The sequence below is a fragment of the Peromyscus maniculatus genome, chromosome 13 (genome assembly GCF_049852395.1).
Source record: "Peromyscus maniculatus bairdii isolate BWxNUB_F1_BW_parent chromosome 13, HU_Pman_BW_mat_3.1, whole genome shotgun sequence".
Lineage (NCBI taxonomy): Eukaryota > Metazoa > Chordata > Mammalia > Rodentia > Cricetidae > Peromyscus > Peromyscus maniculatus.
In genome coordinates, this window is record NC_134864.1 from 55,570,535 (window position 1) to 55,691,262 (window position 120,728).

Sequence of the window (120,728 nt, forward strand, 5' to 3'; positions counted from 1 at the left end):
AGTCATAGAGTTATTTGGGAAGTTTTATATATGTCGGGCTGTTTAACTTCTGGTACAGTAGTAAATAAAATTCATGGCGCTTCCTATAGGAATGAAAATTACTTTAAGGGTCTGGAGAGATGGCTCAGCAGATAAGAGCATTGACTTTATTTGCACAGGACCGGTTCCCTTCCCATTGTCTACACAGTGGCCTACAACTATCCTTACCCAGTTCCAGATGTTCCAGTGCCCTGTTAGTACTCTAGTACTGCCCTCACATAATTAATTGTACATACACACATGCAGACAGAACACTTATAAAATAAATCATTAAAATTATAAAAAAGATTATTTTAACATTAAACAGAATATTTTCTAGCTGAACAAGGAGCTGGTCGAGTCCAATAAGTTTAGGATCGTTTATCAGTACACCAGGTTGCTCCCTAGCTGCAATTGTTTTTATAAATCATGTTAAAAGTTTTGAAATATTTTCTGGATAGTAGTGATGCAGGCTTTTAATCCCAGCACTTGTGAGGCAGAGGCAGGTGGATATCTGTGAGTTCAAGGCCAGCCTGGTTCACCAAGTAAGTTCCAGGACAGCCAGGGCTGTTACACAAAGAAACCTTGTCTTGAAAAAAAAAAAAAAAAAAAAAAAAAAAGAATTTGAATAATAGAGCTATATATGGGGAAAACCTTAAGAATGCCAATCTTTTCCTTATACATTTTTGTTTATTTAAAACATTGCCTTATGTAGTGACCTTGAACTCCTGACCTTTCAGCCTCCATTTCCTTCATTATAAACTTGTTTGTATTGGAAAAGATTGATATTGTACCATTTATCTGTGTTATGGTAAAGGAATATTCTGTGTGTGCTACAGATTAGTCTTTATTACTTTAGAATTTCTGAGAAGTTAGGCTTGACTGAATTCTACTGTAGAAAACATTTAAGTACTATAAATTGGTTCAGTGTCACAGAATTCAGTTCTGAGCTTATATGTTCCAAATGACTTTTGACTTAGAAAATTGAGTCAAGAGTTAAATCGTATACAAGCCTAGCCAGGCAGTGGTGGCACATGCCTTTAATCCTAGCTCTAGGGAGGCAGAGAGAGGTGGATCTGAGGCCAGTCTGGACCTCAGAGTGAGTTCCAGGACAGCCAGGGATACACAGACAAACCCTGTCTTGGGGGATGGGAGGGAGGGATCCCATTCAGTCCCTTTCTTTAGCTACATAACAAATTCTTGGGCCAGCAAGAGGCTTAGATAGGTAAACCAGTGTGCTGAGAAACCCTTAAAATGTGAGTTCAGGGGTTGGGGATTTAGCTCACTATTGGTGAAATTATTAAGGCCACTCCACGTAGTTAAAAGGAAGATTTATTTAGTGGGTAACTTACAAATTAAGGGATAGGTAGGTCGCGGGGTCTGGGGAAGGTGTATCACAGTCCAGCGGTGTCCTCTGGAGCTCTGCTAAGTCCACCTCCACCATTCAGGGTCCCGGAACCGAGCAAGCACTCGCCAATCCAGCTCTTGGGTCTCCAGGCGCCTCCCCTGGCCCCGCCTCATAGGCGTGACAGTTGACAGTTGCCAGAGTCTCAATGGAGGTTGGAACTTCCAGATCCAAGCTGGAATGGCTACCCACTACAGCTCAGTGGTAGAGCACTTGCCTAGCAAGCACAAAGCCCTGGGTTCATTCCTCAGCTCCAGGAAAAAACAGAAAACAAAATAAATGTGAGTTCCTCGGCTCCAGGGAAAAAAAACAAAAAACAAAATACAAAAAACAAAAAAAAAACAAAAAAGTGAGTTCAATCTCCGAAACTCAAAACTACAAAGCTATGCAGGAAAGCTCTTGTAGAAGTCCTGTGGCAGAAATAATGCAGTGGGAGAAAAGAACTGAGTTCCCAGAAGTTGTCTTCTGACCCCCACAAACATGTTGTGAGATATATATACATGCACACCAAACTTGTTTTGTTTGTTTGTTTTGTTTTGTTTCTTGAGACAGGGTTTCTCTGTGTAGCTCTGGCTGTCCTGGATCTCACTCTGTAGACCAGGCTGGCCTCCAACTCACAGAGATCCACCAGCCTCTGCCTCCCAAGTGCACCAAAGGATTAAAGGAGTGCGTCACCTCCACCACCACCATCACCACCACCTCCACCACCACCACCACCCAGCACAAAACAATTTTTAAAAAGAAAAATAAGTTTCCATAATTTTAACTACTTATAACATCATACATTTATTATTTTATAATTTTTATGAGACAGGAATGTGTGGTTCTGGCCTTGAAGAAACTCCCTATGTAGACTAGACTAGTCTCCAACTCACTAAGATCTGCCTACCTCTGCCTCCTGAGTGCTGGAATTAAAGGCATGTGCTACCTACCACACCTGGCATCTTAGAGGTTTTTTAAGACTCTAAAAAGACATAAGGAACTGTATTCTTACAAGACTTTTTGTCAGAATTCTGTTCCTATAGTTATAGGATTATAGGTTTCTTTATCTAGTTGGCTGTCTGCTGGAGACCACCCTTACTTTCATGCCGCTTGGGCAGCTTATGACATCATAGCTTGCTTCTTCAAAGCCAGAGTAAATTGAGAGTCTCCAGTATGACCTGTTACTTTTGGAATAGTTATGCACATAATGTACAAATAGTGTACACATAGTGTGGCATCCTTTCACCTGCTACATTGTGTTGGATAGTCACATGTTCCGCCCTTAGTGGGTAAAGGAGACATATCATAAATACCGGAAAGGAAAGTTCATAGGGATCAGGAATCTGTCTTTGAGGAATGCTCAGGTTCACATGCTGTTCTGATTATAACAAAACTCACTAGTTTGAGTAATTGGCAGAATTCTAATCTAAATTTCCAGAACTTTGAGTTTACAGATTATCTTAAAATTTAGTATATTATTTTATCCCACTTACAATGTTAGTGGTAAAACGAGGTTCTTTTCTCTAATGTAGATTCTGCGTCCCCTGAAGAACTTTTTTTTTTTTTTAATTTATTTTTTGGTTTTTCGAGACAGGATTTCTCTGTATAGTTTTGGAGCCTGTCCTGGAACTCGATCTGTAGACCTGGCTCCTGGCTGGCCTTGAACTCAGAGATCCACCTGCCTCTTCCTCCCAAGTGCTAGGATTAAAGGTGTGCGCCATACCCCAGCCTCCCCTGGAGAACCTTTAAAAACTTTGTTCTGAACTTTGTACTTGTTTTTAATTGATACTCAAGTTTTTTCATCTTTCTTAGTAGTTACAAGTGATTATTTCTAGTGTGTAACTATTGATATGATAAAATCATTGGGTTATTTTAAACATAAAATATATATACCATAGTAATTTGATACCTATTATTGTCCGTCAGGGAATACATGGGCAAGCTTCACCCTTAATAGTCTGGTTTTTGTTTTAGTGATAAACTTCTTTATAGGTGAGGCTGTACTCACATTTGTTGTGTGGCCAAGGCTGGCTTCCTTTCTGTTTCTTGAGTGCTAGGATTAGAGGCATGTGCCAATAACAGTGTAATGCTATTTTCAACTTGTAGTACTTTTATTACTTCATTATAGTCTATATATGTATATAATTTTTAGTTGAGACTATAATAAGGCACTAAAATTTTTCTTCTGAACTTACTATTATAATTAACCTAAAATGATATTAATGTTATAACTCTATAACTATATATTAAGGTACAGCTTTTGGAAGCATCTCAGTGAAACAAAAGCAGTTGTTTATGGTATTTTGATCAATAGTGGCTTCAATGGCCTTTGTTGTCACTGCCTACAGAGGTGATAGCATATTCTGTTTGGTGTCATGGCCACTCTTACACCTCTTGTGCATCCTAAGATCTCCCAAAGAGGACCCAGAAGTTCATTTGGCATCAGACTGCTGTGTTAAAATTAAATATAATTGACAAGAACACACTGATATATAAGCAGCGTGCAGATAAGATTCAAAGACAAGCTTGGTTATAGGAAGAACAATCCCAGTCTTTAATCCCACACTCGAATGACAGAGGCTGGAGAGCTCAGGCCACCCAGGGTTACATAGTGAGACCCTGTCTCCAAAGGAAAGAAAGAGAGAAAATAAAGTTCATGCTGCCCAGCAGCTACCGGAAGTCCTTGGTCTGCAGTGCCGAGGAGCAGAGGTGCTGCTGGTGTGTGGACCGCAGATCTTGCTCTTTGAGATTGCCCATGGTGGTTCCGTTATGGAAGGATAATGCTATGAGAGCCTCCTGCTATGAGAGCCGCCAATCCCAGTGCCGACTACACAGCAGAGAAAACGAGGAGACCCTAATTGTGCACATCGGATTCTGCTTACGGAAAACGTCAGATAGATCATTGTGGCCTTATGAACAACAGTATTTTGCAATGTCTGTTTTAAAATTTATGTACTGTCTAATAATTCCCCACTACAATTTAAGATGGATAAAAGCTATGTATTTATATGTTTGAGAGAGAGAAAGAAACAAAAGGATGTCTGTGAAAGAGGTTGTTAGCTAGTTGGGGAAACTTGTGACTGTTTATGTAGTCCACTAGAAGACATGTTTTCTGAATAAAGGTGTGCTTTAAAAAAAATTAAGCCGGGCGGTGGTGGTGCATGCCTTTAATCCCAGCACTCGGGAGGCAGAGGCAGGCAGATAGATCTCTACAAGTTCAAGGCCAGCCTGGGCTACAGAGTGAGTTCCAGGAAAGGCAGAAAGCTATACAGAGAAACCCTGTCTTGAAAAACAAAAAACAGCCGGGCGTTGGTGGCGCACGCCTTTAATCCCAGCACTCGGGAGGCAGAGGCAGGCGGATCTCTGTGAGTTCGAGGCCAGCCTGGGCTACCAAGTGAGCTCCAGGAAAGGCGCAAAGCTACACAGAGAAACCCTGTCTCGAAAAACCAAAAAAAAAAAAGAAAAACAAAAAACAAAATTAAAAACGAAACATCTATCTGCTCATGACTGGCTTTTAGCAGGCATCAGTAGCTGAGGGATGGATGACTCATTAAATGTATGATTAGCCAGTCAGGAAGTCACACATTAACTACTGTGTTTTCCTAGGGTTTGTGTGAGTGGGTTTCCGAGGCAACATGAGAAACAGTGGAAAGAAATCTGTGGTCGAATAGTATTAGATCCTGAATTTATGGTGCAACTTCTCACAGGAGTTTACTATGCCATGTAAGTAGGAAGGAGATGAAGTCTTCTGCATGTGGGAACATTTTATATTTCTATTTCTTCTTTATCATAGAATCTTTTGTTCCATGATAAACCTGTTACCTGGTTTTCCTACTATAGTATCTAGTCAGTACTTTTCAAATAGCAGTTAATAACATGACTAGTCATAAAATTAGGTTTTTCTGTACGGAAGCTGTATTGTTTCTATGTAGTTCACTGTCATGATTATCACGAATACTTTAAATAACTTTGGATATCAACACATGATAAAAACCAATTTGTATAAAGAAAAATCTGTAAACTATGTTAAACAGAGCCTTGTAATCTTCATTTTGTTGTTATAACCAAAGCAAGGATAATTCAGCAGTGAAATAATAAATTGGAAGTGTAAGTTTTGCTTTACAGCTAAAGTAGTAGAACTTTTCTTTTCAAGTGCTGAAGACCAGAGACCTCTATTAAAAGTACTAAATAATCCACCCCCAGGTATAATGGACAGTGGGACCTTGGCCAGGAAGTACTTGATGACATCATCTATAGAGCTCAGCTAGAACTCTTTTCTCAGCCACTCTTGGTAAGTTACTTTTTTATACTTTTTTTCCCTGAAGAGTAGAGGTTTATTTAGGTCCTAGTTCTGGATGTGTGTTGATTCTTCTTAAAGCATATATGTGGTCAAAATGTTACCATGGGGCAGAGGACAGGGGAAGTATTGAGATAAATTGAAAAATGAAATGTTTTGAAATCTTTAAGAAACGAGAAAATCGAGCCGGGCAATGGTGGCGCACGCCATTAATCCCAGCACTCGGGAGGCAGAGCCAGGCGGATCTCTGTGAGTTTGAGGCCAGCCTGGTCTACAGAGCGAGTTCCAGGAAAGGCGCAAAGCTACACAGAGAAACCCTGTCTTGAAAAACCAAAAAAGAAAGAAAGAAAGAAACGGGAAAACAAGTTGAGCATAGTAGTTTACACTGGTAATCCCAGTACATGGAGCCAAGGGGTTGATTGCCACAGGGAAGAGGCGGTCCTCAGCTATCCTGTAAGTTCCTGGCTGCTCTATGTAGTAGAGCTCTGTTAAAGAGAGGACAGCCTCGTAAGTTTTATTCAGCTGTATAGAAAAAGAAAGGCTGTTTAAGCTTATGTGAAATCACTTTGTTATTATAATAAAAAACTAAAGCAGTTTAGAAATGAAGCAGTCACTGAAGGAGACTATTTTTTTCCACATAAACATGTAAATTCTAAATTAGTACCTTTATATAAAAAAAGCTATAGAGCTGGGTGGTGATGGCTCATGCCTTTAATTCCAGCACTCAGTAGGCAGAGGCAGGTGGATCTCTGAGTTCTAGGCCAGCCTGGGCTATACACAGAGAAACCCTGTCTCAAAAAAAAAAAAAAAAAAAAAGATCTGTGATGATTGATGTCCATGGCCTGTGAGGCCACAGGGGGTCATCGATAGGAACAGTGGACATTGAGATCCGTGGGCCATGCTGAGCAGCCCCTCTGTCACTGGCCTTGGGCTAGCTGGCCTTGTCCCTTGCTTTCCACTGCAGCGGGAGAGCTGCTGCCCCCTGAAAGTGGGAGAGATGACCTCGCCTCTCACCATGGGCACGGGAGAGCTCACTCTGCCCCTTGCCGGGGTGGGACCATCCCAGTGGCCCAGACTGACCAGCTCATCTACCACCTAGACCCATATCCTGAGCCTTAGATTGGCCCACCCTAACCTTTACCGCATCTGTGACCTGCTGGAGTTCATGAAAGGACTGGTCCTAAGGAACGAGAGCAGGTCATCTGAGAGGAGTTTCAGTGAGCGTCCAGTGACGACGGTGTGCCAGAGGCCTTGAACACACCAGTGATTCATTGCAGTGAACATTCTGTGGGTGGGGCCAGTTGGACAAAAGTGTGTGCCGTATGACACACCGCAGCATCCAGTGCCACTAGGAGGTGTTGGAAAGACAGAGGAATAAAGGTTTTTGTTTGTTTATTTTGTTTTTAATTGATTTTTTTCGGGGATGCTGTAGGGGTCAGGGGAGGACATGGAGGAACTGTGAGATGAGTGGAGTTGAGGTGCATGATGGGAAATTCCCAAAGAATCAGGAAAGAATTATGTTATAAAAAACAGAAGCCGGGCGGTGGTGGCGCACGCCTCTAATCCCAGCACTTGGGAGGCAGAGCCAGGTGGATCTTTGTGAGTTCGAGGCCAGCCTGGTCTACAGAGTGAGTTCCAGGAAAGGCGCAAAAGCTACACAGATAAACCCTGTCTCGAAAAACCAAAAAAAAAAAAAAAAAAAACGGAGGCCGGAGAGATGGCTCAATGGTTAAGAGCACTGGCTGATCTTCCAGAGGACCCGGGTTCAATTTCCAAGAAACCACATGGTGGCTCCCAACCATCTGTAATGAGATCTGGCGCCCTCTTCTGGCCTGCAGGCATACATGCGGACAGAATACTATGTACATAATAAATAAATCTTGAAAAAAAAAAAAAGAATAAAATTAATATGCAATACACAAAAGAAGAATATTCTCTGTTGGCATAAGAAACCCCCTATTATAGTCTTACTCTGTTTTAATGATTCCATGAAGTTCGAGGCCCATCTGGTCTACAGAGCGAGATCCAGGACAGGCACCAAAGCTACACAGAGAAACCCTGTCTTGAGAAAAAAAAAAAAAAGATCCCATGCCTCCCAGTGTGTAGGGACTTGTGAGATGACTCCAGATAAAGGCACCTGTTGCCAAGCCTGACAGCCTGAGTTCAATCCCAGAATCCACTTGGAAGGAGGAGAGAACTGACTCCCACAGGTTGTCCTATGATCTCCAGGCTCATGCCATGGTACAGTCACACACACACACACACACACACACACACACACACACACACACACACGTATGCTGACAAAACACCCATACATATAAATTCAAATTGAAAGTACTAGAAACGCAACATTACAGTTACTTTTATTGTTTTATTTTTGGGTTTTTGAATTTTTGAGACAGGGTTTTTCTGTCTAACAGCCCTGACTGTTCTGGAACTTGCTCTGTAGACCAAGTTGACCTTGAATACAGAGAACTACCTGCTTCTGCCTCCTGAGTGCTGGGATTAAAGGCATTTGCTGCTGCCACCACCTAGCCTACAGTGTTAATTGTAAAGAAATAAAAGTAGTCTAAGTATTCCCATAACAGAGAACAATTGAAGTTTGTATTTCCTTGATGAAATTGTATATTTGAGAACTTATGTTAAAGAAAAGATAGTAACAGGTTAAATGGGAAAGTATGTATGTATTTTAAATCTACACGGGAAAGAGGAAACAAAATACTAGTAGTTGTAGGTAATTTGACTGTCCATGGCCTCTGTCTTCTTCCTTCTTCCCTTCTCTTCCTCCCTTCCTCCCTTCCTGTGTGTGGCAGTCTGGCTTTGAATGTAGAATTCTGTCTTGGTCTTCCAAGTGCTGGGATTACAGGACCACCATGCCTGACTTGCTTGCTTTGATTTTTTTTTTTTTTTTTTTTTACCAGTTATTAAGCTTTCTAGGTGGTTTCGTGATACTTAAAATGTTTATGCATTTTCTACTTGGGATAGTTTTTAAAGCTATTTTATTTACTTATACCATTTTTAATTTTAAGCTCAAATTCACTGATGCGTAGCATTTTTCTCATATCTAAAGCTGTATGTAAAAACAAAATGGAGAAACAAGCGTCCTCTATATTGCTAATAAAGACTTAGTTTAGAGACTTAACTTTATATACATCAAGCCTCAAAACAGCTTCCTTCTCTAGGTCTGTGTGGGTAGATGAGATCTACTTTCTCAGGGTACTGGTCCCACGTGTGCTTGTCCATGTGTGGAAGGAAAGCAAGACAGTCCTCTAGCTCAAGGTCTTTGCTGCCTTACTACTTACCTGTTAAGAGACACAGCAGTCAGATGGCAGTTGCTTAGTAACCAGGTTTCCCAGTCTCTTTCTTGAAGCAGAAATACTAGGAGACAATGCCAACCTGTATTCAGGGAAAATCTGTCCACACAGGAGTACAGAAAAGTGTTACTGTTTTGTCACAGATTAAGTTTTCTATTACTTACCATATGAAAAAGCAGGAACTTATTCTAACTTGTTTTATATCTTGGTACGAATATTAAACACTTTTCTTTGGAATGTTCTTTTCTTTTCAAACTCAACAACTTCAAGAATCTAGTGTGGTGGGCTGGAGAGATAGCTCAGCGGTTAAGAGCACTGACTGCTCTTCCAGAGGACCTGGGTTCAATTCCTAGTACCCACATGACAGCTCACAACTGTCTGGAACTCCCGTTCCAGGGAACCCGACACCCATAGCAAAAATACCAATGCACATAAAATAAAAATTTAAAAATTAAAAAGAAAAAAGAGAATCCAGTGTGGTATATGGCTCACATTTTAATAATAAATTTTCATTTGAAAAGCCTGCCGAAAAGAATATATAATATGGAAAATAAATACTTCTGACACATTCGTGCTTTTATATTATATAACTTTATATGTTACAAAGTGTACATGTTCAAAAATATGGAAACATGCATTATAGAAGCGGTAAAAATTCTATGCTGGTTGTAAATTTGTAAGACTTACATTATCACTTTAGGTTGCCAATGCCATGAAAAACTCGTTACCATTTGATGCACCTGATTCTTCACAAGAAGGCCAGAAAGTGCTTAAAGTGGAAGTCACTCCAACAGTGCCGAGGATCTCTCGGACTGCAATTACAACAGCTTCAATCCGTCGTCACAGATGGAGACGAGAAGGTCAGTACAGAATCCCATGTTTACTCACGGACTCAAGTAACTTATCACTGTACAGAAAGTACTAATGCTCGATAGTAATTAATGTTCTCTGTATTCAAGTAAAATATTGTCACCTTAAAGATGGTACTAGAAGTGTGATAATGCTTAGTTATTTTGATGTAAAAATATGTGTTTATAAAGTAGGGATTTGTTAGACTGTTCTGATAATGTTAAAACATAAAATAAGACCTAGTTAAATTTTGTTTTTTGTTTTGTTTTTTGAACTAGTAATAAAAATAGGGGAAAATGTTGTTTTAAGCCTATTAACTGGAACAGAGGTACATGAATGAGCACTGTGGGAGAAAACTATATGACCTGTCAAACTAACAGTGTAATACAAGCTAGCCATAAAAGAATTGCTTCTAATTTTTGCATTTTTATATCTGCTTTTCCTTTTTTTTTCTAAGAACTGAACCCAGCAATATTTTATAGATGCATTACTTAATAGTCAAGCTGTCTTGCTTAAGAGACATTGTCATTTTTAATGATCCCTATTTTTCCGTCCTATTCATTTGCAAACCTCACATTGTTCATCTGCTGCCTTATGTGTGTGCAAGCTGTGCACACACATGTAACTATAGAGATAGTGTTTGTGTTAATATCATATCCATATATACATTCTCTTATCTGCCTGGGCCAGAATGCTCAGACAGGAGCAGAGCAGCACAGAAGTACTAAAATTTTATATGTTGAATCCCAGATGGCTTTGACTTCTCAAACGAGGCTGACTCGAGTATTCCTGGCTCCCCGATCCAACACGGCTCCACTGACCTAGGGATCAAACGTGTCCAAGAGGGGGAGGTGCGCAGGACCCCTGAGCATGGCTCGCCGGAGCCCACCTCGGCAGCAGCCACAACAGAGGGTAGGACAGAGATGAGGAGGCAGAAGTCAGTGAGGCAGTTGCTGGAGAAGGACCCTGGCTCTCTGTCCCCGAGCAGAACACCTTTCCGTTCTAGTGTGTGTCTCCAGCACCCCTGGGTCTGCTAGCTCCTCCTTGCAAAGCACCCTCCTCCCCATATGCCTAGCACCAGGTTAGGTACAATCTTGAGTTCCCTTTGTGCTGGCCTGGAGTCTGCATCCCTGTGTCCCCAAACGGCAGCTTGGCATGGCTACTAACAAGGCAGGGACCTGGGTGAAAAGATCCGCAGATGCTTGGGATTTGTCATTACTGAGCATGTTTGTTCTAACACTAGGGGAAAAAGGCACCCGATGATCATGAGCCTCATTCGTCCGTATTGATGTGTGCACATGACGATTGATTCTGTAGAAGTCTGTGAAGAGAATTTTAAAAGACAAGTCCACTTAAGAAACTGAAGTGGACCTGGCATTTCCCTGTTTCCCAGGGCGTCCTCTTAACAAGCATTTCCCGTCTCTGACAGAATGCTGGTATTAACTGGCTTCTCAACACCTGGATTAAGTTGCCTAACTAATTACTGACATCTTTTCTCCATAAATGTGCTATCCCGAAGCATTCTACACTTCAAAGTTTTTTTATAAATAGTGGCCACAGCTCCCAGATGGAAGTGAAATGTCTTGTTTGCAGGTCATATACAGAGAAGATCCTTGTTTCTACAATGTAGGTATTTGCAAATAAGAACCCTGTGCCCCAGCACTACGTGTAAAAGAATACTTCTCTCTGACAGGAAAATATTTGCCCGCTGCTGTGTATGAAATGGCATATGAGTTAGCTTCATGGAAGAGAGAACTGGAGCCAATGGTTTCATTATCATAAAACCTTTTACTAAAAAACTGATAAGTAGTCTTTAAAGAGATCAGCTATTTACCTAACACACATAAAATATTTACCTTCTACCCTAAGGAAGTATCTTTTCCGTGTATTAGAAATTTGAGCATGCTCAGTAAGAATCTAAATGTACCCTCAGTTCCTAACCCATTTGCCTAAATTGTCTTTACTTCATTTAACAGTATTGCATGTGCATGACCTAATGACCCCAAAGTTGGTCCTGTTTTAGAGATCCCTCTTGACATGGCTGTGGAAGGTGTGGCCCTCCTTTTTTATCTTACCCCAGCAATTAGGTATATCTTCTCTAAATGCCAAAAAAAAAAAAAAAAAAAAAAATTTTTTTTTTTTTTTGAGAAAACAAGTGGATTTGGAACCTAAAGTGGATCCAAACTAAACAGCAATCTATTTCTCATTGTTGATGACTAAATAAACCATTTTCTATTTGTGTATAACTTTTGTTAGGATGTTGAGAGTACTTGTGCTAAAAATAATGTCATATTAGCAGTTGATGAAATTCTTGCAAGTCTGACACTAGGCTGAAGTATTACTTCTAATTCATCAGGGGTATACTTTGAAAAAGGAACCAAAATAGTAATTCCCCCTTTTTTTTTTTTCTGGAGCTGAGGACCGAACCCAAGGCCTTGTGCTTGCTAGGCAAGCGCTCTACCACTGAGCTAAATCTCCAACCCCAGTAATTCCTTTTTAATATCTTTTTAACTCTACTAAGTCCCCTGCTAGTGTTAATCTTTTAGTTTGGGGTAGTTTGCAGGGATGAACGGCCCGAGGAAAGTGAATACATTTCTCTAACGTGTTTGAAGCTGGTTGGTTTGGTGGTGCACACCTTTGATCCTGCCACTCCAGAAACAGTCAGTCCTTGTGAGCTCAAGACCAGCCCACACCACACAGAGAGACCTTGTCTCCGAAAAGGAGAGAGATAATTTTATCTCCTAACCTAGATTAATTGTGGTTTTAAATAAGTCTTCGTAGATGCAGAATGTATGAGAAACGCGCCATGAACAAAAAGGTCAGTGAAACCCTTTTCAGTAGGGTCTTCTTGGAGCCGTGGATGTTGTCACCTACAGAAAATCTACACAGGGAAAGATGTTTTGAGACTCAATTGCATTTTTTTATCGCCTGGGAGTTTTCTGTTGGTGATGGTTTTGGTTTTTGGAGACAGGGTTTCTCTGTGTAGCTCTGGCTGTCCTGGCACTCACTCTGCAGATTAGGCTGGCCTTCTCAGAGATCCATCTGCCACCACCTCCTGAGTGCTGGGATTAAAGGTGTGCACCACCATACCTGACTTCCTTTGAGGGTTTTTAAGACAGAGAGAAAAGGAAATTGATTAAAATTTAGGAGAATTTTAGTAATTCCCTAGAATGCTGAAGCCTTTGTATTACATATATAACATCCTTTAAAATAAAACATGTTTGTAGGCCGGGCCGTGGTGGCGCACGCCTTTAATCCCAGCACTCGGGAGGCAGAGGCAGGCGGATCTCTGTGAGTTCGAGGCCAGCCTGGGCTACCAAGTGAGTCCCAGGAAAGGCGCAAAGCTACACAGAGAAACCCTGTCTTGAAAAACCAAAAAAAAAAAAAAAAAAAAAAACATGTTTGTAGACACGATGTTTTTATAATAAAAATGTGTTTATTAGGACAGGCACAATTAAAGGTGCTTGCCCTGCAAGCCTGGGAATCTGAGTGTAATCTGTAGAGCCCATGTGAAGGTGAAGGGAGAAAACCAGTTCCACAGAATTGTCCTCTGACCGCCACACACACAGAGTAATGCTAAGACATTTTTAAATTAATTTATTGAATGTTTCAATAAAAGGTTTTAAGATAGTGCCTGTGATTTATGGATAATCAATGTTCCATCAAATTGAAATAACATGTCTAGTGTATAAATTAGCAGTAGATTCTCTTGCATGGTGGCTTTTTATGTTATCACCCCTCTTCTAGCATACTGCTTGGGCATCAGATCTGCATGAGCAAGACTCAGAGCCAACACTAAGTCTCTCAGTCTCCTGTCCGAACTGTTAGATAAACCAATCCAGTTTTATATTCGTAGTTTTGAATATATGGAATTTATACTACTTGTAAGTCAATTATTAAGAAAGGTAATGTGAATCGGATCTAAATATTTCATTTTTGAGGTATATGACTCCCAGTTCTTTTGAAGGGATTGAGAGAAGTAGTGTCAGTTGCTTTTTTTAGTAAATGTTTTTCCACATGGCTTTGCATGGTGATTAAACATCAAATTGCTGTAGATATTTATATTTATACTTATATACATATGTGTAACAAGTTGCCTTTTGCTTTAAGGATCGCCTAATTTGATTCTTTTTTAGAAGTAAAATAACTAATCCATCTGAAGAAATGCAGCTAAAAATATTTTTATTTTTCCAGGTACTATGTTAAGTAAAAGATTATGTTTGAATATGTACATTTTGCTTAGGTAACCTGTATCTGAAATTAGTGTTTAGATTGTTCCCTAACATTTTGCCTTAACTATCATGTTAATATCAGTTTTACAGATTCATACTTTCTTTCAGTCTGGGAAATATATGTTCAGTTTTTGAAAGAAGAAAACATTAATTTTGAGACTGTTTGATCACACTTTTCAGTAAAAGAATTGGGCTATCTGGAAACTACAACCTCATTATGTTCTATATGACTCTCCTGTCCCAAAAGTCGAGATGAAGATGAATTCTTTCCCTAAGTGCAGTGACTTGGGAGATGTGATGCAGCATTGCAGTGCTCTGTGAACCTGACAGCGCTCACTCTCCTGTCGAGAATGTAAACTGTGCCGGGCGGTGGTGGCGCACACCTTTAGTCCCAGCACTCGGGAGGCAGAGGCAGGTGGATATCTGTGAGTTCGAGGCCAGCCTGGGCTACAGAGTGGGTTCCAGGACAGCCAAGGCCGTTAAACAGTGAAACCCTGCCTTGAAAAAAAACGAAAGAAGGAAAAAGAATGTAAACTGCTAAGGAATACATAAGACAGACAGTAGAAATGTCCCTGCGAGTTCCCTTTGCCAGCTCACAATCAGTGTACTCTTTACTGATTGGCCAAGGAAATATGGAAATCCATTTGCAGGGTGTGTCCATAAGACAACATGTGAGTGTGAAGTTACTACAGCAATGTAATTTTTTTAGTTGAGTTGGCAAATTTAGTAGATAATAAAAAGAAATATATTAAGAAGCTATATAAATGCAGTTAGCTGCCAAATAGAGAATACATTTTTATTTTAATTTAAAGAGTTTGGCCTATAGGCCTAAATGACTTGGTACAATTCTGGGTAACTGAAATTAGAAGAGAATTCCTTTTGTACAGCACGTGTTATATGATGGGTTAAGGAAAAATGAAGAAAGAGTTTTGTTTTCAGACATGTAGGTACAGTGACTTCAAATGGTTGGCAGTGTGTTTTTAAAGGGTTAGAGTTTAGTTTTCTATGTCTAGGTGTTGATAGTTTACTGGTTGATGTTTGTGGATAGTTTTACAAAATCAGGACAGCTGAAGCCAGATGGAAACACTGAGTAGTGTGTTAAACCCCTGTGTAGAGGTTTAGTCCCCGAAATGAACGTGCTAAGGCCATTACAAACCTGTAACAAACATTCATGAGATTAGGTCAGTGTCATTCACAGCTGCTTTTTACTTAATTTAGCTGTTGCTGAGTCTGTCTGATTTCCTTTTTAGGTGCCGAGGGTCTAAATGGAGAAGAGTCTTTAAACATGAACGATGCAGACGAAGGATTTTCGTCAGGGGCTTCTCTCAGCAGCCAGCCACCTGGGACCAAGCCGTCCTCTTCTCAGAGGGGAAGTCTACGGAAAGCAGCGACTGGGCGGTCCGCCAAAGATAAAGAGACAGCTTCTGCCATCAAAGCCAGCGAGAGCCCGCGAGATTCGGTAGTGCGCAAGCAGTTTGGACAACCAGCCGATCTTAGCCTAGATTCAGTGGAGCTGACGCCCATGAAGAAACACCTGAGCCTGCCTGCTGGCCAGGTGGTGCCAAAAACCAATAGTTTAAGTCTCATCCGGACAGCCAGTGCTTCCTCCAGCAAGTCATTTGACTATGTGAATGGCAGCCAAGCAAGTACCAGCATCGGGGTTGGCACGGAGGGAGTCACTAATCTAGCAGCTGCAAATGCTAATCGATATTCAACGATCAGTCTACAAGAAGACCGGCTAGGTCATGCTGGTGAAGGGAAAGAGCTCCTCAGCCCAGGAGCCCCCCTAACCAAGCAGTCCCGATCCCCGAGTTTCAATATGCAGCTAATATCCCAGGTGTAGTTTTGATGTCCCCTCGTTCTCCTTACCTTTTAGACTGAACATTTCATTGTGCAAGACACTTCATCCCACGTTGTGAAAAGATGTCACTGTAATCAGATCTGGTTTAGCTTAGGTATCTCCCTACTGTATTTTGTATGGAAACAGCAATAAGGTTTTCTTTTTCCTCGAACCTCTCTCCACCTATTCCTTGTAAACGTGTTTGTGAAGCAGTGTAAAATGTTTGCCTTCTCCACGCCTTCCTTTCTCCTTGGGTAATGTGCAATCCATCGTAGGCTGATCGGTCCCATTTCAACACTGTGAGACTGAGGATATGTTAGAGGAAATGGTGTATATGATCCCTATGAAGTGAGTCTTTGGCTTTTGTTGGAAAACAAAACGGGTCTGTTCACATAATCTATGGAACTATGAAGATAACTGGATCATATTTTTTTCTCTCTTAACCAGGAGTGCCTCAGAGATTCTGCTATGACTTTGGACTTCTCTGAGTCTGTGCAATTTTATATTCTTGAAAAGCATGGGGGAAGGTGGTAGACTACTGCAATTTTTCATTAAAGTGAGGCTAGCTGCACCCCCTTTCCTTTATCCCAAGGACATAGATGTTTAATTATTGAGGCATTTAAATTAACTTGTGACCACCTCCATTGGAGGCCGGGGCTCTAAGTTGATTGTGTAATTGATAATGCACTTTCTCAATGGCTCTCTAGTCATTAACAACATGTCTTCCCTCTTCCCACAAGGACTTGAGGACATTTCTGCCCTTCAAGTTTGAACTAGCAAATCAGAGACCCCAAGGGGCGTGTTCTGTTTCCTAGGAATGACTGACACTTTGGTGCTGGGGGTGTGGGGGGAGGGTGCTCTTCGGTTAGTTTGTGTGAGATTGTGTGTGAGGTGACGTTCTATTGTTTTCTTTTTTCCTTTGTGAGTTGATAATGACTGAAGTAGAAGCTGTACGTCTTCAGGTAAAGAGAGGGATTTCTCAGTCCACTTTCCGTGATGTCAGACTATTGGAGAAACCCTTTCAGCTGCTTCCTAGATGTACCTAAATTCAGTCAGATATTGGATAAAGATACCTAAAGTCCTGAGATCATATACTCCGAGGAAATACATCAGGGACAGATAATTGGTTGAAAACACTGATGCTTCAATGTGACACATTTTTATAGAACATTTCTACCAGAGGGTACTGACTTGATTTCTCCACAAGGACCACACTGCCTTTGTGTTTAATGCAATTTGTGAATCTTCTGATTATCTGCAAAGTTTCTCGTTTTTATAAAACTTTGAAATCATGCCAGTAAGCTAGATGTTGAATGTATGTAAGTAGCATTTGGTAACTGCTAAGAGACTACAAAAATAGACTATTGGTTTAAATTTTTGGGTTATGATTTGGTTGGATAAGACTTTCTTATATTTCTTCTGGGTCTCAGACCTTGTTTAAAAAAGAAGGGAATGTGTTGGGATTGTGAAAATCAGTGTTGTGACTTGGCCCGCTCTCCATCTGAAGACATCACTTACACCTGCCCTTGTACATGTAGACATTTATGTATTATTGTGAAAGGAAAATATACTGCCTTTATTGAAAGCAAGTGTTCTCTTAATGACAAAGTTCTGTTCTCTCTATTTCCAGTAGAATTTGATAAATTAACCAGGAAAATGCCTCTCATTTTTTTTCACACATAAACCACCACCACTTTTGGAAGAGTTGTTTGTCTGTGTGTCTGTTTGTTTAGGGGGCCTTGTGTTAGACTCATCCTTGATTGGAGTTGGTGGTCTATAAATTTTCAGCTCCCAGCAAATGGAAAACTAGAACCTCAGCTATTAGCCACATCATTGCCAAAATTTGGAGTAAAGCTAAAAGCTGATACATGATTTATTGATTTTTATAATATGCATATATGCAATTATCACAGACACATTTTAGACCTATTTCTACTAATTTAACTAAGTGACATAAAGTAAACTATAAAACATTGTAAAACAGTGAAAACTAGTGAAATAAAATGATTTTCTAACATACTAAACGACGGGTTTCTAGTGTGTAAAGGAAGGAATCAGTGATTGTGTAGCAAAACATACCTGCTTTAGTGAAAGGCTAATGGGCTCAGGTGCACATATATTGGCATCTACGTCAAGCATTTTCGTTAAAGCACAAAAGAATACCAAGTAATTTGAAGTTATACCATAAACTATAGTAGATACAAGAAAAATGTCCTTTAATTGGAAATGTTATAACTGTAAAGTTGGTTTTAAGATATTATCCAGAGCCAGGTATAGTGACACACACCTTTAATCCCAGCACTCGGGAGGCAGAGGCAAATGGATCTCTGAGTTCGAGGCCAGCCTGGTCTACAGAGCACGTTCTAGGACAGCCAAGGCTACACAGAGAAACCCTGTTTTGAAAAACCAGAAGAAGAAAAAAAAGTTCTTTTCATCTCAAGAGGCTTTCCTTTATTGGTATGTATAGATTTTGTATATACATCCTGATTAATATTTCACGACCCTGTAACATTTGAATCCTATTCTTTGGGCTGTGATTCGGTCTCAATAAGGAAATCCTTCGTTTATTCTCTACAGCCATGGTCTTAGGAAAAAATTCCTTCATAACACAATGGTTCAGATGAAATGAGTCACACCAACTGTCCAGTTTTCTAAGCATCATTCTAACCACTGTGTGTTAGCAACACCTCCTTTAAAATGGCTCTCGTTCAGTTATACAGCACCTGTTAGAAATGTAAGCCAGGGGCTGGAGAGATGGCTCAGTGGTTAAGAGCACTGCTTGCTCTTCCAAAGGTCCTGAGTTCAATTCCCAGCACCCACATGGTGGCTCACAACCATCTGTAATGAGATCTGGTGCCCTCTTCTGGTCTGCAGGGATATGTGCACTGTATACATAATAAATAAATTAATTAAAAAAAAAAAAAAGAAATGTAAGCCAGAAATGTCCATTCTTTGTCCTTTAACAACTCCCCTTTAATACTCCTCAGCTTTCAGAAAGCTTCATCCCACCAGCAGAAAGAGACATTTAGGGAAAAAATGATTGGTGCCATCTGTGCTAGGTCAAATTAAGGAATACAGACAGCATCTGAAGGTTTAGGAGTGCTCCTGTGTGACTTTAAATTAATGTTATTAATATGAAAACTAAAATGTAAAGTAAAAAGTTGACTTAGAAGTAAGGTTTTTAAATATGAAAATATAGTAAGAAGCCAGGGAGGTTAACAGGTGATATTTAAAGTCTTACTCCTTTACTGTTCCATGCCTGTGTATTGCAGATCAGAATTTTTGTGTGAGGAGAAACCCCAGAGATAATTTAGCTAACTCTCTCTCTCGTACACATCCATCCATCCTCAGGAAACTGAGGCTCAAAGAGGTTGTGAAATAAAGTCCATAACTAATAAAGCAGAGCCATAATCGAGCCTTGTCCCTAGTCAAATGCATGTCCACACCCCACTGCTTCCTATTACCCACACTGTGGTAGATAGTATATAACACTTTTCCATTTCTGCAGTTTCTTTATGTTTCTGGTCTAGTAGTTGGTGAACACATTAAGAAAAGTATTAATTCCAGAAAAAAATGCACAATACTAAATACAGATGGGGATGTGTTCAAATGTAGGTATCTGTGTAGCACATTACTCTTTTCTAATTTATGCCTTATGAATTCTCTGCCACATAACAGTTATATGCTGCCATGTTATTTGTATTTGTGGGGGTTTGTTTAAAGGTAAAATAAACCCAATGAAATGACTTTAATCAGTGTTCTAACTATTTGAAAGTGATTTTTGAATCAGCCAGTTTTCAGTCACCAAAGGTACAATATGGAGGATTGCAAAGTAAAGATAACCTAAATTCAATTCCATTCATTAGTAAGCCAGAGAGAGACTGTTTCTCACTGTGCTTAGAGCAGATAAAAGCAATATTTTATATATGATTGGAAAGGGTTTCTAGTGAGTATGAAGCTTATGATTTATAATTCCCTCTGTCATTTATAACACAAATACCGTGTGAAAACGACTCCAAGTTTCATAGTCTCAGCTATGTAAGCTCAGAGTCTCCAACCTGAAGTCTAAATTCCTGTTGTCTCAATTGTTAGAATTACTTATCAGACACCAGGATACTGAGAAGAACTTCTTTAGATTGCTTTTGTTTCACTGTTTTTGTGAGTACTTTAATGCAGTGATGTGTTTTTCCTACCTCACTTTATGAGGTTTCTTTGGGTCCGTTTTTGAGTACTCCAGTTGTTGACAATCGGCTGTCTCGTTTAATTCACTGCATGTTCATTCATAAATACAAATACTAGTTCCTGTCTTTATGGGTAGGGCAGCATCCTGTAAAACACTGGTAAGGAGGAGCACTCCATTTCTGAACTTGGATTACATTATAAAGGGTTTTTTTTTTTAACCAAAAAAGCTTAATGTTTCAATTATATCTAGTTTTGCAATGTAAAAAGAATGCTTTGTCATGGTTGTCTGATGCAGTTGGAGCAGGAGGCTTTTCTCTGTCGAGCCAAATGACTGCTGGCATTGTTTGCCCACCAGGTTGGGTGAGACGATTACTGTAATCCTTTTCATTTTTTTCTTAAAGTTGTTTTCAAAAATAAGGGATGTGAAAACTAGCTATTGACAGCTTAACCTCTTAAAAAATAGAGTGTTTGCCAGGTTATAGAAACATGAAATACGGTGTGAAATAATATTAATAAAATCATGAGTCATCAGGTTGGGACAATTTTCCATGCTAATGTGGTGAGACAAATTTAGTATTGTTTATGCTGTGTGAACCTAATGGATAGATCACCCCGGTACTGAACTACATAGGAACCGCTATTCCTGTGGGAGGCACAGCCTGCCTCCTTGTACATGTAGGTGCATTTTGTCTAATCCCGACCACATAACCACAAGATTTTGCTCTTTTTTTTTTCCTCCAGTATTTTTGTAATATTAGACATTCATCCTATGAGAAATATATACAGGACCAAATATTCAGGCTAGAGTTTCACAGAAATCCAGGGTGACGGGAAATAACGGGCAGCGTAGTACAGAAATAAGAGTGTCTATGTTTTGCTTATGGACTTTGAGAAAATGGGTTCATAATGTTTACAGACTAAGGCATATTCATGTGTCTGATATTATACTACTACATTTAATATGGTTTTACCAAAAAAGTAGAATTAAGTATATCTTAAGGTATAAATGAGTCTTTTTTAAAAATTGTGTATCTGGAGGTAGGGCTAATAGATCTTTTTATTTACAAAGAGAAATGAACCTAATTGGATGATCTATCCCCATCGACAGAATTGCTATGTGGCTTGCTGTGGTCGAGTGTAACAGTTAAGTATTAGTCATATCAGGAGATGTTTTTACATCTTCATCAGTCACAAAATTTACCAAAGAAAATGTTACTGACCAAAATCATTTTTAAAAGCATCTGTGAAGGAATGTAGCCCCTTTAATGCTTTCTAACCCCAAGGGAAACAAATAACAACACAAATACAGTAAATAGATAGACAAGATTCTATTTTGTTCTCACATCAATAAGATGTCAGTGTCCCAATAATACCAATTAGAGAATAAGTCTTAATTTTATTCCTTATGACAAGTTGTTATTATAATTAAGGATCTGGCTTATCAGTGTTGAATATAAAAGAGGAAACTCCTTAAATTGGTATATTATATATTATGGGTTGTTTAGATAAAATTATAAGGAAAATTATTGAATGGTAATCCTTAACGGGCAGTGGCATTTATTTCTAGTATAATATTAGCTAAACTTACAGTCTGGTTAGTTAACATTGATTTATGTACATGTCCACTCTTACTGCTTTTTGTCTTTGCTTTAAAAACATGATTGGGCTAAAGGAAGCTACAATAGCCCCTTCTAAAATATGTAGGCCAAAATGATCTAAAGGGTTCAATGTGTTTAATGACTTCTTAAATCAAACTGCTATTCTAAACATGTTCTTTTATTTTTTTAATACTACATTATAGTTAATAAATGTTGGACTGAGCATGGTGGCACATGCCTTTAATCCCAGCACTGGAGAGGCAGAGGCAGGCAGATCTCTGTGAGTTCAAGGCCAGCCTGGTCTACATAATGAGTTCCAGAATAGCCAGAGCTAGCCAGGGCATGGTGGCGCACGACTTTAATCCCAGTACTCAGGAGGCAGAGACAGGCAGATCTCTGTGAGTTCGAGGCCAACCTGGTCTACAAAGTGAGTTCCAGGACAGGCTCCCAAGTTACAGAGAGAAACCCTGTCTTGGAAAAAAAAAAAAAAAAAAAAAAGTTTCCCCCAGAATAGCCAGAGCTACATAATGATACCCTATCTCAAAAAATTAACAAGAGTGTATTGCTTTTGGAGGAGAAGATTGGCTTTCAAATAATGACTGATAATAGTTTGGATTTTTTAAAAATTATATTGTCTAAATAGAATGCAAAATATTCTCCATGTGATGTTAAAAATATTTGAAGTCTATCCTGTGTTTTACATTGGATCTTTTTGGTTCTTCTAAAAATGAGGAAATGAAGCAGGCTTTATTAAATTCTATTTAAAATTGGTGAAAAGAAACTGTTTTATCAGTGCAAGGATTTTACTGCCTTGGTTTTATGTAATGTGACTTCTGTAACAGGCAAACAGAATATCCCACTTTCTTTGTTTGTTTAATAGTAGGATATGTTAGGGCAGCTTGTTGTTGTTTTTAACCAACACCAATTTATAGCTCGGTGTAAACTCCCAAGTATTGGGGGGTGGGGGATTCTGCTGGTGAAATTCCGGGCAGGCATGTAGAAAGTATGGTCTTTATTGACAAATGTCCTCTTAACTTAGGACTAGCGGGAAATTTTTCCAGAGCTGAAGAAAAAAATAAGCGCACATTTAATTAAGATCATATGTATTGGTGCATGTGAGCCATTATCTTGTCCCATTGAATGGATTAATGCTGTTGATTGTTGAAATGTGAAATGTAATCACTGTTGAACTTGTAAATATCTGCCAGAGATGAAAAAATATTTTAAGTTATTGTAAATAAAGATGTATAAAATTCAGTATCAGTCTGCAATGCAGAAACCTGACATCTCAGATGTTAAATATTGTGTCTCTTGAGGGGTGTGTCATTTCTCCCTTGATGTATCTAGCTACAGTGAGAATGTAAATTTCCTTTTGTACAGTATAAAAATACAGCTTTATTTGGCTTTTAACTGGATTTCCCTGAGTTGATTTTATCTTACCTTAGTTTTATATTTTCACAGTTCTTTTCATTGTATTTTAAATGCCATTTTACTTATGTGTGTCTGAATTTGTTTTATTTTATTTGAGACAGGGTCTCACTGTGTAGCCCTGGCTGGCTTAGAACTTGAGGCTGGCATGTAACTCAGAGATTCACCTGCCTCTACCTACCAAGTGCTGGGATTAAAGCCATACACATCACACCTGCCTAGGTATATCTGAATTTTTAATTTCATATATATCTTATTAAAGTAAGGCAGTACATTAAAATTATATGACACCAAGAAATACCACAAAGACAAGATTCTGGTGTGGTGGCACACACCTATAATCCCAGCACTTGGAGGCTAAGGCCAGAGGACTGCTGTCAGGCCAGCCTGGGCTACAGAATGAGAAAATTGATTTCAGAACAAGATTCGAGCCAACAAGAAGCCTTATCCGGTAAAGATGTTTTCCTCCAAGCCTGATGACCCATGTATGACCCCCGGAACTTGCGTGGGGGAAGAACCAACTCTAGCAAGTTCTACTTTGACTTCTGTGGGAGCCCGTTCTGGGGTTCCTCGTGGCTTTACCCAGCAGGTCCTCATAGAGGATGATCAGGACCACGGGCCTGAGTGCAGGTGTCTGAGATGGCCTGCACTTGGCTGTGCTGGGGGAGGAGGTCTTTTGCTCCACCCCTTGGCGTCTCTATAAAAACCCTGGACCAGAGACAGTCCGGGCCCGTTGGAATAGGTTCCAGGCCCTCTCGAGGCTATCCTTTATTTTCTATCTGTTTATCTCCGCAACATTCTCCGCTATAAATCCTTCTATCTAATATTTCCTGCTGCTCGCACTCAAGAAAACTCTGGGAAGCTGTGGGGGTGGTGGGTAAACGCCCCACAGAATGGCGCCGTGAACAGGGACTAAAGAAAAAAAGGGACTAAAGAAAAAAAGGGACTAAAGAAAGGGGAAAAAAGGGACTAAAGAAAGGGGAAAAAAAGGGACTAAAGAAAGGGGAAAAAAGGGACTAAAGAAAGGGGAAAAAAGGGACTAAAGAAAAAAAGGACAAAAAAAGGGGGGACTAAAGACAAATGAACAGGGACTTAAGACAAAGTAATAGGGACTAAAGATAAAGGAAAATAATAGTTTTATTACAGAGTTTTTGGTGAAAGTGCTGAGTCAGCCCTGCCAGTGGAAAGGCATGCCGGTGTTATGGAATATATATATTTTTATATATATATATTTTTTGGTGAGGCAGGGGTTTTATCCTCGAGAGAAAAGGAAAGCGGACTGGAAGGATGTCCGATGCTGCAGCGAAATTCTCTTCTGTCAAAATTTTCTATCTTCTATCCCTTTCTCAATTTCTATCTGTGATAAGTATAAGATATAGGGTAGTAATATAGTTTAGGAAAAACTTAGAAGTATAAGATTGTGTAGGAAAAAATAAGTAAGGCAACTAGACAGAAAAACTCAATTTTCTAACTTTGGGGGCTTTGAAAGCAAACTGGGGAAAAAAAATCTTTCTTTGGGCTTTTCGGGTAGTAAAAAAGCTCTTCTTTGAGCTTACAGGGAAGAAAAAGTTTCCTTTGGAAGCTTTTGACCTGGGGACAGCTGAAATGCCAAATCCAATCGGCAGGAGAAAGTGATTTCTCCCTGAGGCAAAAATGGGGGTGTAAGAAGTCAAAGTTTAAAGTTGGGAAGTTTTGGGAAAAGTTGGTCTTTCTCCTGGGGGAAAAATCTTTCTCTTAAACTATAAAGCTTTTCTTGAAAAAACTTGGGGGGAAAATCTCTCTAAAAAGCCTTAATCTTTCTCTCTTAAGAAACTTAAAAACTAAAGCCTCTAACCTTCTCTCAGAAAGACGAGAGTAGAATCACCTGAAGATATTAGTATGGGACCACCTGTGATTAGCTCTAAGGGAAAACAACAAACTTAAGACAGCAAAACCTCTCTAAGTTCTCTGTCAAGCTTTAACAATCCTCCCTGCAATGCAGGAGGCTGGAACAAGTTTCTAAAAACATCTTCTAAGCTCTGTCTCTTCAAGCTAGTAAAAGACAGTGGGTCAGAGTACCCTGAGGGAATCGCTTGGGGAGAGTAAGGGTGAAGAGCTACAGAGAGCCCAAAAGGGCAGGAAACTTCACCTGAGAAAAGCAAAAAGCCAAGCTTTTCAGTTACAGCCGAGCTGAGGCAGCAAAGGTTTTGAGTGAGCATTTCAGAATGAAAAGGTGCTCCTCCTAATTGTCCTATGCAAAGATTCCCTGAAACTGTTAGCATTGTATCCTCACTTCTGAGCAAAAACCCAGAGGCGACTGGCCAGCGTCTCTGAGTTGGAGTGCATTTCGGGGATACTAGGGTTCCTGCAGTGGCAAACTTCCTGGAACACAGAGCTGAGGCAGGAAGGTGCAGGACCCAGGGGAAGATTGCTAATGAACAAAACAAAGCTAAAGCCAGTGGGAACGGCACAGTTGTCCACTCTCCTACAAGTCCCGGGGTTGATAGGTCCACAAATGCAAAAAGAAATCTGAGAAAAAGCTTTCCTATCAGAGAAAGGACCTTTCTGAGAAAACAGTAAAGCTGAACTGTGTCTGAAGCAGTTGTGCTGCCGAGTCAGAACGCTGTCTGGGGAAAGTCCAGCCAGGGAAGAACAGAACTAACCAGGAGTAAAGCTTTCTTTTCTATCAGAGAAAGCATCTCTTTGAGAAAAGCTTTGTTTCAACTGACTCCCGATGAGATGAGGGAGTGTAGCCCTAAGGGGTGATGGCCTCTGGCATAAGCCTTGTCCTTGAGCACCCGGACAAGCAAATGCAACCCACTGGGGGACTGGGCCAGGTGAAGGCCTGATGAGGCAAAGCACCTGTCCTAATGGGAGTTTAGAGATGGCGAAAACCTCCCTTGCTAAGCTTGATTTATGAACACAAACCTCAGACCCCAAAAAATAGAAACGGACAAAAGCCCCTACCTTCAGTAGCAGGGAAAGCCACCACTGTAGTGTCGGAAACTGTTTCTGGGGTAGAGGGGATAAACTGATACCAAACTGGGAACTGTCTGGGAGAAAGACTCTGAAGAAACAGAGAAGGGACATAATCCTCCCCAGAAAATGCATGACCTGAAAAAGCTGCTAGAATTTGAGGCAGATTCAGGGGGAGAAAGAAAGCCCCTACCTCCAAAGGCAGCTAGCAGAGGTACAGAGCCGCAGACAGATACCTGAAGCTCTGCATCTGGGGAAGGAAGGAACAAGCAAAATGAGAAGATCAGTGGGAGAAAATCTCTGAAAGAGCAATGGAAAAGCTGTTGTAAATGATCTTGCTTTTCACTGACTGGCTAAGGCAAACACAAGCCCCGAGGAAAGTTGCTATCAGAAATGCCAGCCTCAATGCCTGCTAACGAGGCAGGTGTGGTTCTGATTCAGGGGCCAGTGTCTGATGAAGTTGAGACACCTGTTGAAGCCAGCAGAGGAGAATAGAAACCTCCCAATGTGCCATAGCTAAAAATGTAAAATGCTTGTTCAAATCTCCCGTTACAAAAACAAAAAACTTTGTTCAAACCTCCCGGGCAAGAATTTGTAAGCAAGTCTGGTAAAAGAGAACCAGTTGACTCTCAGACCCAAAAAGAACTATGGGAAATGATATAAGGGACTGATATAAGGGACTGATGTGGGACTGATATTATTATGGACTGATATAAGGGAAATGCATTCTGGGAAAGGTAGTTTTTCCGCTAAAGATGGCGACATTGCCCTGAAACACTTTTGTCAGCTCAAAAATACATTCATGGTAAACTTAAAATACAGCCTTTAAAAAGAAGGAGGAAAATCATCTAAGAGTTTAAGTGTCAGTTCCAATGAAAAATTGAAAGGATACGGAACTAGGCGCTTCGCGGTTTGGGGCTCCGTTGGTAAAATGCCTTATTTACCCTAATAGCTGTACAAAGTTTTTATGGCAGTTGGATGACAAAAAGCTACCTATAAGAACAAACAAGTCACTTTAAAATCCTTAAAATACCACCTAATAGCTGTGCAGTTTTTGGCGAAGAGCTTTGCAGCAGCTAAATATGATAATTTCACCCTCAGCGTAAAATTTTCAGTAGAACAAACCAAAAGTACTGCTGTGATAGAAACGTTTGAGTTGAAGTTCTTAGGGGAGCTATTATGAATTTGGGTGAAGGGACAGCCTCTAGTTAAAAACCGTTTACTGTTGACAGTGCATCTCTGCTGGTTTGAAAAGGCCCACTCGCAACTTTGGGGTGTGGCTTCGTCCTGAGAATGTTACAATCCCCTAGCAACAAGTATCACAACTCTATAATGACAACACTCACTATATCCCAGTGCTTTATAACAAAGCTAACTGGAAACTGGAAACTTTAAAAATGATGTATGTACTTCCTGTCTAGTTAAGAGAATCTTTCTAATAGAGATGGTGATAATAAAGAGTAAGACGTAGAAAGATGAAAATAAGATATGTGAGTTTGTAAAAATTCTGTCTTGTTAGATCTGTGTTAAGAAATCTTTAGGTGTTTGCTAAGTTAGATATATGCTAATGATAACCTATATAAGTTTGTAAAATAGATCTATAGAGTTCCTTTAAGAATATAAGCTTGTAAGATGCTAGTTGTAAATGTAAGTTTAAATAAGAAATAAGATAAGTATATAAGAATTAATAGGAAATATATTTGCTAAAGTAGTTCTATAAAGTATAAATAAGTAGATGTTAATATGTTGTATGTGAGTTTGTAAAAATGTGTAAATGTTGAATATGAGTCTAAATGCTTTGCAAGGCAAAAAAATGTTATATGTGAGTTTGTGAAAAAGTGTAAATGTTAAGTGTGAGTCTAATGTATATGGTGAAAACACCTGAGACACAGGAGATAGTGTCCTAGTAGACTGCAAAGTAGGCAGTCTGAATGGTTTCAAAAGCTCCAGAAGCCGCTAAGAAGCTAAGAATGGCGGACGCCAGAACCAGCACAAGGCATCTGCAGCTGAGATCCATGGAATATCAACGCAGCACAGAAAAACGTGAGCTAACAGCAAAAACGGTGCGGTTTAAAATATTACTAAACTAAAAAGGTCTGTCTGTGAGAACAAAAGTTGCAGAGACGCTTGTTTGAACAAAAATTATTAACTGCAAAAAGTTTTGGTTGAAAAACGTCTCTTCATATTTGGAAGTGAAAGCCTGATACCAGAATTTATTTCTTGTTTGAACTTTTTGAACTTAAAATGAGATAAAATTACAAAAACATTTTGGTTATGGATTTCTTCAAATTTGGAAGGCTAGTACCAATATTTATCATTTGAATTTTGGTACTTAAATGAAATGAACAATAGAGATTTCATTGCAATGGGACAATTTTGAGCTTACTTATAGTAATGACCTAGGAACAGTTTTCTGGAATTGGGTTAAAAATGGAACTGTTTAAATGAAGAAATGTATTTCTACTTAGAATCGAGATGCAATTTTGTGTATGCATATATGCTTTATTAACTGGCAATTTATGAATTGTTTTGTGGAACTGTTTATGTAAAAATGGAATTACTTATGGAACTGGTTTTGTGTTACAAATGGAACTGTTTAAACAGAAAAGTTTGGGTTTTCTAACTAGGCTTGAGATTTTGCTTAAAAATTATAAAGAAAAGGAGGAGCTATGAGATTGAATTATGTTCGCAGAAACCTATTGATATTAAGGCACCCTGGCTTTGTGGAATTGAGGAAATGTTTAAGTTTGAGAATACATCGAAGTTTTTCCTATGTTCTGTTAACAAGAAAATTCAAATGACTGAGTTAAAGTTGTAAGACAGAGAAAATTGTTAACTATATATAGCACCATATATGCTAATTCTAATGGTTCTGTTAAGAGTTTGCTTTGAGTTGTAAGATTGAGAGAATTGTGACTATGTATAGCAATATTTATGTTAACCTGTTAATGGTAATGATGAAGCTAAGGGATTCTTTAAGTTTGTAGTCGCCTTAAGAGTTTTGGTTTAGAAAGGGCTTGAGGCAGCTAAGACTGCTGTGGTCACCTTGGACCTAATTCAAAAGAGAAATGCCATTTATATCATCCTCTACTCCCATACTGGGAGGTGTAACAGCTATGGAGATTGCTGTAAGCCATTAATAGTTATTTTTTTATATATTAAGAAGGGGGGACCTGTGGGAGCCCGTTCTGGGGTTCCTCGTGGCTTTACCCAGCAGGTCCTCATAGAGGATGATCAGGACCACGGGCCTGAGTGCAGGTGTCTGAGATGGCCTGCACTTGGCTGTGCTGGGGGAGGAGGTCTTTTGCTCCACCCCTTGGCGTCTCTATAAAAACCCTGGACCAGAGACAGTCCGGGCCCGTTGGAATAGGTTCCAGGCCCTCTCGAGGCTATCCTTTATTTTCTATCTGTTTATCTCCGCAACATTCTCCGCTATAAATCCTTCTATCTAATATTTCCTGCTGCTCGCACTCAAGAAAACTCTGGGAAGCTGTGGGGGTGGTGGGTAAACGCCCCACAGACTTCCACACACATACACATTATAAATAAGGTTACTTTTTTAATTGTAAAAGCAGAAGGGAAATTAGTTCATAAAATATATAAGATGGCTATACATTTCTGTATTCTAATCGGAAGGATACAAATTTAACACTAAAACAGCCAAATGTAAGGAGAGCAAAGCTTTAAGATTGAACAAATTAGCCAGGCAGTGGTGGCACAAGCCTTTAATCCCAGCAGAGGCAGGCAGATTTCTGTGAGTTTCGAGGCCAGCATGGTCTACAGAGAAAGTTCCAGGATAGCTAGAGTGGTTACACAGAGAAACCCTGTCTGGAAAAACAAACAAACAAAATGAAATTAGTTTCTTGTTGAGGGGAGCCAACTGTATTCATAGGAAACCTCAGAATTTTACCTTGCTCATCTCATGGACCCCAACCCTGCCAACTGTGCTCACCCCCTTTTTTAAATGCATTTGTAGGGGGCGGGGTTCACATGTGTGTGCAGAGGCCAGAAGAAAACCTTGGGTGTCATCCTCAAGAATGGCAGCCTCTTTGAGAGTGTCAGTGACCTGGTGCTCAACAGTCAAAACCAGACTGACTGGCCAGGAAGTCCCAGAGGTCCTCCTCTCTCTGCCTCCACACCACTGGGACAGCGTGTATGCTGGAAGATCATGGTGATTCTGAGTTTGAGGGCTAGCCTGGGCTATAAATAATAAAGCCATACTTGGGCATTTTTATGTGAGTTCTGGGGTCTTCATGCTTGACTCAGCAACTGTCAGCTGCCTAAAAAGATGCAGAGGGAAGGTTGGGGGCTGTGAACCTCTTCTCTAGCAATCACTAACGGCCAGGGAGGGGAGCCTTGGGGAGCCCCTCATCCCTCATTACAGAATGTTGACCATCCCAGTCTTGTATTATACAGGTTATGTGTAGATGGTCACAGCGGTGAGTTCAAGATTACAGTGGCTGAGCCAAGTCAAAAGAAAGCATCCCACACGTCTCCACTCTTTCCTCCAACTGCTAGTTATTTTCTGCCCCGCCCCCCTTCTGCAGTGTTCGCTGAGCCTTGGAGGGGAATAGCTAGATATCCATTTATGGCTGATTACTTAACGGTCATTTCTATTATCTGGTTGACCAGTTATAAGTTTCTGTAATAACTATTGCCCACTGCAGAGAGAGGCTGCTTTGAGCAAAGCTTACAACAGCGCTCATCTCTGAGCATGAACAAAAATATTTAGAAGGCTGGATAAGAAGATCCTCCTCCATAAAGCCCTGCAGCCTCTCCAGGCACAAGCTTTTGACCAGGTCAGGCTGTACCCATGTTGAGAAACCCCCAGAGACCACCAAGGAGCTGGTTTCCAATGCAAGCACATAAGGGTCTTTTTATTGTCAGGTTCAAACCCGGGCCACCACCAGGCAGATGGAGGGAAATGCGGCCTGGGCCCAGGAGTAGAGAGTTTTTACAGGAAAAAAACCTCAAACCAGGAATTACATGCTTTGGCAACTTGGGATTGGGTAGAAGGGATGTGGGGCAACCTGATTTTTTGAAACTACTGGTCTAGACTTTCAGTGCGAAACTATATTTGAAACTATTGGGTTGGACTTTTTGGCTTGGAACCACAACTTGCTGAGCAGGATTGTCTAAGCTGCTCAGCAGGATTATCCAGATATCTTTAGGGGCCATAAAGGGCAGACAGGATGTCTGCAGGAACATACTGCTCTGTATCTGTTCCAGTTGTCATGGCCCTTTCCTGGAACTGAGTACAGCAGGCAGTCTGAGATGGTGGCCCTCCCCTAAGATGGAGTCTGTATTACCTTCTCAGTCACTGTGAAGACCTGAGTTCCCTCCCAGGGTCAGAGAGTGGCTGGCTTCCCCCATAACCATCATGCTGCTCTTGCGCCGCCAGCAGCCGCATCCTTTGAGCCGTGGCAGGAGTGGAGCATGCTGGGGTCTGTCACTGAGTAAGACTGCTGGTGGCAGTCCACCCCAGCAAGCTGCACAGCACCTTCCAGGCCTAGAAAAGCTCGGCAGCAAGGAGGAGGCTTCCAGCCATGTTCCGCACTCATTTCTCTGTCCTGCAACCAAAATACTTTCTTCAACATGATCCTGCCCTCTAGTTTTGTGCCAAAGCAATGTTGTTTGGGGGCCCCCAGGAATAAAAACAGAGTTTTCAAAGACCAGCAAATTGGTATGTGTAGCTTTTCATGATATTTGCAAAAATTGAGTTTTTTGAGACAAGGTTTTTCTGTGTAGTTTTGGTGCCTGTCCTGGATCTCGCTCAGTAGACCAGACTGGCCTCGAACTCACAGAGATGCGCCTGCCTGCCGAGTGCTGGGATTAAAGGCGTGCGCCACCGCTATCCAGCTGCAACTTTTTATATGAGCTTTGCATAGTTTGGTGTATAGCTTCTTCAAGGTTGTAGGGAGTACACTTGGTCCTGTGTGTTTGTCTTTTTCAAAGCAACACTTTATTCAAAACAGTATTGATGACATGACTGGGAATATAACTCAGTTGAGAGAGTGCTTGCCTAGCATGCATGAAGCCAAACTTTTTTTAAAAAATTATTTTTTATTTATTTAATTTTTTGTTTGTTTTTGTTTTTTGTTTGTTTTTTAAGACAAGGTTTCTCTGTGTAGCTTTGCGCCTTTCCTGGATCTCACTCTGTAGCCCAGGCTGGCCTCAAACTCATAGAGATCTGCCTGCCTCTGCCTCCCGAGTGCTGGGATAAAAGGCGTGCACCACCACTGCCCAGCGAAACTTTTAAAACTTAATCCCAGGGATATATGGTTAGTTTCCAGTGGCTCCCCATACACACCTTCCCCCAGCCAATCCAATTCCAGTATGATAAGAGTCTGGATCCTCTGTGGGTTACCTCTGCGCTCCAGTTTCTCAGCCAAGTAGTACAGGAGCCTTGTGGCCTACCTGTTTTACATGTTACTGTCTCCCTGTTCTCAAACTCACGGGACTCTAGAACAGTGGTTCTCAACCTGTGGGTCATGACCCCTTTTGGGGGGTACATATCAGGTATTTTTATTATGATTCAAAACAGTAACAAAATTACAGTTATGGGGCTGGAGAGATGGCTCAGGGGTTAAGAGCACTGGCTGCTCTTCCAGAGGTCCTGAGTTCAATTCCCAGCACCCACATGGTGGCTCACAACCATCTGTAATGAGATCTGGTGCCCTCTTCTGGCATGCAGGTGTACATGCAGACAGAACACTGTGCACATAATAAATCTTTTAAAAAAATTACAGTTATGAAGTAGCAATGAAGTAATTTTACAGTTGGGGTCAGTACAACGTGAGGATTAAAGGGTCGCAGCATTAGGAAGGTTGAGAACCACTGCTCCCAACAGCTTCCAAATAGTCTGACTCCATTTCTTCCCTCCTACTATTATATTCCAAAGATAATTTTTCAATACAAATGTGACCACTGCCCTAATTACCAACTTGTAATTCATAATATCAGGGCCAAGTCTTGACACTGAATGAAAAAAGAAATAAAAAGAGCATGAGTGCTCCTAGGTATCCTGGAGTTTATTGTAGGTGAGAGGGAGAGTGTATGTAGAGACAGGGACAGAGACATCTGGGAGAGTCCAAAGTGGACATGACCCTGACTGAGCTGGGCCATGTGGGGAGAAGGGGAAGGAGAGGGGGGACCAGGTGTTAGAATTCTTGGCCACTCCTGCAGCTGCATGACCGCACATGCGCAGTTCAGTAGCCAAGCAAGGGGCTCATCCATGCGCTGTGTGATTGTGTAATATGTGCAGCATGGTCACACAATCTGCGCATGTGTGGCGTAGCTCCGTAAGCCCACCTGCGCCATAAAAACCTGGACACAGACACCTCCTCCTCCTCCCTCTGTTCTCTCCTGCCCCCACTACCTCTCTCTTTGCTCTTTGCACTTGCTTCTCCCCAGGTCTGGCTCTTTTGTTGTTGTTGTTTTGTTTGGTTTTTCAAGACAGGGTTTCTCTGTGTAGCTTTGGAGCCTTTCCTGAATCTCACTCTGTAGTCCAGGCTGGCCTCGAACTCACAGAGATCCGCCTTCCTTGCCTCCCGGGTGCTGGGATTAAAGGCGTGCGCCACTGGTTCTTGTTGTGGCTCGTGCCTCGTGACCAAAGCGCCCCATTTAAAACCAACACCAGGCCAGGCAGTGGTGGCGTACACCTTTAATCCCAGCACTTGGGAGGCAGAGTCAGGCTGATCTCTGAGTTCAAGGCCAGCCTGAGCTACCAAATGAGCTCCAGGAAAGGCGCAAAGCTACGCAGAGAAACCCTGTCTCGAAATATCTAAATAAATAAGTAAATAAAATAAAACCAGCACCAGGCACAGCAGCGGAGAGAATAAAGGTACAAAAGGAGTGGGCGACCAAAATGGCTGGATTACACAGGGGAGAGCAGCCCAGCCCTCCGGGCTGGAGAGTTCAGGGGAGGGTGTCTGGGTGTACTGTGTTGTAGGGGTCGGCTGAAGAAAGAGGTCACTCTGAGATGAGATTTTAAAGCCCGTGTGGCATCAGGAAGGTCTGGACTCTGATGAACTGAACCCCAACAGCTGTACAAAGGCATATTTATTGTTACACGACATTGTTTTTTGGGTAAAGTATTTCCTCATATCAAACGAGGTCCTATCTAATCTGTGTCTCTCTGAAGGAAAGCATCACATGCCCTGGAGACTTGAGTCCTTGACTTGCAATTATCCTTAGGTGTGTCAGAGGCATCCTGTGACCGAAGTCATGTGAAGGCTGCAAAGCTCCTTCTGGAAACCAGTTCTCCAAATCATGGAGAACAATCACTGTTTTCCACAAAGACTCTTCAAGGTCAGAGTACTTCTAAAAAACAACTCTTCACTCGGTTTACCCTAGACACAGTGACTAGCTAAATTCCTACAACAGTAGGGGACAGGGTGTGCAAGCCGGGAGGACCCTGTGACAGGAAGGGACTAAGGGATGCTGGGAGAACCTGGCAGTCAGCCTCCACTTTGATATGTTAAATGGGCACCTCAGCCTTGTGTCCCAGTATCTGAGAATTAGACACTTTCTTACCTATTTTCATTCTTCCTGGAAAACTTCAGCTTTCACATTTGACTTCAACCAATTAAGGCCGCAGGTTTCAGTTTAAAGATGTCTTCCTTTAAGGAAACGGTCCCTGATTCCTTCTGGTCTTTTAATGAGATACTCCTGTGCTCCAATGTCAGGGACATAACTTAAAAACCATTCTGTGTAACGCAGAAACCATTTTGTGCGACTTGGAATAACGTAATGCACGTGAGATAGAAGGTAAGAGCTAGAGGCAGGCCACCCGGCAGCCCAGCTACCAACCTAGCCAAGGACCGGCCTTGATATGCTAAAAAAAAAAAAAAAAAACCAAAACCTTAAGGTGATGTTGATATGATAGCGAAGCAGCCACAAGCCGTGAGCCCTCTTGTTACAAAGCCCAGTGAAATGACAGAAAAATTGGAACTTTGTGTTCTTTAGGACCACACTGCCACCACGATCCCTAAACAACGCGTGTCTAGCCTGTGTGTCTGTTGATACCCATGGGCATCAATACCCATCAATACCTTGAGGCTGCGTGTCCCTGGCCTCAGAGATCATCTCGGGGCCCACAGAGTGAGTGCTAGCTCTTGGCTTCTGCTCTCTAGGACCCCCTGAACCTCCTCCACCAGTGCCAACTTCCCAGGCTGCAAGCTTCCAGGGCATCCTTACCAGAGACAGTGGAACCAGCCTCGGCAGTTCTGTCCAAACAACTGTTCCCAGCGCGGGGAGATGTCTGTTTAACTTGAAAAAATGTTTGCGTGGGTAGGTGGGGGTGGTGCATGCCTTTAATCCCAACACTAACACTCAGCAGCTAAGGCAGGCAGGCGGATCTCTGAGTCCAAGGCCAACCTGGTCTACAGAGCGAGTTTCAGGACAGCCTCGGTTACACTGTGAAACCCTGTCTTGAAAAAACAAAAACAGTTTGTGTGAATAAGCCGAACATATTCGAAAGACAAATCTTGTGCGAGACATCCTGCTCACAGAAGCCAAAATAAGCAGTTAGGTCATCATTTTACAAAAGCTACAGTCCTGGGAAAAGGCAAAGGGGCTTCAGTGGTCAGCATTTCCTGGACCAGTTTAACGGGCTTAACTTCCTGGGACTGCCTTAAGAAACTCAAGTTGGTGACAGCCATGGTTGCTTGGGCCAAAACGGAGTCACTTTAGTTGCTACGATCTTAATGGCCGAGCACCTTACAGCTCATAGGCCAGTGCTCTTCGCAGTCAGTTATCACTCTAGTTGCCTTTTCTCATTATTGTCTGGTCAGTATCTTCTCATTCAGCTATCCGAGGACAGAGGGATCTTTTATCTACCTGAGTATTGTGTCCTTACTCCTGGGTACTAAGTGTACTTTGTTTGAATTGAGTCCAAATGACGTAATCCTGTTAGTGAACAAATACTGCTCTGTATCCCGGCCAGGCTCATTCCTATTCCTCATTTTCTCTGTATAAACCCCCCTTTCCACCTCGTCTCTTCACTTCATTAGTTGTATGATCCCATCTCCACACTCATGCCCTGGCTCCTCCATCCCGCAAACCCTTGAGATCCCTTTGCATCAAATAAGCCAAACTGTGTGGTGTTCTTTAAGCGAATCCATTTTCATTATCTTTTTCCTCGGGGTGGCTAGGCTAACCACATTAAGATTGCCATAAAACAACAATCAATCAATCGCGCCACCGAGCACGATCCCCTAAAGCGAGAGACTCGGATCCCTTCCCCCGGAGACGGAAACGGAAGAGGCGAGGAAAGCCCCGGAACCCAGTATGTGGGGATCTGTTTTCCGGCTGAGCGAGGACCCCTGGCTTGTGTCAACGGGTCTGCGGGGCTGTCGCTCTTGCCGACTCGGCTCCTTATTGGTCTCTTAGGGCACCGCCCCCCCGGGGGGCGGGGCGAGAACATCGGTGCGCTGCTCGCACCTCCCGGCCGCGCTGGGCTCCGGGGTCCGACGTCGGAGCTCCCCGGAGAAGTCGGCCTCGCTCTGCGGCTCCCTGCGCGGTCTCCGGCGGCGGCGGGCGTCCTGCCTGGCCCGGCGTGGGGCCTTCGCGGCCGTGCTCCTTCCCACCAGCCCCGGACTAGTGAGGTGAGTCCCGGGTGCGTCCGTGCTGCAGCCCCGGGCTCGCTGCGCGCTTCCCCAGGCCCCCGGCAGGGCCGCCGGCTTCGCTTGCTCGCGCACCGCGGCGGGAGAAGGGGAGACCGTGGACCGCAGCCCCTCGGGGGCCTCACCCGTAAGAGGCGCTGTCTGCGACAGCCACGCGCGTCGATCTGTCCCGGGGCGAGCGCTCCTGCACGCAGCACGCCTGTCCCCCCGGCTAACCCGTCCCTCTCGTTGGAAAGAGAAGGAGCAGGACGTGTACGGAAAGGAGCAAAGCGCTCTAGCAGGGGAGAGGGCACTGTGAGGGCTGTGGCCCCAAGGGGTCGCGGGATCGAACGACTGCTGGAGTGTGTGCTGTCATCCCCGCTGGGTGCCCTCACTCCGCAGTCGCCTTGGGACCGTGCTGGGTTGTAAAACGTGTTTGCTCCCAGAGGGAAGCGCATTGCTGCTAACGCTCGGTGCTGCTGTATTTGCCTTGTTGACTAGGGAGAGAGAACTGGCCCTTTCACCCCACAGGGAATATCGGTTTCATCGGTTGCTTGTGGGTGGGTGTGGTTTGGGCATCGTATGTTTGTGGAAGTCGGTGCATATGTGCAGGTAGTATGTGGAGGGCAGAGGTTAATTTTAGTTGGCTTTCTCGATTGCTCATTATGTTGTTTACTGAAGCTAGGTCTCTCACTGAAGCCCGCGCCTTACTGGTTTGGCTAGCCCAGGTAGCCAGCTTGCCTCAGGGATCCCCATTCTCTGCCTCCCCAGTTCTGAGTGCCCCTCAAACTTTTTTTTTTAAAGATTTATTTATTTATTTATTATGTGTAGAGTGTTCTGCCCGCGTGTCAGATCTCATTACAGATGGTTGTGAGCCACCATGTGGTTGCTGGGAACTGAACTCAGGACCTCTGGAAGAGCAGTCAGTGCTCTTAACCGCTGAACCATCTCTCCAGGCTCCCCCCCCCCCAAACTTTTAAATGGCTACAAGGACCTCAGCTTCCATTCTGACACTTGTGGGCCAAGTGCTTTTATCTACCGAGCCATCTTCTCAGCTCCCCATATTTATATTTTGTGTGTTTGTTAGATAGTGTTTTTCTCGGGAATTGTTGGAAAGGAGAGTTCCTCGTGAGGTTTTGGTAGAAATTTCAATTGCGGTGATTCTGTTTGTACTGCATAAAATATCTTAAATTTTGTTTAATTGTTTAAATTTTGATATGTTGCCGGGTGGCGGTAGTGGCGCACGCCTTTAATCCCAGCACTGGGGAGGCAGAGCCAGGTGGATCTATGTGAGTTCGAGGCCAGCCTGAGCTACAGAGCGAGATCCAGGATAGGCACCAAAACTACACAGGGAAACCCTGTCTCGAAACAAAACCCGTGTATGTTGTATACATAAATGCATCAGCAAACTAGGCTGAGTCGGGCTAGGACAGGCATATGCAGCGCTTTTGATATTTTGATACAATATTGCTGTTTCTAAAAAGTTCATGGGTAAGAACATCATAATTCAGTTACCCCCAAAATAAAAAATTGCCAAAAGAACTCATAATGTTTAAGTTTACAATTTTGTGTTGGGCTGCGTTCATGGTGCTCGCCTTGACCACACGGGGCAGCTCACCTTAGTAGGTGATGAAAATACTAGATCTGGGTCTGGTGGCTGTGATCCCACTGCTCTTGAAGCTGAGGCAGTGGAATCATGAGTTCAAAGCCAGCTTGTATTATAAAGTGAGACCATCACAAAAAGTAAATTAAGGGACTAGGGCTGTAGCATGATTGATGGAGTGCTTGGCTTAGCATGCTAGAAGCCCTTTCACCATAAATGTATATGGATACGGTGCATCCATAGCACCATATAAGCCAAGCATGGTGGTGTGGGCACCTAGCTCTCTTGGGAGATGGAAGCAGAATCAGAAGTTCAAGGTTCTCTTTGGTTGGAGGCCAGTCTGGAATTGATGAGATCATTGCTTCTCTCTGTCTGTGTGTCTGTCTGTGTGTGTCTCTCTCTCTCTCTCTCTCTCTCTCTCTCTCTCTCTCTCTCTCTCTCTCACACACACACACACACACACACACACACACACACACACACACACACACAGAGTAAATATAAAATGCAGTAGGTATCAGAGAGATGGCTCATTTGGTAACGTGCTTGCCTGGCAAACCCAAGGACCTGAGGTCAATCCCTAGAACCCACATTAACAGCAACAACAACAACAAAAACCCCAAAAGTTTTGGTGCGATCCTAGCTGTTGGGGAGGCAGAGACATTCCTGGGGCTTGCTGGTCAACCAGCCTACTCTACCAGCCCGAGGCTAAAAAGAGATCCTGTCTCAACAATAAGATGAATGACTCCTGAGGAATACGACATCAGAGGTCGTCCTCTGATCTCCACACGTATACATACACAATACATACCACAAGGAAATGGCCTGTGCTAATATTTAGTTACCTAGAATATTTTTATAAAAGTCTTGAAAATTCACTCCCAAAAATTCTTTAGCTTTGCTAATGAAAACTATGTACCAGTCTTCTGTGTTACCCCACCACCACCTCTCCTCTCATTGCCCTGAAGTTCAGAGCCAAATGTTGTTTTATGATGACATGTTATGAATAGTTTTCAGAGAGCAGAACAAGCAATTAGGGGAAGATTTTTATTCAGTGGCAAGAAATGCTTTACAAGGTAAATGAAAAAGGAACAAACTATATAATCAAGTGATCAGGAATTTAGGAGTCAGTCAAAACTGGTTTCTAATTGTGTGAATTTTAACAAATCATTTAATATTTAGCTGACACCCTGTTTATAAAGTAGAGCAATTGCACACATACACAAATATGTACTTGACTCTTACTTAGTTTCTGGTGTATCTAAAGGTACTAATACAGTATCTCACATATAGTCCCTGCAAAAAACAAAACAAAACAAAAAAACCCTTTTCATTCAAATATAAATGATTAGTTTCTTCCTACAGATACTCTATAGATGCACTACACATTTTGCTTAATATCCTTGGATTCTCTAGAAAGCAGCATTATGACTATAAAATGACCCAAGAAGGACATGCTTCACTAGATGTGGTTCTGACTATATGGATGAAATATTTGTTGTTTTTCCCTACAAAGTATAGCCTCTTAGTGCTCTGAAGGTGAAATCAGAATAACTGTAAAGAGCTGGGCTTGGTGGCACTTGTTTATGATCCCAGCACTTGAGAGGTAGAGCAGGAGAATTTTGAGTTCAAGGCTAGCCTTGGCTACATAACAAGACCCTGTTTCACAACAACAGAAAACAAAGTGCTGAAAACTGTATGGAGCTCATAGTAAGGCTTAGCTTCCTCCTCTGGCCTTCCTCTTGCCAGTCGAAATGTTTTCCTTGGTCTTGGTTTCTTCAGCCTGTTACTATTTTGTCCTCTTTATGCCATCGTAGCAGCTTTAGTTTCTTGGGGACAATTGTCTATGCACCATGTTGTTACGCTGCTTGACTTTGGGGGTGGGGTTACCCTGTTGCTTTCCTCTACCTACTAACTAACCTTGACTGACTTCTAGTTGCAGGTGACTGAAGTTTCAAGCTGCAGAATGCATAGCACCCTACAAGGTAAATAAAAAAAGCTACTCAATTGTGCTGGTTATTAAACAGAATTTTGCAACATTTAGCTATCTGTGTAATAAGTAAGTTGTGAGAGATAGTAATTAGTTTTTTGTTGTTGATCTTGTGCGTTGGTTTGTTTTTTCCCAGAAGAAAATGCAGAAATGGGATTTATGAAAGCATGTCCTAGTTTGGTTTCCTCTTGCATGGTAAAGACTATGACCAAAAGCAATTTGGGAAGGAAGGGGCTTGGCTTCCATGTCCCAATCACAAGCCGTTATTGAAGGACATTGCCACCAGTCCCAAATAACCGACACAGAGGTTTAATATTACTTATAAATGCTCTGCCAATAGCTCAGGCTTGTTACTAGCTAACTCTTACATTTAAATTAACCCATGTTTCTTACCTGTGCTTTGCTGTGTGGCTCATGGCTTGTTACTGCCGCATTTTCTACACGTGCCCTGCTTCCTCAGCCTCCTCTGCGCTGCTTCCCGCCTAACTTTATCCTGTTCAGCTATTGGGCAATCAGCTTGTTTATTAAACCAATCACAGCAACAGATCTTCACAGTGTATAAAAGGATTATTCCACAGCAGGCCATACTAACAGAATAGAATAGTGCATAGTATCCCTACCTTTAAATTTTTTTTTTTTTTTTTTTTTTTTTTTTGGTTTTTCGAGACAGGGTTTCTCTGTGTAGCTTTGCGCCTTTCCTGGGACTCACTTGGTAACCCAGGCTGGCCTCGAACTCACAGAGATCCGCCTGCCTCTGCCTCCCGAGTGCTGGGATTAAAGGCGTGTGCCACCACCGCCCGGCAAAAATATTAAGTAAATATATGTATTCATTTCATGAATGTTTATTTGGTATGAATTCTTCATGACATTGACTTACTACTTTGTTTAGGTTGGCCATGATGAACACACTGCAATTAAAGGAAGCTAAGGTCCTGGATGTTCAGTTTGTGGGAGATGATGATGTTCTCAATCACATTTTTGATAGAGAAGGAGGTATGTGTGATTGTACAGTTGAAGAGATGCTTATGGATCACATCTTTGTTGTTACTTTTCAAAACAAGGTTTCTCTGTGTAGCTCTGGCTGTCTTGGGACTTGTTCTTTATACCAGGCTGGCGTTGAACTCACAGATACACACCTGCTTCTGCCTCCTGAGTGCTGGGATTAAAGGCCTGCACCACCGCTGCCTGGCAGATCCCATCATTCTACCACTGAGCTAAATCCCCAACTCCCCTCATTCTTAATAACATAATACAGAATATTTACTCTAGCAAGACTAAGTAAATCTGCTCTGATTTTTTTTTAGTTTACTTCTTTTGAAGTCTAATTGAAACTATAAAGCCTTATCCAAAATGAAATGCTTAGTGGTGGTGGAAAATAATAACTACCCATTCACCCCAAATAAACCTCTCTTTTTTTTTTTTTTTTTTTTTTTTGAGACAGGGTTTCTCTATAACAGCCCTGGCTGTGCTGGAACTCTCTCTGTAGACCAAGCTGGCCTCGAACTCACAGAGATCCACCTACCTCTACCTCACGAGTGCTGGGATTAAAGGTGTGTGCCACCCAGCAAATAAAGAAAGTGTTGAAAGTGTTTAACTTAGTCATATGTATTTTTTCCTTTTTTTATAACATTTTATTTTGGTTTTTTAAAATAATTTTTTATTTTATGTGTTGGTGTTTCACCTGCATGGACGTCTGTGTAAGGGTGTCCGATCTTGGAGTTATAGGCAGTTGTGAGCTGCCATTGTGGGTGCTGGAAATTGAACCGAGTCCTCTGGAAGAGCAATCAGAGCTCTTAACCGCTGAGCTGTCTCTCCAGCCCTATATTTTTTTTCTTAATGTTTTTGGCCTGCCTGGATACCACATGTGTGCCTGGTGCCCCTGGAGGCCAGAACAGCGCATTGGACACCCCAAGCCTCAAATTGCAGCCAGTTGTGAGCTGCCATGTGGGTGCTGGGAACTGAACCCAGATCTTCACTAGAGCAGCGAGTGCTCTTAGAGCACACCTTAGAGGTGCTGAGCCATCTCTCCAGCCCTGACTTAGCACTTTTAATGAAAGGTAAGGCATTGTCTTCCCCTCAGCTTTATGTACTGATTGTGCATTTCGCGTAGTTTGTCTGCTGACGTGTAACATGCGCATGGTGGTGAGAGGACAACTCTCTGGAAGTGGTTCTCTTCCCCTGTGCGCTCCGTCAGGCTGATGTGGTGCACAGTTTATCTGCTGAACCATCTGGATGGCTCTAATGTAATATTTAGAAAGAATTCATGCCAGCTGGTGGTGGTGCACGCCTTTAATCCCAGCATCCTGTGGGAGGCAGAGGCAGGCAGATCTCTGAGTTCAAGGCCAGCCTGGTCTACAGAAAGAGTTCCAGGACAGCCAGATCTGTGAAACTGTGAAACCCTGTCTCAAAAAAAAAAAAAAAGAATTAATATCTTATATTTTGTACATTTTTTTTATAGGAACTAAAATAAAGAAGGAGAAAGCTCAGCTTTTAGTCAATCCACAGAAAATAATCAAGAAGCCAGAACGTGAATTGGAGAAGAGTGACCAGGAAGTCTTAAAGGATCAGAACTATGTGGAAGTTTTGGGAAGAAATATTCAAGGTATTCAGTGGGGGTAACATACACCCAGCTCTCGGCTGGTAGCATGAACTGCTTTTCAGGACGCACAAAAATAACCTGGTTGGTTGGAAAGTGGTAACTATAATTGTATGTCAAGTCTAAAAGAATTCTCTTCAAGCTGTTTGTTTTTGCTATATTTTTTTTTTAATTATGCCGAATGTCATTTATTGAAAGAGGGAGGAGGTCTTAAACACAGGCTTACAGCACAATGGGAGAAGCCTGGAGGGCAGAAGTTCGCTACCGATGTTTTACAATCTTGCATCTAAGCTGTTAATGCCCATTATGCAGGATACACAGACAAGGAACTTCCATTAAGCATTCAGGAGGGTGGAACCCCGGAGGGAATTAGCATAGGGAGGATATCAAGGTCAGGGTCAGCAAGCAAGGCAACAGTTACCCAAAACAGGGGCCAGGGCCCTACAGGTCCTCCTTTTACTAATAAATGAGCTGACTTACTTAGGTTTTGTGGGACATCAGCAAGTCACCTTACCCATCATGGAGACGCCTGCCCAGGCCACACAGGCAGGCTCTGTCTTAGGTTGGTGAGCTCCCCCCAGGCATTACCTGTCTCTGAATACTCATTATCATACAGACTCAATCGTGTGTGAGCTGCAGAGTTAACTGCTGCCAAAGATCTCAAAGTGGCGCTGGGCTTGCAGTCTGTGTGTTCGACACAGAAAAGACCAACAGAAGTCCTAACCCACCCATAGCCAGTGGACTAAAGGCAACTGAGCCATTCATTCCCTTCCTTAATGAGCCTTACTGCAAATGGAAGTCCTTGTAAGATGGTATCCCAAAAGCAGATGGACTTGAGTTTATAAATTTATAATTTTCAAAGCCAATCGAAATGTATATAACTATTGAATTAAATTTATCATGCCCAATAAAATGAAAGATTAATTAACTGTGGTAGATACTTTTGCTGCCAGGGTCTCCACTGTGCTAGCTGTAGTAAGCAATTATGAAATGGTAATCCCAGAAATAGTAGCAGCAGTGGCCGCCTCTGCTATAACAGCAACAACGGCAGCAGCAATGTCAAATTCTCTTCTGGAGTGTGTGGGCATCCACTGACATGGATACAACTCCAGGAACACAAACTGCCAAGGTCCATTTTCCTTGATCCCAGCACGACTTAATCAGGCAGCTCTGCAAAAGAACAACTAAGAACCATAAAGAAAAAACAGGCAGCTCACAAGGAGCAGAACTAATGGTCTTATAATGGCTACATTTAGGCTCATAAATTTTAAGGTATCTTCAAAGGGGGCTAAATGAATTTCAGAAGGCCAATAAATGTTGCACAGAGCCACTCCTGAAAAGTAGGTACTACAGCAGCTTGACGAGGATTGTGAAAATGAAAAGGTTAAGCTAGCATGCAACTGTTAACAAATGGAGGTCAGTGACCTTCAGGGTTATCCTTAATCTCCAAGGTGTCTGGGTGACATGTTCTCAAACATACTTGAAAAAGCAGTTACCATACATTACCTTCTGGAGAATCCAACCACATGGCTACAGTTCCTAGGTTTATGTTAATGCTTGCCAAAGCTGGCTATATTGGGCTCTCAATCCCCATTGGCATCAGAAGGGGAGAGTTTTTTACGAAGGCCCAATAGATCTTTGCTATGTTGGGCTTCAGCAGCAGCCACAGGGCAAGCACAGAGCTCAGGAATCCAAAGAGGAACTTCATTGTCCTGAGGAAAGACATAAACAGAATCCTGGGCCCACACCAACACCAGATCCGGTCTCCTCCAAGTGCTAGTAGAAAGATCCTTCCATCGCTCCAGAGGGTGATTTGCAATAGGAATCCTCCAGTGCTTATCTGCATTTGCTGCATTTTTTTGTTTTTGTTTTTGTTTTTATTTTTTTCGAGACAGGGTTTCTCTGTGTAGCTTTGCGCCTTTCCTGGAACTCACTTGGTAGCCCAGGCTGGCCTCGAACTCACAGAGATCCTCCTGGCTCTGCCTCCTGAGTGCTGGGATTAAAGGCGTGCGCCACCACCGCCCGGCCATTTGCTGCATTTTTAAGGTTTAATTTTTTAATTAATGTGCACATGAGTGCAAGTGCCCTCGGAGGCCAGAAGAGGGCATCAGCTGGGGTTATAGGTGGGTGTGAGCCTCCCAAAGAAGAGAACTAACCAGTTCTTAGTCTGTGACCCTCTACAACTCAGCCTCCTGAATAGTGGGATTATAGGCATGTATCATCATGCCACATACAGGCACATCATTGTTTTTAGAGGAGAAGAGATTTTAGTTCCCTGATTCACAGGATTCAGTCCATGGTTGGTCTGTGCGGTAATCTTGGGCAGAGCATCATGTGGGTTGGTAGCATGTGCTGAGGAGAGCCATTTGCTTCATGAAGACAGGAAGCAGAGGATTGTTACATTACAAATTAGGTCACTTGGTATTGTTACTTTGATCCTCTCATTTAAAATAGAAGGAAAATTCAATTCAAGGAAGTAGTGTTCTCACCTAGACATACTCACAATGTTGTTCTTGTTTTGGTTTTGTTTTGTTTTGAGATGAGGGTCTCTCTATATAGCCCTGGCTGTCCTGGAACTCACTATGTAGACCAGGCTGGCCTCAAACTCACTGAGTTCCTCCTGCCTCTGCCTCCTGGGTGCTGGGATTAAAGGCGTGTGCTACTAGGTCCAGCTCCTGTAAGCAATTTTTGAGTGGCTGAGGTGGGAAGATCCCAAGTTCAAAACTAGCCTAGATAAGATAGCAAGTGTGTCTCCAATAATAGTCAAAAAGTCCTGGGGACATGGGTCTCCTGGTTTCCCTTATGTGTAGTAGAATATTATTTTAAGGTGTGTTACTTTGGTTCATGTTGCATTTGTTTAACTCTATGAAGCTGTGTTACTGTGCCTGTCTAAAACACCTGATGGTCTATTAAAGAGCTGAATGGCCAAAAGCAAAGCAGGAGAAAGGATAGGTGGGACTAGCAGGCAGAGAGAATGTATAGAGGGAGAAATCTGGGAGGAGAGATCTAAGAGCTAGCAGTCAGAGAAGGACTCCAGGGATCAGCTACACAGTAAGCATGGACTAAGAGTAAAACTTATGCCGGGCAGTGGCTGCAGTGGTGGCGCACGTCCTTAAGTCCCAGCACTTGGGAGGCAGAGACAGGCAGATCTCTGTGAGTTCAAGGCCAGCCTGGTCTACAGAGCGAGTTCCAGAATAGGCTCCAAAGCTACACAGAGAAACCACGTCTCGAAAAAACAAACAACAACAACAAAAGAGTAAGATTTACAGAAGTAAGAGAATGGGAAAAGCCCAGAGGCAAAAGATAGATGGGTTAATTTAAGGACGGCTGGCTAGAAACTAAGCAAAGCTAAGGCCGGACAATAATAAGTAAGAATAAGCCTCTGGTAGTGGTTTATTTGGGAACTGGGTGGTGGGCCCCCCAACAACACTTACGTCATCTCTGTGGGTCTTTTCTTCCTTATTTATTGTGCTTATCACTCTCACACTTAGTATTGGCCAGGTGACCACTCCAGGTCTCTGTTGCTTCGGAAATGATAATGCTTCTTATCGTCTTGTACCCAGTGTGAAGTGACCCCATGGTTTAGTTTCCCTGGTCTGAATTCTCTGTAGCCCAGGCGGGCCTTGAACTTGGAATCCTCCTGTCTTGGTCTTCTGAGTAGCTGGGATTATAGGCCTGGAATACCAGCTCTATTCTGGATTTTCAAGAATGAATCCAAATTTAGTTCAGCTCGGTGAGCCGCACTGCCCCTCAGTAGGTGTAGTGAGTATTTAGAGACTCCTGACTAGGCAGTTGACACTTTTAGGGTGCATTCTGTGTAGAATTTTGACGGCTTCTGTTAGCCTAAGTGCCTGAAAATAGTATTCAGGGGTAGAGAACAAGAACAAGGCATAATGAGATATTAGATATCATATTTATATACGAACTGAAAAAAGACAAGAGGACAGACTTACTTTCTTGGTTTAATTAAGTTTTTCCATGTAAGAGTACTTCCAGCAGATAATGATATTTGTAATGTGATTCTTTGAAGGGCCACAGGCTTTCGTAATACCGAGTCCTTCCCCACACCTTCCCTTGGTAATGTCTATTTAGACTGGTGGCCCAGGGATTTTAATCCCAGCCACTGAGGAGCCTGACCCAGGAGGCCTGCTGCCCTGCAGGAGTTCAGGGCCGACCTGGCTTGGGTCGTGAGACCTATCTGAAAAAAGTTCAAAAGAGTCTGGCTCAGTAACAGAGCGCTGGTGTAGCATGCTTGAGGCCTCAGAGAACATGGAACCATTTCCTGTGTGTGCGCCTTCTGTTTGTCATGTGCACACAGAAGTTTACATGATAAAGATGGAGTACTTTTTTAATTGGGTGCTTATATGTGTACATGCACCTATGTGAGTCTAGGTGCCCATAGAAGCCAGAACCGTTGGGTCCCTCTGGAAGCTGGCCTTACAGGATGTTGTGAACAGCCCCACTTGGGTCCTCTGCAAAAGCAGTACACAGTCTTAACCATTGGGCCATCTCTCCAGCCTCTTAATTTTTTAGTTATATTTATTTGTGTGTTTGTGCTGTTGTGTATGTGAAGATCAGAGGGCAGTGTTGGATATCTCCCACAACCATTCCCCACCTTATTCATTCATTTGTTCGTTCGTTCATTCATTCATTCATTTTTCAGCCAGGGTATTTCATAGCCCATGCTAGTTTTGAATTCATTACATAGCTGAAGATGACCTTGAACAACTTCTTTTTTTTTAATCATTTAACATTATTTTATGTGCACTGGTGTGAAGGTGTCAGATCCCCTGGAACTGGAGTTGCAGAGACAGTTGTGAGCTGCCATGTGGGTTCTGGGACTTGAACCCAGGTCCTCTGGAAGAGCAGCCATGCTTTTAACCACTGAGCTATCTCTCCAGCCCCAGCCTTGAACTTCTGATCCTCCTTTTGTCACCTGTGTTTCTACCGTGCCTGGCTGTGCGCATTCTTCCTGACAAAACCCAGGGCTTTGTACGTTCCTGGCAAACAGTTTATTAACTGAGCCGCATTCCAACTGTTCTCACTTTCTTTTTTCTTTTTAAATTTATTTATTACGTATACAGTGTTCTGCCTGCATGTACACCTGCAGGCCAGAAGAGGGCACCAGATCCCATTATAGATAGTTGTGAGCTACCATGTGGGTGCTGGGAATTGAACTCAGGACCTCTGGAAGAGCAGCTGGTGCTCTTAACCACTGAGCCATCTCTCCAGCCCTTTCTTTTTTAAGGCAGGGTCTCTTACTAAACCCGGAGCTTACTGGTTATGGCCATATGGCTAGAATGACTGGCCAGCAGGCCCCAGGGATCCCCCATACCCACCTCCCCAGCACTGATCACAGGTGTGCGCTGCAATGCCTGACTTCTTATACGCACGCTGGGAATCTGAATTCAGGTCCCCATGTTGCATAGCGGAGAGCCTACTGACTGTACATCTCCCCAGCCCTACTGAACATTCTTTTCTGACTGCAGAGACCATGTCGTCATGCATGTATAATAATTAACCTGTTCGCTGTTGTTGGACAAGTGGATATTCCAGGCTTTTGATATATTTTCATGTCAAATCTCTAGATACATTTATTATTTCTTTTGGAAACTTGGTTAAAGAAACTAACATACCCAGGTGGAATCAGCATTTTTTTAATATTTTGACACAAGAACATAAGGTCTTGTATATATATTCTGGGGAGGTGGTTTTTCGAGACAGGGTTTCTCTGTGTAGCTTTGCGCCTTTCCTGGATCTCACTCTGTAGACCAGGCTGGCCTCAAACTCACAGAGATCCACCTTCCTCTGCCTCCTGAGTGCTGGGATTAAAGGCGCGCACCACCACCGCTCAGCCATGGGAGGTGCTTTTTCATTGATCTAAACCCCAGTCACCTATTTTATTTTCTCCCCTGTACCCCTTGCCAGAAAGGGTCTCACTATATAGCCCCCACTTACCTAGAACAACTAAAAAAGATCCCCCTGCCTCTGGCTCTCAAGTTCTGGGATTAAAGGCGTGTGCCACCACTGCCTGGCCAAAAAAAAAAAAAAAAAAGAAACACCAAACAAAATTTTTTTTAAGGTTACATTTCATGTATTTATTTTGCATGTGTTCAGATGTGGAGGTCAGAGAGCACCTTGGGGAACTGAATCTCCTTCCCCTGTGTGGGTCCCAGTGATCAATGTCAGGCTGCCACATTTCACGGCAAGTGCCGTGGCCCTCTGAACCATCTCACTGGCCTTCCTTTTAGAACACAGAGGGCGTTTAACCAAGGATCTTTTTTTCTCCATTGGTGTTTTGAGACTTGGTGTTGTGTAGCCGAGGCTGGTTTTGAACTGCTGACCATCCTGTCTCCTCCCCGGTGCTGGAACTGCTGTCATATACCACCACATCCGGCTCTAACACAGAATCTTTAGGAAGAGCAGAAAAGAAAAAAGCCTGTTGAATAACGTTTTCTGCTGTAGGTTCCCAGGGGCTCGTGCATTAGAATGTGGTACCAAGTGTCTAATAGAAGTGCTACCTCAGGAGACACAGCGGAGACTGAACAGGGCAGCGCTTACCATTAGAATGAATTAAGATAAGTCTCAAAAGAACTGGTTATAAAAAAGGGAACATGCCCATGGATTGCCCCGTGACTTTCCATGTGACACTGTCTAGGGAGCTCTGACGGAGGAGCTCATGCTAGCTCCGTGTCCAGGAAAATGGACACCTTTTATTCATAAGTTCCTTCCCTGGGGTTTTGTTTTCTTTTTTGAGGTTGTATTTGTGTGTGTGTGTGTGTGTGTGTGCGCGCGCGCCTGTCTGTCTGTGTGTCTGTGTGCCTGCAGAGGGCATTGGATCTGCTGTGGATACCTGATGCAACTCAGTTTTTACCTACTTGGTTTAATTTTCATAGTCTATTAATCTCTCCAGTCTGGAAAAAAAATCATTGTATCTATAAATAGTATGTTTCTTTTTTTTTTTTTTTTTTTTTTTTGGTTTTTCGAGACAGGGTTTCTCTGTGTAGCTTTGCGCCTTTCCTGGAGCTCACTTGGTAGCCCAGGCTGGCCTCGAACTCACAGAGATCCGCCTGGCTCTGCCTCCCGAGTGCTGGGATTAAAGGCGTGCGCCACCACCGCCCGGCTAAATAGTATGTTTCTTGTGTTAATGTTTAAATAAGCAAGATTAGTTGGTTTTTCTTATTGTGTATATGAAAATATTTTGTATGTAAATATGTTGGTAACTTTTATGAAAGGTATGGGGAGTATAACTTTTTTTTCGAGACAGGGTTTCTCTGTGTAGCTTTGCACCTTTCCTGGAACTTTTAGATTTTTAGCTATTTAAAATTTTATATTTTTTCTTAACTTTCTTGCTTTTTCCTCAGTGTGTGTTACATTTTCTTTTTCAGAATCCTTGAAAAATGGCTCTTCTGTAGATGGTGGAAATAAAGTTTATTCTTTTCAACATAGAAAACACTCTGAAGAGATGACTAAATTAGGTATGTTACTTTTCTGTTTCCTATAAGTCATTGTAGACTAACACCACATTCTCATGATTATCACCCTGTATTATTTTCCCTAAAAGAACAAGGAAATAAATGGTCTTTATAATTTAGAGAATGAGACATTTCTTTAAAGAATAATGTGATTAGCTGGTATGATGTCATGCACCTTTAATTCCAGCACTTTGGGCATAGAGATAGGAGTATCACCAATTTGAAGACATCCTGAACTGCTCTTACTTAAAAAGAAAGTCATTTATATAATAATGATAAAAGTTATTATGACCAAGTGCTGTATGCCAGGATCAAGTGCAGTGCTCAGAATATACATCTGTCTGCCTGTCTGTCTAGAGGAGCCTGTAATTAATGTGTACTAAACTCACAGGTATGTGACAGAGCCAGGTTTTGATTTCAAAGCTTGTACCCTTCTGTTTCTACCCAGTCCCCATAGAGTTGTGTATAACTACAGTGGTTGCTCAAAGTAGAAAGGCATTTTTTAGGGTTGAATCATGGAAGGTTGCAATGCCAATTTTTGAAGAATTAATAGAAATTTGTGAAGAATTCAGGAGGAAAGGGACACTGAATTTAAAAAATGATCAGGGGCCTGGAGAGATGGCTCCGCCATTAAGAGTGTTAGCAGCTCTTCCAGAAGTCCTGAGTTCAATCTCAGCACCCATATGGTGGCTCACAGCCAGCTATAATGGGACCTGATGCCCTCTTCTGGCAACCAGGTATTTATGCAAATAGAACACCGTATACATAAAGGAAATAAATTAAAAAAAAAAAAAAAAGACCCATTCACATTTCTGCAAATCACCGGGTATGAATGGAGCATGAACTGGAGAATAGAATCTATGAAGCTGTTTTAGAGGAGAGAGGGAAGCCCTGCATCTCGAGCAGGGTGTGTGTATTTCATTTTGGGATAGGTTGTGAAGTCACTGGATGGTTTTTCTTTTTTAATAGCTTCATTTATTTGTGTGTTGATGGCTGTGCATGTATGGGCACATGAGGACCACAGCATGTGTGCGTGAGTTCGAGGACAACCTGTGGGGGTTGACACTTTCTGGCGTCATAGGTCCTGTAAATCAGCTCAGGTCATCAGGCTTGGTGGCAGGTGCCTTTCCACACTGAGCCATCTCGGAGACCCAGTCAGGGGTGCTTTTAAGGAAAGACGTGACCTGAGCAGATTTGTAACTGAGAAAGTGTTTGTTGTAGCGTGAACTGGGTATTCTTGGGGTACAAATAGGTGTGCGAGAGCCAGAGTGAAAGTGAGAGGCTCTGATGCACTAGAGTCAGAAAGAATGGATTCCAGAATGATCCCGTGGTTTCTGGAGCTAACATTTGATAGGCAGAAGTGCCGTGGATTAGAACGGAGCAGGTAACTGTCCCGGCCACTGGGCTTTGTAAAGGTTATTGTACGTGTTGAAATTAAGGCTGCCAGGAGGAATTTGCCCCCCCCCCCCTCTAGTTGAGTATTGGTGACTGTCTTGTTCTTTTTCCTCTTGAATTCTTATTTTACTAACCAAGTACAGTAGTGCACCCTTGTAGTCCTAGCACTAGTTACACTAGTTACTCTGGTAACTAGTACACTAGTTAGAAGCAGGAGGATCAGAAGTCAGGACTATTCTCAGCTACAAAGTAGCTTTGAACCCAGGCTGGGCGATGACTCGAGGACCTGTCTACAAAAACAAACAGAAATTATTTTACTGCCTTGTCAATGTTCCTTTGCCTTTAATAGTTCCTTACTGTTGGGTAGGAAGCAGGAAGTGGTGGCCTGTAATTCCAGCTGTGCAGGAGGCTGAGGCAGGAAGCCTCAGACACTTGATGGCCAACCTAAGCAGAAGGGTGGAAGACTTCCTTAAAAAAAAAAAATCCAGGGGCTGGAGAGATGGCTCAGAGGTTAAGAGCCCTGGCTGCTCTTCCAGAGGTCCTGAGTTCAACCACATGGTGGCTCACAACCATCCGTAATGAGATCCAGTGCCCTCTTCTGACCTTCAGGCATAAATGCAGGCAGAACACTGGTATACACAATAAAATTAATCTTTTAAAAAAAAAAAAAATCCAACCGGGCAGTGGTGGCGCACGCCTTCAATCCCAGGACTCAGGAGGCAGAGCCAGGCGGATCTCCGTGAGTTCAAGGCCAGCCTGGTCTACAGAGCGAGATCCAGGAAAGCCAGGGCTACACAGAGAAACGCTGTCTCAAAAAACAAAACAAAATCCACTTTTTATTTCAATATAAAACCAAATGCCAAATGATCTCCAGGCGGTGGTGACGCATGCCTTTAATCCCAGCACTGGGGAGACAAAGCCAGCTGGATCTCTGTGAGTTCAAGGCCAGCCTGGTCTACAGAGTGAGTTCCAAGATAGCCAGGACGGCTTCACCAAGAAACCCTGTCTCAAAAAACAAACTAAAAAACCAAATGATCTCAGCTAATTGTGTGAACTTGTATGACATTTTTGTTGATAGACAGTTTTCCTACCCTCCCCCCACCCCCAACTGCCTCCCATCCCGTGGATCAGAGCCTTTTAATCCAAAAATGTCAGTTTTTCTAGAGAGGACCCGAGACTGAGCCACAGGCGTGCCTGGAACTCTGCCAGGGATGAGGACAGTGAAGAAGAGATGGGGTGATCGCCAGAGCTGCAGGGGTCGAGAACAGACAGTCAGTGGGGGCCAGTGGAGGACTGATTTCAGGGAAAGCATTCTGTTCTGAAGTTTTTTTATTAGCATACATGATTATATATCATAATGAGTTTCATTATGACATTTTCATACATGTATTTCATATTCCACCCACATTGACCTTTCTTGTCCCCATCCCACTCCTGCTGGTCCCCCCTCTTCCCAATTAGTCCCCCTTCTGTTTTAATCAGTCAATCAATCTCTTCTCTCCCTCCCTCCCCCACTCTCTCTCTCCCACTAATGAGTATAATTAAGGTTATTTACATGGGTGAGGGGTTGTTTGTAGAAGACTGGGCAGCTTCCCAGGGGGAGAGCCCTGAAAGAAAAAGTCTCTTCCTCTCCAGCAGTCACCTGAAGATTCTCAGGACAGACAGGGCGTTCTGAGCTCCCCACTCTAACTACCTTAACTGCTATAAATCCTCAGGAGAGTCAGGACCTTTGGAGTCCCTAACCCTTGGTGACAGACTGTGACGGGTTCCGTCCTGGGCTGGTCAGGTGGAAGGAACCACAGCTGCTAAAGCTCATGCAGCACCTGTGTCGTACGTGGAAGATGGCGTTGCACTGCCCTCCGCCCCTCCGCCCCTCCGCCCTCCTCCCCAGCTCCCCTGCTTCCTGCTTTCTCTCAGAGGTGGTGCCTGGCCCTGGAGCTGGTGATGCTGTTGTGGCCGGGCAGTCAGCAGTCACTTGTGCTTAGCACTCAGGCCACTTGGGATCTCTGCAGTAACTGCTGTCTACTGCAAAAAGAAGCTTCTCTGACCAAACTCAGAGGAAGTCTTAAAAAACAAGACTGTGAAAAGCAAACCAATTATAACAGCAGCAAATGCCCAGTGGTTTACATAGAGCAGGAAATTAAGAAAAGGAAGTGCCTGTCCTTCTTGTGGAGCATCTTAGCTACATTTCAAGATCAGAAAATAAAACATTCGACACTAAGGAAGGGTGTATGGGCCAGTCAAATGGTCTAAACTTAAATACAGACACACTTCTCCACTTAAAGAATAAAAGAAGTAGGCTGGAGGGTGTCTCAGTAGTTAAGGGCAGGCACTGCCTTTGCAGAGGACCCAGGTTTGGTCCTACCTCCCTCATCAGGTGGCTCACAACCACCGCTAACTCCAGCTGTGGGGTATCTGATGCCCCAGCCGCTGAGGGCATCTGCACTTACATACACAACACACACACAATTCAAAGCGGTAAAGATAAGTCTTAGAATAAAAGAAGATAAATGTATGTCTTCGTGCAGGCTCATTTTCCACATGCTTGTCACAGTGCGAGAGTGTGAGCATCGTTGAAATAAAGATTCGATCCATGTTTTATTTAAAATGTCACCTAGAAGCCAACTATTGCATGTGGCCCTTCACCAAAGAAGCAACCGTCTGTTCCGCACCATATTCTATTTTATGAATCATTCATGTTTTAAATACAAGAACACCAGCCACTCTTCATGGAAAATTTAAAATTTTAACTGCATACAGTTTTCACTTTTAGATCCCAACTTCTTGCCCTGCATCAGCTCAGGAGGTTGTGGCTACAATATACATAAGAAAAGGAAGGCAGCCAGGCACGGTGCACACCTTTAGTCCTAGTAGAGGAGGCGGAGCCAGGCGGATTTCGGTGAGTTCAAGGCCAGCCTGGGCTACAGAGTGAGATCCAGGATAGGCACCAAAACAACACAGAGAAACCCTGTCTCGAAAAACAAAATAACAAAAAAAGCAGTACTTTTTTTTCTTTCATTTTTGTTTTTTGTTGTTGTTGTTGTTGTTGTTGTGGTTTGGGTTTTATTTATTATTATTATTATTATTTTGAGACAGGGTTTCTCTGTGTAGCCCTGGCTGGCCTGGAACTCACTCTGTAGACCAGGCTGGCCTTGAAATCACAGAAATCCGTCTGCCTGCCTTTGCTTTCTGAGTGCTGGGACTAAGGTGTGTACTACCACCACCCAGCTACCAGTACTCTTAATATGGGTAGACTTATTTGTCCTTCTGATGAAAGGAATATGCAGGGTTTTGTTTTAAAGAGCTCATGTGTGTGAAAGCTACTTCCCTCTGTATGTGATGTTCAACAATGGTGATTTCCCCCTTGATTACAGCTCTAGAAATCGCAAAAAAGCCAAGAAAAATTGTTGACTCAAAGAACGTTCCTGAAATTATGAAAAACGCTCAGAAAAGCAAGGGTAAGACACCATCCCATTTCTCTGAAGAACTTTTGTAGTTGCATCAATATGGTCTGTGTTGCTTTTTTTTTTTTAATCTTAGTGAATTTTCATATTTTTTTTACTCTGAAAATTCATTCAACAGAATGTAATTTTAAACATCCCATCTACTTTAAAGTGTCTATATTTATCAGCATCAATATCAGATGCAAAAAAGTCCTCTGTGCATCTGACATGGTGATAATCAACAGGGGCCACCTAAAAACAATGATTGGTCTGAGTTAGCCAATGTCTCATGGAAGATGTGGCTTTGGCACATTCTATGCAATAAGGCTTTTAGAGTTTGGAAGGTGAGTGGCTTGTTACTTTTGAATGACCCATTCTCCCGAGATAAGCAGTACACTTTCTAATCAAAGTGAAACAGGCTCAGGTTTTTGTTTGTTTTCTTAAGTCAAGAATGCTACAAAATGTTGTCACTGGTGGGAATGTCATAGAATTCCTAGTGATCATCAGCCTGTGGTTAAATGAGAACTCAGTAAAATACGGCAGCCTTTGTATACAAATACAGCTTTTGCTTTCAACAAAACTAGGTCATGATCTAAAAAGAGAGATTTGTACTAAATGTGACTTTTGTTTCATTTAGGGCACTCCACTTCGGAGAAAGTTCAGCTGGAGGTAAGCAGTTGATAAAACAGGGAACACCAAGCAAGACGAGATGAACAGTAGCTTTTCCTCTCTTAGTTTCAATGAGCATTGTAGTTGAAGGGCATTTATCGGTTATATACCAGACTAGGAAGAATCTGACTCACTGAGTTCATCTCACTTGGAATAAAACTGCAAAGTTAGCCCAGGTTTCCTTGTCCGTAGCTGCTGTGTGTTCTTTCTGCTGTGACACAGCTATCCTGGGTATTTTAACTTAGTAGAACTGGTCTAAGAATTTTATGAGTTGCGTTTTGTGTTTATATATAATGTGCTCTTATTTCTTGGAGAATTGGTCCATTATTTTATACTTTTATAATGTATATTTGAAATCTCGGTTGGCTTATTCACTCCAGGATAGCTGAAAGGAATCCACAGTTTTTATCTCCTTTGTGTTTTAGTGATTTTTCTTTCTTTTTTTGTTTTTTTGGTTTTTTTTGTTTTTTGTTTTTGTTTTTGTTTTTGTTTTTGTTTTTTCAAGACAGAGTTTCTGTGTAGCTCTGCATGTCCTGGAACTCACCCTGTAGATCAGGCTGGCTTCAAACTCAGGGATCCACCTGCCTCTGCCACCACTGCTTGACATTTTGTGTTTTTCACTATGCCTTGTCAAGTGATGGTACCTCGGTGTGGGTAAGCCTCAGTGGCACGTGTATCCAGCCTGTAATGACTATAGAATTAGACATGCCTGGGCTTAGGTAAAAGGACTCATTCAGTAAGAAGTGAATACAAAGCCGGGTGGTGGCGCACGCCTTTAATCCCAGCACTCAAGAGTTAGAGGCAGGCAGATCTCTGTGAGTTCGAGGCCAGCCTGGGCTACAAAGCAAGTTCCAGGAAAGGCGCAAAGCTACACAAAGAAACCCTGTCTTGAAAAACCAAAAAGAAAAAGAAGTGAATACAGATGTTCAAGACCAGGGTTATGGCCTGGACATCACAGCCCTATGTAGGCAAATGGTTAGATGTGCCAGAGCCACCATTGACTTTAATAATGCTTTTCTCATTGTGTTACATCATTATGAAAGAAAAAATTGGGCCAGCGAGATGGCTCTTCAGGTGAAGGCGCCTTATACCAAGCCTGATTGATGACCTGATTCTGTCTCAGAACTACACGATCAGAGGAGAGACGCAACCCCCGGGCTGTCTCTGACCTTCACATACACACAGAGACACACACTCCTGCCTGTCCACCCCTCAGTAAATAACTAATGTGGTGTTTCTTTCGTTTTCAAAAAAGAAAAAACAAAACTTTTTTACAGCCAGGCAGTGGTGGCACGCACCTTTAATCCCAGCACTTGGGAGGTAGAGGCAGGTGGATCTCTGTGAGTTCGAGGCCAGCCTGGGCTACCAAGTGAGTTCCAGGAAAGGCGCAAAGCTACATAGAGAAACCCTGTCTCGAAAAACCAAAAAAAAAAAAGGAATGGTTTATGTCAGCAGACTAGGAAAACTGATTTGTAGCAATTTCCTATAACAGTATTTTGAGGGGTGTGTTAGAATTTTTCAAACTTATTTTGAAATGGGTGTTAAAAGTTCTCAGACTTGATAATTTAGCCATATAGATGTAGATTATTTCAATTCTCAGTCTTAAAATAACTTTAGTAGGATATACCTGTACTTTAAAAAAATGAAATAAGACTTAAAAGCACTTAATTGTTCCTACTAAAGACCCAAGTTTGGTTCCCAGCACCCACAAGGTGGATAACAATTGCTCGTAACTCCAGTTCCCGGGGTATCTGTCTGATGACTTCTGACTTCTTCAGTCTCCTGCACATACATACATGTATGGTACACATACATACATACACATACATACATAAAATAAATACATACGTTTTTATAAGTATAGTAGAAAAGAAGGAGCACCTGATATTACCAGAAACTTTGGAGTGTCCTGTGTTGGGCGCCATGTTCCCGCTAGCACTCAGGGTGAATTCCTATCTAAGACAGAACTTGTGTTTCTTTTTATTTCAGCAGATTCATTGGTTATTGTCTCATAGTGCTAGGAACTACTGAGTTACCTAGTGCAGCGTATTTTTCTTCTTTAGTATTTTTACTTCTGGGATTGATTATATTATATTATTACTTACTGTATTTTTTAATTTTTAAACAGAACAATAACAAAACTGAATTTCTGTCAACACCACCTCGTAGTCTAAGAAAAAGAATAATTGGTATGTATTTCTTTTTATGTGAAGTTTTGTTTGTTTGTTTTTAAAGATTTATTTATTTATTATGTATACAGAAGAGGGCACCAGATCTCATTACAGATAGTTGTGAGCCACCATGTGGTTGCTGGGAATTGAACTCAGGACCTCTGGAAGAGCAGTCGGTGCTCTTAACCTCTGAGCCATCTCTCCAGCCCCCTGTTTGTTTGGTTTTTGAGACAAGATCTCATGTAGCCCAGGCTAGCTTCATACTCACTATATAGACTTGGCTGGCCTTGAACTCCTCATCATCCAACCTCTACCTGTAATCTCAAAACGTTGAGATTACAGGCACGCCTAACAACATGAAGTTTTTTATAAAAATTAACTACATCAGAGTCAATGGTGGTAAAGTATACAAATTTTCTACATCAACTGCTTGGTCTCTCAGTCTTTGGATGACTACTTACTGGTTCTTCTCTTTGTCTTCAACTTCATTTATATACTAGGTGTAATGTCGGTACTGGCCTTAGAATGGTTTTGAGGACTAGTTGAAATAAGGGACATCAGACATACTCAGAGTGGTATTTCACTTTGGTCCAGCGTAATCAGGGTTAGTGGCCACCTGTTATTATAACATTTCCTACTGTCCTTCCTACTGCTTTTCATAAGAAAGGATACTCATGTTGCTAGACTGTAAGACTGTGTCTACACCTACAAAGTGACATGGTTTTTTTTCCCCTCTTTGACATGCATCTGTGTTATATACCAACTCTACACGATCTTAGGGAGTCCTGTCATTCACAGTAAACAACTGATTTGGTTAAAGTTATTTCACCAACATCTAGGGAATTAAACATCTTTTTTTTTTTTTAAGATTTAATTATGTTTCTGTCTGTGAGGTATATGCATTTGAATGCAAGTGCCTACAGAGTTCAGAAATGTAAGGAGTTGTAACAACAGACAGTTGTAAGCCACCTGATGTGGGTGCTGGGAATCGAACTCAGATCCTCCAGAAGAGCAGTGTGTGCTCTTAACTACTGAGTCATCTCTGCAGCCCCTAAACATAATTCTAAATTTACTGTGGAATGTAAAGCTAGTGATACCTTTCCTTGGGAAGTATAAAATGAGCTCTTGTTTCTGGGAGGGTGGTAGGAGTGATAGGGGTTTGTAAAAGGGTAGAATTTGTGAATCAGCTGTGGGGTGGAGCAGTGTGTGTGATAAACATCTCTACACTAATAATTGAAGACCTCACAGCATAAAGTATCTACAGTTACAAGTTCCATGGTTGATGCAGCAGCGCAGCAGTTTCATTAGTTAATGGCCTTGCTTCTTTCGGTCTCCACTTTGCCACTGCGTTTTTTCATCTTCGGCTTGACGGTTCATGTTCAGAATAGTCTCCGTGGCGTAAGTGGGAGGTGTTCTTTCTCCCTGTGCGAGGGAGTCCTTCTTAGAAGCCTCAGTCAACTTCCCCAGTCTGTGTCCAAGTGGTACACAGCCAACGGAGGTGCAAGGCCGGGAAGGAGAGCAAGTTTTTGGCAGAGGGGAACGATGGTGATCACGGCTTCTTACTATATAGTGGGGCACGTGACCACACTGTCCAGGAAATGGAGTTCTGTTAGCAAGAGAAAAGATTGAGTATAACTGACATTATTAGTTGCTTTAGATGTATTTCAGGTGCTGGAGCGATGGTTCACCAGATAAAGCACTTGCTTTATAAGCATGAGAATTAGAGTTCTAATCCCAGAACCCATAGAGAAGCAGGTGGCCTGGGAACCCATCTATTATTCCAGCATGGGTAGCTAAGACAGAATCCCCTGAGCAAGCTGCAAGCCCTGGGCTCAGCAGGAGAGCCTGCCCAGTATATAAGGTGAGGGAGTAATCAAGACTCTTAGAACAACTGCAGGCCTCCATGATACATTCATAGACGGGCACCTACACCAATACTTACCACCCCCACGCATACACACAGGAGTATTCATTACATGCACACAAATAGTTCCTTCCAATATAATTTTCCGGTAGGTTAGTTAGGCATGTTTACCCTCATCTGATAAATGGAGAAAGTAGTGCTTAGAGAATTTATATAATTAGCTGTGAAATCATGAGCAAGTAATGACAAAACTGTAATTTAAAATATCTTATTTTCGGGACCAGAGAGATGTCTCAGTGGTTAAGAGCTCTGACTGCTCTTCCAGAGGACCTGGGTTCAAATGCCAGCACCCACACAGCAGCTCACAACTGTCTGTAACTCCAGTTCCAGGGGACTGGACACCTATGGCAAAGCACCAATGCACATAAAATAAAAATAAATAAATTAAGAAAAAAATCTTACTTCAAAGCCCGAATTCTTGATTCTCCTCAAATAGCTTTTCTTCGATCCATCAAGTTTCCGATTGCTTTTATTCTTCTCCAGTGCCAACGTCTCATTGCGACAGTGAAAGTGAATATTCTGCTTCCGACTCAGAGGATGAGGAAGAGGAGGACACTAATGAGCTTGGGCTCTCTCAGAAGAGTCGGGTGCAGAGTAGAGGATTTGCAGCACCTGTTTCCAAAGGGACCCCAGCTAAGAAAATGAAAAGAGACAAAACAGTGAGTGAGGGAGCCCTGGGCCTTAGGGGAACTGTCTGCGATGTCTTCCGGTGGGCAGCCTGAGCCCTGGGCCTTAGGGGAACTGTCTGCGATGTCTTCCGGTGGGCAGCCTGAGCCCTGGGCCTTAGGGGAACTGTCTGCGATGTCTTCCGGTGGGCTGCCTGAGCGGACCGGGCTCAGCAGAGAGAGCCCTTGTTTTCTCAGCTTTACAACCTGAATTGTTATTCATGATCAGCCCTACAGAGATGCACTAATAGTAACATCCCAATTCAGTTGCGTGAAAACGGACTTAAATAGTGATTGGACTCTGCTGAGGAACTTCTCAGTACTTCCTTTTCATATAGTTTTGCTTTTGTGGTAGTGATGGTTGGTGATAGGGACCTGACCACTGCTCCATTTGTAAGAGTGGTATGAGCACAGGCTGGCCCTGAGTGCAGAGGAGTCCTGCCTCATCTCCAGATCCATGCTCCGCTACTTCCGGCTTCCCGCTGTTTCCACAGTGGGCTCATTGTCCTGCTGTTGTCTGTGAAGATTCAGGACAGTTTAGGAACCATACTGTTTCAGTAGTCATCCACTTCTCTGCCAACCCAGAGGTAATCCTGCCTCCAATCAGAAAAATAGGCATTGATCCATTTTACTGAAATAAGTGACAAGTCTTTCATTTTAACCTTGATATTGGTTCTTTTTTTCCCATGATACTTCATCAGCACTAAAAAACTAGAGGAACAACTAAGATTATCTGAGGAGAAGCAGAGGTCTTGATTAGTAATAATCTCCTTTTGAACATAAAAGTCAAATTATATATTGTAATTTAGGAATAATTTTGTTGAAACAGAATAATTCTTTTTGTTTGTTTGTTCTTAGCTTTACACTTGAATTCCCACACATACCTGTTTCTGTCTTTGGACTTTCTTTTCAGTTCTTGGTGCTTACTCGTGATCAGTAATGTAACATACATAGGGTCTCTATTATATAGCTCTGCCGGTCCTGTGTGTAGATTGGGCTGACTTTGAATTCAGAGATCCACCTGCCTCTGCCTCCCTGGTGCTGGGATTAAAGGCATGCACCACCACACCCTGCCAATTAGTCTGATCTGTAAATTATATTTTCATCAGAGTTACTCTGATGGTGGGATTAAATATCTTTGATCCTTGACCTGTATACTAATTTTTAAAAAATACTGTCAGATGTGTTATTTTCGTTAGTCTTGTTGACATACACCTATATTTCCCAGCTGTTTGGGAAACTGAGGCAGGAGGACTTCTTGGGCCCAATTTTAACTAATTGCTATCTAGATTTTATGCAGTATAAATGTCTGAAATTACTTAAACCTGACATTACTTTGTCCATTTCAGAGTGACTTGGTAGAAGAATATTTTGAAGCCCATAGTAGTTCAAAAGTTCTAACATCTGACAGAACCCTGCAGAAGCTGAGGAGGGCTAAACTGGACCAGGTAGGCTGGGAGGGTATTGTCAGCATTTTGTTTATTGTGACCTGGAAATACATGAGCAGTGCATTGGGAGAAGACGTGAGCAGGAGCAGAATTATTTCCCTGGTAAAATAAAGCAGAAGTTAGTGTTGTGGTCATTAAATATTTGTTGCCTAAACTGTAAATAGTTGACTGACTAGACATCTATTTGACATAATTTTACTTTTTTTCCTTCTATGCCTTCTTTCTCAGAATTTAGAATAACTTGGTGAGGTGAGGTCATAGGCTTGACAGCCATAAGCTCCTGTCAGTCCCTCACTCAATCCCATGCTCTTCATTGACCTTCACATTGGTCTGCAGACAGTCTGCAGCCTGGCTGTCGTCACTGTCTCCCCTCTGCAGAGGGTGGAGGATGTCTCCCTGGCTGTCACTGTCTCCCCTCTGCAGAGGGTGGAGGGTGTCTCCCTGGCTGTCACTGTCTCCCCTCTGCAGAGGGTGGAGGGTGTCTCCCTGGCTGTCACTGTCTCCCCTCTGCAGAGTGTGGAGGGTGTCTCCCTGGCTGTCACTGTCTCCCTGGCTGTCAATGTCTCCCCTCTGCAGAGTGTGGAGGATGTCTCCCTGGCTGTCACTGTCTGCCCTCTGCAGAGTGTGGAGGATGTCTCCCTGGCTGTCACTGTCTCCCCTCTGCAGAATGTGGAGGATGTCTCCCTGGCTGTCACTGTCTCCCTGGCTGTCACTGTCTCCCCTCTGCAGAGGATGGAGGATGTCTCCCTGGCTGTCACTGTCTCCCATCTGCAGAGGGTGGAGGATGTCTCCCTGGCTGTCATCAATGTCTCCCCTCTGCAGAGTGTACATTCATATACACACACATGAGCACATACATGCAGGATGTCTCCCTGGCTGTTTTGGAGGAGGTGCAGAGTGCACTAAGGTAGCACGTGACCTTGCACTGTGCTCCATTAGCTCATGTTACAAAAACCCCAGTCCATCCGCCCTTGTTGGGATTTGGACCAGTAGCCTCCTTGAACACGGGACGTAACCATTGAGTGACAGAGTCTTTCAAGGGCTTAAGGGCTGGAAAGATGGCTCAGGAGTTCAGCGTATGCACTGTTCTTACAGAGGGCCACGTTCAGGTCCCAGCACCCACGTGACTCACAACCACCTGTCGTAGCTCCAGGAGACCCAGGAACAGCAGCAGCCCTGAACCCATAGGTTTGGGAGGTGTTACTGGTTTTTAGTTATCTTTGATTTGGTTTTTGTCTGTCTGAATTTGTTGTGAAAATTGGGAAACAGATTATCTTACAGTAACTATATTTTTGGAAATTAAAGCTTTATATTTGGAGTTTGTTGTGATCATTTAAATGGTTCTAGGCAAACTTAGCAAAATTTTATATTGTTATTATATACTTGAAATAAAAAAACTTGAGGAGGGGCTGGAGTCATGGTTCAGTCATTGAGAGTACTTCCTCTTGCGGAGGACTCAGATTCAGCTCCCATTCACTCCCAGGATCCACGGGGTAGCTCACAAACATTTAAAACTCCAATTCTAGGGGATCTGATGCCCTCTTCAGACCCCCCCAAGCACCAATTATGTACAAAAACACTCACACACATAAAAATTATCAATTTTTTTTTTTTTGGAGACAGGGTTTTTCTGTGTAGTTTTGGTGGCTGTCCTAGATCTCGCTCTGTTTGCCTCCCGAGTGCTGGGATTAAAGGCGTGCACCACCACTGCCTGGCTAAAAATAAGCAAATCTTTAAAAACAGCTCTTAATTAAACAAGTATTTAAGTTATGTTTGAAGAATTTTTTATATTCAATTGGTTTACTTATTTCCATACCTGATTTAAGTCAGTATCTCCAGTAATAATTTCTTTTCTCTTTTCTTAAAGAAAACTCTACGAAACTTATTAAGCAAATTCTCGCCTTCCTTTTCTGCTGAAATTGCACAGTTAAATCAACAGCATGAAAAGTTGTTTCATAAATGGATGCTACAGCTACGGTAAGTATTATCATTGTACACTCTTGTACAATGAAGAATAATTTGTAGTCTGTGTTGAAACATAATTTGCAGCAGGTGTGGTGATACTTACCTTTAATCCCAACTAACACTTGGGAGGAAGAAGCAGGTGATCTCTGTGAATTCGAGGCCAGCCTGGTCATCATAGTGAGTTCCAGGACAGCCAGGACTACATAGAGAGACCCTGTCTCAAAAAATATATTTGCTGTATTTGATTTTCAGGTTGGGGCTATAGCTCAGTGGTAGAACATTCACATAGCATATGTGAGGCCTTAGGTTTAATTCCCAGTACTACCCCCAAAGCATATTCCATTTCCTTTTTTGTTTGGTTTTTTTGTTTGTTTGTTTTTGTTTTGTTTTGTGTTTTGAGACAAGGTTTCACTGCTCTGAACTGCTAAGCTATCTCTCCAAGCCTGTGAAATTCTGTAGTCTTTTACAAAATTGTGAGTCTGGAGTGGTGGTGCACACCTTTGCTCCCAGCATTCATGAGGCAGAGACGGGTGAATCTCTTAAGTTCAAGGCCAGCCTGGTCTACAGAATGAGTTTCAAGACAGCCAGGACTGCACAGAGAAACCCTGTCTAGAAAAAAAGATGTTGTCAAGATTAATATGCGTGGGGCTGGAGAGATGGCTCAGTGGTTAAGAGCACTGGCTGCTCTTCCAGAGATGGTAGCTAAGGTTCCCAGCACCAACATGGCAGGCAGCTCACCACTGTCTGTAACTCCAGCTCCAGGGGACCCAGCACACACACACACACACGCACACGCACACGCACACGCACACGCACACGTACATTCAGGCAAAACACCCAGGCACATTACAAAAAAAAAAAAAGATTAAAAAATGTGTCGCCGGGCGGTGGTGGCGCACGCCTTTAATCCCAGCACTCGGGAGGCAGAGCCAGGCAGATCTCTGTGAGTTCGAGGCCAGCCTGGGCTACCAAGTGAGCTCCAGGAAAGGCGCAAAGCTACACAGAGAAACCCTGTCTCGGAAAAAAAAAAAAAATGTGTCAATTAGATTTTAGATTTAAATCTGAGTACTTGGAAGTTGGAAGCAAAAGGGCCAGGACTTGAAGGTCATCCCTGGCGACCTAACAAATTAAAGCCAGCCTAGATTACACGTGTCTCAGTGTTCTATTGTAGTGAAGAGGCATCATGACCAAGGCAACTCTGGGTTTTGTTTTTGTTTTTTCAAAGCAGTCCTTCTCTATGTAGCTTTGCACCTTTCCTGGAACTTGCTCTGTAGACCAAGCTGGCTTCAAACTCACAGAGATCCGTCTGCCTATGCCTCCTGAGTACTGGGATTATAGTCATGCGCCACCATTGCCTGGCTCCAAGGAAACTTTTTAAAATCAGTTTTTATTTTCCTTTAATTTTAAATATAGATCAGAGATTTGAATTCTTGCTGTTTGTTTGTTTGTTTTCTAGAGCTGAGGACCGAACCCAGGGCCTTGCACTTGCTAGGCAAGCAGTCTACCACTGAGCTAAATCCCCAACCCCCCAAGGAAACTCTTATATAGGAAAGTGTTTAATTAGGACTATTTACAGTCTCAGAGATTGAGTCCATTACCATTGTGATGGGGCCATGGTGGCCTGCAGGCAGACATGGAGAAGCTAAGAGTTCTACACCAGGGTCTGTAGACATCAAGGAAGAGAAAGACATTGGACTTGGCTTGGACCCTTGAAACTTCAAAGTCCACCACCAATGTCACACTTCCTCCAACAAGGCCACACTTCCTAAGTCTTTCAAATAGTGCCACTCTCTATGACCAAACATTTAAATATATGAGCCTATGAGGGCTGTTTTTACTCAGACCACCACATGTAAGTCCCTGTTTCAAAAAGAAATAGATTTTACTTTATTTTTTGTTTTTGTTTTATGTTTTGTTTTGTTTTTTTGAGACAGGGTTTCTTTGTGTAGCTTTGGAGCCTGTCTGGGAGCATGCTCGGTATTCCAGGCTGGCCTCGAACTCACAGAGATCCGCCTGTCTCTGCCTCCTGAGTGCTGGGATTAAAGGCGAGCGCCGCCACCACTGCCCGGCAAATATATTTTATTTTAATGTATTTCTGTGTATGTGTACTTTCAGAGCATGATGACATTTGTTATGTATTTACCTTTTAAAATTATTTCTTAAAATATTATTTTAATTTTATTTTTAATATGCTTCAGTTACAATTTTACTTCCCATTAAGATGTCTAGAAGACCCTAGGTGGTGGTAGCAAATGCTTTTAATCCCAGCACTTGGGAGGCAGAGTCAGATGGATCTCTCTTATATTTGGGGCTAGCCTGGTCTATGCATCAAGTTCCAGGACAGCCAGGGCTAGACTAAGAAACCCTGTCTTGAAAAAACAAAAAAAATTATAAATATATATAAAGAAAAATGTCTAGAAGAGTAATTAAGTCAGATCTTATTAATTTTTAAAACTTTTATACTTGTATCAGGAGGCTCTTAGCCTGGTGTGATGGCACACACCCATAATCCCTTTCAGTTGATGTATAGAGGCAGGAGGATCAAGATAGATTTCAAGGTCACCCTGAGCTACCACAGTAAATTCAAGGCCGGCTTAGGCCACAGTCACAAATGCAGAAATAAATAGCTGTAGCTACAGGTTTCTAAACTGTACACTGGTGAAAACATACCCACGGGCTAACACACAGCAGAGTCACTGAAGTAACGAGAGGACAGTTCTGAGCAACTTCACAAGGCCATTTCAGACCACAAACAGCCGAGACTGGGCTGTGTCTCAGGAAGAGTGTGTGCCTGCATTTGTGAGGCATTGGGTCCAGTCCAGGGGGAGGGAGGGAGGAGAGCATGGGGGGTAATGTCATTGGAGAGGGGGACATGGACAAAAAGCAGTCAGAAACCAGGCCAACGGGTGCAGCTGTGAGAACAGAAGTTTCCACTCCTACCTCCCGTCGATGCTGGGTTCTTCTTTTCCCGCAAAGACCTCAGTTCTTCTTGGTAGCTGTAGGTGTGTGCATTGTAGATCTGTACAGCAGCTCTTTGCTTTTTGATCCCACCCTCCAGCCCAGCAGTTCTTCTTTTTCCAGTATGTCAGCTCAAGCTTGGCTTTGCTTCCCAGTCTAGACCTGTTGTCCCTACCTGAGTGGCAAAACCAGCTCTGTGAATTTCCTTGGAGGTTTCTGCCACTCTGGCCTTGCAGTATCTCCCAGGGAGTGTCTTTCCTCCTCTGTCCTGGCTGTCAGGCATGTCCAGGGCCTTATGTAAATGATGGTTTGTTGGATGGGCTTCTGTGGATACTCACGGATTGGGGTTGGTCCCATCATCCTCTCTCAGCTTCTTTCTGTTGTTCTTTTTAAGTGAATGGCCCTTAGCACTGTAACGTCCACCCTGACATTACTCAGCAGCAGCAGTAGGCAGAACTATTGGGATGTATGTTGAACATCCCCCTTGGATGCCACAGTAATAACTGAACATACATGAACCAGTCTCTCCACCTGCCTCCTTTCCAGCATTGGACGTGTCGGTCGTCCTGCTGCCTAGAGCAGGAAGCTGCGTTTTCCTTTCGTCTGTCTTTGGCATTCATCGGTCTCTACTTGTCTTCTGACATGCGGACAGTTTTCTGCACGTCGGTTCATCCTTTGCAGTTTGGTTCCTCTTCCCTGCTTTCTCCCCAGTATTGTAGTCCTTCTAGAATGATACGCTACTTTCCTACTGGAAGACCTTCCGGCTAACACTGTTACTTCCAGATGTTCATTGCTGTAGTACGATTCACTGTCGAAGTTTAATCTGTTAACTCCCACTTTCCTTTAGCCTGTTTGAAATGTTACAGGATGGCAGTAGTCACTCTTCCCTTCAGGTCTGCAGAGAAAGCTGCAGAACAAGTTGGAGCTGTGAGCTCTCATACAGACCGTGTTCTAGGGGACCAACAACTTAACTGTGTAGATGCCTTTTAATTTTATTCATTTGTTTATCTTTATATTTATGAGGCAGAGTCTCACTGTGTAGCCCTTGCTAGCCCAGAACTTGCTTTGTAAACCAGGCTGGCTCTGAGATAACAGCAGTTCTTTTGGCTCTGTCTCTGAAGTACTGGGGTTATAATACACACCCCATGGCTGGCTTTTCTTTTTATCCTTTATTCTTTTCTGCTTTTCTCTCTGCAATCCTTATAAGCTTAAGCTGATTGATAATGAAGCTGGTGGTCAGAAGTCTTAACCTTTCATTTTATGGATGTTATCTTTCCTTACAGCCTTGGGTTCAACATTGTGCTTTATGGTTTGGGGTCCAAGAGAGATTTACTAGAAAAATTTCGAACCACCATGCTTCAAGAGTCCATTCATGTTGTCATCAACGGCTTCTTTCCTGGAATCAGTGTGAAATCAGTAAGATTCAAAACTATTAAATGAAATGACATTATGTCCTTTGCCAAGTCATGGCCCCACAGTAAAGATGCAATTCCTGCTTCTGAACACTGAATAGGAAGGGTTCTGTTTGGGGCTGTTAGGCAGTATAGTGCTAAGATCATATGTTTGCATTCAGAGAAGTCTGGCTTTAAATTTCTATCTTTAATTTATTATGTGAAACTGACATGGGGCTGGGGAAATGGCTCATTCTGTAAAGATGATCTGAGTTCCTTCTCCCAAACCCTTTCTTTTTAAGAGCTAGGCCTGGTGGCCTGTGTTTGTAATACCAGTGCTGGAAAGACTGGGGTAGGGTGGCCCCTGATCCCCAAGGCTTACTGGCCAACCGGCCTAACCTACTAGATGAGTTCCAGCCAATGAGAAACCCTGTCTCAAAATAAATGAATAGGGCTGGAGAGTTGGCTTAGAGGTTAAGAACGCTGGCTGCTCTTGCACGGGACCCAGGTTTTATTTTTAGCACCCACATGGCAGCTTACAACTGTCTCTATCCCAGGGGATCTGATGATCCCCTTCTGGCCTCCTAGGGCACTGCATGCACGTGGTGCACATACATACATGTAGGCAAAGCACTCATAACACATAAAATAATGGAAAAAATCCTTTTAAGAATAATTAATAGACGTGTAGACAGCACCTAAAGAACAACACCCAAGTTTGTCTGTGGCCTCCATGGGCCCACACAGAAATGTTCACATACACACATACTCGCTGACCTGCTTAGGGTTGCTGTTGCTGCGATGAAACACCATGACCAAAGCAAGTGGAGGAGGAAAGGGTTTGTTGTCTTACACTTCCACATCACTGTTAATCACTGAAGGGAGTCAGGACAGGAACTCAAGCAGGGCAGGATCCTGGAGGCAGGAGCTGATGCAGAGGCCACAGAGGGAGCTGCTTACTGGCTTGTTCCTCATGGCTTGCTCGGCCTGCTTTCTTACAGAACCCAGGACCACCAGCCCAGGGATGGCACCACCCACAATGGGCTGGGCCCTCGCCCATCAATCACTAATTAGCAAAATGCCCTCCAGGCTTTCATACAGATGGATCTTAAGGAAGCATTTTTTTAATTGAGGCTCACTCATCTCAGATGACTTTAGTATGTGTCAAGTTAGCATAAAACTGTCTAAAACTTGAAGGAAATGTTGCCTTCATTTACTACACTAAGTAAATAGTGGAACAGCTAAGCGTAGGCTTATAGAATCTGTAATTTGATTATAGTTTTGTATCATTTTAGTACACAAATGATAAAAGTATAAATAATAATATTTTTACAGTACATTTATCATAGGCCATTTTTACTTAAATGAGAATTATCAAGGCTTTGGATATTGGATATTAACCAGCATAGTGTTCCTCTTCAGTTCTTAGTGTTGGTGTCGGTTCTTTTGCCATATTCATAGGTGGTCCTCCCCCCCTTTTTCCTTTGGTTATTTTGGGACAGGGTCTCTTTATGTAGGTCAGGCTGTCCTAGAACTCCCTATGTAGACCAGGCTAGCTTTCAATTTACAGAGATCCGCCTGCCTCTGCCTCCAGTGTGCTGGGATTAAAGGTGTGCGCCACCACCACACCTGGCTCACATTCAGAGTTTGATCGAGTTTTTCTTACTGTTTTTTTTCTTCCCTCTTACATTATTCTTTCACATTGTTATTCTTCCCTTTTCCTTTTAGACTTAATATATTTTTTTCTTTTTTCTTTTTTTTCCCTGGAACTGAGGACCAAACCCAGGGCCTTGCACTTGCTAGGCAAGCACTCTACCACTGAGCTAAATCTCATATATATATGTGTGTGTGTGTGTGTATATATATATATATATTTTTTTTTTTTTAAGAAGAATTAGATATACTTGAAAACCCAGTGGAATTTTAAGTGTTTTTTAAACTTTATGAGAAACTCAAAATCACTTTTAATTTGTGAAAAAAGATTAATTTGCTAATTGTATTTGTGGTATGTGACAGAATAAATTGCGGTTGATATGGTACCTCTTGCGCTTCTGTGATGTAGATCCTGAATTCTATAACTGAAGAAGTCCTCAATCATACGGGCACTTTCCAGAGTGTTCTGGATCAGCGAGACTGGATAATAAACAAATTTAAAGAAGGTAACATAAAGGAAACCATCTGTAGCATTTAGAGTGAAGTCACACTGCTTCTCTGTATTCATGGAATTTTAGACTAAAAGAGTATTACTTTAATATGGATGCTCTAGTCATGTCCATCTTTTCTGGTGTACTAATTTGTTCTATGAATTTCACCTGACAGGAGTTACTCCTGTCTTAACTCTGTATGGCCTTTTATTTTAGAATAATTTTACCTTTTGTATTGTCAACGTGAAGTGCCCATAGCAGGGGTTGGCATTCAGTGACTTCCCTAACCCGTGTGTGTGTGTGTCTGTGGGGGGGGGGGGGGTGCACGCTTGCGGTTGTTCAATCTCTCACTCTAACCTCGAGCTAAGGATTTGGCTAGACTGGTTGACCAGCAAGCCCCGAGGACCCCCCTATCTCAGCCTCTGCTTTTCAGCCCAGGGATGACAAGTGCAAGCTCCTGCATCTGTCCAGGACTTGTGTTTACTCTTCTTTTCTTTTAATGGGTGCTGAGGGTTGAACTCAGGGCCTCGTCCTTGTCCAGCAAGCAGTTTACAACGGAGCCATCTTCCTAGCCGCAGATAGTGTTCAGTTACCGTATAAAACAGGTCTGCCCTTCGCTGCGTTCTGTTACTCACGTATAGAGTGCTTGCCTGGAGCCTGCCTTTGAATAGCCTTTAATACCTAGACATCATGTGGAGTAAGGACTTGGTGATCCTCCCTGAAAATAATAATTGAATTCCCTTTCCTTCCAGATTCTTCTTTAGAACTCTTCCTCCTTATCCACAACTTGGATAGCCAGATGTTGAGAGGAGACACCAGCCAGCAAGTTCTTGGACAGCTGTCGTCTTTGGAGAATGTGTACCTTTTAGCGTCTATTGATCACCTCAATGCTCCTCTCAGTAAGTTCCCCTTCTCCCCTGAGAGATTAGCTTACGAAAGCTTCTTACTGTTTTTCAGTACATTTTCAGCTTCTTAAAAAGTGGTCTCAATTTATTGGAACTAAAGCTCTTCACTAAAGAAGTGTGTTACATCTGAAGTTACGTGAGGAAAAATAGACCGTTATTCTAGTTCCACCCTGCTCTTTGTGGGGTTACAATGTTGTTGTTTTCTTTGCAGTCTGTTTTCTTCCTTCCTTCCTTCCTTCCTTTCTCTCTCTCTCTCTCTCTCCCTCCCTCCCTCCCTCCCTCCCTCCCTCCCTTCCTTCCTTCCTTCCTCTCTCTCTCTCGCTCCCTTCCTTCCTTTCTTCCTTTCTCTCTCTCTCTCTCTCTCTCTCTCTCTCTCTCTCTCTCTCTCTCTCTCTCTCTCTCTTTCTTATTAATTTCATTATTTTGTGTTCATTGGTGTTTTGCCTGCATGTATGTCTGTGTGAGGGTGTCAGATCCCCTGGAACTGGAGTTATAGACAGATGTGAGGTGCCATGAGAGTGCTGGGAATTGAACCCAGGTCCTCTGGAAGAGCAGCCAGTGCTCTTAACTACTAAGCTATCATTCTAGCCCCCTTTTTATTTTTGAGACAGGTTTTCTCTGTGTTACAGCACTGACTGTCCTGGAACTCACTGTGTAGACCAGGATGACCTTGAACTCACTGAAATCCACCTGCCTCTGCCTCCCGAGTATTGGGATTAAAGGTATGAGCCACAGCCTGAAGTGTTTATTTTATAAATTCAAAGATTTTGTGATAATGATAGGTTAATTATTAAGTTTTTAAGATTTATTTGTGCCGGGTGGTGGTGGCGGCGGCGCATGCCTTTAATCCCAGCACTGGAGGCAGAACCAGGTGGATCACTGTGAGTTCGAGGCCAGCCTGGTCTACAGAAGGAGATGCAGGACAGGCACCAAAACTACACAGAGAAACCCTGTCTGGAAATACCAAAAAATAAATAAAAATAAAAAATCGTTTCTTGATGTGTATTTTGTTTATGTGAGTTTATGTGTACCATATGCTGGAGAGACCTAGGAGCATCAGATCCCCTGGAACTGAAATTATAGGTGATTGTGAACTGCCATGTAGGTGCTGGGAACTGAACCCGGGTCCTCTGCAAGAGCAGTAAGCATTCTTAACTGCTGAGCCGTTTCTTTAGCCTCCTCATTAAGTTTTACTTTATTTTATTTATTTATTATTTATTTTGGAGGCAGAGTCTAACTGTGTAGCCCTGGCTGTCCTGGAACTCACTCTGTATACCAGGCTGACCTCGAACTCACAGAGACCTACCTGCCTCTGGATTAAAGATGTGTGCTACTACACCTGACGGCCTTATTAAAGTTTTAAAAGAATTATTGATGGTACCGAGGTATTTTCATTTGTATTTAAAGATTCAGATGTTAAACAAGTAAGGTAGCTCATACTTGACACCCTAGCACTTTGAGGCCGAGGCGAGAGGATTATGAGTTTGAGACCAGTCTGGGCTCCATAATGAGACCTTGTCTCAAAACAAAACAAAAGAATTAAGATTTTGATTGACAGCAGAAACAGGTTGTGAGTTACAGATTTATATAAAAAAATGACAAAAATGAAATATTTTATATTTTTTTAAAATGCAGTGTTAAGGTGCAAACCCAGAACATTGTTTACTTTTTTTTGGCAGTGGGATTCAAGACAGGGTTTCTCTCTGTAGCTTTGGAGCCTGTCCTGGATATCACTCTGTAGCCCAGGTTGGCCTTGAACTCACAGAGATCCTCCTGGTTCTGCCTCCTGAGTGCTGGGATTAAAGGCGTGTGCCACCACCGCCCAGCGAACCCTGTATACTTTACTCAAGCACTCTACTGAGCTGCGTTCCCAGCTCTTGGCGCTTTTCCTTTAAAGTCTCGTGGACATGAGGATAGCATGATAGTTTGTAACCCTTTGCTTTGATCATCTCCTGTAGTGTGGGATCATGCGAAGCAGAGTCTGTATAACTGGCTTTGGTATGAAACGACGACATACAATCCTTACTCTGAAGAGACGTCCTATGAGAACTCCCTTCTGGTTAAACAGTCTGGATCTCTGCCGCTTAGTTCTCTGATTCATGTCCTACGAAGCCTTACCCCCAATGCAAGGTAAGAATAAAAACTACAGATACAGTTATATAAAGACATATATCCATATATACCCATATATACATTATATATGCATAAAGACACATATCCATAGATACACATAAAGATGTATACCCATATATACACATAAAGATGCATGTCCACATATACATTGTATATATACATTAAGACATGTATCCGTATATACACATTATGCATACATAAAGATCTATATCCATATATCCACATTGAGGGCTGGCAATGTAGCTCAGTGATCAAGCTCTTGCCCAGCATGCTAAATCCCCTGAATTCAGCTCCCGGCACTAGTACAAAGATAATAACCTGCACCGTCAAGGACCAGGAGTGAAGGTCGGGAGCACTTGTCCCACGTGTACAAAACCCTCAATTCAGTCCTGGCTCTTCAAAAATAAAACATTTTGTACACCTGAGGATGTACTACTAAGTTTATCAGTGACTCTGCTGTTTGGTAAATACTGTAATCCAAAGCAACCTGGGGGAGAACAGGATTTATTCGGCTTACACTGCCAGGTCCCAGTTCACCATTGAAGGAAGTCAGGGAAGAAGTCAAGGCAGAAACGGTGGCCGGATGTTGCTAGCTGACTCGCTCTCACGCTCATACTTGGGCATCTTACGGCCTAAGGCTGGTGCCGCCCACAGTAGTCTTGGCCCTCCTACATCAGTTATCCACAGGTGCCCTCACAGACAGGCCTGGGCGCCCATGGGGTGTGGTGATCTCCTTGATTAGGAGCCCCTTCTCAGGCAACTGTAGGCTGTGTCAAGTTGATACTTAACGACAGAAACAAAACTACCTACCTGCTGTAAAGGGTTCAGAAGGATAGTGAAAATGGTGACCAGGACTGGATTATACAATAGGCAGAGAGTTCAATAGTAGCCTATGAAACTGACCATGAAGCTAAATAGTTTTTAACAAGTTGTTAGGGGCTGGGAAGATGTCTCAGAGTTTAAGTAAAGCATTCTTGGACTTAGTTCCGAGGATCCATATGGTGACTCACAGCTGTATGTAACCTCAATTCCAGAGGAACCCAACAAGCACATACATGATGCACATACATGTATGCAGGCAACTTTGTTGTTTCTGAACCAAAATGTCTAAGTTGTAATACAGAGAAAACTCAGGGCATTTGGTGTATTTTCTTTTGTGAATGTGAGATGGGTTACTCAGCTAGAGGTTTTTTGTTTGGTTTTTGGTTTGCTTTGTTGCTCTTGAGATAAGGTCTCACTGTGTAGTCGTGACTTCCCTGGAACAAACCCAGAGATTTACTTGCCTATGCTTGCTGAGTCCTGAGACTATAGGCCTGTGCCGCCACACCCAGCACAGGACAGAGGTCTGGAACTGTGCCCAAGCAGCCCTGTCTTAGTCTTCTGAGCACTGAGACTGTCTGTGGAAGTGTCAGCAGACCTCCTCAGGTTTGATTATAGAAAGTGTGTGTACGTGTGTGTGCATGCGTGTGCTTGTGTGCATGTGCTTGTGTGTGCATGTGTTCCTGTGCACACGCTCCTAGATAGGAAAAGTGTTACTTCCTACGAGGCTGTGGTTTTCTTGGAGAAGGAACAAAAGGCAGTGTGGCCTAGCCAGCCACATAGTTGGCATAGTTTTACATTTACTTCTGCAGAGTGGTTCTGTTTAATTTTTGCTTGTTTTGTTTTTGTAGGGGGATTTTCAGGCTCCTTATCAAGTTCCAGCTGGATAACCAGGACAGCCCTTCCTACATCGGTATCTGATGATTTGTGACATTTAATGTGACTCTGTCCCCCTGTGCTCCCTGTTCTAGAGCCCCGTGGCGGCCCTGCATTTCTCACAGCGGAGAAGTGACTGCCCTGTGGTGGGTGGGTCTGTCCAAACCTGTAGGGAATTTCCAGCATCAATCACTGCTCAGTAGATTGCTAATGGGAATTAGAATTCCATGCACTACTGGAACTATGGATGTGTATCTGGCGTGCGCGCGCGCGCACGCACACACACACACACACACACACACACACACACACACACACACACACACACACACACTCCTGGCATGGTGGTCCATACCTTTCATCTCAGCCCTTAAAAAACAGAGGCAGGATGAATGACAGTGGTACACACCTTTAATCCCAGCACTCAGGAGGCAGAGGCAGGCAGATCTGTGTGAGTTCGAGGCCAGCCTGGTCTACAGAGTGAGATCCAGGACAGGTGCAAAAACTACACAGAGAAACCCTGTCTTGAAAAACCAAAAGAAAAGAAAAGAAACGGGCAGGTGGATCTCTGAGTTCCAGGCTGGCCAGAGCTACGTAGCAGGACACTATCCTTTTTATTTATTTATTTTTTTTAAGGCAAACAGAATATCGAATGACTTAGTCTTTCGTCTCCCCAGGGCTTTCTTTTCAAGACTTCTACCAGCAGTGTCGGGAGGCCTTCCTCGTGAACAGTGACCTCACGCTCCGGGCCCAGCTGACTGAATTTCGGGATCACAAACTCATCAGAACCAAGAAGGTGGGACTGCTGCGGTAGCACCGGGGTGGGTTAGTGCGTGTTGTTAATGAGGACAAAGGCGGGGGAGCGGCCGGGGAGGAAGGGAAACAAAACAACAAGAAATGATGTCACAGAAACCAGGGACGAGAGAAGGAATGGTACCCTGTAGTGTCGGACGCTTCTGAGAGACTGGAGACGTCTGGGGCTTCGGACTGACTATGGGACGATGTGGCAGTGAGCCCTTGCTCTGTGGCGCTGCAGATGGACTGCTGGGAGAAAAGAGGAGACATTTATGGACAGCTCTGGAAAGCTGACGTTCAGGGCAGTGCTTAAAGAGGAAGAGCGAGTCCAGGACGTTTCTAATTCTTTTCTGTGTGTGCACCATGTGTGCTCGCCTGGTGCCTGTAGAAACTAGAGGAGGAGGGCACTGGAGCCCCCAGAACTAGAGTTACTGGTGGTTGTGAGCTGCCATGTGGGTGCTGGAATCCAGCCAGATCCTCTGGAAGAACAGTCAGTGTTCTTATTGCTGAGCCATCTTTCCAACCCCAAAAGGTATTTTTAGGTGAGAGCTACTTGGAACACCTTCAAAATCAAGTGAAGGCTGGTGTGGTGGCGCACACCTTTGATCCCAGCGCTAGAGAGGAAGAGGCAGGCGGATCTCTGTGAGTTCCAGGCCAGCCTGGTCTACAGAGTGAGTTCCAGGACAGTCAGGGTTACACAGAGAAACCCCATCTCAAAAAAAAACAAAGTAATAACAATAATTTAAAAGGCCAGGTTTTTTGTTTGTTTAATCTGCAATAGAAAAGTCCAGATAGCTCCCTTACCGAGGTTTAACATATGGGGTATTCTTTTGTCTTGTAGGGAACTGATGGTGTGGAATATTTATTAATTCCCATTGACAGCGGAACATTGGCTGACTTCTTGGAGAAGGAAGAGGAGGAGGCTTAGACTGTCTCCTTTTAGGTGGAAAAGTCATCGTCCCCCAGCTGCTGCTCCTCTAGCAAGAATGCTGGTTTGCATCCAGCATTAGATCATTCTGTCCAGCAGACACGAGTTACTAGTGAAGGGGCGCATCATCGATTTGAACCTTGATTAGCCTGGCTGGTGTGCTGTCTCTAATGCTATGCAGTGGTCATCGAGTTGGGAGGGAAATGTGCCTTTAATTTATTACTTCTCTGGAGACTTATTGCTGGATGAACAGTATGCTCAGGGATTATATGGAAGTGGATATTTTTGGATTATTTTATATGGAATGCTAATCCCTAATTTTCGAGGGCAGTTTAACTCCCCGAGCTGAATTACTACAAGTGCACTTGTTTCAGATCAGTACAAAGAGGGGGTCCCACAGAACTTAGGAGGAAGGAGGTGGGTCGTCCGCTTTTTCTGAAATGATGAAAACATTTCAGAGGTCTCTCCCTGCGGACTTAGGCTGTCTCAACTGAGACAGTGGGAGAAATGCAAGGAATAGATAGGGCGTGTGCCCAGCCTCGGAAGCACATTTAAAATAGTTAGTATTTATACCATGACCTTGATTTTTATGATACAAATGAGAAGTCAGACTAAGAAATCGTGATTTACATGTTAGTAATTGTTTTCAGGACAAGAGAAAATAAAAAGATTTCCTTATTCTTGTACATTGACATTTATTTTCTTACATAGCAGGCAGGAATAGCTGGCCCAGCCCTTTCCTGCCACCATCCAGGAGTCAGAGGCAGGCAGACTGCTTCCCTCCTTTCAGAAGAACAGTAGCAAGACATGAGCTCACATTTGTAATCCGACACAGGAAGACGGAGGCAGGGAAAGAGGAGGTCTAGCCCAGTCTGAGCTACAGTGATGCCCTGCTTCAGCAAACATTCAATAAACACACAGTGACACACAGGACACTGGCTGGCTTGCACTTTCTTCTTGTGGTATGTGGTATGTGTGTGTGTGTGTGTGTGTGTGTGTGTGTGTGTGTGTGTGTGTGTGTGTGTGCGCGCGTGCATGTGTGCAGAACCAGAGTAGGATGTGAAGTGTTTTCTGCCGTGTGTGTGTGTGTGTGTGTGTGTGTGTGTGTGTGTGTGTGTGTGTATGTGTGCATGTGTGCAGAACCAGAGTAGGATGTGAAGTGTTTTCTGCCACGTTCTGCCTTCTGCCTTACAGCCTTGAGAGAACGTCTCCTGAACCAGAAGCTCCTTTTAGGCCAGAAGGGCTGCCAACAAGCCGTCAGTCAGTCTGCCTTCCCACCAGTGCTGGCGTTGGGGCACCACAGCCATGCCCAGCCTTGTGCGTGGGTGCTGGGCTTCAAATTCAGGCCTCTGCTCTCAGAGCAAACACTCTTTCCCACTGAGCCATCCCCCAGTTCCATGGACCTTGTGTTCTTGTTTAATATGTCTAGTTTATTATAACGACCACATCATAAACAAACATACAATATACACATCTTTGCATTTGCCTTTAGAGTTTTTTGTTGTTTTGTTTTTCTGTTTTTCGGAACAAAGTTTCTCCATGTAACTGCCCTGGCTGTACTGCAACTCACTTTGTAGACAAGGCTGACCTCGAACTCATCAAGATCTACCTGCCTCTGTCTGCCCAGTGCTGGGATTAAAGGCGTGCGCCACCACCGTCTGGGTTACAGGTTTGGGTTTTTTTGTTTTTTTTTTTAATAGATGTTACTGGTAATACAAGACCAGGGTGTATAGTCATTTTATAGTGCTGGTTGTTTTGAAGTGTTTGAAAACTTTCTGAGTGTATCTTACAGTACCATGGCATATTCCTATACACTCGCCCCCTTCTCAGCAGCACTGTTCCTTAATGTCTAGAGTCACAGTGACTTGAAGCTCTAACTCCTGGCTAATTTGCTTCTGGGCTGGAGGTGTAATTCACCAAGCAAGCTCTTTTGTTCTGGTTTTGATTTTTAGGTTAGCGTGCAAAGGTAATGGGTTCCCTTAGGGCATTTCATATATATACATATATTTCATTGTACTTGGTCCTCATTCCTTCCCATCCCCAATAACCAGGCCTCCCTCTCTCCCTTCTGCTTTATCTCATGTATCCTCATTACTCTCCTTTTCCTTAAAAGTCTCTTTATCTTATCTCTGCTTCTGGTTCTATGACTGCATGCACCCACACACAAACATACATATCCAAGTTCTTCATAAGAGAGGACATGCAGAATGTCTTTCTGAGTCTGGCTTGTAGAATACCTGCAGGAAATGCTGTATAGTAATCACTAGTCATATTTTGAGTGTTTAATACCATCAATTAGCGATAAAATTCCAAGTGACTTTGGAGCTCAGTGGTACAACACTTGGCCTTCCATTCACAATGTTGGAACACAGTTCAAGAATAGAGTTGTACAGCTGGGCGGTGGTGGTGCATGCCTTTAATCCCAGCACTCGGGAGGCAGAGGCAGGAGGATCTCAGTAAGTCCGAGGCCAGCCTGGTCTACAGAGCAAGCCAAGTTCCAGGACAACTAGGGCTGTCTAAAACCCCCCCCCCCAAAAAAAAAAAAAAGTTGTACAAGGGTAATTTTGAATGCTTGTGAGAAAACAAGACATTGTGACCTCAGTTTCTTCAAAACCACAAAATTATTCTTGGAATGTGCTTTCATGCCCCTCCCAGGTGTAGCAGATAGGTTTGCATTCATTTTAGATAATTCATTACAGCTGGCTATGGTTATTTGTTCATTTGCCTCTAGGGAAAACTTGTTTTTGCCGTGTGCCATTTGTCCTTGGGATTGCCCACTTTACTCAGGTGACCTCTTAACCCTCAGTATGAATCGTCTGAGGCTCTGAATAAAGTTGGCTATTGCAGGAGACTTTACTCTGCCTCATTTTTAGGCCCTGTTCTCCCAGGTTCACACTACCAACTTCAGCAGTAAACAGACAAGGTGCTTAGTTTGATCCCCACACTACCAAAAAACAGCAAAATTATAGGAACAAGTAGAAAAGAAGACAGTGATCACCGATGGTTTTTTTTTTTTTTTTTTTTTTTAATCCCGATAAAACTTTCTTTCTGATGCCTAACCTAAAAGTATATAGACTGCCAGGCGGTGGTGGTGCACACCTTTAATCCCAGCACTCGGGAGGCAGAGGCAGGGAGATCTCTGAGTTCAAGGCCAGCCTGGTCTACAGAGCGAGTTCCAGGACAGGCACCAAAACTACAGAGAAACCCTGTCTCGAAAAATCAAAAGTACATAGACCCAAAAAAATGCTGCTTAGAAATAAATCTAGGTCCATTTTTTGCTGTTTTTCTTGTCTTTGTGAGTGTGGGTGCCTATGGAGATCAGAGTGTGTTAGATGCCCTACAGCTGAGTTACAGGGGATTGTGAGCTACCATGTTAGTGCCAGGAAGTGAATTCCATCCCACTGCAAGAGCAGCGTGTGTGTGTGTGTGTGTGTGTGTGTGTGTGTGTGTGTGTGTGTGTGTGTGTGTGTGTGTGTGTAAGTGTAACTGCTGAGCCATCTCTCTGGCTGCTTTTCTTTTGTAGACAGGGTTCCAGGCAGGCCTGGAACTCCAAAGCTTCCTCCCTTTGCCTGCCAGACACTGGGGTTGCAGCTGCACTACCACACTCGGCTCCAAATCTGTCTCTAAGTGACAGAGATCATTGAGACGGAAACACCTCATCCACACAGAACCGCTTCTCAAGAATGGTACGTGCATGCCTTTAATCCTGCATTTGGTGAGCATGCACCTCAGCTCAAGGGGACCTAAAGGCCAGCCTCGGCTAAATAGGAGTTGGAGGCTATCCTGGGTTACAGGAGATTCTGTCACAAACAAGCAACCAAACAAAAAATGCCTTGTTACATACAGGTTTTAGTCATCTTTTCCAAGGGTTTATAGTGAATATCTGTCTTTATTGTACTCTTTACATATGGTCTTTACCTTGTGAGCCGTAACATTAGCGAGCCAGACAGAAGAACTGAAAACGATGTCGATCGAGCCGTTCTGCAGGATGTCAGCACCACCAGTTCTTCCTGCACAGTCCCATTTCCATCCAAATGATGTGTGGCTTGTGTCACCATGACATCTTGTGTGTTTTAAACCACACGAAGAGGGTCCCTGTCTGTCTCAGACAGGATAATATTAATCTTATTCTCCAAGTGGACACCCAGCATTTCCTGGAGATCGGAGAGGAAGCCTCGTTCGGTGTTGCTGTGTTCACAAAGAATGACATTTATCCCTTTGGACGCAGCATCCAGAACATCATGGTGGGACATTTCACCTGCCCAGGAGGAAAGAGCAATGTCTTAAATCTTAGACATGGAATGTGTGCATTCTGGACCACCGCAGCAGGGAGCCTGCGTCTGTATGAATGAATGCAACGGCCCACAAGGTCCTGCGTTTGCTGCCCAGGAAAAGGAAGTTCAAACTACATATCACTTTATGGTGCTGCGTCACGTCTATGTTCAGGAGCAAGAATACGGGGATGGCACTGAAGAAGACCAAGATGTGCGTGTGTGTGTGTGTGTGTCCTGATGCATTATCGGGGGTGGGAAATCAACTTTAGAAGTCAGTTCTCTCCTCCCCTTGTGGTGCCTGGAACTGAAGTCCAGTCATCAGACTTGCAGAGCAAGTTTGTTTACCCTGAGCCCAAAGCATGAATTTCATTTTATGTTTCCTCTATACTTTATTCTCATGCCCTGAAGATAGTATGTATAGCATTTTGAATGTGCCAGTATTTTTATAATAACCTGTCTCGTGAGTCTAGGTGTGGAATTTTCCTCTTATGCTTGTGTTAAAATAGTTTTGTAGCACTTTGGACATAAATACTTTTGATGCAGAATGCTGCCATGGATAACCGTAATCCTAGAACTTGGGAAGCTGAGGAAGAGGATCAAGCATGCCGGCCAGCCTCAGCTAAATAGCTGGAGGCAATCCTAGGTTATAGGAGACCCTGTCAACAAATGCCTTGTTAGTTATTGTGGCTGGGCAGCAGTGGTGTACGGTGTGTGCCTTTAATCTAATCCCAGCACTCCGGAGGCAGAGGCAGGAGGAGCTCTGAGTTTGAGACCAGCCTGGTCTACAGAGTGAGTTCTAGGACATCCAGAGCTACACAGGGAAACCCTGTCTTGAACAACCAAAAAGAAAGAAAGAAAGAAAGTTACTGTGAAAAGATAAAGGGAAAACTCACATATGTTGTAAATTTTTAAAAATATTTATAAATTTGATGACTGAATTTGAGAACAAAAACATTGTGGGGGAGGAGAGATTAAAAATAATGAATATGAACAAAACTCTGGAAATAATAAAGTGTGTGCCTGTGTGTTATATACAATTTGGTTTATAGAAAGTTAAGCTTTAATCAGGGTTTACAGACATAAAGCCATTAAAATTTTTTTAAATGTTTGTTGTTTTGTTTTGTTTGAGACAGGGTTTCTCTGTGTAGCCCTGGCTGTACTGGAACTCACAGAGATCCTCCTGCTTTTGCCTCCCAAGTTATGGGATTTAAGGCGTGGGCCATCAGATCCCAGCTAAATTTTTTAAATGTAAAAATAAGAAAAGTGTGTTCTTACTGGGAAAGTGAGCTGGCTGCTTTCAACTCTACACAATAGTATCAGTTCACTGTTAGGAATAGTTTGTATGCGAGCACCCTTTAAAATACCTTAACATTTTGGAATTGCTTGAACTTATACACATATTACTTTATAATTCTTAAGAACTAGACTGTTTTTAACTGTATGCATATGTATGCTTGCAAGTACATGCCATGTATGTATGGGTGGTGGAGGGCAGAAGAGGTGTGAGCAATTTTAATGAAACTCACTGGCTCATAAGGAGAGAAAAGAGGAAGCAGTTGTGAAGGGAGAGGAGAGACCAGCAGACTGGACGGACAAGTGTGTGTTCAAAGTCCACGTGCATGAACCCGTCACAATGAGACCTGTCATGTATTTAAAAAGTACTTAAAAAGACAGTGCCAGATAATAGAACGCTGCCTGTCCCTGCGTGTGCACTTAGAGACTTCACACGTGACCAGGTGAAGGACGCTGCCTGTCCCTGCGTGTGCTTAGGGATTTCACACTTGACCAGGTGAAGGACGCTGCCTATCCCTGTGTGTGCACTTAGGGTTTCACACGTGACCAGGTGAAGGATGCTGCCTGTCCCTGCGTGTGCACTTAGGGATTTCACACGTGACCAGGTGAAGGACACTGCCTGTCCCTGCGTGTGTGCTTAGGGATTTCACACGTGATTCCTTCACTGTCATCAAGGTCATGTAGTTCCTCACCTGAAGTTCAGGACTTCTCTCCAAGGCAGCCGGACACTCACCCCAGCTGTTTGTTGCCTCCCCACAATTCTTTAACTAAGCTCCTTTATCTGCTCGGTTTAAGGATCTAGTCAGGAAAATCCAAAGCCTTCCATGTGTGTGTAAAGGGTTTGGGTCTAAAGTGCAGACAGGCGGACACTTTACCCTCCATGGTTCCTTGTCTAATCTCAGAACGAGGACATGCCCTTCTGTGAAGGTGGGAAATTAGTACATTTATTAATTTCTCTCCACCTCATGTGGTTAGACGGTCTTTATTGAACAGGGAGCTCAGGAACTCACCTAGACTGCTGACAGTAAACCCTACGGGTCCTCTGTCTCCTCGCCAGCACCGGGGTGGGCTCTGGACCACACTCAGGTCCTCCTGCTTGCACGGCCGGTGCTTCACTAACGGGGCATCTCCCTAGATCTCAAAGAATTCTTAGGATACAGAGGAACCAGAGCTGGGCTAGACTCACTGAGGCAGGAAGATTGAGGCTGGTCTGGCCTTACTGCGAGACTTAGTTTCAAAAATCAAAAAAACAGAAGAGCATGGTTGTAGTGGACATGGTGGCGCATGCCTTTGATCCCAGCACTTGAGGCAAAGGCAGGTGATCTCTGTGAGTTCGAGGCCAGCCACTACTACTCACTACATAGTGAGATCCTGCCTCAAATAAATAAATAAACAAACAAACAAACAAATAAATGGACAAAGGAGAGTTAGGAGGAAGGAGGATGGTGCCAGAACAATCTTGGGGTGTTGTTTCCGTTTTGTTTTTTGAGCTCATCACTGAAAGTACAGAAGGGGGCAGGAAAAAGGCACTGTCCGCAGAGGAAGCCCTAAGCCCGGGGCTGCAGGAGAGGATGCTCACTTAGGTTTCACCTGGACACGTGAGTCAATGGCTAGTCCGTCGTATTTACATCTGGAAAACAAATTCTGGACGGGGCATGCGCACAAGTCTGTCATCTCTGCCACTGTTCAAGGCCAGCCTGGTTTGCATCGAGTTCTAGGCTTGGCAGGGTACATACACCACACCAAGCCAAAGGGAGCCCGGTATGGTAGTGCACATCCTCAATCCCAGCGAACAGGAGGGCGAAGTGGAGGGTCTCTGAGTTCAGGGTCAACTAGCTTGGTCTACCTGGTGAGTTCCAGGCCAGCCAGGACTAGCCAGTGAGACCCTGCCCGGTGGGTGAGATGACTAAGGGTACTTGCCCTCAAGCTGAGAAATCAAGGTCAATCCCAGGAACTCCCATGGTGAGGACCAACTCCCACAGTGGTCTTCTGAGTTCTCTATGTGTGTGCTGTGGTACACACACACAATAAAAGTAAAATCCCAAATAAAAACTAATCTGGGGGACCATTAGAGGCACAATGCAGTAAGTACTTCAGGGAAGGTTCTAGAAAGATTTCAGAGCTTGGCTTAACAGAACTGATTACTAGCTTTGGGGCCCAAAGGAACCTCTTTCCAGCCCAGATAACAAGACAGAAAAGCCTTCCACTACTGACATGGAATCCGAGGAGGAAAGTGGTTACATAAAGACCAACGGAAATCAATTTAGGGGGCAAACTAACAGACTTTCAAGTCATTTCTCCCCTCCACAGACAACACGGTATGCCTTCATTTGATATAGCTCCTGTTTAGTTCAAGTTCAAAACATTTACTAGGGGTTGGTGGTATAGCTTGCAGTACAGTGTTCGCCAGCATGCAGGAGGCCCCGGGTTCAAAGCCCTGCACCTCGAAAACAAACAGAAATGAAAGGGGAAAAGTACGTCACCTGTGCCACGCCCGGTCCTGAAATCTGCGAGTTTTGAATATTTAAGAGGTAAAGCAAGGTTGAGGAAGAGATCCAGAAAGGTTCCTACCTGTGAGGTAAAGGTCAGCCTCCACTCCTTGTAGAACACGGCTCCCAGATCCAGCACACAGGGCCACAACTCTGACTGGAGACTCTTCAAGACAAAGACAAGAGGTGTTACTATAGACAGAACCCTTCAGTTTAACACCGCCGTTTGTACTACCAATCCTAACCCTAACGCAGACTGGCTAATCTCTTCCCCAGTGCATGAATTATGCTGTCACAGGACAGTCAGGGGCTACACTGTGAAACCTTGTCTCAAAAAAATAAAACAATAGCCAGGTGGTGGTGGCGCACACCTTTAATCCCAGCACTCGGGAGGCAGAGGCAGGTGGATCTGTGTGAGTTCGAGGCCAGCCTGGTCTACAGAGTGAGTTCCAGGACAGCTAGGACTGTTTCACAAAGAAACTCTGTCTTGAAAAACCTAGATAGATAGATAGATAGATAGATAGATAGATAGATAGATAGATAGATAGATAGATAGATAGAAAGACAATGATAGATAGATAGATAGATAGATAGATAGATAGATAGATAGAAAGACAATGATAGATAGATAGATAGATAGATAGATAGATAGATAGATAGATAGATAGACAGACAGACAGGCAGATTAAAAAAAAAAAAAAAAAAAAAAAAAAGCTAGCCGGGCGTTGGTGGCGCACGCCTTTAATCCCAGCACTCGGGAGGCAGAGGCAGGCGGATCTCTGTGAGTTCGAGGCCAGCCTGGGCTACCAAGTGAGCTCCAGGTCTCGAAAAACAAAAACACACAAAAAAAAAAAAAAAAAAAAAAGAAATATCTGAGTTAGGGCTGGAGGGATGGCTCAAAGGTTAAGAGCACCGACTGCTCTTCCAGAGGTCCTGAGTTCAAATCCCAGCAACCACATGGTGGCTCACAACCATCTGTAATGAGATCTGGTGCCCTCTTCTGGCCTGCAGACATACATGCAGATAGAACACTGTATACATAATAAATAAATAAATCTAAAAAAAAAAAAAAAAAAAAAAAAAGCTAAATGAAAAAGCAGGCATGATGATGGCACATGCCTATAATCCCAGCATGTGTGAGGATAACCCTATATTCGGGGCCAGCCAAAATTAGAACTTGAGCAGAACAAGTGATCCTCCTGCCTCGGCTCCACATATGTTCAGATTACAGGCATGTGCCAGCATGCCCAGCTCCAAAAACAATTTTATTTTAAATTTACGCAAACAGATCCATCTTTGGTTCTACACAGGGAACACAAGGCATTGTTCTAACGAATGCAGCTGCACAGACCCATACGCCTCTGAGCAAGAGCAGAGTTGCAGCTCCAGGCTTTGCTCAGTGCTAACAACCAACCTCAGCTGGTCTGCAGACCGAGGCAAGTGGGAAAGTTCTAGAAAGAGAAATGCAGAGCGGGAGAGATGGACACTGAGTTTAAAAGCACTTGCTGCTCTTCCAGAGGACCCAGGTTTGGTTCCCAGCATCCATGTCTGGTGGCTCACAACCTGTAACTTCAGCTCCAGGGGGTCGGACAACACACACACAAACACTCCAAGTTAAATAAATCTTTAAAAAGGGGGGAAAAAGCAGGATGTTACAAATGTGTCAGGCACTCTTCCTCTCCTCCTTTAAAGGCAGGCTCTCAGGGTGTAGCCTTAGCTGTAACTCACTTTGTAGACTGAGCTCAAGCACAGAGATCCACTGCTTCTGTCAGGTGCTAGAAGCAAAGGTATGGCCCACCACACCCAGCCCGGTCTAGAATTTTGACTCCGTGATGTAAAACCCTCCATTCCCATTGCGACAGTGACCAGTTTATGACTGACAGACTTCCAATGCTGACTGGAGATGAACACAGAAAACTAAGACACTTTATCATTTAGGCCAGGGAGAGGTATTCCACATCCTAGCCCAGCCCACCCTGGTTGACAAAGTAGACCAATTATCTCCCTGAGCTACCAACGTGTTCTCTACCACGTACATGAATGAAAGCAGCACACACTTGGGAGACAGAGGCAAAAGGAGTTTGAAGCCATGCTATGCTCTATGAGGTCAGGTGTCAAAAATATCCCAAACCAAATCTGTCCAAAGTCACAGCAGATCTGCTAGGTGATGAAAGCTATTTACCTAAGGTCTTCCCTACTCCAAGAGCTAAGCGAAGATGAGCTAGCTTCAGGTGTCCTTTGATTCGCTCTATCATCGTTGCCAGGGAGACAGGTTCATCCAGTGTGCACAACCGTCCCATTCCGGTATTCAGAAGCAAAGGCTGAAGAGAAACACAAGTTAGAACATTATCTTTCTCCGGTCCAAAGAAATGTATAGAACAATTGGAATCAGTAAGATTTGTGTACATAAGCTCATGATAGCTCAAGCTAAAGTTTGGGATACAAACCTAACAAGAACATCTAACTTCTGGGAGCTCACACCCTGCTAGATATTTAACACATTCAAAACGAAGTTTTTAAATTCAAGGTCGGTGCTACTGTTAGGGAAACAAAGGAATGACAGCCTGGGGGCTGGAGAGAGGGCTCATCAAAAAGAGCACTTCGCTGTTCCTGCAGAGGACCCGGGTTTGGTGCCCAGCACCCACACGGCAGCTCACAACGACTTGTAAACTCCAAGGGATCCAACACCCTCTTCTGGCCTCCACTAGTTATCACTTCTTATGCACATCTACAACAAAAAAGGACAAACAGGGCAGAAAGAAATACAAACTGTAGTTTGAAGAGAACAACACCAGGGAATGTAATGCTTGAGCCAAGAGATCGGGAGAGGACTGATGTGCAATGGAGGTGGGTGCCCTCAGGGGAAGACCCCACCCGGTTCAGCTTCCAACCTGTGAAACTAAGGGATTTTCTGTTCCTAAATAGCAACAACCAGAGGCTTCTGCAGATGTGATTTAAGGGGGACAGGCTCCACCTCAAGTGGGCAGCTGAAGGGTTGCTGTGGGATAATGCTTTTGTACACTGGTTTAATAAAATGCTGATTGGCCAGTAGCCAGGCAGGAAGTATATACGGGATATGCAGACAAGAATTCTGGGGAGAGAAAGGCTGAATCAGCAGCATGTAATGGCACACAGGTAAAGCCACTGAACACTTGGCGACATATAGATTAGCAGAAATGGGCTGAGTTTAAGTGTAAGAGCTAGTCAGTAGTGAGCCTGAGCTAATGGCGGAGCAGTTTTAATTACTATGAGCCTCTGTGTGTTTACTTGGGTCTGAGCAACTGTGGACCGGACAGGACACAGGAAACCTTTCAGCTACAAAGGGTGCACTACTAAAAATGTCAAGGAGTCTTCCTCCACGGCTATGGAGAGCCACTGAAGCCAAGTGGGTGGAGGGAAAGTCCCTACATGGGGCACTGAGAAGCCATTCTGCAGACTTGTAAAGCGAAGCCTGGGTTGCACTAGAGAGCCCAGGATGCTGGAGATGTCAGAGCCGGGGGTCCCTGCTGAGGAGAGCTGCAGACAGAATAGAACCAGCTCAGGAGAGTGACGGCTAAAGTAACATTTTAAGTTTGAATCACTGTGCTTAAGAGACCCATTAAACAAAAACGCCTCTAACCAGTAAGCCCGATTTGCCCAAGGAGAGATAACTTCCTGGAATGTCAGGGGCTATTCATGGAAGATGACAAGCACAAGTTTTCACTTCTGTAAACCAGGCTGGCTGCCCTAACTGTGCAGGATGTGCCTGATCACACACAGGCAGGGAGTACATCAGGATGTGTTCGGTCCCCTGACTGGATGAAGATGGGAAGTATACAGCCTTGTGGGTTTTGCCTTTATAAGCACTGACTAACGTAATCTGTGGCCAGTCTCTGAGAGTCCCAGATAGGAACCTAAACAGTGTCCATTGTCCTGGCCAATATTTAATAAACCTTGCTTCAAATTTGAGTCAAAAACTGTGGTAGTGGGGCTGGAGAGATGGCTGCTCTTCCAGAGGTCCTGAGTTCAATTCCCAGCAACCACATGGTGGCTCACAACCATCTGTAATGAGATCTGGTGCCCTCTTCTGATGTAAGGACACATGCAGGCAGAACACTGTGTACAGAATAAATAAATCTTTTTTAAAAAACTGTGGTGGTGGTCTTATTCTCACCCGGCAGGTCAACAAGAGAAGTGTGTTGCACTCAGCAAAGCCGTAATGGAGGAGCCATCTAAGCCCTCTGACACCAGACACGCAGCTACAGGATTTGGAATTTGCCTTGATGGGCTCCAGGTTGGCTTTGTTCCAGTATTTCCTCACTATGCCCCCATTCTCCTTTTTGGAATGATAATGTATATTCTATGCCATTGTATGTTGGAGGTATGTAATTTGCTTTTTGATTTCATAGGGGGTTACAATTAAAAGGTTGCCTTGAGTCTCAGTGTGGTGGTTTGAATAGATATGGCCTCCATAGACTCAGGTGTGTGAATGCTCGGCCCATAGGGAGTGGCACTGTTAGGAGGTGTGGCCTTGTTGGAGGAAGCGCGTCACTGTGGAGGTGGGCCTTGAGGTCTCCTATACTCAAGCTATGCCCAGTGTGACAAAACAGTCTCCTTTGCTGCCTACAGATCAAGATGTAGAACTCAAGCCAAGCGGTGGTGGCTCAAGCCTTTAATCCCAGCACTCAGGAGGCAGAGGCAGGTGGATCTCTGAGAGTTTGAGGGCAGCCTGGTCTACAGAGTTAGTCCAGGACAGGCTCCAAAGCTACAGAGAAACCCTGTCTCGAATCCCCACGCCAAAAAAAAAAGAGAAAAGAAAAATTAAAAAAAAAAAAAAAAAAAAAAGATGTAGAACTCTCAGCTCCTTCTCCAGGACCACATTTGCCTACATGCCACCATGCTTCTCACCATGAAGATATCGGACTAAACCTCTGAAACTGTAAGCTAGGCCCAGTTAAATTTTTCCTTTATAAAAGTTGGTGTGGTCATGGTGTCTCTTCACAGCAGTAAAACCCTAACTATGACACTCAGAAAAAACATTGAACTTTGGACTTTTAAAAAGTATTGAGACTGTGAAAGACTATGGGAACTTTAGAAATGAAATGAATTTTTCCTGATGGCGTGGGGGCCAACATGTTGAATGTGGTAGTTTGAGTGAAAATAGCCCCACCCCAAAGGTTCGAGTTTGGGAAAGATTAGGAGGTGTGGCCTGGTTAGAGGAGGTCACTGGGGGCAGGCTTTGAGGTTTCAAAAGACCCAAGTTATTCCCAGTGCTCTCCCTCTGCTTTCTACTTGTGGATCGAGATGTGAGCTACCAGCTGTTCAGGCCGCCTTGCCTTTTCTCTGCCCTCTCTAGCCCTTTGAAACTGTAAACCCAATCACACACTTATTTTCTTTTTTGTAAGCTGCCTTGGTCATGGTATTTTGTCACAGCAACAGGAAAGGAACTAATACAGGAGGGCAATGAATACCAGGGCTAAAACCACGAAGAAGAAAGAACAGTGCTTTCCTAATCCTAGACTATCTCCTCACGATAAAGTTTCCAGGAATACGTCCTCACCACTCTCGGTGCTTGTGTGTGTCTGTGTGTGCACACTCAGTCGGTTCTCTCCGTCTGTGAGTTCTGTGAATCACACTCACGGGGCCAGGCTTGGCCACAGCCACCTCTACCTGCTGAGCCGTCTTGCTGGCCCTTGGTGACTTAATAGTTGACAAATGCATCTGCAGCACAAGAACAATAGTAATGCAATCTGCCAACACTCACACATCATTCAACACCCAGGATCTGCAGGCCAGTCATTCACACATTCAACACACACAAGATCCACATGTCAGTCATGGCCAGTCATTCACACATTCAACACACACAAGATCCACATGTCAGTCATGGCCAATCATTCACACATTCAACACACACAAGATCCGCATGTCAGTCATGGCCAACACTCACACATCATTCAACACACACAAGATCCGCATGTCAGTCATGGCCAACACTCACACATCATTCAACACACACAGGATCCGCATGTCAGTCATGGCCAGTCATTCACACATTCAACACACACAAGATCCGCATGTCAGTCATGGCCAACACTCACACATCATTCAACACACACACAAGATCTGCATGTCAGTCATGGCCAACACTCACACATCATTCAACACACACAGGATCTGCATGTCAGTCATGGCCAACACTCACACATCATTCAACACACACAGGATCCGCATGTCAGTCATGGCCAACACTCACACATCATTCAACACATGCAGTATCCACATGCCAGTCATGGCCAACATTCACACATTAAACACACTGTATCCACATGCTAGTCATGGCCAACACAGCTGTCACAATGCTCAGCAACATGAGGGCAGAAATACCTTCTCCAGTGACAGAATTTCTGTTTTCTGATAAAGTTGTCTGTTCTGGGAGAGAAAAGCTAGCACCTGCATTAAAGCCTTCTGAGTACAATTCAGGCTGATTCGTGTGTGTTCCTCGTCATCACACCTAGAAAGAAATCAGCTATTTGACTAAGGTAAAGTAGTTCAAATACCCCACAGTCTATAACCTGCTACAAACATTTACATGAAACCAAAGATGTGATCAGCAGAACTTGCTCAATCCCAACCAACAGTGTTCTCAGACTGTGCTGCCTCGGAACCTGCTGACATCTTAAGCCTAATAACAGTGACTGAATCCTTCAACAGGTCCAGGAAAATAGAACATCTATAGCCAGAGACAGAGAAAATGGAAACTTTATTTTTTACACGTATGTGTGCATGCACATGTGTGTGTGAGTACATGACACAGTGTGCACGTGTCACGGTGTAGGTGTGAATCAGAGTACAATTTGTGGGAGTTGATTTCCTCTTTCTTTTTTTCTTAAATATTTATTTATTTATTTATTGCACATTTGTCTTTGTGAGGGTGTCAGATTCCCTGGAACTGGAGTTACAAACAGTTGTGAGCTGCCATGTGGGTGCTGGGAATTGAACCCGGGTCCTCTGGAAGAGCAGTTGGTGCTCTAAACCAGTGAGTTATCTCTCCAGCCCTCTGATTTCCTCTTTCTACCATGCAGGTCCCAGGGATCAAAACCAAGTCCCATCAGGCTTGGCAGCAAGTGTCTTCACCCTCCCAGGGTAAATTTCAATGACCGAATCCAAATTATACAGAAAGGAATGAAGCCACAAATCTGCATTGACAGTAAGTACCCATGAAGGACAGACAGACAGTCCTTGAGCCACATTCTGAGATGCAGGGCTCTAGGGATTCTCAAAACAAAGCACTGTTAAGAGTCTTACAGAAAAGCATGGGGCCATGTGCCTGTAACTCCTCCACTCAGGAGGCCAAGGCAGAAGGACTGTGCTGAGTTTAAGGCCAGACAGCAGCATATAGCCAAACCCTGCCTCCAAACAAAAACCACACACTGAGTTTTAGTGACCACAGAATTCTAGAAACAAAAGGCACCTTAGAAGGTAATCTGACCCGGTGGGTAGCACACGCCTATAATCCCAGCACTTGGGAAGGAGAGGCAAGATCAGGAGGTAGAGGCCAACCTGGAGTACATGAGACTTGCTACCTCAAAGTCAAGTGTAGTGATGAACACCTTTGATCCTAGCTCGTGGAAGGCAGAGGCAGGGGGTTCTCTGTGAGTTCAAGGCCAGCCGGGTCTATATAACAGCTAGGACTATATAGAAGAGACCATCTCAAAAAACAAACCAATAAAGAAAACAAAAAGACAAAGTCAAACAAACAAATGGGCTGGAAAGATGGCTTAGCGGTTAAGAATGCCTGTGCTCTTTGCAAAGGACCAGAGTTCAGTTCCCAGCACCCATAGCACGCCATTTGTTAAAAAAAAAAAAATGTGTATGCCCGGTGTGGTGGTGCGTGTCTTTAATCCCAGTACTCTGGGGGCAGAGGCAGGTGGATCTCTGTGAGTTTGAGGCCAGCCTGGTCTACATAAGAACTTCCATGACAACCAGGGGTATATAGTGAGATAGTGAGACCCCTGTGTCAAAAATAAATAAATAAAACCAAAACAACATGTAAAACAAAACTATATTTCTTTATATTCCTATCTATGTATGGTTAGAAGGATACCTACTTCTCAGCAGGGTGGGGTGACACATGCCTGTACCCTAACACTTGAAAGGCCGAGGTTAAAGGGTCAAAAGTCTGAGGCCAGTGTGGGATACAGAAGTCCCTAGTTCTCTGTAAACAAGGGAAGGATTGTTTGGACTGAGTCATTTTTTTATACATCAGGGGTGTGTGTACACCTGTGTGCATGCGTGTGTATGTGTGTGTGTGTGTGTGTGTGTGTGTGTGTGTGTGTACATGCACACCACAGCACACGTGTGGATATCAGAGGACAACTTTTGGGACACGGTTTTCCTACCACCATGTGGGTCCAGGGATCAAACTCAGGGCATGAGTCAGCAACTTTACCCACTGAGCCATCCCAAAAGCTGTTGTTTAGACTTTTAGATTTTTAATTTTAATTTTTTTTTTTGAGACAGTTTTCTGTGTAGCCCTGGCTGTCCTCAAAGTCACAGAGATCTGCCTGCCTCTGTCTCCCAAGTGCTGGGTTTAAAGGCGTGTGCCATCATGCCCAGCCTTGTTTGAATTTTTTAGTGCCTTACTTTCAATTTATTTGTTTTTTTATTTAAGTATTGCATGGTATTTCAGTGTGGCAGAATACTTCCGGTGATATCAAACCACTCAATGTTCCAAGAATGACGGTGTTTTAGAGCCTGGAAATTCCACCCAGACTACTGTAGGATATTTGTAATGATTTTATGATAAAAAAAAAAAATCTGTATTTAATGCAGGGGGATGGAGCTCAGTGGGAGAATGCCTGTCTACAATGCATAAAGCAAAAGCAATCTATACTTAACCATTATTCTGGGGGCCCGAGAGATGGCTCGAATTAAGAGCACCAACTGCTCTTCCAGAGGACCCGGGTTCAATTCCCAGGACCCACATGGCAGCTCACAACTGTCTGTAAGCTCAGTACCAGAAACTCCAACACCCTCCCACAGACATGTATGCAGGCAAAATGCCAATGCACATAAAATAACAATAATAAAAACCATTATTCCACTGGGGGTGGAGATATACACCTGTAAGCACAGTATTTGGCATACTAAGGCAGAAGGGTTGTGAGTTTGAGGGAAGTTTGGACTAAATAGTGAGACCTTTTCACAAAAAAACAAACAAAACCCAAAAAACAAAAACAAACAAAAAAATCCATAAACAATCCATGAATCAAACTGATCTCTTCTTGTAGTCCTATAAAGATTTCAAGTTCAATAAGAAATCATTTATCTTTGTTTTAAAAACAATTGTTGGGGCTGGAGAGATGGCTCAGAGGTTAAGAGCACTGACTACTCTTCCAGAGGACCTGAGTTCAATTCCCAGCAACCGCATGGTGGCTCATAATCATCTATAATGAGACCTGGTGCCCTCTTCTGGCCTGCAGGGATACACAAAGACAAAACACTGTATATGTAATAAATAATAAATCTGAAAAAACAACAATTGTTAAGTCCTACTTTTGTGTACTTGCTGCCTTTCCTTTCCCGTTCTTTTGGTTTTAATTACACTGGAGGGGAGGGGCATGTGCATTTGGGCAGTGGAGGTCAGAGGCCAACTTGCAGGAGTGGGTTCTCTCTCCCCACCACGTGGGTTCCAGGGACTGATCTCAGGTCACCACTCTGGCAGCGTGTACTTTTACCCACGAGGCCATCCCCCCAGCCCAGCCTTTTCTCTCTCTTTCCTTTCCCGGTGGTGTTAGAATACCAGAGCCCACACGTCACAGGCATGTGCTCCACCTCTGATAGACCCCCAATCTTGACCTTCCCTGATGCTTCCATGGGTATCAGGATGAATTGGCTGAGAGAGCCTCTCTTATCCCACCTTTAAAGGACCAAATGAGCCGGGCGTTGGTGGCGCACGCCTTTAATCCCAGCACTCGGGAGGCAGAGCCAGGCGGATCTCTGTGAGTTCGAGGCCAGCCTGGGCTACCAAGTGAGCTCCAGGAAAGGCGCAAAGCTACACAGAGAAACCCTGTCTCGAAAAACAAAAAACAAAAAAAAACTAAAAAAAAAAACAAAAAAAAAAAACAAAAAAAAAAAGGACCAAATGATGGACCTTCCCAGAGGCACTTTCATTTCAAGTGCTTGGGAATCACTGTTTTACTGGAAACTATAAAACTGAGCCTTGCATGAATACATCACTAGGGTCTGACTACCTCCTTCAAAGTAAAAACAATTCCCTCTCAGTACTACCAGGAAAGTTCAAAATGCTTTCTGAAGGCTGCAGGGAAGGGCTGCTCTTGGAGAGCGCCCACACAGTGGGTCAGGACTGTCTGCATCTCCAGTCTCAGGGGATCCACTGCCCTCTTCTGGCCTCCCTGGCCCCAGGCACACAGGTGGAACACAGCCGTAAGTGCAGACGAAACTCCCATAAATAAACAAACCTCAAAAAGAAAAAGAGCCAGGAGTAGTAGCTCCCCTCTGTCACCCCGACACTTGGAGGCAGGGGCGGGGGTTTGCAGGCAGCCTGCAGACATCATGAGACCCCGGCTCAAAGACAAACTAAAGCAAACCAAACAACGGAGAAGGGGCAGCGCAGTGAGATGGTTTGGGCGTGAAGATTCTGACTGCCGAGCCTGCATATGACCTCATCCTGTGGAACCCATGCAGTGGTGGGAGGGAACTACTTCCCCCAAGACGTCTTCTGACCTCCACACATGCACTATGGTACACATCTGTCCATACGAATACACACACTACATAAATAATATCAAACAAGCTTTGAAAACAGAGGAAGGTATAATGTACCTAGCGGAGAAAGAAGTGACGGAAACCTCTCCGATTCCTTTCACTGCGGACACGACTTTGTCCAGGTCTTGGGTGTGGTTCACACTGACTTCTACTCGGTGGGCCCCCTCTGTGGGATAGTTAGGAGCTTTGGAGGGGTGGATGGGCCTGGCAGTGCAAGTTCCTGAGGAAAAAGTTGTGGGGACATCAAGGCTTTTGTAGTGCTTTAGAACTAAAGAGATAAACTATTCTAAGTAAAATCTATACGAAATGTCTCAGCATCCACTTTCCTGTTTATATATGTGAACATACACACATAACCATTAGATGCTCATCACTATATCTAAAAATCTGGTCTAGACACACAAAATAAAATCTATTTTCCCAATTATTTTCCAAAGACTCATATTTCAGGAAATCTTGGACAAAAAAGACTGAATCACTGATTTTTTTTTAAAAAAATTATCCACTGTTTGGTCACTCAAACCACAGTATAGATCACAAATACTTATATGTTGAACACATTTATAATGGCTATTTTATTATCAAGACGTCACAGTCCAAGGCCAAGTGTGGCGGTACACACTTTTAATCCCAGAACTGGGGAGTCAGAGGCAGGTGGATCTCTGTGAGTTTGAGGCCAGCCTGGTCTACATAGTAAGCTCCAGGTTAGCCAAGACTACACAGTGAGACTGTCTCAAAAAAAAAAAAAGAAAGGAAGGAAGGAAGAAAGAAAGGAAGGAAAGAAAGAAAAACAAAACAAAACAAAGAACCAAACCAAACAACAACAAAATTGCTTGAGCCCACATCGAGTATCGAAATGCTCACGGTACAGGATACAAGCGTTTAGTGAGATCCTGATGCTGTGCTGGGTGTGGTCGACACACTCACTCTAGCCTGGGAGACTGAAGCTGGGGATCCGAAGCTTGAGGCCCTTCTCTAGGTAAGGTGGGGGCGGGCAGTGGTGGCTCACCGGGGAAAGGTACTTGTCACATACGCCTCAGGACCCGAGTTCAGTTCCGGAAACCCAGGGTGGAAGGAGAGAACCCACTCCTGAAGGGTGTCCTCTGACCTCCACAAATGGGCGCTCCCACAGTCACCCCATAATAAAGATACGTAAAGAAGAGCAAAACAGCAAAGCAGACAGAAACCTTGGTGTCTAAGTAACTGACGCAGCAGGCGTATCCCGAAGGTGCTGAGCTTTGGTTCCAGAGCTGTGAGCGCCCGCCCGGGGTGCTGACACTGTCATCTGAATGACAGTCACCTAGCAATGACGCCTCACACTCGCTTATTCATCCCAGCGCTGGTCAGCTTGTCACAAGCCAAGGTCATCTGGGAAAAGGAACCGTCAATTGAAAACAATGCCTCCGTCAGACTGCCTGGAGGCAAGTCTATGGGGCATGTTCTTGATTAAGGGTTGATGTAGGAAGAAGACCCAGGACCCTGAGTAGGTGGTCCTGGGTTCTTTAAGAAAGCAGGCTAAGGGAGCCACGAGGGGCAAGCCAGTAAGCGGTGTTCCTGTGTGGCCTCCGCTTCAGTTCCTACCCTCACTTCCCTTCATGATGGGCTGTAAGATGAAACAAACCCTTGCCTTCTCAGGGTGCTTTTGGTCATGGTGTCTACCCCAGCTATAAAAGCAAATTAGGACAATCCTCTGCATAGAGTGCAAGCCAGCCTGAGCGGCACCAGACTCGGTAGCAAAACAACAAAAAACGTTCCATGGTTTGTTTTGCTTATGTTTTGGTGGGATGATGTGTGATGGGATTTAGGCAGTGTCTGGCTACATAGCTCAGGCTGGCCTTAAACCGAAGCTCTCCTGATTCAGCTTCCTGGGTGCTTAAAGAATAAGATTTCGGAGTACAGGCTTCTCCCACGCCAAGCCTAATTTACAATGTTTCATTTTTCTTTCTTAAAAGATTTTGTTTAGATTTATTTATTTCATTATTTTTATGTGTACAAATGTTCTGCCTGCATTATGTGTAGGCATCATGTGTGTGTGTCCACAGAGGTTAGAAGGGCATTGGTTCCCCTGGGACTGGGGTTACCGATGGTGGGGAGCCTCCATGTGGCTGCTGGGAACCCAGGTCCTCTGTAAGAGCTACAAAATGTTGCTTAACTGCTGAGCCAATTCTTCAGGCCCTATAAATAGTTCATTTTTCAAATAAAACTTGGGCTGGAGAGCTGGTTCAGTGGTGAAGAGTAGTACTTGCTCTTGCAGGGGACCTGGGCTTGATTCCCAGCGCCCACACAGAACTTCACAACGGTAAGGGAGGGTGGCCCCCTCGGAGTCGGTACAGGGCATAACTGGACAGGACATTCTCAGCATGGAGGAGCTTTGTTTCCTGGGGGAGGAGCTCTGCAAACAGCAGCAGGCACAAGCAAGCAAGCAGGTGCTTTTTGCAGAAGTGGGTTTTAAGGAGAAAAAGGTCTGTGCTAGGGTCAGTAGTCAATCCTGATTGGACATGTTGGCCAAATAATGAATTTTGATGGTTGGACCTGGGTGTTTTGTCTCAGGAATGAGTCAGTGGCCAAATAAGGGAATGGATTTCAGGGGCCAGCTTTAGGAGTGTGATCTAACGGTTTAGCAAGGGAGAAGGACAAAAGGCAAGACCCGTTGGCCCCACGTTCGCCGAGCTCAAGCCCGCTAGAGCCCTTCATCAACTGACTGTAACTCCAACTCGAGAGGATCCCGCACTCTCTTCTGGCCTTCATGAGCCCTACACACATGTGGTGCACTCCCATACAAGCAGACAAAACACTTAACGGATATAAAAATAAATACATTTTCAAGAGAAACTTAATTACCACATTTAAGCAACACATTATTTTATAAATAATGCACTGTATAAAAAACAGAAAAACTCCACTTCCCCTAAAAACAAAACTTTACTAGGAAGACATTCTAAAATTTCGAAGCATCTGTAGAGAAATCATTAACTATGGAAGGATACAATGTTTCTCACCAAGCCCCTTGGCCAACCAGCTGTTGACTCCCTGGGGTGCGGCATCATAGGCCGTGTGGGGGGAGTAGATGGCGACCCTGTTCTCCAGCGCCCGGATCACCAGGCGCTCCTTCCAGGTTTTCCAAGTTACGCGCTTCATGGCCCGGAAGATGGGCGGATGGTAGGAGAGAATGAGGTCGGCCTTCTTTTGCAGAGCCTCCTCCATGACCTCCTCCGTCAAGTCGTTGGTCAGGAAGAGTGTCTTCACAGTATGGGGAGGGCTCGGCTCCACCAGCAACCCCACGTTGTCCCAACTCTCAGCAAAGGAGAGGGATGCAAAGTCGTTCAAGGAGGAAAGGAGAGCCTTCAGATCCATGAAGGAGTGAGAAGAACTGCAGATCCAGGACGGGGCAAGCCGGATGCTCGTAGAGACCAGCTGTACAGAGGGCAGCATACAGAAACCAGGTAATCGTGCCGTGGCTGGTCAAAACACAGGAAGTGGTATTTACATACAGTTCAGCTCTGCACTTGGAGGCATCAAGAACATGAGTAAAAAAACTGTCACCAAGACCCAGATTCAAGTAGTGGCCGAGCTAAGTCATTTGATTTTTTAACTTTTTTTCTTTTTCTTTTCTTTTCTTTTTTTTTTTTTTTTTTTTTTTGAGACAGAGTTCCTCTGTGTAACAGTCCTAGCTGTCCCTAAAATCACTTTGTAAACCAGGCTGGCCTCGAACTCACCGAGATTCACCGGCTTCTGCTTCCCAAGTGCTGAGATTTAAAGGCATTCACCACCACCACCACCAGCCGGCTTTTGTTTTTTTGAGACAGCGTTTCTCCATGTAGCCCTGGCTGTCCTGGAACTCGCTCTGTAGACCAGGCTGGAATCAAACTCACAGAGATCCAACTGTCTCTACTTCCCGAGTGCTGGGATTAAAGGCGTGCACCACCACCACGGCCCGGCTTAACCTTTCCCCTCATGTACAAAATGGAGACATGACAACCCACCTCACAGCCATCTAAAGAAACAAAGGCCTGAGTCTATCACCTGGCAAAGTCTGATAAAATACAAGTGCTCATCACCTCTTACACCCTCCCCACTCTCCCCACCACCACTTCACGCTCACACCCTGTATTTCTGTGCTGCGCTCACATCCACAGACACACACAAGGGTCCGGTCCCCAGCACCACAGAAACTGGGTATGGTGGCACATGTCTGTAACCCCAGCAGCTGGGGAGCAGAAACCGGGGATCTGAGGTTCAAGGTCATCTGCAGCTATCCGGTGAGTTCACGGCCAGCCTGGTTACATCCAGACCCTTTCACGAATGTTATTTAAAATGTAACATATTGAGTGCAAATGTAACATATTGAGTGCGTGAGCAAGAACTGAGGCAAACAGGTCACCACAAATGAGCACAGTCAAGGAAAGAAGAGGCCAGAGCTGCTGCCCCTGAATGAGCACTACCTGCTCCAGGAAGGAGAAGAAAAGCGTAGGCATTTACCCACATACTCTGTGGCCCTTCAACTGGAGGATGGGAGGGCGTGTCACAAAACAATTCAAAATAGACGACAAGTACATAGATATATTTACCATGTGATGGGTAATGAGTGATCTGGAAGTTAACAGTAGCTTTGAATAAAAGAAACGTGTTTGCCACAACCAGCTATCCAGGAAATTGGGAATATTTGGCCAGTTGTTACCAACAAAGCTGACGTACCTTGTGATTGACTTTATTGTCAGTCAATAAACGTCTATTGTGAGAGGACATGAATGTGTCCCTCTGTTTCTGACACGATGCGCTCACAATACAGTTACAATAGTTTCTGCACTAATATGGGGGCCTCCTGAAACCACCTGACAGCTTGAGAGGACTTCACCTCCGATTCTACACCGCACTAGTGAGTGTGAACGAGAACTCCTGGGAAGAAACTGTCTTCTGAAACGGACGGACTGAACTACAGGGCAGTGGAGAGGCTGAGCTGGTACAAGGCTAGACCCTAACTCTCGGGCTACCTTTAGCCCTCTGCACAGCCACTTGCTAATTTCAAGTTGCATGGGAGCCCTCTTTACCCTCGGGTGGGGCTCTGCCTTCAAGGCCGTCCGTGTCCAGAACAGTCAAGGGCCATAGGGCACAGCCTTTAATCCTTGAGTCAGGACCCTCTCCCCTCCGGCAGCCAGGGAGTGTTCCGCCCCAATCTCTCCCGCCCTCGTCCTCCGCGGCACCCGATCATCACTGCAGCCCGCTCTCATGTACAGCTTCAGCGAGGGGAACCCAGCGAGCCTTCCACGCGCCCACTACTCACCAGCCCCAGAAACTCCCCTGCGCGTCACTTCCGCCCTGCCCCGAAGCTCCGGGCAATGTAGGAAAGAAGTTGGGCGGAAGTGGTCCCGTGCGTTTTGCTTCCGACTCCGGAGACCCTGTATGGGGTTGCAGGGGGGCGGTAGCGGGTCGTTTCTTAGTGTGGCTGTCTGTGAAGCCCTCTCGCTGTCAGATGTGGGGCCGAGGGGTGAGGTGCATGCACGGTGCCCCCCCCCCCCCCGAGTCCTCGTCGGTGTGCTGAGAGGGGAGACTGACGGGGAAGTAGGTGTTCTCTGCAAAGGGGTCCGCGCTCCACTTCCGGTGGGGCAAACACTCTCAAATTGGAATCTGCAGACTCGCCGGCGCCTGCGATGAAGTCTTTACGGTTTCCGCAGCGGCGGTGCTGAGCGAAGTGTGTAAGTGTCGGGTAACGGGGTTTGTCCTTTTATTCGCGCACTCGGTGCCTGCTGCACCCCACCTGGGCGCCGTTTTATTTCTTGGGATCCTCGCGGTGAACTCTCGGGCTTCTGGGACCTTAGGTGCAAGAATGTCCTGTTAGCTAGTGACCACTGCTGTGGGAAAAGCAAATAGGGGGGGCGTGCGGGAAAGGCGCTTTTAAATACGATTGTCAGGTTGGTAAGACCTGGGGCTTGAAAAAGACCTATGAAGTGTGACATTTATTGTACAAGCGTCTTGAGTACAGTGGGCGTCCTGGGTAAAGGGAGCGCCAGCACCTCGCTAGACCAGTAGACCCGAAGGTGGGACTATGTCTAGCCTGCAAAAAGAGCCTTGAAGAAAAATGAGCTAAGTACAGTGTTTGGTGGTGGCGGTGGTGGTGGGGTTCTGTGTTGGGTAGGATCGCGCCACTACTGATCGGATTTTTATTTAAGAGGATGCTAGTGTAAGGTTTTCGTTGTAAATCTACCGTGGAGATGAACAAGGATGGTGGGAATTTTGGGTTCGCACGAACTAATTCCTCTTTCTTTTTGGATTGGAAACTCATCTTCAGGTTTTCTCTGCAAGCCTTTCTGGAACCAGCAAGAGGGGGGATGGTAAGTGTTGGAGAATTCTGCTAAGTGGGTGGTTGTTGGCTTGGTTTTATCCCCACCGGATTCCCTGGAGCTGGGGCCACCACTAGTGGGTGTGGGTGCTGGGAACCGCACAGGTCCTCCTGTGAAAGCAACAAGTGCTCTTCACGGCCAGGGCATCTCTGCAGACCATTTTTTTTTTAATGATGGATATTTTTTAGGAAGTCAGACAAGGTACTGAGTGTGTAGCTCCGTGGTGTGTGTACTAGGGTAGAGGGAACAGAGTAGGATAAGTAAGTATGATCATCACAGCATTTTCCTACTGGGGTGGTGGCACGCAGGAGGCTGGGACAGTATTGTGAGACCAGCCCTGGCTTCACAAGGATTGACTCAATGAATGAATGAATGAATGAATGAATGAATAAAAAGGGAAACCTCCAAATATTTTTTTGTTTGTCTCTGAAATAAGATATGAAACAAATAAAGTTACTAAGCAACACACACCAGAAAAGCACAGGCAAGTGAGGAAGCCCTGTGGCCGGCTCCACGAACCAGGACTGGGAAATGCTGACAGCTTCTGGTTTGTTGTTAGTAATGAAGGAACTGCTTTTTAACTCTGTTTCTCAAAATTAAACTGCCCTGAGGAAGTGGTGGAAATAGTTTTGAAAAATCAATTTCTTAAACATTTTCTCAGTTAAATATTAATGATATGGAGACCTAAAATCAGTAATAAAAGTCGGGCGGTGGTGGCACACGCCTTTAATCCCAGCATTTGGGAAGCAGAGGCAGGCGGATCTCTGTGAGTTCCAGGCCAGACTGGTCTACAGTGAGTTCCAGAACAGCTAGGGCTACACAGAGAAACCCTGTCTCTAAAAGGAAAAAAAAAGAGTAATAAATGTAACCATTGTTTTTAATATGTTTTTAATCATAAAAAATTCAAAGTAAAAATAATTATTTTGACTACAATATTTGCATCCAAAATTTAGCAGAGATGCCACTTTTCATCTATATGAATCTTCTAGAGATTTTTTTCCTGCTATTGAAGTAAACATGGAGAAATTAGTGTGACTTATCTGTCAGAGCCACTAAATGACTTAACAAGTCATTTTAATATCTTTAATATCTTTAATCAGATAGCCATCTTGAATATCCAGTCAGAAATAATACAGAAATTATGTTACTGGAAAAAAATACCATTTGTTCTCACATTCTCCTTTTTCAGTCTGTAACACTGCATACGGATGTGGGGGATATCAAAATAGAAGTCTTCTGTGAGAGGACACCCAAAGCATGTGAGGTGAGTGTCATTGTTTGCATATTAAAAATCAACTAATATGGTGGCTCGAGCCTTTAATCTTGGCACTCGGGAAGCAGAGGCCAGTGGATCTCAGAATTTGAGGCTAGCCTGGTCTACAGAGTGAGTTCCAGGCCCGGCAGAGCTGTATAGTGAGACCCGTCCTTAAAACAAACAGAAACACTCTCATATAACAGGACAGCCACTTTGAAATTGAATTATTCAGCCTAGGAAGTAAGAAAACTTTCTGCGAGCCCACTTCAGGAATAGCTCACCGTCATGGAGGTCTAACCTCCACCTCTGACACCAGAGTTAAAATAAGAGAAAGGAGGGTGGTCTGGGGGGCGACTCAGCAGCATGAGGACCGGAGTTCAAATCGCCAGAACTCACAGAAAGTGCTGGTGATCACGCGCACCTGTGGGGAGGGGGGGGGACACAAAGACAAGAGGATTACAGGGTCTGGTACACCAGCCAGCTCCAGGTTTGGTGAGAGACCCTGTCTCAACGGAAAGAGGCTGAGGGTGGTAGATTACTCATCCTTCTCTTGCTTCTGCACACACACACACACATACACACACACACACACAGGAACACGAACACGAACGAACACGAACACATATACCACAGGCACACCACACATACTAAATAAATATAAATAGGTAGGTGCTTCTCCCGTAACCATAAAGTGTCCAGTGTCTTTTCTCTTTTGTCTCATTTTTTCAGGAAATGTAATTAAGATATGAGAGACTTGTTCTGTAATATTTAGCCTGTTGACATGACAAGGATAAAAGGAAGAGTCAACTATTTTTCACTCATGCAGTTATCTGTCAAAAGACTCTTCCAGCCGTGTCTAGGGTACAGTGATGAGCAAGAGACATCGTTCCCTGCCCTCAGAGAGCTACTGCTCCAGCTGGGAAAGGCAAGGGTAGGAAACCAGGCGACTGCAAGAGAGAACAGTGTCGTGCAGAGTGCAGGACAGGGGCACGCAGGGCTCCCCAGGACCTGCTCCAGACCGACTGTCTTATTCCCAGAGGCAGTGGCTAATGCCTAAAAGTCATAGTGCGATATTGTTTTCAGGGTCTAGGATTGGACCTTTATCTGCTGAAGGTTGTTTCTGCCTAAACCATTTCTCAGTCACTGTTCTTATTCTCTTCAGAATTTCTTGGCTCTTTGTGCCAGTAATTACTACACCGGCTGTGTATTTCATAGGAACATCAAGGGTTTCATGGTTCAAACGGGAGATCCCACAGGTGAGTTTCCACTACCCGAAATTAGGATGGTTGGATATGTCATAAGAAAAAAATGTGTAAAACAACTGAAAAACATGGTCTTTATAGCAAGGCTACTTCGACCATCACAGAAAAGCTTAGGGGTTTTGTTTTAAAGATATGTTTATTTTTAGGCTGGGCTGTGGTGGCGCCCACCTTTAATCCCAGCACGCGGGAGGCAGAGGCAGGCGGATCTCTGTGAGTTCGAGGCCAGCCTGGGCTACAGAGCGAGATCCAGGAAAGGCTCAAAGCTACACAGAGAAACCATGTCTCAAAAAACATATATATGTGTGTGTGTGTATATAAGTACTTTGCCTAGATGTATATAAGTGCACTGCATGCCTATCTGGTGACTCTGTGTGTGTGTGTGTGTGTGTGTGTGTGTGTGTGTGTGTGTGTGTGTGTGTGTATTTTGCCTAGATGTATATAAGTGCACTGCATGCCTATCGGGTGACTGCTCAGGCCAGCAGATGGTATCAGATCTCCCGAAACTGGAATTTCAGATGATTTTGAGCCAACCATGTGGATGCTGGGAACTGACCCCAGGACCTCTATAAAACAGCAAGGGTTCTTTTTTTTTTTTTTGAGATTGTATTTTAATTAGAACATTACTCCTTTCCATTTCATCAACACCCGCCCCCCAAAACCTACCATGTGCTCATCACTGGTCTCCTTTCTTGTCACCGGTTGTTACTGCATGCATGCATGTATTTGTATGTATTTGCATGTATTTGTATGGACATATTATCCAGGCTAGTTTTTCATCAGCAGACACAAGCTGAAGCAGAGGTTCCTTTTCACAGGAGGGGAGGAGGTGTCGCCTAAGACCATCGGAAAACAGATTTATATTACAGTTCATAAGAGTAGCAAAATTAGTTATGAAGTACCCACGAAAATAATTTTACAGCTGGGGGTCCCCACAACATGAGGAAGTGTATTAAAGGGTCGCAGCATGAGGAAGGTTGAGAACCGCTGAGCTAGAGTCATCGGAGAGGAGAGAGCCTCACTTGAGGCAATGCCTCCTCCATGAGATCCAGCTGTAGGCAAACCTGGAGGGCATTTTCTTAATTAGTGATTGATGTGGGAGGGCCCAGCCCCCAGCCCATTGCCGGTGGGGACATCCCTTCCCAAATATAACCCGTTGAGTCTGTACACTGTTACTTGTATGAACGTCTTCAGGGCTGAGCACTTGGCACTGGACAACCCTTTTGCATACTCTCCCCTGGGGAGACCACCTCCCCTGCTCCCAGCTCTCCTCCGTTCTCCGTAGGGCTGACTCCTCAGGGGCGCTCCCCCTCCTTCCCTCCATGCAGTTCAGCATGTTGTTGTTCTCCTTCTCGGTCAGCTCAGCAAGTGTTCTTAACACTGTTTCTGGTTTTTGAGACAGGGTTTTGTCACCTAGCCCAGATGGGCCTCGAACTTTCAATCCTCCTGCCTCTACCTTATGGGTGTTGGGAATACAGCCATGTACCATAATACATTAATTATGAGATTAATGTATTTGGTTTGATCCAGCCAGCAGCAAGACACTTTTAGAAGGTGCTATTACTGCTGTAAAATCTGAGCAGTATTAATGAGAGGGTTTTCTCCTTGTTGGGAGGATTTTATTTTTCTGGTCTATACTGTTAATTTGAGGGGAGTGCTAAAAGGCCAGATGGTGTATGGGTCTGCCATCTCAGATACCTGGAAGACTGAGACAGGAGGGTTGTAAGTTCAAGGTCAACCAGGATAATTTAAGGAAACCCTACCTCAAAAAATATTAATTAAAAAAGAAAAAAAAGATGGGAATGCTGGAGCTATATAACTCAGTGGTAGAACACTTGTGTAGCATACACCAGGTCCTGTGTTCAAACTTTAACACTCTCTCTCTCTCTCTCTCTCTCTCTCTCTCTCTCTCTCTCTCTCTCTCTCTCACACACACACACACACACACACACACACACACACACTTGCATTTGAAGAGTCCTGCTAGGGTTGGATTATAGTTCCGTGGTTGTGTGTTGCCCTGGGTTAGATCCCCACCAGTATATATAAATAAATATATGGTATAAAGCAGCCCCCAGGGCCGCCCCCCCCACCCAGCCCCCGCCCCACTAATTAGACGTTTCTTTTGATTTGCTTGTCTTGTTCTACAGGCACTGGAAGGGGAGGCAGCAGTATCTGGGGCAAGAAGTTTGAGGATGAGTACAGTGAATATCTGAAGGTATCCCTGTGTTTCTGGTTACTTTTTTTTTTTTCCTCGAGACAGGGTTTCTCTGTGTAACAGTTCTGGCTGTCCTGGAACTTGCTTTGTAAACCAGGATGGCCTTGAACTCAATGAGATCTGCCTGCCTCTGCCTCCTGAGTGCTGGGATTAAAGATGTGAAGCCACTAGGCCTGCCTAAGTAAATACTTTTTATTAAAAACAACTAGTGCCCAGTTGTGGTGATGTGTTGATAGACAAATGCTGAAGATGAGTCAGGAGGATTACTAACTTGAGACCAAGTCTAAGCTATGTAGACTGGAAGATTTCCTGTCCTGACCAGCAAAGCTATATCTTTTTCTTGATCTGGGGACATAACTCTGTTGACAGAATGGTTGACTCTCAGGCAGAAAGCTTTGGTTTCAATCCCCAGGGCTACATGAACAAAGCATGGTGTGCACACCTGTCATCCCAGCATCAGAGAGGTAGGGCAGGACGATCAAAAGTCTAAAATCAATCTCAGCTACATAATGAATTTGAGGCTAGCTTCGGCTACGTGAGACCCTGTCAAAAGACCATTGTCCGGGGCTGGAGAGATGGCTCAGTGGTTAAGAGTCCTGAGTTCAATTCCCAGTAACCATATGGTGGCTCACAACCACCTGTAATGAGATCTGGTGCCCTCTTCTGGCCAGCAAGGACACATGCAGACAGAACGCTGTATACTTAATAAATAAAAAAATAATAAATAAATAAATCTAAAAAGAAAAAAGTAAAAAAACAAAAAGCCATTGTCCTACACATCAAAGTTGAGGATGGGCTTTCAAGGTTCACGTACTGTATATGCCAGAGGAGCTCTTGTACGTATACTCCCAGAGACACATGCCATTAACTATCAAATGAAAACATTTTAGCATATCCAGTAGCATAAAGGCATACCGCAGTCTTTGTACTGTGTAGCTCTGGCTGGTCCCAAACTAGAAATCCTCCTACCTCCGCTCCCCTTTTGCTGAGGTTCTAGGCACGTGCCACCACACCTGAGATCAGGATGTATTATTTTGATGGAGCTGCATGCACCTCCCTAGCTTTCCTAGCAAGTGTCACCTGATGAACAGCCAATGCTGGAGCGGTCAGTGGTCAGTTATATGTTTTGTTGTTGTTGACTGGGTATCTCTATGGCACAGTTCAGACTGATCTCTATTTATTTCAGTAAGGTACTTTCAATTTTCATTTACCATGCCTTGTAAACTAGGAGTACTGATAATGTTAGAGTTAGGTGAGACCTTCCTCAGATCATCCAGTCCTGAGGTAATAAATTGGTTGACTGGCCATAGGAGGAAGATTCACTGATCTTTCTAGCATTCTCTATCACCATTAAGAAAAAAATCCATGGGCAAGAGGTACGCTATTGACTTTACCAGACTCCATCTCTGCCCAGTTTTCCGTGTGCGATCTGCTTGACCCTTGTGAGCATCTATGTTTTGACCCCTGAGCTAGTCCAGCTCCCTTGTTTCAGAGGTGAAGAAACTAGCCTAGAGTCCAGTATCCAAGAAGAGATTTGGGGGATTGGGTTTAGTTGCCTGATCATTTCTTCATTCAAGCACACTATTCCCTAGTACAAATGTAAGGAATCTTTCTGTTACACGGTGATAGAAATAAAAGTGTTTGTGACTACTTCTCCAAAGTGAAAATGAAATTGATTGGAAGATGTGATAATTATAAAAGCAAATGATAGTCAAGGTTATCAGAGATAAAGATAATACAGTCTTCACGTGTGGATTAATACTGAGAGGAAAGCTGGCTAAACCATCTCTTGGTCCCCTGAAGACTGAAAAGGCAGAGAATGTTTCAGTTTGCCTTTGGAATTTGCAGGTGACAGCCCCGTTAATGCCTTGGTTTGTCTTTGTTTAGCACAACGTCAGAGGTGTTGTATCTATGGCTAATAATGGCCCAAACACCAATGGATCTCAGTTCTTCATCACCTATGGCAAGCAGCCGCATCTGGACATGAAATACACAGTGTTTGGAAAGTGAGTGTCCCAGTCATCTCTTTGTTCGGCACGTCAGTATGCTGCCTGTGATCGTGGCACAGTTAGTGCTGGAAACACTGGTTGGACTGTAAAGTACCTGGGCTTTAGGCCACCAGTCACCAGCTTTCCGACCCTGAGGAAGCAGACACTATCTGAGCTTCGCTTTCTTTATTTTGTTTAAGAGGAACCTAAGAATGGCTTAGCATGTTTTGCAAATTAATAGTGGTGTGTGTGTGTGTGTGTGTGTGTGTGTGTGTGTGTGTGTGTGTGTTTTCAGCAAGAACAACATTTAACAGCAAGCAACACATCTGAAAACCGTGACGTAAGAAACTGGACTGCCATGATGACTGTCACCAGTGTCCAGGCACCTCTTGCTTTTCAGCTGTCCTTGGTTTCCCTTTCACGATCACCTCATGGTTATCCAGGTAGCACAGCTGTCAGAGCATGTGTCAGGAAGAAAGGAGGAAGAACTAAAGGGTGTCTCACACCCCCCACACCCCCCACCCCACCCCACCCCGAGACAGGGTTTCTCTGTGTAGCTTTGCGCCTTTCCTGGAACTCGATTTGGAGACAGGCTGGCCTCTAACTCACAGAGATCCACCTGGCTCTGCCTCCCGAGTGCTGGGATTAAAGGCGTGCGCCACCACCGCCCGGCCATTGACCCACGTTTCACGTTTTTAGGCATTTCAATCCATGATCATTTGCTCCAGTGTTTTGGCCTGTTCAGTACATCATGGCAGCATGCGGTGGACCAAAACTTCTCCCTTCATGGCCAAGAAGCAAGAAAGAGGGAAAGAGATATGCCCCGCCTCTTTTTTCCTTTGTGTGTGTGTAATATACGTATGCGTGTGTGCGTGCAGATGCAAATGTACATGAGCATGACTGTGAAGGACACAGCGTGGTACCAGGTGGCTTCCTTAATCTCTCACACTTCTGGAGCTCACTGATGCAGCTAGACTGGCTAGCCAGAAAGCCTGAGGGACCCTCCTGTCTCCACCCAGCCAGCTCTGGGATTGTGGGTGTGCAGGGGGTTGAACTCCTATCCTCACGCTTGCACAGGGGCCATCTCTCTGGGACCTAGACTCTCTCTTCAAGGCTTCAGTACTTACAGTAGTCCCGAGCTGGTGACCACGCCTCCAGCACATGGACTTCTGACGGACACTCAAGTTCCCAACCACAGCAGCAGGTGTACATGTCCTCGAGGTCGCCCAGTTGTCATGAGAAAGAGCTGGGGAGGTGTGGGCCCCGAGACGCCTGAATTCAGGGCCGCTTCACTTCCGTAGATGGGACTGGCCTTGATACTCCATTTTGCCACGTGTGTCCAGGAGGGGCGTTCAGCCAAGGCACCTGATCAGAAGAGAAAGCGACACTGAGGTGGAGCACTCTCCTCTGGAGACTGTAATTGCTATAGATACTTTGTATTTCAAGCTGAGAAAAGTTTCACATACCACATTGTTTCTCTTTCAGGGTAATAGACGGTCTGGAGACTTTGGATGAGCTGGAGAAGTTACCAGTAAATGAGAAGACATACAGACCTCTCAATGATGTCCACATTAAGGACATAACGATTCATGCCAACCCATTTGCTCTATAGCTGTAATAGACCTGGGCAGACACTTGGCAAACTCTTCACTGGAACACACCCATTGTAATGGGTTTATCCAGTTCTGATTATGTCAGAGACTCTGGTCCTTCCGGTGTTCACAGTAATGATGTCCATCTGGGAGACCTGTAGCATTCACCCCCAGTCGTGAGCATATTCTGTACCACTGCTATTGTTCAGTATGTTTAATTTAAATACAACAAAGCAATGCCTTGTTTTTATTAGATGTGAGTATCTATTTTTAAATGCTGACCTCAGGTGCGGGCACTTTTTTGAGCACACAAACCACATACCATGACCATGCTAATCTGTATCCTGGAAGTACTGTTTTTCCTTCACAATTCACTGCAGTTAGGAGGAAAGCTGGCCTGTCGAGGTAGCACATGCCTCTAAGCCCAGCACTTGCGAGGCTGAGGCAGGCTCATGGATTAAGCCCAGCTGTACTACAAAGCAAATCCTGACTGAAGAAAGGACAGAAGAGAACCCTGCTAAGGATATGGTCTAGGAAGGCCAGCCAGCCTGCCCTCTGCTGTCTGGGGGAGGTTGGGTGTTTCGTTTATTCTGTTTGGGTGGTGGCTGGTTCTGAAGTAATGTTGGTAGATTGCCCAAGCCGACTTCCTCCTCTCAATCCTTTGTCTCTCTAATGCTATGGTTACCTTTTTTTTTTTTAAACATAAAAACAGGTTATAATTCAAAAGTCCAGGGTTATTTTAAACTTGCAGGGCGTTTACCCACCAACCCCACAGTTCCCCAGAGTTTTCTTGAGTGAGAGCAGCAGGAAATATTAGATAGAAGGATTTAGAGTGGAGAGATAAACAGATAGAAAATAAAGGATAGCCTCGAGAGGGCCTGGAACCTTTTCCAACAAGTCCTGACTGTCTCTGCCCCAGGGTATTTATAGAGACGCCAAGGGGTGGAGCAAAAGACACCCCCAACCCCCCAGAACAGCCAAGTCCAGACCATCTCACACACCTGCACTCAGGCCCGTGGTCCAATCATCCTCTCTAGCAGACCTGCTGGGTAAAGCCACAAGGAACCTGAAAATGGGTTCCCACAGAAACTGGAAAATATTTTCTCTGTAGAAAATAGTAAAAATAATATTTCCCAATAAGCCCTTTTAAGCCAAATAATAGCTGAATTATACATATAAATATTTATTAGATTCTGGGATACAGAAGAAACCTATCTTCATCTGTTCAGAGAGCTATGTTGTTCTTAAGTTGTGTAAGTGAGATTCCTATTCATCTTCCCCTTCACTGATTTATGGCAGACATTTTTCTACAGGCTAATCCAGAATCTAAAAAGATTTTAGCCTCCCCTCCTGAAAGTATGGCCAGCATATTCTTTCATCAGCTTGATACGTTACAAATTCTTATCCTAATAGTGAAATGTTTCACTAAAGCTTGCCCAGTGATTGGGCAAAACCAACATTTACTATAAGCCACAGTCATCCTAGGTTCCCACCTGTGAGGTAGCCTCCCTGGATCTGTGGGTTGCAGTCTGATTGTCCTTTGCTTTATATCTAGTATCCACTTATGAGTGAGTACATACTATGTTTGTCCTTCTGAGTCTGGGTTACCTCACTCAGGATGATATTTTCTAGTTCCATCCATTTGCCTGCAAATTTCATGGTCATTGTTTTCCTCTCTGAATAGTACTCCATTGTGTATATTTACCACATTTTCTTAATCCATTCTTCAGTTGACAGGCATCTAGGTTGTTTCCAGGTTCTAGCTATTACGAGTAATGCTACTATGAACATAGTTGAGTGTGTATCTTTGTAGTATGATTGAGCATTCCTTAGGTATATGCCCAAGAGTGGTATGGCTGGGTCGTTTGGTAGATCGATTGCCAATTTTCTGAGAAACCACCATACAGATTTCCACAGTGGTTGTACAAGTTTGCACTCCCACCAACAGTGGAGGAGTGTTCCCCTTGCTCCACATCCTCTCCAACATAGGCTGTCATTAGTGGTTTTGATCATAGCCTTTCTGACAGGTGTAAGGTGGTATCTCACAGTCATTTAGATTTGCATTTCTCTGATGACTAAGGATGTTGAACATTTCCTTAAATGTCTTTCAGCCATTTGAGAGAAAGGTGCCTGCACTAGGTACCTTTCTAGTTATGTGCTTGTAGTGGCCAGATCAGGTCACAGCTCCACCCCCTACCCTGCACCTAAAAACTATTTGGTGTAGCTGCTGCCAATGACAGGACACCCTGGGCCGCCACCCTCCGGAGCCTGGCCACCTGGCAGCCCGGCTCCACTGCCGCCACTGCCACTACTGTCATCGCCATTCCATGCACAACCGTCACCATTGTTTGGTGTATTACCTCATCTGTTGTGATCCCAGCAGTTCTGCCCGGAACTGACAGGTAGGAGTTGCCTGGGTTAGTGTTTGATTCACAGGAGCCGGTTCAGGGAGCTGAGTCAGCTCACACCAGACCTGTTTTGGCACTACACCTGCGACAGACACCTCCTGGCTGAACAATGCCACTACACCCTGGTTAATTACATCTGGAACAGCTGGGCACTTCAAACAATCTCTTGAGGATCTTATCTGAGGTAACTTTGTACCTTAAACTGACAAATAAATAAACACATAAAAAAAATTTTCTTCACAAATTTTAATTCTCATGCCATGGTGGATAATATAAATTTATGAATTTCCAACATTTCTTTGTTTAAACTATGGATGAAATTTTACAAGACAAATACGACCTTCCTGGGATGTATACAGTTTTCACCATATTGGCGATTAGCATAGTAATTCATATCATATCATTGAAAAAATGGTTTACTAATAACACCAAAAATGAGACATTAATAGGACTGATTCAGATTTGCAAAGTGGTATTGAGAACTTAAACAAAAGGATTCTTTCTTTGGAATCTGCTAATTTACTGCTAATAATAACTGGACAACCAGATTTAATTCCATTGATAATAAATGTGAATACGCCGGGCGGTGGTGGCGCACACCTTTAATCCCAGCACTCGGGAGGCAGAGGCAGGCGGATCTCTGTGAGTTAGAGGCCAGCCTGGTCTATCAAGTGAGTTCCAGGAAAGGCGCAAAGCTACACAGAGAAACCCTGCCTCGAAAAACCAAAAATAAATAAATAAATGTGAATACCTAATGGACAGAACAGTAAATCTCCAGAGCAATCTTAATGCCATACAGATCATTTCTTTTTTTTCTTTTTTTTTTTTTCTCGAGACAGGGTTTCTCTGTGTAGCTTTGCACCTTTCCTTGGTCTTACTCTGTAGCCCAGGCTGGCCTCGAACTCACAAAGATCCACCTGCCTCTGCCTCCCAAATGCTGGGATTAAAGGCGTGTGCCACCACCTCCCGGCCATACAGATCATTTCATTTCTAAGGAAGAACGATCATCATTAATTGATAGAATAAAATCTTTGGAATCAGCTCTTTTGAAAGAACATAAAGAAACTGTTTAATTCCTTGAAGTCATTGGAATCATTCACAGTACAGGAAGTACAGACTAGAAAAAGTTGAAGTTAATTGATTTCAAGCTTTGGAGGAGTCCGTGAGAACTAGTAATAAGGGTGCTAACCAATAGAAGGTCAAGGCTAAAGAGGTCATAACATCGCCAGTGCCTCACGGAGTTAGAGATGATTTTCCAAAGGTAACAATAGGTGGTGCTGTGGTTTACCCTGTCACTGTTTGTGAAAGCCAGCCAATGATAAACACCCTGAAGGGTATGTACAATATATCTGGCAGCCTATTCATATGAGAGATTTAAGGAATATCAAGGGAGCTGTAGTTCCCTATGGTATACATTCAACATATGTGAAACAGATGGTAAATATGTGTTCTTCCACAAACAGGATCACACCTAATGATTGGAATCAGTTATTATCTGCTGTGTTAGAATATAGCCAGCAGTTATATTGGAAAAGCTAAGGCTTGAACAGCAAGGTAAGATTAGAGGTTTTGAGATCTCCCAAGACCAAATTCTTTATTATTTTTATTTTTTATTCCCCCACACACACTGGGCATTTCTAGATGCTCAGACCATTTCTTTTTTTTTAATTAATTTATTTTTTAAATTCCACTCATATTAATCACATTTGTGGTATTCATAGATTACATTCGCAGTATTCATTCAATTATATATATATATATTTAATTTTAAATGTCGAATGTCATTTCTTGAAGAGGGTAGGAGGTTAAATACAGGCTTACAGCACAATGGGAGGACCCCGGAGGGCAGAAGTTCGCTACTGATGTTTTACAATCTTGCATCTAAGCTGTTAACGCCCATTATTCAGGATACACAGACAAGGAACTTCCTTAAGCATTCAGGAGGGTGGAACCCGGCAGGGAATTAGCATTGGGAGGCCAGGCCAAGACCAAATTCTTGGTGAGGGCTACTTTGCTGATATAAATGCACAATTTATCTTTGATGAGCATACGTTATCCATATGCCATACAGCAGCTTTAAGTGCTTGGGAAAAATTCCAGAACCAGGGAAACCAACTGAGCTATATATGAAGGTCTTCCAGGAGTCAAAAGAACCATTTACTGATTTTTTTTTTCTACAAAGACTGACCAAGGATATAAACAAGGCAATATCAGACCAAGAATTAAGACAAGTATTAACTCAATCTTTGGCTTTTGATAATGAAGGATACTTGTACCTTTAAAGATCAGATCAGCACCCATAGAAGAATGAATCCAATACATAAACAATATTGAGTCTATTAGCTATGGTAATGAGGCTTGGATAGGAGAGGTGATTTCCAAAGGTAAGAGGAGGCATCAAAGTACCAAATGTTTTAGCTGTGGTAACCAGGTTATATAAGAAGAAATTGCACACGGGTGCTCCTAGAAGTAGTGTTTCTTCTAGAAATAACCAAACAGCAGACCCCAGCCTTCTGGATTATGCAGAAGATGTGGCAAAGGCCAACACTGGACCAAGATTGCAGATCAACAAGAGACATGAGGCAACCATTTATCAGTGGGAAATGACTTGGGGGGCCTCTTGCAGGCCCCTAAATTGAATGGGGTCCAAATATTTTCAGCCACTGTGGAGGAAATTCCTCCCCAGGACAATTAAATAACACAGCGTCTAATGTAAAGAACGACATTGCACTGGATGATAGAACAGTCTTGATAGATGTATCAAAATTTCCAAAAAACACCATAAAATAATTATTTTGGAAGACTTCCATAAATGAACAAAGACCAAAGCTTAGAGTGCAAATTAACATTTTCCTGGAAGGACTGGTGGATACAGGTGCAGATATGTCTATAGTTACATGAAAATCATGGCATCCAAGTGTCCAATTTCTAGGGCTTTGAACCCTATCTCAGGTAAAACAAAGTATGGGATGGGTTGAATGCATAGGACCAGAAAAAGAGAGGAAGGCTGAGGCCATATGTGGCAAATGTAGCAGTGAATCTCTGGGGCTGAGATTTGTTATAGCAATGGAACACCCAGATTAAAATTCCTCCCATCTCAGACTTCAGCTGTCTACTGGGTTCTGTATTTGTAAGTGTATTTCCTCAATTTATCCTAATACATTTCCCTAATGCTCTTTAAGCAGACTCCTGTGGATTTTTCGCATTATATAGGATAAAGTAAACACAAAACAGAGTTAGTTTTGTGAGAGCTGTGATAAGACAGCTGGTCTCCTTGTTCAAGGGGTCAGTCTATCAAGGCAACAGGACTCTGAAGCAGCTGAATGAAAAGAAGAAATCAAAAGGAAAGGAGAGGACGTGACTGCTCCTAGGCATGGTGGAGGAGAAAGTTTATTACAGATAGTAGGAAGAGCATAGGTAGGCAGGTCCCTGGGAGAGTCCAGAGTGGATGTGACCAGACTGAGGTGGGCCACTTGGGGAAAGGGGGTAGAGGGGAACCTGAGATGCGGCAGCCAGGAGACCAAAGGTACAAAAGGGGTGGTAACCAAAATGTCTGGATTATATAGGGAAGAGCCTCTGGGGGAAGGCGGTCCAGTCCCTGGGCTGGAGAGTTCAGGGTAGAGGGTGGGGTGTGTGAGTCAGACCCTGTGGCAGGTGGGAACTGAGGGATGCTGGGAGAACCTGGAGGTCCTGTCCACTTGGATATGTTACATAGGCACCTCATCCATTTGTCCTAGTTTTGAAACTTCATATCCTAGCCTTTTCGTTGATAATAAATGAATGATACAGGATCATTTAATCATCTATTACTACCTCCTGCTGATATTGGAGCATCATTGTTGGGGATCCAAAAAGCTGGAATGTTACTCAAATCTGGGAAGAGCAGGTTGTTTCACTCACTGTCCAGGCTCTGTGGGACCATCTGGGGCTAGGGACATGCAGGCATTAGTTGGAATAGTTTGCATTCTTTAATTGATTGGAAATCTGCTGGAACATATATCTTAGGGACAGAAGGTAAAGTTAAGGTGTTTAGGGAAAATTTTTTTCTTAGCTTCACATTTGAAACCTTTAGGCCCATGGTCCTGGTAGTTGGGAGAGGGGATTCCCAAGACCAGCGAGATCCCGCCCTTAATAATAGGCAGGTGGAGAAACAAGCTGTTGATTGACAGAGTCCATTTGACCTATGAGAGGTGGATCCAAACTGACTCCCTGAAGCTTACAAGACTTTTTTAAGTTTATAAAAAGAGGTAAAAGTTTTGGATATAGTAGCATTACCACTGTTTGTAACCTGTACTGAAATCCACATTGTAGAAAAGGCATTAGACCTTTGAGTCATAGTAAAAGCTCAGGGACCCAAAAATGATTTTGGTTAAAAGCATGAATACTCTTTCCTTTGTCCAGAAGACTGGGTGTATACAGATTGGACAGGGATGTTTTTTTTAGCACTGTGAGAAACAATTTTAAGTCTATACTTAGAAAGACTACCAAAGGAAATTTAAAATTTTGAGCTTGTGACTGATAACAGTAGTCAGTGCTTACCAGAGTAGATTAATAGCTTCTCAGTACTCCATTAGTTAGTGTTAAAAACTCCAAACTTTTAAGTCTTAATATAACAATAGCATATGAGAGAAAGAAATCTGAAGCATTTTTCATTTTTTTATATACCTTACTTAAATCATTTTTTAAAAATCCAAACATTTACTATGAAACACAGATGCTTGATTACTGACAGCGGTCACTGTAAAGCAAGTTACTTTAAATAAAGGAATAGTAAAAAGTTACTTTGGAACCTGTTTTGTGAGCTTATGTCTTTTTTAGAGTCTGGTAGCAAGGTAAACCGTCTTTCTCAGCTGGAGGCATGATTTTTACAGAGGAAGAGAACGGAGAAGGCAGCTGGAGCCTTGTTGCTGCTGTTAAACTGACAAAGTGATCACTAGCCCAGTCATCAGCTCCATCAGAGATCTGAGAAGGATAAATTTTACCGGGGTGGTTCTCTGCTCTCTCTGCTCCGTTCCCTGCTTCCCTCCCTCTCCAGACCTGGCTCTCCTCCCTTTCTCCCCCACCTCACCCCCCACTTTATTTCCTAATAAACCTCTAAAACAAACAAAACAAAATTTACCGGGGTAAGCAGGAAGTACAGACCAAGCAGCTCCAGAATCTATTAAGGATGACAGGCGGGCGGTGGTGGTGCACGCCTTTAATCCCAGCACTCGGGAGGCAGAGGCAGGAGGATCTCTGTGAGTTTGAGGCCAGTCTGGTCTACAGAGCGAGATCCAGGAAAGGCACAAAGCTACACAGAGAAACCGTGTCTCAAAAAAGAAAAACAAACAAACAAAATGACAGACTTAACAGCTGCATGGACAATCACACTAGGTTCCTCTGTGGTCGCTGGGGACAGAGGTCCAAGGACAATGTCAGTCTTTGACCGCCACGCCCAGAATTTCCAACAGACTTTACTGTGGAGGAGGAGGAGTGTGGGGAACTGGTCAACCTTGTTTAGGCAAAGCAGGGCAATCAATTGCTTCTCCACAGTTTGGACAGGGTCCTGCAGGGGAAGAGGTGAGGAACAGTTTTTCACCCAGTGGCTAGCTTTGCCACATCCAGAGCAAGCTCCAGACAGTGCTCTTTTATGCCCCGTCATCTTTGGAGGAGACCTCAGGGGTGTTTCCAAGAGCTGGCACCTCTCTCTATCGAAGGACGCTTTTTTATTAAACATTAAATGCCATATTCAGCTGATCTCTGAAGAGTCTGAGGACCATCTGTCAACTATATCTAAACTAAACAAGTTTTGCTTGTTTCTAGTTACTTGTTTTAGGCTTAACTTTGAATACATATACAGGAGGCTAAATAAGGCTTGTTCCTGTAATTATTACATTAGTACTCAGCATAACTACAAGTATACTTCTCAACACATTAAGGAATTTAATCATTTATAAGGTGACTATTAACTTGCATGTCTTAATCACCTTTAACAGTTTATAATAAGTTAGTAGCTTTTTATAAGATTAGGATTTTACAGCTTTATCTCTGTTAGGTTTAACCTTAAAAACTCAAACATCTTATTTATCAAATATACCTTATTTATCAAACATATGCTGTTTCTAGAAGCTTGCTGTTGAACACTTAGCAAAGATGTAAGTACTTAGGTGTAAATCTCTAAGTTAGCTTCTGTTAATCTGAGTAGACCTTTACAACCCTAAGATTCTATGACTATATGAGTATATTATAAACCAGAGTTGAATCACATATATAGCATGTTGTACCAAATATAACCTTAAATCACCATGCAAAAATTCATACATATCCAAAATATTTTGGAGACTTGTTGCTTTCTTAGTCTAAAAAGAAATACAATGATACACTAAGGGCTCAGTAGGACTGAAGTTTTATAATTGTTGCTTTATGCCATGTGGTCATCTTTCTTTCTTTTTTTTTTTTTTTTTTTGTATTGTTTTGTTTAGGTTTTTTTTTTCTTTGTTTGTTTTTGTTTTTTCAAGACAGGGTTTCTCTGTATAGTCTTGGCTGTTCTGGAACTCCCCCTGTAGACCAGGCTGGCCTCAAACTCACAGAGACCCAGAAATATGGGTTTTCACCATGGAAACAAAGCTCTGGGCATATCTGTGAGAGTTTAACTGGTTTGAGAATACTCACCCTAAATGGGTCAATTCTTCAGACGAGGTCTTGGACTGAATAAAAAAAAGGGACCAGGGGCTGGAGAGATGGCTCAGTGGTTAAGAGCACCGACGCTTCTCCCAAAGGACCTGGGTTCAATTCCCAATACCCACATGGTGTCTCCCAACCATCTGTAATTCCAGCCCCAGAGGACTGCCCTCCTCTGTGGGCACATGGTACACAGTCATACAGGCAGGCAAAATATCCATACACATAAAAAATAAAAAGGTGTGGTGACCAAGCTAAGAACCAGCATTCGCGCGTTTTCTGACTGTGGATACAATGTGACCAGTGTTAAGTTTCTAAACCCAGGACAACCGGCAGGGGTGCCTATTTAACATCTTGGATCTGACCTCCGGATTCTCCCAGCATCCCTCCGTCCCTTCCTGTTACAGGGTATGGCTGGCACACCTGTCTTCTGCTCGATCTACTAGGAAAACAGATGTTTTAAATAGCAACCCTGTGGCTCTTCTCCATCTTTGCTGATGACTTTCAAGATGTAAGCAGCCACATGACTTGGAGCCAGTTTTACTAAGGTTAAAGGGTACATGCCATGTGACTTCACCATCTTAAGATGACCACATAGGCCGGAAGGTGGTGGTGCACGCCTTTAATCCTAGCACTGGCGAGGCAGAGGCAGGAGGATCTCCGAGTTCAAAGCCAGGGAGAGTTCCAAAACAGCCAGGGCTATACAGAGGGCCCTGTCTCAAAAGAAGAAAAAAACAATAATAATAATAATAATAATAATAATAATAATAAAAACCAACCAAACAAACAAAATACTTGTGGGAACATATTTAATTTCAGTTCATGTCATACCCAACCACTAAAAACTAGTTTTAAATAGGTCACAGAACCTTAGTCAAAGTGCAAACCAAGCCGGGTGGTGGTGGCACACACCTTTAATCCCAGCACTCGGGAGGTGGAGCCAAGCGGATCTCTGCGAGTTCGAGGCCAGCCTGGGCTACAGAGTGAGATCCAGGACAGGTGCAACACAGAGAAACCCTGTCTCGGAAAACCAAAAAAAAAAAAAGTGCAAACCAAGCTAACCAGAGCTACTTTGATGTAGTTTCAAAACGTTTAGTCAGTTGCCATCAGGGCACGTGCTGCTTTTCACCTTGTCTCCCTCGTCTTCCATGTTTCTTAATGTTCACAGAGTCAGATTCAGGGTT

General features: G+C 43.6%; 4 protein-coding genes across 10 annotated transcripts in view; 3 read left to right on the forward strand and 1 right to left on the reverse strand.

The window, feature by feature from the left end:
- Hycc2 (hyccin PI4KA lipid kinase complex subunit 2) overlaps window positions 1-17,964 on the forward strand; it is a 58,991-nt gene extending 41,027 nt beyond the window's left edge. For 2 of the 4 annotated variants that reach the window (XM_076550481.1, XM_015993964.3), the window contains 5 exons: window positions 5,012-5,128; window positions 5,609-5,696; window positions 9,720-9,879; window positions 10,619-10,780; window positions 15,351-17,964. In XM_076550481.1, the coding sequence (XP_076406596.1) occupies window positions 5,012-5,128; window positions 5,609-5,696; window positions 9,720-9,879; window positions 10,619-10,780; window positions 15,351-15,943 (1,120 nt within the window). In that variant the 3' untranslated portion in view covers window positions 15,944-17,964. The remainder of the gene's footprint in view (window positions 1-5,011; window positions 5,129-5,608; window positions 5,697-9,719; window positions 9,880-10,618; window positions 10,781-15,350) is intronic. The other 2 variants (XM_042260330.2, XM_076550482.1) reach the window with 1 other exon arrangement.
- Window positions 17,965-36,509: 18,545 nt separating this feature from the next.
- On the forward strand, window positions 36,510-77,933 carry Orc2 (origin recognition complex subunit 2). Its single transcript, XM_076550483.1, has 18 exons — window positions 36,510-36,710; window positions 40,247-40,295; window positions 41,190-41,293; window positions 42,759-42,902; window positions 50,285-50,374; window positions 55,141-55,224; window positions 55,847-55,878; window positions 58,007-58,067; window positions 60,457-60,632; window positions 61,988-62,086; window positions 63,954-64,063; window positions 68,293-68,425; window positions 70,463-70,559; window positions 71,297-71,443; window positions 73,408-73,579; window positions 75,253-75,314; window positions 75,955-76,073; window positions 76,914-77,933. The coding sequence occupies exons 3-18, from the start codon at window positions 41,197-41,199 to the stop codon at window positions 76,998-77,000; spliced, it is 1,710 nt and encodes a 569-aa protein (XP_076406598.1). The 5' UTR covers window positions 36,510-36,710; window positions 40,247-40,295; window positions 41,190-41,196; the 3' UTR covers window positions 77,001-77,933.
- Window positions 77,934-80,829: 2,896 nt separating this feature from the next.
- On the reverse strand, window positions 80,830-101,232 carry Nif3l1 (NGG1 interacting factor 3 like 1). Of its 4 annotated transcripts, none has more exons than XM_006975054.4 (7): window positions 101,108-101,232; window positions 98,826-99,284; window positions 95,884-96,046; window positions 91,423-91,549; window positions 87,239-87,377; window positions 85,139-85,222; window positions 80,830-81,258 (listed from the first exon to the last, which is right to left on the reverse strand). In XM_006975054.4, exons 2-7 carry the CDS (start codon window positions 99,256-99,258, stop codon window positions 81,074-81,076), a joined length of 1,131 nt encoding a protein of 376 aa, XP_006975116.1. In that variant the 5' UTR covers window positions 99,259-99,284; window positions 101,108-101,232; the 3' UTR covers window positions 80,830-81,073. The 4 variants fall into 4 exon arrangements, with proteins under 4 accessions (XP_006975116.1, XP_042116265.1, XP_042116266.1 ...); XM_042260331.2 differs by having other exon boundaries at window positions 100,875-101,114; XM_042260332.2 differs by lacking the exon at window positions 101,108-101,232 and adding an exon at window positions 100,522-100,628.
- A 150-nt stretch (window positions 101,233-101,382) lies between these two features.
- Ppil3 (peptidylprolyl isomerase like 3) lies at window positions 101,383-110,729 on the forward strand. The gene is made up of 7 exons (XM_006975055.4): window positions 101,383-101,519; window positions 102,113-102,155; window positions 103,354-103,428; window positions 104,582-104,675; window positions 106,829-106,896; window positions 108,784-108,902; window positions 110,370-110,729. Exons 2-7 carry the CDS (start codon window positions 102,153-102,155, stop codon window positions 110,494-110,496), a joined length of 486 nt encoding a protein of 161 aa, XP_006975117.1. The 5' UTR covers window positions 101,383-101,519; window positions 102,113-102,152; the 3' UTR covers window positions 110,497-110,729.
- The last annotated feature ends 9,999 nt before the right edge of the window (window positions 110,730-120,728 follow it).

Coding starts and splice junctions, on each gene's coding strand:
- Orc2 (XM_076550483.1), top strand. CDS start 41,197: ATGATGAACACACTGCAATTAAAGGAAGCTAAGGTCCTGGATGTTCAG. Junction 50,375..55,140: donor TGAAGAGATGACTAAATTAG/GTATGTTACTTT, acceptor CCTTGATTACAG/CTCTAGAAATCGCAAAAAAG. Junction 73,580..75,252: donor AGCCTTACCCCCAATGCAAG/GTAAGAATAAAA, acceptor TTGTTTTTGTAG/GGGGATTTTCAGGCTCCTTA.
- Nif3l1 (XM_006975054.4), bottom strand. CDS start 99,258: ATGCTGCCCTCTGTACAGCTGGTCTCTACGAGCATCCGGCTTGCCCCG. Junction 87,378..91,422: donor AAATTCTGTCACTGGAGAAG/GTATTTCTGCCC, acceptor GTTTCTCTTCAG/CCTTTGCTTCTGAATACCGG. Junction 85,223..87,238: donor TGGAGTAGGGAAGACCTTAG/GTAAATAGCTTT, acceptor TTTGTCTTGAAG/AGTCTCCAGTCAGAGTTGTG.
- Ppil3 (XM_006975055.4), top strand. Junction 103,429..104,581: donor GGACACCCAAAGCATGTGAG/GTGAGTGTCATT, acceptor TATTCTCTTCAG/AATTTCTTGGCTCTTTGTGC. Junction 108,903..110,369: donor AAATACACAGTGTTTGGAAA/GTGAGTGTCCCA, acceptor TTTCTCTTTCAG/GGTAATAGACGGTCTGGAGA.